We start from the raw sequence: 129282 nt of genomic DNA on the forward strand, positions 1-129282 counted from the left end.
ATATGATTTTTCCTTGAAAAGCCACTCAACCTTTTCAATAGAATGGGTTAATTGGGTAATAATGCTTATGCTGCGGACATAACTTTTTTTCTTCCAGGGTAGAACCATAGAATATTTTACATCATTTATTTAAAAATTTGGAGTGTCTTTTTCTGTTATCAAAATTTAAGGAATATTTGAGACTAAATCAATATGGTTTGATTTCAGTTATTACATGTTTTTCTTTGAAAAGAACAAAAGAAGACTCAACAATGATATTAAAACTTTCTAGTATTTCTAGTAGAAGAACGACCCTAGAGGACACAAAAAATAGAAAAAAGCAAGGAAATGCACGGTACTTACAAATGTAACTCTTTAGTATTGTCAAAGTGTTAGCATAACTGCTTAAGAGGGTTAAAAATCTGATAATACAATTTTCTACAGAATATGACTCTGTTTTGATCTATTGGAGCAATTCTAACTAGTTTGTAAGTGAATATGTAGTAGATTATGTTGTGGGAACACTACACAATGAATTTAATATGCAAATTAAAGCATAATTTATCCTTTATTCAAGCTCACAGGTTCAGAACCATCATTTTCAACGAAACAAATAGTTTATTTTTCTGTTAAAATTTTCATTTTGGACCTTAACTTGGCATCAGAGTTTGTTTTTTTGTTCATTTGTTTTCTATTTCTAATAGCCTAAGCATTACTTCCATATAATAAAACATCATGTCAGCTTGCATATACACTTTATCAGCAACAACATTTTAGACAAAATAGTTATGTCTGCAACATGAAATACATATGAAAGAGGTAAATAAACTGGAAATCTTGCCAATGGAAAATTATGAAACTTTTTTCTAGTTGTAACCAACTTAAAATGACCTTAGATGCAATAATTTGTCAAAGAAACCTAAAATTGGTGTTTGGAGGTTGAGAAAACTTCATGCTTTGTTGCTTTGGTGCGGACATAACTTTTTGTTGCGGACATAACTGATTTTTAGAGAAACTGTTTTGTTTCACCATCTCCCAACAAATAGCCTTTGAGACCCCAAATGTAACCCGTGACATAGAAAAATGATTCAGCTTAGTAAGGATAACTCCTTGAAAAATTTAAAGGATTAAATAGTGCGGACATAACTCGAAAATGTGAACGGAAACAAGACGCTTTTCACTTCAAAATAATTTTTTGCGTTGACCAAGATAACTAGCGTTTTTTTGCAACTTGCTCTAGCTTCCTAGGGAAGGATTTAAAATGTAAAAACCAGTGAGCTAAAGCTTTTCAATTTTTTTCTGTGTCAAATCTATGCGGACATAACTTTGTGAACAGAAAAAGTTATGTCCGCAACATTTTAGACTTTATATGCCAAAAAAACTTTTTTTGGCTGTACTTACTGTGTTTTTCATTTTTCATATTCTCTGGCTGTGAGAACAACAAAAACCAAGCTGGAAAAAGCATGTTGTTGATGAATTATTATACAATGATGTTGATCATTTTTTTTAAAAACCTTATTTTCCGTTCCCCTCTAGCTCTAGGAAAATTTGAGTACCTGTTATATATATCAGAAAAAATGACTGTTTAAGCTTGCCCATATCAAGATTGACCAGAAACAATAAGATTAGATATAACTATATCCCTATAGAGATTTCACCAAAGCCTCAAATTAGAAAAATTAATAAATCGAAAAGTGGGCCACACTACCAGATTCATGCTCTTATCTTCATTTTTCAAAAAAAGATTATCTTTCGTTATCTTGATAAATATACTAAATATTTTACAAATATTTTTATACATATAATTTTTACATATATTTGTATAATAATATTGTAACACTATCAAAGAATTCTCCCTCCAAATTTCAGGTCTCTAGCTACACTAGAAAAAGAGATATGCAAAATTAAAGAAGTATGACTGGAACATTTATTTATTTTTTTTTTTTTGACACATTTTTCGAATTTTTCCAAGCTATTTTCCTAACCTTTATTTTGACATTTTTAGTCAAATTTTTGACACTAAAATTTGAATATCTTTACAACCACTTATCCTCTGGAGACCTATGACCCCTCATTTTCTTTCTTTTTCAAAGCTCTACAAGATAGGATAGGTCAAATACATACATTTGGCGAGTTCCTCTATGCGGCCGAAATCAAAAAAATCATAACAACACTCATTAAAAAATGGTGTTTGTGTCTTTTCTCCCTTTTTTTCACACATAAAATATTCTTATAATTATTGAAATTCACAGAAACACAGTTCGCTGTGCGCTGCGGTGGAGTGCATGACGTAACTCGCGCGGCAACTAACTCGCCTTCTGTTGGAAGATCATATTGGGCGTTTTGGCATTACCACCCTCAAAGCAGGGGGCGCTTCTGTCTTTTCGCAACTCTTTCCACCATTTTAGATGGCCTTAACAATAGATCCAAAAAGGCGCCATAATCTTGGAAGATAATTTGTTTTGGTCTCCGGCTTTGGGAAGTACCAATGTTTTTGGTTGTTTTTGATGGGAAATGATAAGAAACTTAAGTTAACACATCAAACTAATTGAACTTTATTGGAATTTCTTTGTTTGAAGACTGTTTGGTTACTTCGGTATTCGATCAGTTCAATTGACATTGCCCGGTCTAAATAAATTTGGCCAATGACTAGAAGTTTTTATAAAATATGAGGCTTATGTGTTCATGTAATTTTTATTAGTTTTGAAAGTCTGTCACCCAGGGTTGACTCACTGTACCAGACTCAGAAATTTTCAAAACTTTGTATATCTTAGTATCAGGGGGGGGTCAACATCCAGATACCAGACCCATAGCCGGGTGGTGGTGTCTTTGGTGTATTTTCTTTAAAAGTCTGAAAAGTCAAGTTGGTATTGATGGGGGTGGTTCCCCTTTTTTTAGAAAAAGAGAGTTATCCTCAGTTGGTATTGATACCAAAATAGGGGATGGGTACCCCTTTTTTAAATAATATGATTCAGAAAGTTGGTATCCATATCAAAATGACAGCAAAACTTTCCTAATTTTTGCTCTTATAGCTAGAAAATACCCCGGGGTACACATGGTTTCAGCCCCCCCTTAAAATAAGGGGTGATTTAAAATTTAGAGAAAAACACAAAGGGCAAAACTGTTAAAAACTGAGAAATAAGGGGGGACTTATTGGTCTCAAGGGTCAAATGGAAGCCCTTGCTACTTGAGGGGGGAGTAATCTTGTTCCTTTCTGTTCCGACAGCTGATATTTCTTCGTCACTTTTTTCATTTTTACCTCATTCTAAAATAATTTTGTTCCTGCTGTGTCACGATCTTGTAAAGCATCTAAGGCTCCAATCACATTTCAGCTATGGAATTTTCTATTTCGATTCGAATTTTACATTCGAAAATATTTTTGTTTCCTTGGTGTGTCATCATCCTACACTACATCTAAGGCTCCAATCACATTTCAGTAATGGAATGTCCCGTGATTCGAATGTTTACATTTTTTAAAGCCATTCAATTTTTCTGTTCTGCTTCTATATGGAATAGTTTCCAGTTTGAGGAGAAAACGATTTTAGAAAAGTGTATTGTAGGGATTTTTATACCAGGTATATTGTTTATTGCAGTTTATCATACTCTACTAATATTTTTAATTTGCTGGTTTAGAAAAGTATATAATGATAAAAAACTTTTTCACAAAAGAAAGAAATATCAGTAGAAGAGCTTCCTCAAAAGATGGAGCTGATGCTGATGCTGATGCACCACCAACCAATAAACGAAAAAATAAAAAGCGGAACCCAGAACTAGGGTTTTGCCCGGATGGCATTCAAAAATTGTGGGAGGTTTTCAAAAACAGCAAAAAAAAAAAAGAAATTTGAATATCTCTTTTGAAAATAACTCTTTTCAAACGAAACTTCACAATATTGGTTCTAAAGTGGGTTGAAGTAGGTTGAAAAAAAGTTTTTGTAAAAAACCTGGGCCTAAATTGCGGCACAAATCAAGAAAAACACTATGTTGATAAAACAGCAGCCACAAATTTGTTCAATGAGTAAAAATCATTTTTTTCAGATGAAACTCGTAGCAAAAGGGTTTATCCACAAAATATAAAAAATGGAACCAAAATTATTGGGTCATTGGGCTAGAATTGCGACTCAAAGTTGAACATTTTTTTTCATATATGCTTTGATTGAAGCCACGTTTTAAGCCCATTGAAAACCTGCAGTCACAAATTAAACCCATAAGTATCTTAAGACCTTAATAAACTACCAATTTCAAGAAAAACGGTTAAAAAATATTGAAGTCTTAAAGCAGGACAGCACATAAGCCAACCCTAAATATGCCAACTAATACTTATATGTAACAGCTCAGAGGGTTATAGTTACAAAAAATGGTATAGTTGCAGCCACAAAATGTACACTCTTTCTTAAAATAACACTGTATTGTGTCAGATTGTGTTTGCTTTGCATTAGGCTTTGCAAATATTCATGTTTTAAAAACAAAACCCAACCTGGAATGTGTAAATTGATAAATTAGTGATTGAAGTATGATTGAAGCCACATTTTAAGCCCATTGAAAACCCTGCAGCCACAAATTAAACCCATAAGTATCTTTATCAGACCTTTAAAACTACCAATTTCAAGAAAAACGGTTAAAAAATATTGAAGTTTTAAAGCAGGACAGCACATATAAGCCAACCCGTCGAGTGAGCCACAGTGACATACAGCCACAAAACCTGCCCTCACTTTGCCATCTTATATTTCAAGACTGAATCACTCAACTTCAAAGAGGGCCACATTTTTGGAAAGCTCATCAATTTTCTTATTTTATGGAATTTTTACTACACAGCAGCCACAAGAATGGCAACGCTGTGGGCTAAAAAGTGGTTGTTATTGAAAACCTCACTTTTTGGGGTTCTATTTTTGAATGCAATCCCCGCAATGTGTTTATGGACTAATTTCTCGCTTGTCTCTACCCCAAAAATTAAGGGGATGTATACATAAGAGTCTTGCAAATTTAAGGGGGGGAGTAAAAATTAAGGGGCACCTCAAAACCATCTTTAAGCTTTAAGGGGGGATAAATTGATAAGGGGTGATTTGTGTTTTAAGGGGGGACTCAAAATCATGGATGAAACCATGGTACATATCAGTCTAAACAGGTTTCAATTGGATTTGTTTTAGCTTTTGAGTATAATGACTGTAAATGAGTAATAAGTATAAATGACTTTGAAGTTTGTTTATTTTGGACTTTTTCGATATTTTCAAGTTTTATTTTTGATCAAGCCTGAAGCAAAAACATTTTTTCTGTGATAGCATTTGGTAATGAGTGAATCTATTCTGTTCTAAAATTATGTACTAATAATAGCTTCTCCTAGTTTTTTTCACATCCAATTATATTCAGATAATATTGATTCAATTGATTTTGCTAGCTTCATTGGGTTTGTTTTTATTATATTGTCAGTTTTCAGTCATTTTCTATTTTAGCATATGACATTTTTTGTGTTGTGTTGAAGAAAGAGTATTTCAAAAATGAGTTTTTGTGAAGTTTCTCTTAGTACCCTGTTTGTGTGGGAGGGGATGGGTCCCCTTTAAACAGCTTTAAACTCAAATTTGTTAGATTGGTATTGGTACTAAATTAGGGGGTGGGTCCCATGATATTTTGTCAAATTCAAAAAGTCATGTTGGTATCGATACCAAATTAAGGGGGTGGGTCCCCCCTTTTTTCTGAAAATTATGATTTTCAAGCTGGTATCGATACCAAAATAAGGGGGTGGGTCCCCCCTTTTTCTGAAAATTATGATTTTCAAGTTGGTATCGATACCAATTTTGGGGTGGTGGTGTTAACTTAGCTCAAAAGGTCAAAAGTCAGTTTTTTGGGCTATGGGTTGGTTTTATAAATGTTGACCCCCCCCTGTTAGTATCTTAGTTTTGATAACCAGGCTTTGGACTTCCGAAGGAACCAGATGCAAAATGTCCAGTGTTCTGCGGTGTTCAATGAGATAACTTTTTATCATTGAACTGGGAGCAAATCAGTCTGGTGCACACTCGATTGCATGATAAAATGCTTAAAGAAAACAGACTGGTGTTTGTCTGGTGTCAAGAATTTAAAAAAAAGTAAATTAAACGCCAGGCATTTTTGTCCATCGTAATTCAACTTTTGGCACTGGACAAAAATATCAGAGTCTGGTGCGTTGGCAAGTTTTCTCATTTGACACCAAATATTTCCTGTCCCATTTTTCTATAAATCTTGTGTGTCACACAGGGTTGTTGGATAAGTATTCAATGACACTAACCCAATCAACATTCTTTACATCTTCATTCCTCACTATTTTTCTTCCATTCCTCATTTCCATTTGGTCGAGTTGCAGACGCTTTTAATGAGTGCCCCGTGAGCACCTTGGACTGACTACCCAATTCCCCTCACATGGCATGGGTTGACCTGGGCGAAGGTTCATTCACTTGCCAAGTGAACCGCTGCGAGTGGGAATCGAACCTCAGTCGCATATGTAGCACTATACCACGGTGCCTCAGCGTTCCTATCTATTCCTGGATCGTTCTTCAGGAAAGGTGATTTTATTTAAAGCTTCATTTTAGCATTCATGATCCTCCTAAAACGTTCCAGTGGAATTGAAATTTCAACTTTCACTTTTTCAAAATCACCTTGATCAATAGGGGTGATGCTCATACTCCTGCCTTGGCAAACAGCATTTCGTAATTGAAGTTTTTTACCCCTACCGCCTTTTTAAGAAATTTTTATCTTGAATACTTCAGTTGGTTTAATGTTGACAAGGGGCCTCTTCTAATCCTGACACTTGTTTTTAGGGATTAGAAAGATAAAAAAGGTGGACAGAATCACTGATTGAAAAAAGTTTAATGTTCTTTTACGCATCCTCCCTAATCAGATGACTTCTTTGCTCCATGTTTCTCAGCTGGAAGAATCTCTTTCTTGTCATGATAATTGTTTTTATAATGACTTTATTGTTTCAGGATTTTAAACAAAGAAAAAAACCCTCTCAGAGAAGAAAATACACTGTCTTCATTGTTGTTGGTTTTTTGGTTGGAATTTCTTATGCTTGTTGTCGAAAATGTTTTTCGATTATACTGAAGTGGATTAATTTGGACCAAAATCCAAGATAGTGGTTTCACAGAGTCCTTTGGTGAAGAGTAATACACATAATGGCGTTATCGAAACCATCATTCACCAAGTTATCATCTTGTCTACAACAATTGCGCTCCTCTAGAAGATTTTTGATCTTACTACCAAAAGAAAATTCATACACCGTGCAAAAGATTGAGTTATGTCGTAAATCAAATACCATAACAGCTAGACATTTCACATCTGAAAACCGTAAAGGACCTAAAAGCTCAATTCGTTTACCAGCCATTGTCACCAAAGACCGTTTGATACTTCTTGGCTTCGGAGGTACGTCACCCAATTATATCTATCTTGGTAACTTCTTGGGGGAGTTTGTTCATTTTTTTAGAATATAAGTTTTTGCAGGGTTTTTTGTCGAACTGGTTTGCAATAAATTTTAGTTTTACAGTACATCATAAAGTTTTGGGTTGAAAAATTGATATTTTCTTTTAAATTCTCTTTTTCTCAACCCCTCAACCGACTTAGCTTAGTTTTATTGTGTTATTGAATTATAAGATGCACATGTTTTTTAGTATTGATTGTTGGTTGCTTGATTGGTTGGGAAGGCTACAACAACCAAAACAGACAAAATACTAAACAGATGCATGAGTTGCACGCTATCGTCATTAAAGCTGAGGTATATATTTTAGTTACTTACATATTTTTAGATTAAAAATAATTATGCAATTAGAGCATTTTAAATATCAGCTCTCTCTCAAGATCATGGCCGTAATCAATCATTATAATATGGTTCTGGCTCAAAAGTAAAACACGAGAGAAAAAGGTACATAATTCAATGTTTTAAATGTGATTAATACATTATTAGTGGACGAATTGTGTCAAATACCAATCTTCAGCTTGAGCGTAGTGAGGTCTTTTTCTATCACGCTATAAAAAGCGCTTATTTATGCTTTATTTTTTATCGGTTTTTCCACGCACTTTCACGTGAACATACGCATGCTGTTTCCCAAACAATTATATACAGGACCGTGACTTGTCTTGAAAATCAGCTGATGAAATTGCTATAAAAATAGGTTACCTTATTAAAAAAACTATCAATGTTTTCGTAGTAATTGAATTGAATAAAACTCTCACTTTGGATTCGTGAGAACATTTTCAAATTTCTTCCTGTACATAATTTCCAGGATCAAACTTTAATAAACTGAATGGCTCACCACAATAAGTGCTTTGTTTAATCTTAAGGAATTGTCAACTAATTGTATTGTTTTCGGCTGGTCTTTTCTATCTTTTCCATTTTTATCTGCGCTAGGGTCGTCTGTTCTCGTAAAAGCTTTGTTAAGTCTAGATAAAATTCATATTTATGTCTGTAGTAGGTGATATAGGTCTGCAGTTCATAATTCAAATGTTGTCAATCACAATATAAATTAAAGTCAAACTTATCTCCTTCACACATTCTATAAGATCCGTGAAAGCCTTTCAATGTTTTTAATTTTTTTTGAGCTTAAAGCCTTTAAAGAATCTTTATTTTAGAATTTTTGTGAGTATGAAATTTGGTAAAATTTCCCAAAGAATTACATTTTAAAGCATTGGACGATTTATTTAAAGCCTTATTTTCCTTTTATACTCTGTTCTTATGTAAAAAACGTGCATGTAGTTTGTTCTTTGACCTTTGGATGGTTTAGTCAGTACCATAATAGTCATGACATGAATGAACCGGTTGAACGGGTTCCATGTATTTTCATTTATCAAATTAATCCAAGATTAAATACATTTTTTATAAGCATACCGGAAAATCGTGTCGAGGCTTAGTATGCTTAGCAAAATCTCATTTAATTTATGCTTATTTACATATATGATTAGACTTCGTTTTGTTGATTTTCTTTGGGTTTAAAGAAATTTCGAATTTTTAAGTCCCAACATTGATTCGGCTCAAAAAATTACAGTTTTTTTTGTAAATTGGCGCTGCAGGCGAAAGTATTTGGTCTAAGATAGCTAAAACAGCTTTAAAATAACCCTAAAGGACAGCGTTTTAGAAAAGCTGCACAAGGTTTTTTGTATTTCTGGAGGTATGCTTTATAGCATTATGCTTATTTTTTACCGAGTTTGAGCCTAAGTATGCTTATAAACGTTATAGTTATAAAAAAGAGAGTGTATCTCGATCGTTTCCAAGCTGGTTTTTGGATAAAAACATAGCTATATGCAAAGATACTAATTTGCCTTTTTAAAGTGCTTATTTATGCTTTATCATTTTCTCAATAAATCTAATAATCCTCCATTAATTAGCGCTAATGTGATTTCTTTAATATCAAAGTTAATGTCTTTCGGTTTTTCCACGCACTTTCACGTGAACATACGCATGCTCTTTCCCAAACAATTATATACAGGATCGTGACTTGTCTTGAAAATCAGCTGATGAAATTGCTATAAAAATAGGTTACATTATTAAAAAAACTATCAATGTTTTCGTAGTAATTGAATTGAATAAAACTCTCTCAAAGGCTTTACACTTTGGATTTGCTAATTGCCGATTCGTGATATCGTTTCAAATTTCTTCCTCTACATAATTTTCCAGGATCAAACTTCAATAAACTGAATAGCTCACCACAATAAGTGCTTTGTTTAATAATCTTAAGGAATTGTCAACTAATTGTATTGTTTTCGGTTGGTCTTTTCTATCTTTTCCATTTTTATCTTTATTCTATTCCTACCTTAGGGATTTGTATTATGCCCCTTTTTTTTAGTTTGATTTTGCCTACGCTAGGGTCGTCTGTTCTCGTAAAAGCTTTGTTTAGTCTAGATAAAATTTATATTTATGTCTGTAGTAGGTGATATACTGCAGTTCATGATTCAAATGTTGTCAATCACAATATAAATTAAAGTCAAACTTATTTCCTTCTTAATATCTTGTTTCTATTAGCACCTTCATATATCTGTCACACATTCTATAAGATCCGTGAAAGCCTTTGGATGTTTCGAATTTTTTTTTTGGGGGGAGGGGGGCTTAAAGCCTTTAAAAAATCTTTATCTTAAAAGTATGAAATTTGGTAAAATCTTCCAAGGAATTACATGTTTAAGTATTAGACGATTTATTTTAAAGTCTTATCTTCTTAGATACTCTGTTCTTATGTAAGAAATGTGCATGTAGTTTGTTCTTTGACCTTTGGATGGTTTAGTCAGTACCATAATAGTCATGACATGAATAAACCGGTTGAACGGGTTCCATGTATTTTCATTTATGAATTTAATCCAATTTTAAAAACACTCTTTTTTTATAAGCATACCAGAAAATTGTATCGAGGCTCAGTATGCTTATCAAAATCTTATTTTCAGACTTAATTTATGCTTATTTACATATATGATTAGACTTCGTTTTGTTGATTTTCTTTGGGTTTATAGAAATTTCGAATTTCGGAAGTCTTTGGTCTAAGAAAGCTAAAACAGCTTTAAAATAATCCCAAAAAGGTCAGCGTTTTAGAAAAGCTACACAAGTTTTTTTGCAATTCAGCTTGGAGGTATGCTTAGCATTATGCTTATTCTTTACCGAGTTTGAGCCTAAGTATGCTTACAAAGAAAGTGTGTATCTCTGTCAAGCTGCTCTTTGGATAAGAATGAGCTTTGCAAAGATACTAATTTGCTTTTTCAAAGTGCTTGTTTATGCTTTATCATTTACTTAACAAATCTGATAATCCTCCATTGACTAGCGCTAATGTGATTTCTTTAAGATCATAGTATTAATGTTTTTCCGGTTTTTCCACTCACTTTCACGTGAACATACGCATGCTCTTTCCCAAACAATTATACATAGGACGCGACTTTGACTTGTCTTGGAAACCAGCTGATGAAATTGCCAAGATAAATTACATTATTACAGTATCTATCATTGTTTTTGTAGTAATTGAATTGAATAAAAGGCTCTCTCAGTAAAGGCTTTACACTTTGGATTTTCTAATTGCCGATTCGTGATATCATTTCAAATTTCTTCCTGTACATAGTTTTCAGAATCAAACTTTAATAAACTGAACGGCCCACCATAATAATTATTTTGCTTATAGAATTCTCAACTAACTGTATTGTGGACAAATTTTTGGTTTGCTGTTTTTGGCTGGTCTTTTCCTATTTTTTTCATTTCCATTTCCATTTTTACATTTTCCAGATTTTTTGAGTTGAACGGTTCCATGTATTTTCATTTTAAAGTTGAAAGTCATCATTTCAAGAACATGGATCGTGCTTGCATAGTGTCCGCCCCCTTTTAAAAGGGGGGAGTTTTTTTCAAATAATTGGAAAAGGGGGGGGGGCAAAATCGTTTTCAAAAGTCTAGGGGAGGGCAAAATCGTTTTCAAAAGTCTAGGGGAGGGCAAACCAAAAGGGGAAGGGGCAGGAAGGGGAAGAAAGAAATAGCTCCAAAAGTCAAGAGGGGGGAGAGAAAAAATCTGAAACTTTTTTTTTCTGCTCTGTAACCTAGAAATCATCTAGAAATAATTGCTCTACATATTTGCATACTTAATGCATGTTTTGAGATAAGTTTAACACAATACCAAGCAAGGGGCATTTTTAAACCTTAGGTGGACTAAAAGGGGGGGAGAGGGACTCTTTTGAATTTTTAAGGGGGACAACCTACTACGACACTATGGCTGGGGAGACTGTTTAGAATAAACCCAAATTTGTGCATACGATTGACAGAGTATTCAAAAGGCAAATTCTTGTCCATGTAGAGTTTTCTCTAAACCTCTGAATGAGCCAAAAGTGTAAAGCTTCTACTTGGCTGTATTCATTCCCGAAACGGTTAGTGTAATAAGGGATAAGATTACGGTTTGCGAGTCCGATGGGTTGTGTGTAGCGTAAGTTTCTACCCCTCTCCTCTCAATTTTTGGAGTTTAGATTCGATGTGTCAATACGACCTAATTTGTTGAGTTGATTCCTCATTCAAGCCATCAAAATCATCCTTCCTTTGTACATAGTTATGTAACAGTATTTAGAATTACGAGTTCACAAAATATTTTGACAACTTTTGACAACCTTAAAGGTTTTTGTAAAGAGATGATGTCTGTGTTAGATTCTTTGATAAGATTCAATACCTTTCAAAACTAAATTGATCAATCTTGCACTATACAGTACTTTATGCTATGTCTTCGCTTCAAATATATTCCCTTAGCTCAGGAACTGACAGATTTATCTGAGTTTCTTCAGTTGGTCTTAGATTTGTGATATTTCTTAGGGGTATTTTACGGATCATTTGGTGACTCTTATCATTTGTACAAGATGGGCCTTGTTCTTTTTCTAATGTTCTAATAAAATAGATGAGGTCTGCAATAAATTGCGTAACCAACATACATCTTATTAAAATACTAACTTCGCCAGGTAGAGAATAGTTTAATAAAGTCTTATTGATATTATTGGCAAGGTTTGTAATTTGAGACTATTATAATCGATGTTATGAATGCTAAATTGAATTTGTTTTTTGGAAAATATTTTTGAAACTTTGTGCTAGGTCATTGATGAAATTGACTGATTGTGCCACCTAAGGTGATTTTTTATTATTATTATTACAACGAATACAAAGTTCAGGCACGCCGTGGGCCTCTAGAACTGGTCTTTGTTTATTTACAATAAATATCGTAGTTCATGGTTTGCCCATGCTTTGTTTAAATTATTCTTGAACGATTTTATCGATGATGCTTCTGCCACGTATTTTGGAAGCGCGTTCCATGTTGAGATAGTTCTATAAAAGAAGGACTTGCTTTGTGCACCACGTACTCCATCGTCCGGGAAATTCATCTGAAGCTCGTGTATATGCTTTCTACATGGTCGCGTCCTTTTGATAAACTTTTTTGGTGTTGTTTTACTATCATAGATGTGGATATGCTTATACACCTGGACCATGTCACAGAAAAGTCTTCGAAACTCAAGGGATGGTAGCGCCAAGCGTCTTAGTCTTTCTGCATATGGTAACCGTGAGATTGGTTTTACTAGTTTTGTCGCACGTCTTTGGACACTCTCGATCAGGTTGATAGATCGACGTAATCTTGGTTGCCATACTGATTGAGCATACTCTAAATGTGGTCGTACAAAGGTGGTATAAAGTGTCTGGAATACGTGAGGACTAGGGTCTTGAAATCCTCTTTTGAGCAATCCCAACATAGAATTAGCTTTGTTTACTTGCTTAGCGATATGTTCTTCAAATGAAAGATCTGAGTCTATCAAAACACCGAGATCTTTTTCTGTGAAGACATGTTCAAGTTGCTCTCCATTTAGTTGATACGGGTGTGCATGCTTTATGTTCTCGAATTTACCTATCGTTAAAACGTACGTGGCATTTGTCGGGGTGGAATTTCAACAGCCACTCATGGGACCATCTTTCAAGTGCTTCAATGTCATGTTGTACGATTAAGGAGTCAAGAATGGAATTGATTTCCTTTATAATCTTCGTGTCGTCTGCAAACAAGAAAATGCTTGATAGAACATGTTCTGGTAGGTCATTAATATAAATAACAAAAAGCAGAGGACCGAGCACGCTTCCTTGAGGAATGCCACTTATCACTGGATCTAAAGATGATTTTGCACCATTAACACTCACTAATTGCTTGCGGTTCGATAGAAAAAGATTTGATCCAGTTCAGAATTAATTCGTTTATCCCGTAGCGTTCTAGTTTCATCATAAGTCTTCGATGGGGTACCGTGTCAAATGCCTTGGCAAAGTCGAAGTATATGCAGTCGACCACTTCACTTTTTGCAGTTGATTCGCAACACATATCTATAAAGGAGATAAGCTGTGTGACTGTTGACCTTTTGTTGATGAAACCGTATTGCTTGTTCGATAGAAGCTCCGCGCTGATAAGGTGTTCCATGATATGTTTTCGTATCATTGTTTCCATCAACTTACAGACTACTGAAGTTAGACTTACGGGGCGATAGTTGATAGCAAGGTTGTGTGCTCCTTTGTTTTTATAGATTGGTGTCACATATGCTAGTTTCCAGTCACTAGGTAAGTTTCCTTCCTCGAGAGTTTTATTCATTATGATTAATAGTGGTTCTGCAATATGGTCACGAAGTTCAATAAGCATTGAGGCATGAATCTCATCTGGACCAATTGATTTATTCGCATTGAGCTTCCTGATTTGTTCTGTTATCATTTCCTTCGTAATGTTTAGTGGTTGAAGTATTTTATCTGTTCTGTTGTCAAAATCAGGTAGATCACCTTCCGGTTCTTTAGTTTGTTTCTGCAGGATGTTGGCCTTTTCTTGGTCCTCGTGCTTTAGGGATGTCTTGTCATCGGGTGTTTCAAGAAGAGGGGAAACTCCACTTTTTGATTTAAGTTTGCCTCTGACATGTGACCAGAACGCTTTTGGGTTTCTCTTTGAGTTTTCACCGATGGCTAGATCGTATTCTCTTTTTGCAAGTGCCATCTTTCGATTGACACGGTTCCTCGCGATTACATATCGGATTCTTGCTTGACGTCTGTTTGTGGGTGATGATTTTGATTTTAACCAGATCCTGTGAAGTCGCCTCTTTTCTTTGATGTCATTACGTAGTTCAGCATTAATTGGAATTTTCCCTTTCTTTTTCCAGTGAGGCGCTCCTAACTCTTTCTTGGGACAAATTGATCTCTGAGTTGAAGAAGTTTTTGTTTTGAATTTTGACCAGAGCTCCTCGATCGACCCATGTGAGGTATCTATGAATTCTCTCGTCCAGTTGATTCTTTGCAGATGACTTTTCATCGACTTAAAGTCTGCCAAGTGGTAGGTGTATCTTTCGGTTGGTGCTTTAAGTTCCATATAACATTTAAAGCTAAAAGAGAGAACGCTATGATCACTTTTTCCTAAAGGGCTTAGGAAATTTAGATCTTGAACCTGATCTCTTTCATCTGTTAAGATGAAGTCAATCAGTGAAGGCTCGTCAGTACCTCGACATCTGGTAGGTTCATTCGTATGTTGGAAAAGGAATGAATCACGTAATGCTTCCAGGAATTGCTCTTCTTTACTTTCCTCTACATGTGGGCTTGTCCAGTTCTTCCAATTTATAGTTGGAAAATTGAAGTCGCCAATGATGCAACGATGCGTGTATCTCTTATCTTCTGATATAATTCGTAAGAGCTGGTTAAGATTGGCATTATTTTCTCCAGAGTTTGATTGATTCGTTGGACTGCGGTAGACGCATGCAAAGCAAAGCATATCTTTTCCAGCCAGACGTACTTCAATGATGCACGCCTCCTCCAGTGCTACAGGACATTCAATGTCAACTGTAAGGTGGTCTACACTGGTATGTCCTAGGATGACGATACCACGTCCTGTATTGTTCTCAGTATTGGTGTGGTTTACGACTGTGTATCCATCAATTAGATATTCGTGAATTTTCCATCTTTCACCGTTCTTTGGTTTGACTTCACAGATTGCAATAAAATGTGGATATTCTTTTGTTATGAGTTCTTCTAGTTGTAGTTTTTTCATTGTTGTCAGCTGGTCGGCATTTGTATACATAATTTTTATTTCCGAAATTGTGTTTGATTGGTTCTCGTTTTTGTTTTTTGATACTTGTTTATGCGTTTCTCTTGTTTTTATTGGTGGTTTGCGACTTTGATCTTCTTCAGGTAAAAGCCGTTTTTTGAGTTGCCTCTCACACGATAGATATAGGTTTCTGATTTCTCTTGTGAGTTTCTTGTTTTGGCTTCTGTTGAGAGTACCTTGAATTGTTTTCTTTCATCAGGGGTGAGATCCTCAGTAACGCTAATACCTTTGTACGTCGCGTTATCCTTCAGTGCTGTAAGATTGCCAAGTAAATTCCATTTATCAGACTCATCGTTAAGAGAGACTAACAATGGACGTTTCTTTCCTTCTTCCTCCTTACCCAATCTTGCTACACGTTTGATAAGACTGCGTGAGTGGGTATCCTTAATCAAGTTTGAAGCCCAGGTTTTGTCATCATTAATACTTTGCTCAACAACGCCATGTACGATAACATTTGAGGCGCGTTTTTGTTTACTGTATTCTTCGGTTTCTTCTTCGCGTATTGCGTCCCTGATCACTTCTTTCAGGGCTTTTGAATCCGGGGACTCCTTTGAGCCAGTAACATTGGCATAGGTCTGTGACAGAAACTTACATTCTTTTTTAATTGTCTCCTCAAGCATTTCCTTGAGGGATTCGATTTTGCTTTCTATCTTGGTCTCCAACTTCTGTTCGACAAATTCGAAAGTGTGAAGGCCAGGATCGGTACTGATCGGTATTGATTTAAAACTATTATTATTAGATAGTTGAGAATATTGGCCTGTAGATTTTAGAGTCTTAACGGTCTTGAGCAAAACCTCGAAATTCTTTTTGCCTACTGATTTCCAAAGTTTTTTTACTTTTTGCGAAAAAACAATAGAAATTCAACATAAGAACCCATTTTTGTCATTTTTTGCCTTTGTACAATCAAGGTCATAATATTTGAAAAAAAGGAAATTTTGAAACCACAATCGATTTGTAAGTGCTCTAAAGTAGGTTCGAAGGGTAGAGTTTTAACTCTGAGTCTTAACGCTAGACTTAGGCCTTAGGACCTTAGGATCTGAGGATCCAAAAGTTCAAAAATAGTCCAATAAGGCTCAGCCTGGAAGTCTGCCAACCCATCCCAAATTGAAATATTCGATTAAATTAAAGAGATCAAACAAAATCGACTTTCTCGCCTGAACTTTAAATCTTGAAAAACGTTAAAATAACCGAATTCTCAATATATTTCGACCATGATTGTAGGTGAGGCAATAGTATTTTGGAATTTGATTCGATTCATTCTTGTTGCAGTAGTATTCATAAGGTTATTTCAATTTCATGGTTCTATGTACCAATACAAATGGATTTAGAACTGTTACTTTCCATGAGGATTTGTGGATTTGAGGATTTTTTGACAGTTAGATTACATTTCACTTATCCTTTATTATCTAAAAGGGGTTATTTCATGTATTGAATTTTTCCTGAAAACGGGTGTCTCATGAACCATTTGAGTACCTTTTAGTTGTCACAATTACTGTTACAATTGATTAATATCCTCTGAACTGTTGGAAAGTACAACGTAATGGATCAAGTTTTGGTATTGTCAATTAAAGTCGATTTCGAAATTCCTAATCCAAATGTGATTTGTTGATGGAGTTTTCTGATATACAGTAATTGAGACAAGGTGCATTCTGGTACATTGGCGTTGATATGCTAATCTCTATCGAGATAAGTCGAAACATGATTCCTATCTTGATTAAACAATGCCATTTTCCTCTTCATTATGGAGAGCACGGCATGCATAAATTTAAACTTACGTTGATAGATAATGAGCTGCTTACACACTTCTTTTTTATAAGAATACACTTTATAAGAATGTCCATGATGAAAATGGCCAAAAAATTAAGGAATATCGTAAGAATATCACTATCATGGAATTAGGCAACAAAATCTAAGAATGTCATTTACTAGAGCAGTTTTAACTGTAAATTGCCAGTTTTCCTCCAGTAAGGCTCCAAATTTTCACAAAAATGTCGTTTTTTGCTTCAGGTGTGTATTTCTTGGTGAATTTTGGTTGAATTCCGACCCTAACCTAAGAAGATACCCGAAGAATAATTTAGGATTATTTTCCCAAAAAAGCTAAGAATATCCATGATGAAATGAAAAAACACCATTCTTATAAAAAAAAGCGTGTATTACATAATCACATGTAATATTAATTGAGCAACGTATGATAGAAATAGGAAATCAAACGATTTTTCAGACATGTGCACTCTTGGGAGAAGGTAATGTGAAATGAAGTAAACAACAATATTTCAATATAACTATGATTTTGTTTCCTGTTGTTTCCAAAAAAATAATTATTCAGTTGAAGATCTCTTTTGGTTTGGCGTGGTTCTCGTATTGGTATTGGTATTGGCTGCGAGTCGCATTGTTTGTCTGTCTATCTGTCTGTCTGCTCGCTTGTTTCTTCATCTGCTTTTTGTTTAGTCTGAATCGCAGACCTCTACAAAACCTCAGGTAGTATAGGTCTGCTTAATGATCTACCAACCGCTTTCCGGTTCGCAAAGGAAATCTTTGCGAGTTAATAATTTGATTGACATTGATGTGCGCGCAAAAACGATCGTTTCGAACGTTTTCAATGGAATGTTTACATTCGAAATTTGAATCCCAGACCAGAAAAACAAAACAGAAAAAAGTTAAAAATCAATCTGATGCGCGCATTATGTACAGTCTGTAGATTTATTTTTGACTTTTGCTTTTATAAGATATCTGGTCATTAAATTTATCGAAACTCTTCCATCAGCTCTTCGGTCGAAGCTCAAAAAATACAAATATGAACACAAAAGTGAAAGAAAACAACCAGAAACACTCCAATCTCTTGTTAAGTACCTGAAAAGATACAAAGGCCACACAGAATTAAAAAGTGAAATGCCAAAGCTGAAGAAGAGTTCTTTCTTTGTTTTAACATTTAAAGGCCCTTGTTGAAGGGACAACAACACTCCCTTTTTGTAGAAATCATAAAGAAGTAATGTCAGAAATATTCAATATGACCCCCAAAATGGACTGTACATACATAACTAGAATACCTTGAAATAATCTGCAACATATCTGTAGAACTGACATAATAACAATTATCTGGAACCAAAGAGATCAACGAATCCAGTGTGGTAAAAAGTTATACACTCATACAAGTCCAAATTCAAGCATCAAAATGTAGTTTTGTGAAACAAAATTTTGTTGGTGCACACAGAAGATACATCAGGGCACTTAAATTAAATAAATCTAATTTGTCATCTTTTACAAAATCTCCACATTAAACAAGAAAGGAGGAAGAAAAACAAACAAACTTCCTTCCGCCTACTTTTTTTTCGAAATCCAAATATATTTTCCAATCTATGATTTGGTGCCTCACAGAAAATTTAAACATTACGTAATGTTATATTTGTAGACACTCGCCAGCTGAAAATGTCTTTAGCCGTATATCGGCTAAAGGCGGCAAATCTCTGGACAAAGGAAATATCGCTTATTAAGCATCCTCTATAAGGAGCACGAATCCGTTAGTGGATGCCAGCAGCCTACTTTTTGTTCTGTTATTTTTGTTAAAAATGAGGCACTGGTCAGTGTTGTGTTTCTACTGTTTTCATTAGTTTATTGATAAACAGACTGAATGGTCTTGTCATTTTCCAATGTTATTTTATTTATTCCCTTTGACCGTGAATCATGACTTTGTATTTATTATGACCACAAACAAGTAAACATCACTCTCAGACTTGTACACATTATTTAGCTTTTGTTCTATCACATTTGAACTATTCATATACATTTTGTTACGGTCAAATTCATTGTTAGTGTGATTTTAAAATCTGGAACATGTTCCGGCCTTTTACATGATATATTAGTATGTCCGTATTTCTGTCGGTGGTTCCGGTTAATTTCCAAAGATTACGTCATCGATGTAATAAGTTAATAGTCAATGAAAGGAGAGAGATGTTGTTTAACTGAGTTTAAATTATGAAATTTGTACGAGAAAACTACAACAACGGCTAATGGTGATAATGTGTTGGCAAGGAGAAACTGGGGGTGTGTAAAAGACTGCACGAAGGTGTATTTTCATTCATAACCCATCTTTCTCTCTTCGTATAATTTCTTCATAAAGAGAATTACTCTCTGTGTAAGAAATATACTCAGTTTGAGGTCTCTTTACAACAGATGTAGGGGTTTTCTTTAAAAGTTCGGCTGAACAGAAATTGGATTTCGTTGATTGACTATGGTTTTCGTTTTCTGAGACAATTTTGTCATTTCATCTTGTTTTTTTTTTAATTGTGTGGTCATATAGTTGACGCGTGTTCTAATAAAAGAAAAAGCGCTAAATTCTGTCTTTTGACTGTCTAATTTCTATATCGCTCTTTAATAACGCGTAGTAGTTGGTCGTTACTGCGCCTACTAAACTGGTCGTCCTTGAGAAAAATCTATATTCTTTAATGTCGATTTAATTAATAGAATATTTGCTGAATTCATTAGTAGAATTTTGAAATAGAATACAAATATCCGATGATCATCAACACACGACAGTCACACGCACCTGCAGTACAGCGTCAAGTACCAATTGTATATTTCCTTAGCTTTTCATAAACCAAACGCAGCTGTGGGATACAGAAGAAAGATTTTGGACAGGCAACTATGGATGTTTAAATTGGAATACCTCTCTTAAAACAAAAGAAGAGGAACTTTTTTTGTTTATTGTGTAGTTTTTAAAGCATTGTTTGTTTCGTTTTGTTGGGTTCAATACTTATGCAACTGAAGAGATCATCTTTGACCTCCATGAAAAAGAGGTCTTGTACATTGCTACAAGAGAAATGGTCAATCGATTCCATTTTGAAATTATTGAAATCTTTTGCTGATTCTTTGAAGGTAAGATAATGAGTAACCAATAAAGTCCTTGCATGCTGATGTTAGAATAGTTCCATTGATTTGAAAATTATGTGCATTAAAATATTGGTCTCTCGTGAGAACAAAATTCGAGGTCGAACTTAAATGTTTAATCTTTTTACTGGTTATGAAAGTTTCGACGAAATTTCTTAAGACACTGAAGTCCACTTTATGAGCTTGTTGTATTTGGATTAAGTGAAAACACAGGTTTGAAGAAAGAAAGACAGACACACGACACAGTTCAACAGACTGATCAAAAACAAAAAAAATCATTTTGCTAAGTTGACGAGAATTAAACTTGTTTAGCCTGCTTCATCGAATGCTTTGAAACTGTCTGTCCACGCCACTTCCTGTGTGGAAAAGCTCATTTGTGGTGAGAAATGTTCGTTAAAACCGACAGTTCATTAGAATGACGTCAGATGTCTAGTCCAGACAACAGGTTTCCATAACGAGATACTTATTGCATATATCGGCATATATTAATAACTTAATGACGAATTCAATTTCGCCTGGACTACTATGATTTAGCGAATTCGGCCTTTGAGTTTGGGTTTGAAGCTAAGAGAGGCTCTTCCGCTCAAACTGATGTCCGGATTCTAATCTTCCGGATCGTTCATCTGCTTGACAATCGCGTTTGTTTTTCTTTCAAAATACCGACCATACCAAATGCTCCTGGTCTACTTCATTGGACCCAACGAAGTTCCAACGAAGTTGTAGACTCTGGTCTCCCCTGACATTCTTGCCCTGAGGAATATTCGGTCCCGAACCCTTTTGCCAAGATGATTGTCCGAACAGAGCTTGTTTTGCTGATCAATATTATATTATTGACATTTGTTATGAACCTCCGAATGCTAAAATTTTTGTGTTAAATGATATATGCTTTTGTAGAGAATGTCAGCTGCACAAATATTCGTACTAGTAATCTCATGGTTATGAGGGAAATTCGGGATAAATTTCCCGAGGTAAATTTTGAAATTTTTTGAAATTTCCCGAGTGCAACGAGGGAAATTTAAAACATTTCGAAATTTGACCGAGGGTAATTTATCCAGAATTTCACGAAAACAAGCATGAGATTCCTGGTTAATCTCATGGTTTGGATTGAAACTCTAACAATTCTGCAAGACGTCAATTTAACACTGGAAATCAATCTGAAACTTTAAAAAGAGGTCTCAAAAAAGTCATAGAAATGCGAATCGAGTTTTAATTGGATAGTATTCCATTTACTTCAAAGTTAGTAAGAAATTCAAAAAAGGTGAAGAATTTCCAAACGATGGAAATTTCACTTTTGCGGGAAATTACAAAATCTAGGAGGGAAATTACAAAAGCTAGGAGGGAAATTACAAGTTCGCGGGAAATTGCAAATTAACGTAAGCAAAAACGTCAATCGAATTTCAATCAACCATGAGATTAATCCAGTAACATCCTTACAGTGATTTTTCCCGGGGGGCACTCAAGATAAATAACCTACCATACGTGCGGCCCTTAAGGGTATATTTTCTGAGCTTCCCAAAGTGCATGTAAGGGTCGAAATCAGAAAAAAAATGAGAAAAATGCACTCTAAGGGTGTAAAATTTGGAAATTTTGACAAAATTTTGCCTGAAAATGGTCAAAAATGTTCAAGAAAATACACCATAGGGGTCGGTTTTTCGGCAAAATTTTCTCTGCACTGTAAGGGTCCGATTTCAAAAGCCTAATTTTGGGCCGCACGTATGGTTGTTTTTGAATCGAGTGGCCCTCCCCCGGAATTTTTCTCTATGTTTCTAGGTGTTTGATTTAGTGCCAGTCGTCCTTTATTCTGCATTTGTTTTTGCGCTTGGTTTGATCAGAATTATGTTACGAACTGCCAGCTATAGATACATCCTGCATATCATTTTTAACTTTCTTCTCATCTTTTTTCACCAGAACTGCGTGAAAGATCAGAAGTATGAAGAAGCGATCGCTCACTACCAAGAAGCCAGACAACTCGTCCAACAAGTCAAAATGAGCAGCCAAACTGTCCAAAATAAAGTCGTCCTCAACATCGTTGACCAGGTCTGTGCATATATTATAGCTTCCTCTTTTAAAAGTTCTTTAGAGCATCAAGGGAAGGTATGGAAAATTGCTAACTGTGTGGCTCAATTGGGTAGCATTTCATTTCACTGCTTTTGTTTGACTTCTACGGGCTTTCAAACATCACACAATGAAAAGAGACACTCTCTGTGAAAAACAAAAATGAACCGTCCCCTGTATGACTGAGTGACTCTATAATTTCACCTCATTTTTTTTCAGCTTGGTCATCTGGCGTATGAATTAGGCAACTGGGCGGAGGTAGGAACATACGATTTTGTTTTTCTCCTTGAATGTTGAGATTTTTATACCTCTAAATCCTCTTACTTTAACACTTCCTAAAAACTACTGTATTGATAATTAGTCCTACACGTTTTTTTATAAGAACATCTAGAATTTTTAAAGCCTTCAGATGTTCTTAACTTAGTCCTAGCCTCTTCAGGTACCGAAATATAGATAGGCAGGTTGTATAAGTCAAAGAAAAAAGAAAGTAAAACTATCAATCTCTCACACCTTCATTTATCTTTATTTATTGTGTGTAGGCTGAAATCTTACTCAACCAAACATTACATATTATGAAACAATGTGGTACGACTGAGGTAAGCGAGACAAAGTTTTTTATGTTTTAAAGCAAGCGCTGTCCATTTTTTCATCTTTTAAACAGTGAAAACCAGGCATAAAACTAGCACGCCGGTTTTGTAAATCTGTTCCCACGCCCGCGTATACTTGGGTTAAACTTCAATTTCATTGAACGAATGATTTTGAATGATTTGTACATAGTAAATACTATTAGAAAGTAAACATCGCCACATTTCATAAACATTTAACGGCTTTTAATATAGCCCTAAACGATGATCGCAAATTTTCACCCGTGCCGATTCCGTATCAATCCGTAAATCACTTCCTTATCGTTTAAAGAATTAAATTAAAATGAAATGATAAGCAAATAATGAATGAAAACACACTGTCCCGAAATCTCGTCTATTAAATCTCGACTAATCTTTTCCTTCACAATCCTCAGTGCGTTTTCGTGAGCTCTCAACCCGTTTCAGGAAAAAATCATACTTTTTTGGAAAGAAAAGAAATCATAGACGTCCTAGATGTTCCATCCTTAGATAACGGTACATATGGAAAGTTAGCCTTGATACACCCATTAAAAACTTCCTGTATGGATTAACATTTTGGTATCATGAAAACCAAGCCCCTTACAAATGCTCTCTCTTTTTCATCACCTTAGGAAGAAGACGTGTACATAGAAATTGTTCTTCGACTCGCTAAAATCGATACCGTATACGAACGAAAAGACGATGCAATCGAGAAATTCGAATTCTGTATCGCAAACCTGGAATCGAAAATCTCCGTGGTCGATATTTACTCGGAAGAATGCTCGGAACGGTAAAAAACATTTTTTTTTACTCGGTATTTACAGCAGAGACGCCCTGATTCGAAAAAAGTGGATTTTCCGTTTGCGTTCGAATTAGCGAGAGACAAAATGCGCTGTCTGATGATTGAAATAAATTTATACTCATTATGTTCTTGTTAATATAACAACATATCTACGAAGGATTTTCCCAAAATAAGGATATGGGTGCAAAATTTTAAGTATTGACAAGTGAGAAAAATAATGATCTTGTTAAAGTGTTATGACGATTACTACCTTAAGTGGATAAATTTTCGCATGGATAAATTTAGTCCACGCGAAAGTTTTGAAGACCTTTGATTCGCGAAAATTAGTCCACGCGAAATTATTTGGAATTTTACAATTGCGAAAAAAAAAGTTCGCGAAATCTAGATAACATGTTACAATCAAAACATATTACGAGTTCAACTCATCATTTCAATTATAAACTCTAGTAACCTCCTAAAAATACTTTCTTTGAAGTTTTTTGAAAGCTTTTGAGTGACTTTGTCTGCCTTAGTTCGATTAAAAACACACATCTCTTTTCTAGTTACAATTATAGAGTCGCGAAATTAAGTAAAGAAGGCCATTTTCGCGAAATTTATTCCACGCGAAAATTTTGAAGACCCTTGATTCGCGAAATTTAGTCCACGTGAAATCTTTAAATTCTCGTCTCGCGATAATTAGTACACGCGAAAATTTATCCACTTAATGAAGTAGTAGTTATCAACACATTGCTTTCTTAATTAGCAATTTTTTAAACTTCTTCGTTCTTTATTTCCAGCATAACTTTATACGGTCTGGTGTTGACCGAATACGGGACATATACACGGGAAATCGGATTGCTGGACGAATCCGAGAAAGCATTTTCAAAAGCTTTAAACATTTGTCGAAACGTTCTTGGCCCTACACACGAACAGGTAGGTTAGAAAATAATTTCTCTGTCGTCTTATGTCGGGAACGACAGCGATTCATAGAATAAGAACATCTTTTGCGTAGTCTGCAGGCTTAAAAAAACGGTTCGATTTAACTGAAATGTGGCAAGCCTGATCCTCGGGCGAATTCCTCAGGTTTTTTTCCGTTTTTCGAATTTTTTTCTTCCATTTTTTGTGCTTAGGGAGTAAATTTGGATCCAAAACGAAAAGTATAATCTTAGCCTGACTGCTTAAGATATTCTCTCAATACTTTAGAATTGTGCTTGAATTAAAAGACATTTTTCGGGAATTTTTTTGCATGCTTTTGATGTTTCTGTTTCTATCTAAGTTAATTTTTGAAGTTATTCGATTGATTTCTGCTGTTCTCAACTTCAGTTCTCAACTTCAGTTGAGCTATAATCTGAGAATGTCTGTATGTATGTATGTATGTATGTATGTATGTATGTATGTATGTATGTATGTATGTCCGTCCGAAAACTTTAGGGCAGGCTGGACACTTCAAAAAAGGTCGGATTTGGCTGAAATTTGGCACACTTGTTCCTTGGGTGAATATCTGGGGTTTTTTTTTCATTTTTTGAAAATTTTGATTTTTGGGGCCTGGGGACGAGGTTTTCGCCAAAACGAGGCTAAAACTTTGGGGCAGCCTGGACACTTCAAAAAAGGTCGGATTTGGCTGAAATTTGGCACACTTGTTCCTTGGGTGAATATCTGGGGGTGTTTTTTTTTTTCATTTTTTGAAAATTTTGATTTTTGGGGCCTGGGGACGAGTTTTTCGCCAAAACGAGGCTAAAACTTTGGGGCAGCCTGGACACTTCAAAAAAGGTCGGATTTGGCTGAAATTTGGCACACTTGTTCCTTGGGTGAATATCTGGGGGTGTTTTTTTCATTTTTTGAAAATTTTGATTTTTGGGGCCTGGGGACGAGTTTTTCACCAAAACGAGGCTGGCAGCCTGGACACTTCAAAAAAGGTCGGATTTGGCTGAAATTTGGCACACTTGTTCCTTGGGTGAATATCTGGGGGTGTTTTTTTCATTTTTTGAAAATTTTGATTTTGATTTTTGAAAGGCTCTTAGGACGAGGACACTATTCTAACGGGGAGAGGATAATTACAAGGTCTCAAAGGAAGGTCGACTTTTTCTTTCTGCCTATCTTCTCTGAGGCTTCTTTCTGACCCCCTGGTGACTTTTCTAACTTATTTACTAAGTTTTCTGACTATTCTGAAGTGTTTTAGCTTACCTTGAATTATCGACCCGACCGGGGTTCGAACCCACTAAATGAAAGAGTTTCTGATCAGAAACCCAGCGCGCTATCCGTTGAGCCACACTCGCACAGCAGAACACAAAATTTGGAAATACTTATAGAATGACAAAAAAGACGGGGGTAATGTTATTATAATATGAGTAAAATTGCCCCTTTTTTAACCTGACTGAAATTCGAGCCGTTACTAGCAACCCTGCGGGGCCCAAGGCGCCGAGTATGCACCCGGCACAGTGACAAGCCGTTACTAGCAATCCTGACCTAAGCAATTCCAAACAACAAAACCCCCGGAAAATTTTTACCTTCTTTTGAGACCTTGTAATTATCCTTTCCCATTCTAACGCACATAACAAAATGAAAAAATTAAGATAAAAACACCCCCAGGTATTCACCCAAGGAACAAGTGTACCAAATTTCAGCCAAAACGGACAAAGTATATTTGCTACCTAATACTAAATATTTGAAATGTTACAATTGGGCCTTCTAATAACGGGAAAATCTGAAGTTGAGCCCAGTGCGGTGCACACGTTCGACTATTGAGCTATAATCTGAGAATGTCTGTATGTATGTATGTATGTATGTCTGTCTGTATGTCCGTCCGAAAACTTTAGGGCAGGCTGGACACTTCAAAAAAGGTCGGATTTGGCTGAAATTTGGCACACTTGCTCCTTGGGTGAATATCTGGGGGTGTTTTTTTCATTTTTTGAAAATTTTGATTTTTGGGGCCTGGGGACAAGTTTTTCGCCAAAACGAGGCTAAAACTTTGGGGCAGCCTGGACACTTCAAAAAAGGTCGGATTTGGCTGAAATTTGGCACCTTGTTCCTTGGGTGAATATCTGGGGGTGAATTTGGTGTTTTTTTTCATTTTTGAAAATTTGATTTTTTGGGGCCTGGGGACAAGTTTTTCGCCAAAACGAGGCTAAAACTTTGGGGCAGCCTGGACACTTCAAAAAAAGGTCGGATTTGGCTGAAATTTGGCACACTTGTTCCTTGGGTGAATATCTGGGGGTTGTTGTTTTTTCCATTTTTTGAAAATTTTGATTTTTGGGGCCTGGGGACGAGTTTTTCGCCAAAACGAGGCTAAAACTTTGGGGCAGCCTGGACACTTTAAAAAAGGTCGGCTTTTGACTGAAATTTTGGCCACACTTGTTCCTTGGGTGAATATCTGGGGTGGTTTTTTTTTTTTTTTTGAAAATTTTGATTTGGGGCCTGGGGACGAGTTTTTCGCCAAAACGAGGCTAAAACTTTGGGGCAGCCTGGACACTTTAAAAAAGGTCGGCTTTGACTGAAATTTGGCACACTTGTTCCTTGGGTGAATATCTGGGGGTGGTTTTTTCATTTTTTGAAAATTTTGATTTTTTTGGGGCCTGGGGACGTTTTTTTTTCACCAAAACGAGGCTGGCAGCCTGGACACTTCAAAAAAGGTCGGATTTGGCTGAAATTTGGCACACTTGTTCCTTGGGTGAATATCTGGGGGTGTTTTTTTCATTTTTTGAAAATTTTGATTTTTGGGGCCTGGGGACGAGTTTTTCACCAAAACGAGGCTGGCAGCCTGGACACTTCAAAAAAGGTCGGATTTGGCTGAAATTTGGCACACTTGTTCCTTGGGTGAATATCTGGGGGTGTTTTTTTCATTTTTTGAAAATTTTGATTTTTGGGGCCTGGGGACGAGTTTTTCACCAAAACGAGGCTGGCAGCTTGGAGACTTTAAAAACGGTCCGATTTGACTGAAATTTGGCACACTTGTTCCTTGGGTGAATATCTGGGGGTGTTTTTTTCATTTTTTGAAAATTTTGATTTTTGGGGCCTGGGGACGAGTTGAAATGTTACAATTGGGCCTTCTAATAACGGGAAAATCTGAAGTTGAGCCCAGTGCGGTGCGCACGTTCGACTATTATTGGAAGAGACTCACAATCATAAACGACAGTCCCGCTGAGGTTTCTTGGATTTAATGATACTAAACACGAGATCGGGAAGTTTCCAATTCGTGTGATTTAGCACGTAGGAATCGAAACTATTGCTTCCCATTCACAAAGTAAATTTCACAAGACACGTGTCTTTTACACCTAGATTTTACTGATGACTTGATTAGTAATTTGTCTCCTCTCACCACAATCTTGCCCATATTTTCCATCATTTGAATTATCTTCTTGAATAGCAAACGCAACAATACTCTTCAAATAATTGATTACAAATAGATTATAAGATATTTGGTCTATCAACCATCTGACCAAATATTTTAAAATTTTTTTTTGTTTCATTGTTGGATTTAGACTTCAGTTCTGGCGAACGACTTGGCCACAGTGTACGACGAAAAAGGGCGCTACAACAAAGCTATACGATTGGCCGAGAAAGCTATACGAATCGCTAGCGAAACTTCACCCGAAAATTTAGCAACTTATAAATACAACCTCGGACATATTCTGCTACACAAAGGTAATAAGTGATTTCAATATTTTCATCTCTTGTTTGGGAAATCTTTTAGATGTGATGTTCAAAGCGGCCAGCGAAGAAAAATTTGAAAAAAAATGACGAGATTCTACCTATACTTTGATGGAAAATATGAAAAAGCGTACACCAGTCGAAATTGATCATCGGTAATCATGACTGATTGCGCTCCCATAACGGCTTCCCGTTAGTCTTGAAAGTTTTTAACTAATAGGAAGAGTTATTGGGCCAGGTAACCCATCATTCATAATCGTAATCATGAAATGGCTAGCGAGTTTATGTAAGGAATGACTGAAATAGTTGGAACTAACCGCCGTTTTAAACTAAAAGATTGCGAACGGTAAAAATGCCAAACTACCGCAGTCTTCAGTCAGTCAGGATTTAGGCAAATAAAAAAACTAAATGCCATTGACTACTGTTGATGGAGTGTTACATTGTAACATAGTAACGTAGTATTTTACCTATTTGAGCACGACTGTAAATGGGGTGGGGAATTGTTCCATCGCGTGATGTACAGTTCTCGCACCCCTCTGTTCTTCATGTAATAATTTGTGTTCACTTTTTCTCTGCCTCCAGGTGACTTGAAACGTGCACGTAAAGCGTTACGCGAAGCTCTTCAAATTGCCGAAGAAAACGACGATCAAGACACTAAAGCGATAATCGAGTCCAGCATCATGAAACTCGATCTACCATCTTCCTAGCATTCGTCTCGATCATTCATCAACTTTGTTATATAATAATAATAGAGAGAGAACTTTGTCTCGCTTATTCTTTCTCCTTGTGTAAATACTGCTACTTGATACGACGAACGATGAAAGATGCTGGCTGCGTTGCTACAGATTTGAGACCGGAAATGATCCAATGCTGTGATGGAAATCTATCACGTGATCGAAATTTCTTGGTAGAACTTTTGACCTAACTGAAAGACATGACATTTCATTCTTTTTGGATATATTCAATCTTTACCAATACCTCGTACAACTACATTTCAGTGTCAATAAATGTGTATAGTTTTCTACATTGATGCATTCAATATTGTGTGGCTATCTTGATAGAAAGAATGAGTATTTTTTATCCTGAATTCAAGAAAAGATGACGAAAAAAGACACTGTGATAGAGTGCTCAAATATGTGGAGATCATCTCTGCCTTCAGCGCTCTCTTGTTTTTTTTTCAAAGTAGAATTTTCAAATTTTTATTAACACATAAATTCGTCCTTATTTTTTTGTTTATTATTAAATGACATTTTAATTAAAATGCCTTTATGAATTTCCAAAATTTTATTTTTCACCTGATTTTTAATTGGGTAGATTCATTCTAATCCAAACACTTGAAAAATAGAAAGTTCTTTTAAAAACGACGTAAATGAGATCTTGACAGTAAAACCTTTGGGAAATGCTTTATCCTTCTATCTTTATGAAAGATTTCATTAAAACTACCACAGCATTTAAAGATTAAATTTTCGCTGGTCCCATTGGAACTGTAAGTACATATAATCTCCCTGTCTCCCTTACATTATGCAAAATACAGGGTGTCCGTAAAAAAAGTATCGAGTTGAAACATAACTATTTACAAAATACACAAAGAGCTCTCCCTCTTTTTCCTTTGATTTTTTAAAGATGTATATTTGTGCAACAACGGTGTAAAAAAAGGGCTATTAGTCAGTGTGGTCGTGTTACAAAAATACAGGCTGTTTGTAGAAAAAAAATAAGATCTAGCTGAAATTTTCTCCAGACCTTCTCTATAGGATGCTTATGCCTCAGGAAAAAATCCTCTAAGATCCCACTGGTGGAACATCCCTTTTTTGGGCAATTTCTTTTTCCCCAGGCAAAACTCTACCGGCGAAAATTTCAAACTCATTTTCAGACAATATCATGTATACCATTCGAAAGCTCACAAAAAACTATATAGAAGACTTCTAAACGGTTATCGCCGATTTCCTTACCCAACTCGAGATATTTCATGCGCAAGTTCCACTTTTCGCCACTTTTTGGTCTAAAATTGACCATAAATTGCATCTTCTGTTCGAATGGTATACATGATATTGTATTGATTGGATTAAAATTCCTAAACATAAGTGGATTAAATCGACTTTAACGCATTCTTCATGTAGCAGGGGGCCAAGCCTTAGGACCCGTGACATTTTTATGCGATGACGCTACAAAACCTGATTCATTTCGAAGAATGAAGTATTTAAAGTATTTTTCTTTAATTAATATCTCAGGTACTCATCCTCACACAGCACTTCAAGATGAAGTGTGATATCAATTTCGTTCAAAGCCAATTAAACCTGTGAAAAACCAACGAAAACATGGATGGCTTCAAATCTTCAAAGGTAAGCTACTGAATCTCTTTAACTTTTGTCTAATCGCTCTAAAAAATTTGGACAAAGAGAAATTTTTCACCTCTTCTTTTTTATTGAGTCTGCTAAATTACGTGTGTTACGTGCGTGTCGTGGGTTCGTGGGTTCGTGGGTTCGTGGGTCCATGCCCTCGTGGGTATTCGTGGGTCAAAATATCTTCGTTAAAATGTCTCGTGGGTTCGTGGGTCAAAATATCTCGTGGGTTCGTGGGTTCGTGGGTCCAAAAAAAATCACGTGGGTTGAAATTGCTCGTGGGTTCGTGGGTCAAAATCGCTCGTGGGTCCAAATTTTCCCGTGGGTCCAAAATTTTCCGTTGGTCCAAAAATCCCAATACTGTAAGATCGTGTAAGATATGATATTTTAAGCAGTGAGAGCTGTAAACATTGTTTACATTTCGCTGTTTCATATCTATTCTTAAATCCATCATTTTCTAAAACCCTAAAACACTTAATAATGATTCAATTTTTTCTTTTGTAAATTTCTTTGCGATTCGCTTGTTTCGATATTTGAAACCCTTGCGCAATTTTACCGTCCGAAGGACCGTATTTAAGCTAAGTTGATAAAGAAGAATTGTTAATGTTTTTATTTTAATAATTATAAATTAAACGATTCTTTTAAAAGACCGTGACCTCTTGTATTAATTGTGTGGTAGGAGAAACATGGTAAACCGTAAAGGGAGATAAAAATAAGATTCCTCATAGTGACGTTAATTGGGCTATATATATTATAAAGCTTTCGATGGAAGTCGTTTTTTAAGGTCAGCGGTAGAAATATTAATATTAAAATCCACCCTCGCGAGCCAGGGCCGATAAACGATTCTGCGACTTAAAGAGGCCAGTACCGTATAATTGGAGGAATCGTTATATCCCCCGTCAACGTGTCCATCAGAATCATCAATAGCGTAAGGGGGTTAGATAAGCCATGGGGTCGAGGGTGATTAAAATCAGATCAGCTGGAAATGTTTTTTGACATTTTCCATTTCGCTCTTTCTTATCATAAAAACTATTGAGTTGATTATAGGGTGAGAAGAACGAAGAACAATGAGGAAGTTTTTCAATTTTAAACTTTTACAATTTTTGCTTTACTATAGGTCGTAGATAGCGTTTTCGACTACTCTAAAAAATACCCGATGACCCATATGAATTTTTATTTTTTATTTTTGGAAAATTATTGGAATTTTTTAACCCACGTGATTTTTTTGGACCCACGAACCCACGAACCCACGAGCAATTTCAACCCACGTGATTTTTTTTTGGACCCACGAACCCACGGACCCACGAGATATTTTGACCCACGAACCCACGAACCCACGAGACATTTTAACCCACGAACACCCACGAGGGCACGAACCCACGAACCCACGACACGCACGTAACCCACGTAATTTAGCAGACTCTTTTTATTAAGTTCACCATTCCTCATTGGAAAAACAATTTTGACCGGATTATTATTCGGAAGCTTTAAAAACTAATACAGAACTTCGAAAATCAAGATTAAAAAACGAAAAAGAAAAGATTTTTCTACTGGATCAAAAGTCTTATATTTACAATTCTAATCTTGATTTCAAATATATATTCGGATATTTCTTGGATCAAATGTTACAGCCCCTAATCAAATAGAGTGCATTTACAGTCTACTTTGGATTGGTAATACAAACTTTATCGGTTGAAATTGAGTAAAAAATAAGAATAATAATATAAGAACATGGTTTCTAAAATCCTCTAAATAGTAAAGTAAATAGCCCAAACTTGTTTTTTACCTTAGAAAAAATAAGAACAAAATAAGAACAATTCAAGGCTCAGCAAAAATTTACTGGTTCTTATAAAAAAATGTGTATTTGCTGAATATTTTTAGAATTTTTAGAGAAACATAATCATGGCCCCCGGCGTGTGCATCGAATTGAGGGGTCCAAAAAAATATGTCGCCCACCATGGTTGGGCGACGAAGAAAATTTTCGACTTTTTGCCCTTATTTCACCCCTCTAAACGGTATATATAAGACTTTTCAAAATAAAAAAAAAAATACTTTGCAAAATATTGGGGGGGGCCATGGCCCCCCTGGCCCCCCCGGTGACGGGGGCCATGATAATATCCAATAAAAACATCAGGTTTTCAGTCATGTTATAAAGAAACGTGCGGTACATGAAGATAATAACATTTAAGAGGGTGATCGAGCCCTCGTCTTTAATAATCGCCCTAGCAAAACTGCTTTAACACCAAAAGGGTAGTTTGTAATTGAAGATTTTAGAAGAAATTAAAGTAAAAAGTTTCAAGACAGGAGCTCCCTTTTATCGTTTTCCAAACCAACCGTTCAACCGTTATTACCACGTTTGCTTTTTTCATATTTGTTAATCTTGCCTTTGCTCTTCGACTTTTTGTTATTTTGTCTCCTGGCTTTATTTTTTCTCGCTGTTTCTCGTCTCTCAGCTTCAGCCCTTGCTCGATCCCTCTGTCCTCTCGCTTGTCCTTTTTCATGTTTGTTTCTTGATGATGGCCTTTTGTTTTTTGTGTGTTCTTTGATTGCGTGATATCCTGCCGCTGCTCCTGCTGCTATTGCAGCTTTCTTTATTGCGATTTTAGTGCCAATCCCCAAAATAATTTTTCCGATGCCAAATGCAATCGGGAGGACGACAACAGGTTTCGCATCAGCACCTGATTGAAACAAAAGATAAATGTTATAAACATGAATTCTACGATATAAATATTCGAGCTATAACTTACTTGATATGAAACGAAAACTGCGACAAATTATATTTGAATACATGCACCATTTCCGCACCATTATCAGATATTTGTCCCAAAAAGATATCAATCATGCACTTTTTCTCAGAATCTTTATCGTTCTAAAATTTTACTGTACCGGACTATATTTATCTCTCAAGTGTAACCAATAGCGTTTATCAAGTGTTTTTCTCATCGATGATAAATTTAGCTTAAGTACTTTAATAGTACTTCGTTGCTCCGCGGCAGGCTAGTGCATGTCATTTTTTAAAAATCCTGCATCTCTAAAAAGCCTAAATTAATAAGTCCAATGGTTTTCCAACTTCTTTAATACAGTATGTATGTCTCTAAAAGACGCGGTACAGGGATTAATCCGAATCGCAGACCTATACAAAACCGCAGGTAGTTCTAAAAGAAGCACGAATTCGTTAGAGGATTCAAGCAGCCTTTACGGGGATAAAGACGCTATAAATTCCTGTGAGAATGGAAAATCACCTGTTCCTTTGTATTGTGCCGGATTTGTAATTCAGAAATCAAATTAACGATTCCAGCAAAAATGCCCCAGAAATTTTTTTAATTGGCTTCAAAGTATTAAACTTTTTTGTTGTGCACCCGTTATAATTTTCCTTTTCCTGCATTTGGGCCTAAAATTCGATGAGAATTAACGAGAAAAGGGCCATATATTCCTTGGATGTGATTGTTTTAAATCAGAATCATAAATTTGAAGCTGAATTAAACCTGAACCTGAATTGAAATCCACGGTGAAAATTTCTAAAATACAGTTGAGTCCCCGGGGGTGGGGAGGTACTAAGGCAGAATGGGTTACGGGGATGCGCCGCTGGTCAGGGTACTTTTTTTTTACCTCCCATGAGTCCCAGGTAGGGCGTCTTTTTTGGAAAATTTGGATAAAAAGTAGAAAGTTTTGAGAAAATTTTGTAATTTCAATCCCATTCAGGGGAGCACCCCGTCGGTCGGCAAGGGTAGTACCCCCGGGGTTGAGTCTCTTTAACTCGAAACTCTATAATTCGAATGTCTCCTTAACTTGAACAAGCCCTGAACAAGTTTCTCGTCCGTTCAGTTAACAATGTCTTATAAACCTTATTTATAAACCTTAACTTAAAGAATTTTGTGTTCCTCGTGCGTGTTTGAGTTATGGAGACTCCACTGTATTGTAGAAATAGCTAATTTTACCTCCATAAATGCCAAAGAATTATCATCGATGGGAAAAATTTTCTGATAAATTACACCAAAATTCATAGAAATATAAAGTTTTGATTAATATTTGTTTGGATTGGTCCGAATACTAAATTGGAACATAATTCAGTGAAAAATGTTTAAATTCTTTTTTTCCATGTTATTAAAAATACGTTTTAAGAAACAAAATTATTTCATAAAAATAAGCTACCAGCGAATTTTTAACAATAATAGTACAAAAAAGTGTAATACATTAATTTTGTTTCAAATTTACATTTTACCCACAAAATAACAGACACGAGAACCCTCTAAGATGAAGTAAAAAGTAACAACATTTTTTTTAAGTGAATATTTCCATCTAACGCCTAACATACTACTCCAAAATAATTAATCGTTAATCCTTTAAGTGCCAATGTCGCATATATCAAACATGGGCTATGTAGGAGGGCGAAGCCCTCCTGTAACGCCCAGTTTGAGTTAGAAATCGTAATTTTTGGTCTAACTCGTAGGAATTGGATTGGGCTTCATGTTCAAGCAGAAAAGAAATCAAAAGTGAGTCTTTTCAGCGAGATTTTAAGCTAAAAAGATTTAAAAAATGCAAAAATTTGACAAAAATCCACTTTTTAAAAAAAGATTTTGACCGTTTTTAGATCATTTTTGGTCAACGAGTGAGCCAAGAACCTCCAAATTTGGCCCTGATTTACTTGATTCTGTCCTCCAGCGAATAAATTTGAAGTTTTACCACTTAGCACCTTTCTATCATTCAGGCAAGTGGACCTGACTGCTTTAATTTCCTTTACCAACCTCCCCTCTTAGCCGCCTAAAAGAAAGAATATACTCTAAGCTATCCAACGGACTATAAACGAGCTTCTAACTTAACTCCTTCTAGATCCGGAGATATAAGCCTTTAAAGTTTGAACTAACGATTTTCTTTAAAAAAGCTTAGAAAAAATGACTCTGGCACTTAAAGGGTTAAGTAACATAAGAAATAAAGAATTTTAAACACAAGAAAAACTTTAGATAAACGTCTCAAAAACACGTCTTAAATACACAATTAAAAAAGTTAAGGAAAGTGGCTCAAAATTTGCAACTGTTAATGAAACTGGAAACACTGACAACAAACTTTTTTCGGCAGACAGTCCCAGTATCGCGAAGCTACATAGCCCTTGCGGGTCAACAAACCCTAACAGCTATCTATTGGCTCGTGAAAACCATGTATTCATTCTCCACTCTTTTGTTTATTATTATTACTGGATAAAAGAAGTGTAATATCGCAATGCGACAATAATCAAAGCGTAATCATGTAGGCTTGTCCTCTTTTCAATCCCGTAAAGGCTTGAATTTTTTCTTCGCAAAAAAACATTTAGCGTACAAGAGGGAGGCATCGAAATTTTCGCTGAACCATTTATTACGCTTGGATTTTTTATCACACCATTACAAAAATAATCGAGGATCTTTAAAAAGCAGATTTTACAAAAAAAACAAAAAACAATTAGATAATTTCACAAAATGTGAATAAAACTAGAAATAAAGATAGCTTAATTACCGAAAAATTTTTGGGCAAATTCGGGCCAAAAAGTGCCTAAAAATGGGGGTTTTTAGACTTTGTGTGAAATTGCTTCATTAGTTTTTTCTGATTTTATGCATAAAGATGGAGGGAAAGGTTCTCTAAAAAGTGGCTGAAGCAGTTTTTTTCGGAACATTTTTTTGGCCGTAAAAATTGGATTTTCTTATTTGGGGAAATTCCCTTATGTCATTTTTAGGGAAAAAGAGCATTTCTCGCGATTGGATTGATATTTTTTTCTGATTTATTGCACTTGATGTAAAATGGTAATCTTTAAAATCTGATGAAGCCCGATTTTCAAATAATAATTTTTTGGGGCAAATTTTGGCCAAAATATGCCTAAAAATGGGGTTTTCTGGACTTTGTGTGAAATTGCTTCATTAGTTTTTTCAATTTTTTTGGACGAAGATAAAAGGCAAGGTTCTCTAAAACGTAACTCAAGCCGTTTTTTCCGGAAAATTTTTTTTGGCCTTAAAAATCGGATTTTCTTATTTGGGGAAATTCCCTTTTGTCATATTTAGGGATTTTTTGTATAATGATATAAAAAGGTAATATTTTCTTTCTTTTTGGACTAATTTGAGCTGTGATACTCACGGTAATCTATTCAAGCTGCTCATTACACTTTCTTACTTTCTTGCTATTTGTCCTATTTTTATCTGATTTTGATCACCAGGTAGGTCCGTTCAGCATGTTGCTTGTTTCTTATTTTGTTCCATAAAATGTAAGATTATAAGATTATCATAAGTAAAAGGTTTTTGCGAAAAAGATTCCTCTGTTAAAAAAATGAATCTTTAGCTATAAGAACCATTATTTTTAAGCATAGGTCAATGTTCTTATTCCAAATTACCTATTTTTTTATATTAAGACACATTGTTTTTATGCTTGTTTAAATTGCAATTTTGGGCATAAAAGATGCTACGGATCGTAAAGGTTTGCTCATTACTGTCTTTATTAGTTTTTTATAAGCATCTTTCAATAAAATATCAAGCTCGAACTTCAATGATTTTTTCTGAAGTTTATCATAAATTGAATCTTTCCCAAAGTAAAACAAAAATTTAATTAGTTAATATTATGTTTTGTGATATACCCTTGCTTTTTCATTTTGTACGTCAGTGCTTTTACTACAACTTAATGATTGTCATATCTCATTCAGATAGTCACTACTACGGGGGTGTCGGCAACCGTACGAGACCGTATGGGACCCCCTTCTCTAGCGCCGGACTAGGGAAAGGGTTTTAGGGTTTTCCGCTTCAATCATTTTCAATTTCATGTTCAATGTTCTGTAGATTAACCAGGTAGGTCCATAAAAGTCTTGTTCGATTATTCATTCAGAACCATACAGGGACTGATAACATCAACCATAGACATCATTAAATCTCCATGTGGTTCACTTTACAAGTCATTAGCTGGCAATTCCAAATCTTCATAGCTAATGGCACGGACTTCCTCAAAGTTTGGTTTGTCTACTTTCAAATATTGCCAATCATAAAGATTGTCGTCATACGTTAATAACTCGATGTAATATTTCGCTCCTTTCACCAAATAACGTGTGCATGAAAACTCACTAAATTAAAAGAAAGATTTAAAAACGAATACTTTAGAGGTTTGTCACATTTTGTTATGTTACGTAATTTCCACCATTAAAGAAGCAAACGTTCGATTGTGTAGGGAATTGTCCCTACAGATTCGAACATTTGCTTCTTTAATGGTGGAAATTACGTAACCTAACAAGACATGAAAAATCCTATTATTTGAAGGAAAAATTTGGATAAAGGGATCATTAAAAAGCACTTCATCCTGCTTCATCTTCATTGCTTTTGATAGCTCAGGCTAGAGACGTTATGTGTCTAACCAAAGCCAATTTTTAGTACTAAATCATCGAAAAATGTGTAAAGGCTAGGCTAGGCTAGGCTAGGCTCAGCCTTTATCTTACGCTAAATTATTCGTAATCATCTTAATTTCTTGAGTAATTTTCCAGGCTAGGTGCTTTTAATATGTTCTTAGTTTTGCCCGAATTTCATGCCTCTTTTATTTATTATGAAGTTTCCTTGAATTTGATCGGATGTTTTTTGTTATTTTACTGTATCTCTACGGGTATCTCGTAGTCGGAGGATTGAAATAAGTGGCGTGGCTGGAATGAGAATCCGGGTGGTGAATTCTGAAATAAATTTACTGGGTACGCTAGCTAGTTAACCGAAAATGCTTCTGTTGCAGTGATCAGAATTATACTCAAGACTAATGAGCAGACGAGAGTTAGCCTACGAGCCTACCCTAAAACACATCTTTATATTATATAAACTTGGACTATATTTTTATGGTGATCAGTTATATAAACCAAGAATTTCTGAGCTCACAAAACTTTATAACAAACTTACTCATTTAGGCCACTATTCCCAGTGGAGCCTGTACAATAATTTTTCGACGTTTCTGTCTCATCTTTGCCCATGTAAAGTTTTGCAAAATCGTTAGCCATCAAGTAGAATTTATATTCGCCTGTGCTTCTAGCTTGAAAAACGCTTTCCCACCGCATACCATGTTGATCCCATGTTTTTGTACGATGAAAGAAATTATCCATATAAGTGATCAAGGTTGGGCTATCTTGTTTGGCTCTGATAGCATTTTCAAAGTTATTGAAAGACAGTGTGCCCATCGATTGAAATATCGATACTTTGATGGGACCTTTATCTAAACGAAGATTTACAAGAAAATTTTGATGGAAAGACTTTTTTTTCAATAAGGTTGATTCTCTTTTCCAACGCAGGCTGATCAATAAATTAGGGTTAAAAATGGAATGAAACAATACCTTTCCATTAAAGTAATGTCTTAGAAAAATGGACTTATAAATTTCTTGGTTTGCCGTCACCCAACCCTAGATTTTGGAGGTGGGTTTGTCGCTCGGAAATTTTTTTTATTCTGGTCATTCATGGAATTTTTGTCTACATTTTTTAGCAATAAAAGTTTCTGGGTCGGCAAAGTTTAGAGAAGAGTCGGTCGGCTGACGGCAAACCAACATTTTTTTAAGTCCAGCCTAATTAGAGGAATTATATCTTACCAAAATCGAAGACAATTTGCGCCGCTCTTGCTGTGCACGAACTTGTGAGGACCATATACCATTCAGGAGCAATATTTCCTCCGTACGGCCCCACGCATTGGTGTACGCCCCACTCCAAGAACCCACCTAAAAAAAGGTCGGTTCTCATTAAATTAAATGTTAAATTGCATAAGAAGATATCGAAGATATTTCGTGGCTGTTCTTAGATACAATTCTTAGGTATTTAGCGTCGTATAGTAGCTTCCTAATAAAATTCGATTTTAGCAGGAGTTTGAGGCTTAGCTAGAAATAAACAAGAGCCGCCAAGTTGTGGATCGATCCGTATACTATAATTTAAGTATAACCATGAGCATTAGTAAGAAAGGGAATGAGAGAGAATAATTATGATTTCGTTACCAAGAGTAGTTAAGTTAGAGCGATGACCGAATGGGCAAGACGTCAGCGTCGCTCCTTCAAACGTTCCGTCTTGTTCATAGATAATTGAACCCGAACCGGATGGCCGTGGACCCCGTCAAAACAAACGAAAGACTATCTAAAAGCTGAAAGTGATAGATTACTAAGCTATCCACGTTAAATATTGATCCAGAAAAAGTTACGAACTAAGCTTCGCTTACGTGGATTTCTACGGAATTTCTTACGCTCGTCCAAATCCATAGCACTATAAGGACAATCCTGGATGTCGACAAGTTGGATGGGACCAGTAGTGTCAGATGAAGGGCAGAGTATCTTTCCACTGCAAACATGCGTAATGACACCTGAAAATTAACCGTGATCATAGTGAATTGTCCGACCAGTATCTTTGTGTGATAATTAACCCTTTCCGTAACGATGTCGGCTCATGTCGACAAGAGCATTTCCGATTTTTTTTGCCGGTGTCGGCATTTTCCGACATGAGCGACCACAAAGTTAAGATCACATTTAGCTTAATTTTCTGAAAAATCATTTCAATCTCATCACCCTCTGGTGACGCCACTGTACCTTCATTTTTCATGTGGCAAATATGTCGAACCTTAAAAAATATGCACGGCAGTTAAAAAATTATCAAATTATCGTGTAAATATTCAAACAAAAGCTATGAAAATGTCTTCAATGCCTCACCAACAGTCATTATTTCACATTGTTAACCGGTTACATTTTCGGGGTGGGCTACACGGCTTTTTGCGCAATGCAATTGGTTCTTTTCGCATGACGACGGGGCAAATTTTTTTTCCGTAGACGGGTGGAAATATCTTTAATGGTCGGAAATATCATAGCGTAATGGTCGGAAATATCATTTGATGGTCGGAAATATCTTTTGATGGTCGGAAATATCCAAAACTCTGAAAATTTGAAAATTTAATGGTCGGAAATATCATTTGTTGATGGTCGGAAATATCTTTTGATGGTCGGAAATATCCAAAACTGTAAAAATTTGAAAATTTAATGGTCGGAAATATCCTGCGCTTTTAAAAATGTTTCATTCAAAAAAATGTAAAAAAAGATGGTAGCAAAGGTGGTGTTGTGTGGCCAACTTGTTGTGTGTGCCAGACAAGCTTTTTAGTGAGAGAAAGTGATATTGACATTTTTATTCAAACACGACTCTTCGTTCTTTCTTGTCTTTTTTATATCCTTTCATCCCCTAGCCCCCACTGTAAGGGTCAATTTTTGGCCAAATTTTCTCTGCATGCACTGCTAGCTGAATGCACTGTAAGGGCTCGATTTTGGAAGCCAAATTTTCCGCCAAACGTATAGTCGTTTTCAGATCGAGTGCCCCCCTCCCCGGGGTAAGGTCTAGAATGGGAGGGTGCCCAGGTAGGGTTGGGATTAGCTTTAGGGTGATTTGAGAGCAGTGGGGGCTAGAGGAGGAAAGGATTTAAAAAAGACAAGAAAAATAAAGAAGAGTCGTGTTTGAATAAAAAGGTCAATACCACTTTCTCTTCCTCAAAAGCTGTCTACGTCTTGTGTAAAATACTGCATAAAGAACTAAGAAACAGAACAGTTCTCAAATAGTGTCCCAAAAACTTAAAATAAAAAACTACTCCTGTCTGGCACACACAACAAGTTGGCCACACCACACCACCTTTGCTACCATCTTTGTTTACATTTCTTTGCTGATGAAGCATTTTTAAAAGCGCGGTATATTTCCGACCATTAAATCTTCAAATTTTTAGAGTTTTGGATATTTCCGACCATCAAAAGATATTTCTGGCCATCAAATCATACTTCCGACCATTACGCTATGATATTTCCGACCATTAAAGATATTTTCGCCCGTCTACGGAAAAAAAATTTGCGACGACGGGGCTACACTGCCCTCACTAACCGGTCATTATTGTATTAATAATGATAAGCTTTTTGATGTTTTACTGCTTTAAATTTTCCCTCCTGGCGGTATGATCTGGTGGTCCTTTGGCGGGGGGGGGGGTGGTTTAGGAAGCTTTAGTGTTGTACTATTTGTTCGTAGATTAAAAAAAAAGTTCAAGCTATAAAGATTAGACTCACCTGCCCAGCTTCGATCGAAATCAAAGTAAGCTGATACACTTGTGCACTTTAAGCTTGATATTGGATGCAGTTCAATATTACTTGTAGTGAAATCACATTCGTTGGCTCCTATTGGTGCGTAACAGTACCCGTCTGGATGCTTCAGTCGAGTTATTGAACTTTTACCTAAAAATACTTATATACTTTAGGCGTACAAACTGTACAAACTTTCGCGAGCAGAAACTTTTGCGAGGTAAAAAAATCGCGAAATTTGCGACATTACTTTCGCGAATTTAAGGAAACAATGTTTTCCGTGAGCGTAAACTGTAGCGAATCGTTAGGTAAAAATGAAAATAAAGTAGTAAGACCTTCAAGGAAGATTTTGACCATATTTCAAAGAATGTGACTGTTTTGCCATTTTGTCTTTAGAAAAATGCCTATGCAGTCCTCCCATTATTATTTTGGTAATGTTTTTTACTACCTGGTATTGCGACAGTAGTAGTGTCCAACATCGGGTCCAACATACGTATCATCTTTGTTTTTATTAAGAGGAGAGAAAAGGTTTGTCGTGTTTTTCAGGGGGAAAACTAAATTGGGAAGTTTAGAAATGTTAGTAAATGTGTTCTGTGCTCTACCTGCATGCTACGGCCGTCTATTTCTGAAACCTCTTTCGAGATCAAAATACCTCCTTGAATTTGTCTCGTAAGCCAACCTACCTGTATCAAGGTGTCTCCATCCAGCTCGAGTCACATATTCATTTTGATCATCAATATCTTCATCCACAAGTTGACATTTGCTTTTCTCCAAGTCTGTTTCATCCTTATAGAAATTCACTGATTTACATTCTGTCTCTGTAACACAACGATCCACGCACGCCGCTTCTTCCTGCGTGTAGAACTCTTTATAGTGAGATGTAACATGGACTTTATCTGTATGTCTCAATATGAATTTGGCTAAACGAGTGTCTTCGAGCCTTAGAATGTTGTGAGCAGAGATTATATCGAGATAGAAAAAAAGTTGAAAGAGTAAGCCTATGTATCTCGTCATTTTTTTAACATTTTTCTCATTACCAAGATAATGTTTTCATGTATGACTTTTTTTCACCAAGAACTTGCCTAAAAGCTGTCTTACCCAAATCTTGAATAGAATGAAATGAAATTGAAAAAATGTCTGAAAAAATGTTTGTATGTATAGAGAGAAATTGCTGCCAGAACTCGTTCTTAGGGAGTCTATTCAAAAGTTGCATATGCCGGTATTTTGGCGAGAGAATTGAATACGTCCAATTTTTTGGGGCTGTCTCATTTGCTTCGCTACTATGTCGATTTAAAAGTTGATTTAAAAGGGATATGACAAAATTTCACAATATGACACCCGTTTTTTTTCCTTCATTAAATATTTGAAATATTTTCAATAGTCGCAATACCTCATCCTCTTGTTGTGAATTCAGTAGTAGAGGGATTTTCAGAAAAAACCATTCTCACAGCTGGATAGCCCTGAGTTAGTAGTATCCGAAAATGGTATGGTTTGTTAACTTTCGATGTTCCGATCTTGAGATATTTTATTTTTAAGGTGGGTAAATATTCTGACTCAGCAAAGAATATCGATAATTTTCAATATTTAAACCAAAATATCTTGAGATCATAAATTTAGTAAAACTTATTTGAAAAAATGTGATTTTAAGGTGGTAGTCTACCCAAAAATAAAAATTCATCGAAAAAATTGTCGAATTCTGGTTTTTGGGTGTTTTGAGATCCTTAGGTCTTTCTGAACATCTCCTGAAAATTTCAGAGCTATATCTTTATCATTCAGGCCGCAGTGAGCATTTTTATCCTGTTGGGTGCTTGAAAAATCGCCCTAGCAACAGAAAAAATCCCGTTGCTAAGGACTTATTTCTTCAATCTCGGCCGAAACATAGCAATGTGATACGCCAAAAGAAAGCTCTTTTTACGCCCTTTTCGAGCGTCAAAATATTATTTTCCGTGGCATTACGTAATCCTTGAAATTAAAGATGGTAGCTGCAGTAGTGTAGCACATCAAAACCAGCTGAAAAGCAAGCTGTAAGCATGATTCTGCAGATTTCTTGGCAAGTTTTAGATCAAAACTTAATCTCTTTGATTGAAATGATTTATTTAAATGAAGAATGGACTCTACAGAATCTATGAAGTTGCTCTACATTGGTTGTGTTGCTGGATTTCTGCGAAAAACATTTAAGTTGTCGGCATTTTGTTTTGAGCATAGACAGTGTGCTTTTGGTGGCTCACATATTGTTTTGTAGTGGATTTAAATGTAACTGAGATATTTCCAAGCACACCATGATGTAACAGAGATAGAAATGTGCATTATAATGAACTAGATCTAACTTCTGGAGACACACATTTCTCATCTGACACCAGCCATTGGGCAAAATTATTTTAAAGGGAACCAAAAAGTGCATCTGGGAGCTGAAAATTTTTTTTCAGTAAACATTTTCAAATTTATATGTATCATTTCTCATAGTATCTTAAACTCATTTGCAGTTGTTTTAGAGCTACAGCACTTCAGAAACTTGATTTTGCCATTTTTCAGGCTAAAAAGCCTTGAAATTAAAGCTTTTTAGCTTAAAAAACTGCCACAGCCATATCACAAAAATACAATGAATGCTGCAGTTTTAGTTATTCAAAATCCAACATAGGCCAACAATTGATCAAGAAAACTCATTTACAGCATGTTTGGCCTTCCCTGGATTGAACAGTTGAGGATTTTATTTTCCAAAAATCTTGGTTACGGAATGACGGAAAAATTAAAAATGCTGTAATATTTTAAGGAACCATTTTTAGAGTAAAATATTTGGCAAGTTTCCACCTCTTACTGAGTACTTTCAAACCAGGCATAAATTAATTGCCATTGGGGGAAGACTGGTTTTTAATTGAGAAATCATTTTTGGTTACGGAATGACAGAAAATTATCTTACTTTACTGAAATAAAAATTATGAAATTTTCACTTAACCATATCACCTCAAACGTTTTTTAAGCTGAAACAGTAACTTTGTATCAAAATCTAAGCATTTGATACATCTTGAAAACCTTTCCATTAACCCTATATAGGGTTCTGAAGTTGAACAAGATTTTTACAGCAGATTCTGTTTCATATCATGTGTACTGCATTCATGATCAATTTAAAAAATTGGTTGAGTGTTACCAAAAATCTTTTTGATTTTCTCAAAGTGTTATCATTGCTATGGCTAAAAATCATAACTTTGATAGCATAATCATCAGTCAGTGTCAATTTATTAACCACTTAAACAATGCAAATTTTTGGGTGACACTCTGTTTCATGGAAAAAATCGGCAGTTTTTAAGCTTTAAAATGCGATAACTTTAGTTTCGCTTGTGCTACAGACTTGTACGAGCTCTCATTTTTCAGCATTTTTTATTGTGCGTCCTCTGAAATCAAAATCATTCAATGACAATCTCCACTTTATGCACAATATCCTTTTGAAATCAAGGTGGTCTCTGGTTCCCTTTAAAATAATTTTTCCCCATTCATAACCGCCTAGGCGGTAACCGAAGCGAAGGCACCGCCTTCGATCAAGCCAGCTCATTGTCAATTCAAGTCTATGTGAATAAAAATATGCACTAGAAAAGTTTCCATGTCTATAGAGAGTCATGCTGGAATTTCAATGAACATTTTGTCACACTTATGTGGCTGTTTTCACCCAAATTTGATGTTATCGCAAGATTACCGCAAAGTTTGCTATATTTACGTAACTTTAGCGCAACATGTTTTTGTTGATTTTTGGATAATTTATCAATTTTTGTGAAATGTTTTACTTTAACTTATGAAACCTGACTGGTTTGATGAGTATTCAGTGAAGAAATTTTTTGAAAAGAGCTTTCCAGCTTAAAATGATAGCCATTTTTGTCTTTTTCTTTGATTTTCTCAAAAACGCGTTTCCGGGGGTTCGCAAACACCTTGTCAGAAATATCTTAGGATTGAGAGTAGCTACAGACTTGAAATTTTCAGGGAAGTTTCCTTAAATGATTGTGCATTGAATGAATGGATTAAAAAGTTTTAAAATTGGTTTCCTGATTTTTAATCTCAAAAAAGCGTTTTTTTCAGTTTCTTACCCCCTGGAAAAATATTTTAATTTTTTTTTTCACTCATTCCAGACTTTTTCTAAATATTAGTCATTTAAAAAAAAAACTAACTTCATAGGTCAAGCCGACTATTCAGAAAACCTGACACAAGCGAAATAAAGTATTTTACCCCCTGGCTGATTTTACCCCCGTCTTTGGTTATTTTTAGATTTTTTTTTTATTTTTAGAAATGTTAATAGTTGATATACATTTCCTGAAAATTTCATTACGAAATGTAAAGAAGTTCTTGAGTTATTGCAAAAAATGTGATTTTTTGACTTTTGAAATCTGGCGGTAGACTACCACCTTAACAATCTGAGCTTTATAGAACTTCTAAAACATTTTTAAGTTTTCCGGAGTTCCTAAAACTTTTTTGTTTTTTTTTACCTATAAGAATGTTCTTAAAATTTTTTATATTTTTAACATTGTGAAAATGTTTTAAATTCTACAAGGTCTTAAAATCTTTATAACATTTTTTTAAATTATTCAGCCTTGAAGCATGTTCTTTTATACTTTTTGTTGAAGGTCCGTTAAACTAACCCCTTTTCGTCCGTTCATTCGTTACCAGCTTTTATTGGGATTGGACCATAGGAATTTTCTGTATTTTGGCACAAAAAGATGTAAAATGGTAATGTCAATAATGTGACAGTTTCAATTTTTAGAAAAACTTTATGGGATAAATTTTTCTACTTTGTGAAAAAGTGCATCCCTAATTCTCAAAAACGACCATACGTGCGGCCCAAAATTAGGCTTTTGAAATCAGACCCTTACAGGGCAGAGAAAATTTAGCCAAATTTAAGTAAATTTGGAATTTGGGTGGAAAATTGACCCTTACTGTGCATTTTCTTGAAATTCTTTTACCATTTTTAGACAAAATATGATCAGATTTTCCAAATTTTACACCCTTATAGTGCACTTTTCTTGCTTATTTCGACTCTTACAGTGCAGTTTGGGAAGCTTGCAAAAGAGATCCTTAAGGACTGCATGTACGGTGTAGAGGTCGGTAGCCCCCCCTGGAATTTTCTTCCATAAAAGTAGGTTGTCATTATAGTCAAAAGATGGCTGAAGCAGATTTTTGAAAGAAAAAAAATTCTCTGCTCAAAAAATGAATCTTTATCTATAAAAGTCATTTTTTATAAGCATAGGTCAATGTTCCTAATCATTTTTATGTAAGCGAAATTGCAATTCTGAACAACTTTTTTTTAAATGGGTATGAGATTTGGGTCTATTAACATTGCTTTCAAGGTAGGAGAATGAGCTTGATCTTTATTTATAAGTACATTGCTAATTAATTATTCACAAGCTTTCTTGGTGATTGGCTCATTCTTATTTTCTAATTTTTTGCTCGATACCTAGCACTTGTCAAAACTTCAAGTCTATAGCATTTTCCAATCACTAGATACCTAGACAGGAGAACTGTCGTGTGTTTTTTTATAATTTGATGTACACAAGACGGGTTCGAGCTGTGAGTCCAATATTGGGACTCACATTTTTTACAGTAGGAAATTCGAATTTAGCGCTGTCCTCACTTACTAAAATAAAAACCAAATTTCGAAGGTTGCGCTTTCTCTAAGAAAGTGTGACCAGTAAAAGAATAACAAAATTTGATTGGCTATGTTTTCAACCGTTATTAGGATCTGAGAAATTCAAACTCTCAGCCCATACCATGCTATACATTTCGCCATCAGTTTATCAAAGAAGAAATCATAGCATGGATTCCCAGGCTACTAGATACCTGGGGCTGATATAGGCAAAAAGGGCAAATTTTGATCGGTCTGTAAAGCATACGATACCAGCAGATAGCAATAATATACATGTCACGTAGAGTTGCCTTACAAAATTTGAGCAAAAGAAATAGAAGTGAAAAAAAGTTTTAGGGGATGGTCCTACTTTGGCATTTTCAAAGAATGATGACGTATCAATAATGCCGAAATCTTCATTAAAGATGCCAATTTATATTTGGTGCACATTCATAAAATTTAAGTCAATAGGATAAATACATCAAAAGTTTTCTTTATGGGGGCCTCCTTGCACCCCACCCACCCTCCAAGATGTGTTCAATGTTCTTTAGATTGACCAGGCTGGTCCACAAAAGTAACCCTTATTAGTTTTAAGAATTCCTTGACACAATTTCAATCAGATCCCATTGCATTTTTACCATGCACCTTCTTCATTGAGAATGATGGCATCCCTGCTGCAATCTTCCCTACCATGGAAAAAGACAAATTTGTTGAGAAAACTGAAGGTATGTAGCATTTTTTGGGTATAATATAACTAGCCTTCAAAAGCTTTCATTTCAAGTTATTGGAAACTCAGAAGTGTTCCAACTGTTTCAAGTAATATTCCGCTACTCGCAGTAGCGGAGTGGGTGCTTCAGAGCTGGGGGGACAAAACTCATTTGACCTTTTTGGCGCCCCTATTTTTGTAGACGCCCGCCCCATTCGACCCTTCCCTTTAAGTACTTGATCAACGGATTTATTCATACTTTAAGGAAATTAATTTCTTACTGTCTTAAGCCTGTTCAGTTGTTGGAGTAGGAAATGCAGGTAATACAAATGAAGATTATTTTCTCAAGATCCTAAGAATAAATTTTCTTAAAAAAGGATCTACTTTTTACAAGGTAAAAACGTAACACTCTATCATAAGACATATAACATCCTCAAATAAAACCCTCCTTTATCGTTATATGTTCTAGGAAAACCTGTGATTTTTATTCGACGCTTTGTTGTTGGATATGCGTTTTAGTTTAGTTTTCCGTGAACTTAAACTTGATTAATGAATGATGATTAATTAACCTTAATGCAAAAATCTAAGAACTACGTAGAGAAAATATGCGAAGGCAGAGGACGCTTTAACTCGATTCTAAAAATGGAAAAGTGTTAACTTTATAAGCTAGGAAATGTGAATTCAGTATTGTTTTTTATAAACTCGACAGAGAAGCTGTACGTTGCCTCATAGCTATTACCCCGATTTTTTCAGAAATTTTGCTAGGTCGTTTCAGCCATTTCTAGCTATGTCTCTCGGCTTCATATTATCTCTAAATGAAAGGCGGCCAGAAATATAAGCAGTCATTGAAGGTCATTACACGTGAATTTGTAGAGAAGTTGAGCTCGGTAATAATATGATCCCGATTTGCTAGGGCGAAAGAGGTCAAAAAGGGTGTTTCTAAGTCACTCAGGCGGGGCGACATGGGTCGGGCGGTATTAGATAGGTTTTCGGATTATCAAAATAAAAGCCTCCAAATAGCCAAAGGTTCACGCGCAAAACATTAGGGAGGTAAAACTGCGGAGATAAATGTTAGTCTAAGTTTTAACTGCCGCACGCATAAAATTGATAAAGTTAATACGCAAGACATGGCATCCGAAGGAGACTATGTATCATAAAAGGAATAAGAAAGCCTGTTTCACAATTTTTCATATTTTTCAATTTCTCGGAACTATGTCCCTTGACCTACTTGACCTACCCTAAATACGCCTCTGCTAATAATCTACAAACAAAATAAGCGCCTTTGAAAGCTCTGGAAAACTTTTTCCGAGTAGGTCAATTATTTTATCAGTGCAAAGAGATTTTCTATCTCTTTGATCAGAGTGTCAATTTGTAATAAGATCTTTTTTTCTGTAGACATCAACATAAGTCCTTCTAACCTGACCTGAAGCATAATGGATCTCAATCTCGTTTTAATGCGCTTAAAGGAATGGCCTTCTGTTGTAAATGTTTCTTCAGTATACATAGCAGATGAAACATCGTCTATGTTAGCGTTAGGATTAGGAATGTCATAGTTCTCCTCAACGTCAATCATTTCGGAAGCACTTTGCTCCTCCGTCTAATGGAGAAACCGCAATTTCAGAATCCACATAAGTTGAGCACTGTGGATCTTCCAAAGGTGGTAGCAAAAAGGCGCCAAACACTCAACTGTTTGTTTTTGTGAGCATTTATTTACTTTTATTAACCCACTGTCACTGGTATTATTCAAACGACGTACTGAGAAAAGGAGTAATTGGCTCACCTGATGGATTTTACTTTCCCATTCATAATAAACTGTTTATCAATTTTCAAACTTTTAAGCGCCACTATGAGCGTACTTCCTTATACGTACGAGAGAAGAGCAAAGTATATTATTTGTAATGATTCGTTCGCGCCCCATCCTTTTTGGCGCCCCCTTAAAAAATTTCTCGCTGGGGGGGGGGGGCATTGCCCCCTTGCCCCCCCCCCCTGCCACGCCACGCCGCTACTGGCTACTCGGGTCCCCTCTAAAACCACGAGTTCCTCCTAGGGTGCCTTTTTCTGAAATGTATTGGAAAAAAGGAGAACTCAAGAAAACTTTAGAGTTTCAGTACCATTCAAAATCGAGTCCCACTCCGTACAGTATACACTTTTCAAACCTCCGTACCACATTTTTGCCAGTTGCAAGGGTAATATGAAATTGATTATATCCTCCTTTATGTTTTTTCAAGGTGGTAAGAAAATTGAAAAGTGGTGAATCCCAGAAACCAGCTTCAGAAGTACAACAGCAAGACTCACCTTCGGTAACCACAAGCAGCGATGCAGTTGGAAATGAAGTAAGTTTAGTAAGGAACTCTATAATATTAAAAGAAGCAATTGTAACCAATTAATTTTATATTTTGCACCCTTAGGCAAAATAAAGAAATGTCTTGTTTCCGGAAATCGGCCGGGTGAACTTTTTAAGAGAGTCACCCGGCCGCAAAAGAAAATATTAAGACTGTAAGAAAAATCTAAAAATCTAAAAATGATATATTTATGCGGCCGGCCGGGTGAGTTTTTTTTCGTCACCAACATTTCCGGAATAAAGTTTTATTTTGGCCTTACAACACCCCAGTAATTGGACTCTAAATTTTAAGATTCCATCAAGTAGAGTACGATTGACATCAAACTCTTTCTGAGCCGTAACGAATCTGACTGAGTTTTAAACTTCAAGTTGCTATATCTCTTCAGATCTCTTCACTGTTTTACTAAGACCATTTCTGTCCGTTCCTGCTTTGAAAAATAGTTGTTTCTAACCAATTTTTGGGGATAAGGTTTTTTGTATGTCTTTGTGCTTTCGAGCTAAATACACACGGCTGCGTCCCACGAAATATGTTGAGGATCTTGACACTTAAAAAGTATAAGATTAACTTTGCTTTTTCTTTAATATCAATTTATCACCTGATCTTTGTAGGAGCCAACAAACTCAACTTCTGCAAGCGAAGAAGAACTCACAAAGAAAGAAAAAGCAGACCTCTTGATCTTAAAAGCAAAAGCTAAAAAAGCTCAGAAAGAAAAACAAGTATATCTTATTTCTTCACTTTACAATTCTTACTTCTCTAACTCTCCACTCTAAATTTAAAGGCTATCGCACCCTTACCCCCAAAAAATTTTTATTTCAATTTCAACGAATGAGGAATCAATAAAGAAAACTTTTAACATGTTCGGAATTTAAATATAATCTCAGATTCGGCTTCATTAAGTAATCCATGCTAACTACTGTCACTGCGTAATTCATAAAATCCTCCGTTTTGCGCACACCACGCTCTGCTCTAAAAAAATTTTTTTTTGAACATATTTGCTTGATGGGTACAAAGTTTCATAATCATAAAGCAAGTATTTCGGCTGATATCAGCCCTTAAAGTGCCCTACCCCACTAGCAAATCATTTGTACAAAATTGATAGAGACCCCCCATTAAAAGCCTGGTACGAATCTTTGATCACCTATTCAGCCTTAAAACCATCAAAAATATAAACTAGAGCTATATAGAAAGCTAAAAAACCATGGTTCACTAAGTCCCGTTCACGGTGGAATTTTGGCCATTTTTTCTTGGACTAAACCGTTTGAAAATGAAAATGAAAGTGACTGGTTTTGCATTTTATCTTTTCGGTTGGTGCTTGTTTTGGTGTGATTGCTTTACTTTAGAGGAAGAACGAGCCGCGCGGGAACGAGTAAAACAACAGATCAAACAAGACCGTGAAGACAAAGTAGCGAGATTTAAAGCCGAGAAAAAAGCAAGAGAGGAGACAAAACAACAAAAAGTTGCAGAAAAAGATGCAGAGAAAGAAGCGAAAGCACAAGCTGTAAAGGCGGCAAGAGAGTAAGTCGATCACTAGGACCCTGGTGGAAACTATTTCAGTGTAATTAGACTAATCCCCTTAAAAGTGGTTTCCTCTTGGAAGCGAAAATGGTGAACACTTAAAGAAGGGGGCAACATTCTAGCTGACAAGACGGAAGTATAAAATATTTGACATAAAGTAACACCATTGATTGCTCTAATTATATTATCCTTATAAAGTTAGTTTATATGGGTTAGACACCCTGGTTGTTAGTACTTATTATTTTATTCTAGGTCAAATTTTAAAAATGACTGTTTTTCTACTTTCTAGGGTCGATTTTTACAGTCTAACATTGTCCTGAATGAAATTTTATCAGCCGAATATTCAATAATATAACAGAATACAAGAATATTCCTTAAAAATAATAATGTAGAATTAATTGGCTTAATACCCCCCCCCCACCTAGAGCTTTGAGTCTAGCTCCCAAAAAGACTTTCGCTCTAACTTTGTTGGGGCTTTGTTGATCAATTAAACAAACAGTACTTAGGTGCGGAAATGAGCTCAAATTTTTTTAGGAATGAATCGAAACATATATCGTAATAATATAAGTTATTGTTTATCTTTCATTGCATCTAATGTACTCTTGCTGAACCAGCCTCCATCTTAGTCACACAAAGTACATAACCCCCCCCCCCCCCAATAATTCAAAATGTCCTTTAAAAGGAGGTTCACTTTATCATGTGAAAAGCAGTCGCGTGTATAAGATCCGGGGGGTACTAAGGTTGGTGGATGAGGGATATATGCGGACGGGACCTCCGAAAACCGACCCTTAGAGAGACTGATTTTAGCTGAAAAGTTTACCCTTAGAGAGACGTTTTTAAAAAGTTTTCTTCCATTTTTGAAAAAAGCTAAAAATCGTGAATTTCCCGACCCTTAGCCATCCCACTAGATGGAAAGCTTGCAGAAATACTCAAGGAAAACAAAGATCTGAATAGAAAAATTTCAGAATTTGAGAAAGTACTTAGGTGCGGAAATGAGCTCAAATTTTTTTAGGAATGAATCGAAACATATATCGTAATAATATAAGTTATTGTTTATCTTTCATTGCATCTAATGTACTCTTGCTGAACCAGCCTCCATCTTAGTCACACAAAGTACATAACCCCCCCCCAATAATTCAAAATGTCCTTTAAAAGGAGGTTCACTTTATCATGTGAAAAGCAGTCGCGTGTATAAGATCCGGGGGGTACTAAGGTTGGTGGATGAGGGATATATGCGGACGGGACCTCCGAAAACCGACCCTTAGAGAGACTGATTTTAGCTGAAAAGTTTACCCTTAGAGAGACGTTTTTAAAAAGTTTTCTTCCATTTTTGAAAAAAGCTAAAAATCGTGAATTTCCCGACCCTTAGCCATCCCACTAGATGGAAAGCTTGCAGAAATACTCAAGGAAAACAAAGATCTGAATAGAAAAATTTCAGAATTTGAGAAATAATTCCTTCCAATAACAACTTAAATAACCACCTTCAATGTACCTTTGCAATACTGAGGGACATCTCTCTCGATCAGATATCTCCAGAAATGAGTTTCTGACCACAGCAATCAAGATTTTTTAGGCCATCCAACCATGATTAGAGATATTCAACTTAATAAAACAAATAAACAAATCGTTTAAGATTGATATAGACTTCAAGCAAAAGGATATTGCCATGAACCAAAACACTTAGTTCCAAGGTTTGATTGTTAGATCGTTCCGTAAGTTAAAGTCTGCATACAGATCCGCACAACATCCCAGCTCTAACTCAGCCAATCAGCACAGAGATTCAAAATATGATAACAAGAAATACAAGCAATTGGAACAATAATGATAGCTTCAACCGTACCCTTCGATATCGTTCGAATGGATTCATGCAACAGTAACATTGAACATTGCAAGTTCTAAGCTGCCACCCTATCAACATGAGTGACCGCCTACCAGTTAAATCATCATTTAGCTTCCCGACTTTTACTGTGGACCATCCATTCAAAATCCTAAGGGTTTTTCTATGGATTTATTGATGTTGATGAATATTTTCTAGTTTTCCAATAAACAAACTATTAAGACGTCGTCAGAGTTTGGGAGACTTTAACGAAGTAAATTTAATTAAAATCAAACAAGCATTTGGAACATATTTAAAAAATGCTACTCATTGGGAAATAGATTGCATTAAATATTGGACACTCCACAACTCGCCCGAGCAGGTTCGAAATAAATTTATCTTTTTATCCAAGGTAACTGCTTTTTTTACTGGGACTCAAAGCTATTTGGAGGGTTTTTCTTCACGGATTTCCACCGGGGATGCTCCGAAACAGGGATGTGGAACGGTGGTAAGAAATTATTTAAAAGAAAGGTTTTCACTTGGCTAAGCCACCGATAGAGATTGGAAGGGTAATTGTTGTCTCGATACCATATGGAAAGGAAAGAGAGAAGAAATGGGCTTAACATTTGAAATATCTTATTAGATTAAAATTTGATGTGCATTGGTGCGTTAAATCAATATTTTATTTATCATTACATTATGTACAATAGTCAACAGTGGCTTGTATTTTGTGCTTAATTGTTGGATGGCCATATCTCAGTTTATCTTCTACGATTCGCTTTCTTGCTTTTTTTACTCCCATCTTTAGCTCCCTTCTGTTTCTTTCCATTAGCTCTTCCTTGATCTTTATTCTTCCTTGCTTGACCTTTCTCGTGTTTTCCTTCGGTTGATTTTCGTTTACCTTTTGTATGCTCGGCGCCTCCATTTTTGGCTGCCATTATCATAGCTTGTTTTGCCGCTCGCTTCGCTACATGCTTGCCAATCTGTCTAGCAGCTAAGCGAGCGCCAGCTCCAACTAAGATCGGGACTGCAGGAGCAAAAGCTTGTGCACCTAAAAGAGAGGGGAAAAGGTATGATTAATTAGGTTACGTCATCATTGGTGATATCAATCTTCAGGTAGCAATTCATATTATTGTAATTAGAAAGATGTAAGATCTGTTAAGAAGGGACGTATCCAAAAGTAAGAATCATCGACAAAGTTCCATGGGCTACCATGGAACGGTTTAAAACGTTAGACTTTGAAACACAACCTCACCTGGAATTATCAAGTTTGTGGAGGATGTTTGAGAATTCAGATCATCTTGGAAAAAATAAAATCCTGCGATAACTACTAACAACGACAATATTACGTTCATGACTGCTCCTGTTTCAAATTTATTCTTCTTTAACCTTTCTACTAACTTTGTAGATGCTTTCAGCTTTAACTACCACTAGATATTTATCCTTTATATATAGGCGAGCTAAGAACATTTATTTTGGAAACTGTACTATACTTTCCATAGGGAATTTGCCAATTGACAAAACAAACAGTCTTTAGTATAGTAAGATTCTCTTCAAAACATAGAGGGTTACTATAACATCACAAAATTTAAATTATTAAAAGCTAAAGCATGATAAACATTCATTTAAATCAAAACCTATTTGTGATTTACTATATAGAATGCTAAAGCTTTTTAATAGTCAGCATAAATTTTCTTAAAGGGGGGATTCCTTAATACAGTGTTATGAGGTTACCATGGTTAAAGACTTGCATCATGTGACAATAAAATTATGTCACATCACCCCAAATGTGCTTTTCGGAATTAATATTCATTAGGGGAATTCTATTTTGAAAAGTACTTTTTTAAAGGTAAATTCTTTCTACCATCATGAGCTCAGGCGCTTTTCAAGACTTAAACATCTAAGTTAATGTTCTTTTCCAGGGTAGAGAGTACTCTCTGAGTAGATTCTGATACTTCACGCATGACACGAACTATTAGGTTCCAAATAAACGGGGGTTTCGAATAAACGAGGAGGCTGGAAAATCTTCTGGAATTTCTTCCATTGAAGGTTACAGCCTCTAAAAATAGGCTGCTCGCTGGAGTCAAAAAACACCCATTTTTTGCTGGTCTTTAACTCCAATGGAAGCCTTTCTATGACCTATAACTTCACTTTGTCCTAGAACATGTCGAATGTCGATCAAGAGAGGGGTCTCGGAGTGATCATCGAAAGTGAATTAAATCTCGAAGAGCACATCTACACCAAGATCAAGAAGGCTTAATCAATCGTTGGTTTGATTAACAGAAGCTTCGACTTCCGACTTCCTTTCTCCCGAGATACTTCGCACACTTTTCATTGTATTTGTGAGATCTCACCTTGAGTACACGCAAGCAGTTTGGTCTCCACGGCTGATAAAACACTCTAATGCAATTGAAAGTGTTCAACGCAGGGCCACAAGGCTTGTCGGTGGTTATGGAAACCATTCATACGAAGAACGTCAATAAGTCATGAACCTACTCTGTCTTAAGACCGGCGTAAAATCGGGGATATGATGGAAGTATATAAGCATCTCAGAAACTCGTTATTCGAAATCGACCTCAACGTAAGCACAATCAATCTCGAATTAAAAAAATAATTTTTCTGAAGACGGCATTAGAGGATGCCAAACGAGTTCACTTTACTGGAGAAGCATTGATACTTGGAACGGTTTGGAAACCAATGTTGTAATGCACCGTCCGTAAGGAAATTCAAACTAGAATTGACAAACGAATTGTAGTACACACAGAGTAAAGTTAACTCGAATTTGTAACGGATCGATGATATTGATATTGGTATTGTTCAAACTGAAGATGTAAAATAACTTATGTTCAAATAATTGAAAAAAAAAAAATGAAAAAATGACTAAGTCTTAATTGACAAATGAATTTAAGGCTAATTGAAATTAAAATACATGAAAGGAATTTAAGTCTGAATAAATAGAATTTGTGAAAGGAAATCTAAGTCTAAAGTAAAGTTAAGTCAAAACATGATGAGAAAAATGAGTGAGAAATTCCTAACTTTAACCTAAGACACACCTAAAAAAGCAAAACAAAATGGCTGACACACAAAAACAAACATGAACCTACCAGGTGAGCCAAAGTTGAAAGCTGTGAAAAGTGTGTGTTGATTGTTGAAGTTAATTTTGTAAAATTGTTGGTTGAAACTATTTGAAAAACTTCAAAAGTTGAAAAGTTGAAAATAGACATGTTTAGAGGGAGTGTAAGTGCCAAAATGAGACCACCATAAAGACACTATGAAATAACGAAGAAAAAACGAGCAACGAATAAAAACGACAAATTACGACAAAAAACGAAAAAACGACAATAAAGAACGACATATTTTTTGCCTAATTTCATAACTAATATTCTTATAAATTATATTTTTATGAAAAAAAAAAGCTTATATACTTAATAGAAAAAAGTTTCGCTGAATTTAATTTAGCGGTTGAGGGAATCTTTTGTTCATAATATGGTCTATTTTGCCCTAAAAATTCTAATTTGAGAGGTAATTCTTTAAATACTGAAAAAATAGTATTACTTTTACAGAAAATTGTATCTGCTAGATTATGTGAACTAAATTTTTGAATGCTCAATGAGCTTATCCGAAGAAAAACTGTACACCCCCTGTTGAGGAGGTCCAAAGTTTTGTTGCTGGAAATACTGTAACCCCATGGAATTCCAGGCAAATTTAGTTTAAAACTCTAGAATTTTAAATTTTAGTAAGATTTTTAAAAGTTACCCCCATGGAATTCCTGTTATTTTTTGACAACATTTTGTATATCCCTATGGAATTCCCCTACATATCAATCCTTATCCCCTTGGAGCGGAAATGGATCTCCTCAACAGTTATTTTCTGGAAAAGTCCAATTCAGGAGCTATCAAAATCATCCCCATTTCATACATTATAGTAATGAAAAAAACAAAAAACAATATTTTTAAAATAGTTCAGGGTGTTATCTGAATGGGTTCTGCCGAAAAAATCTTGTAAAGTCGGCTCTCCTTGAAATTCTGAACAAGTTTTTTGATTAAAATGTCAAGTTCCAGCTGAAAAGTATTATCGAATCGATAAGCAACGTCATTTAGGAAATTTCTATCAAAGCCGTGTAATAGGTTTATTTCCTTTGAGAAATAACATGGCAGATAACCAGCTCTAAAGGCTTGTGATAACCTTTCGAACATCATTGATACAAATTCTAAATAATCTCGAGATTGTTCAAGTTTCTCAAATTCTTCTGGTTGTGTTTCTTCTATTGTGAAAAGATAAACAGTTTTAAGGAGATACGAAGATAATTTCTTATCTTTTTCTCCATCAAAAAGAGCATGGGTTTCCAAAGTGAAAATTACCTTGGCCAATAAGTAGCTCATCTTTTGAAAACAAGTTTGCTTACTTGCCAAGATAATTTCAGCTTCAGAAAAAGATAATCTCCACGATCGTTCTTCACTTCCGATCGCCTTTCGAACTAAACAACATCCCACTTCACGAATTTCACATATAGTCCGTGGATCCGGCCAATATCGATCTCTTGTGAACCATTCTGCTGTTATTTCTGGCCAGAAGTTGATTTGTAAGCTCAATACCAAATCCACCATCATATGGCTCACCACTTGCACCAAGGGATGATTGATAACCGATTCGTCGATTTCTTGGTCTGGATGTAATTCACTGGCATTATCAGATAAACGCCCAGTTACTGAGGGACACCCTTTTTTAAACTCGAAAACATCTATAAATTTATTTCCACTATTACGAACATCTTTGATTGAGCATTCACCTTTGAGGAAGGAAATTGACTTTTCATCAAAATCTCTCGATGTCTGGTCATCGTCAACATTGAGGAGGTAGTAACCAGGATATTCTGTTTCCATCATCATATTACGTGACCGATCCTCGGGGAGGTTTTCAAAAACCATCATCATATCCAAATCATAATCTTTATTTTCGACTTTTATCATCAAAGGTACTAACAAAGACCCTTCTTTTAAGCTTCCAGTGATAAAAGGCGCTTCTTCGCCTGGGTATTTTCTGTTTTTTTCAGAGCATATACTTAAAAGTACTGTCCTTAATTGTTCATCGTAATTATAGAAAACGCCTAAACATGCATATGATTTCCCTTGGTCCGACATATCTCTTTATATCTCTTTCAACTGATTCGACGCTTCGATGTGCTGTATCAGTCAAAAATACTTTTACAAGTGAAGTCCAGGCGAAACCAAAAGTAGGAAATCCTCCATATTTTGTGAATTCCACTACCCTTACATTGCTCCATATGAAATCTTAAAACTCTCATTTATTATAAGTCATTATGATAATGGTTGTTTTGATTGTTATTTTGTCATGGGATATCGAAAGATTTACCTTTCAATGAGGCCTTTTTATTTAAATAGCCTCCCCCAGAGCTTTTGATTGGATTTGTTATCGGCAACGTATAGGATAAACCTCTAGTTTTTTCTGATCATTACTAACAACATTAACGCTTTTTCTTTTATATAATATAAGAATATCATATAGCTGTAAGCACAAACAGTCATTGAATAATTTCTGATACACCACGGCTATTATACCAGGGTAGATTCTTTTTACAAATTTTGCTTTCAATAACAAACTTTTATCTATTGAATATCTGCTTGATATTCATGATGAAATTAGCCAAAAAATTAACAATATGTTAAGAATATCGACATCATAGATTTTGGCAACTGAAACCAAGAACGCAAACTTTAGAGCAATTTACCAGTATTGCTAAAGTGTTTCACAAATATACCAAATCTTAGCTTGATGTATGTATTCCCTATGTATCAGATGTTAGATTGATGCTGTGTTTGGATCCTAGCCTAAGGAATACAGTAAGGATATTTCAGGATGATTTTCCCCAAAAAGTTGAGAATACGAGAATATCCAGGCATATACTAAAAGACGGATCGACGGATCGACGGATCAACGGATCGACGGATTACTAAAACACGGATCGTCGTATTTCGGATTACTAAAACACGGATCGTGGTATTTCGGATTACTAAAAGACGGATCGCCGTATTTTAAATTACTAAAACACAGATCGTCGTATCTCGGATTACTAAAGCACGGATCGTCGTATTTCGGATTAATAAAACACAGATCGTCGTATTTTTTTTTAAATAGAAAGCTATAGTCTGAAATAGTGTGCAATATCATTTGAATTAATCAGGAGGACCCACCATCGACACCATGGTTGGGTCCGACTAGAAAAATTTTATAAAATATAACTTCTTAGACTAGCTAAAACCCTTCTAACTTGACTCAAAATGACTCTCTTGATTGGCATATTAACAGAAAAATAAGCTTTTGAATTTTCCGAAAAGAAAGATTTGCGCCGCAGGCAAAAAAAAATCAAAAATTGAAATGTACTTTGAAGTAGAAACAGTAGAATTCAATCTGAACGACCATTAGAACTTGAAATTTGTACCCTTACAGTGCATTGAGAAAAAAACACACCCTTACAGTGCATTTTGGTTATTTCGAAAAACACACCCTTAGGGTCCGCAGCAAATTTTTTTTCCGTACATGGACAGGAGTATCATCGACGGTCGGGAATATCTCATTTTTGTTGTTTGGTTTTGTTGTTTGGTCAGGTCAGGGTTGCTAGTAACGGCTTGTCACTGTGCCGGGTGCATACTCGGCGCCTTGGGCCCCGCAGGGTTGCTAGTAACGGCTCGAATTTCAGTCAGGTTAAAAAAAGGGGCAATTTTACCCATATCATAATAACATTACCCCCGTCTTTTTTGTCATTCTATAAGTATTTCCAAATTTTGTATTCTGCTGTGCGAGTGTGGCTCAACGGATAGTGCGCTGGGTTTCTGATAAGAAATTCTTTCAGTTGGTGGGTTCGAACCCCGGTCGGGTCGATATTCCAAGGTTTAAGATAAGTTTAAGATACTCCCGCCCGTCGATGATACTCCTGACCGTCAAGATGTGATACTCCCGACCGTCAAGATGAGATACTCCCGTCAATGTACGGAAATAAATTTGCGGGTCCGCACATACCCGTCGGTCGTTTTGCCTGGGTGCCCCCCCCCTCCCGGATAAAACTATATGTTTTATTTTATTTCGTCCTTTATTAGATAACATTCAAAGGAAGTAACAACAAAATCGTAAAGCAAGAAATTTTATACTCTTTTGACCTTTGAGAATGTCAAATTTGTGCATTATGGATATAATTCAACTCCCAAATTATCGAATGTAATTAAAGCTGTAATTACCATGTGATTAAAAAAGTCTTCTTTTTTTATTGGACTTTATTGCATTATGTCAAAGAATAAAAAGATAACAGGAAAAGAGATGTGTGTAAACGTGCTTAAAACGTGAAAGTTATATAATCATCATCAAAGTCCAAAATCGAGAAAAACAACAGCAATGACAAGATTTCTATATATTTAACTAACATTGACCCAAGAGCCCATTCTTGCTACATTAGATTGAAAATTCAGCAAACGTAGCAAACGATGAAAATAGTCAGTGTATGCCTTACATATTTTCTTCAACAATCGACAATTTCACACTACCAGGTCACTGCAACTATTTTCAAAAATTTTAAGAAGAAGAAGGAGGAACCTAGCACACGAGGAATTTCTTCACACGAGGACGATCCGTGATTTAGTAATCCGAAATACGACGTTCCGTCTTTTAGTAATCCGAAATACGACGATCCGTCTTTTAGTAATCCGAAATACGACGATCCGTGTTTTAGTAATTTAAAGTACGACGATTCGTGTTTTAGTAATCCGTCGATCCGTTGATCCGTCGATCCGTCTTTTAGTATATGCCGAATATCCATGATGAAATGAAAATCACCATCCTTATAAAAGACGTGGAACTTTTCTAGTATAATATGTTTTTTTTATTTTTTCGTTCGAAAAAAAATGCAATTTTTCACAAAAAATACATTCTGTAGAAAATACCCCCTAAGAAATGCTTTACTACAACAAAATTTAAAAAAGCAAAATAAAATTACCGGATTGAAATTGCTAATATTTTTTTTATTATCTCTTCCGAAGGGCCAGAGATCTTTAAAGAATACGGTTAAAAACATGCCTCAAATATCTTAGTCAGCCCGAACATTGTTCACATCAAAAGCTAGTCTCTACCCTAAAAAAACAGAAGTTTATAACACAAAGTAAAAAAACTCATTTTGGGATTTTAATATTTCATCGTTTTTTAAACCAGCCTCTACCGCTTCTTCGGTTTCCACTCCGTCGGTTTTTTCGGTTTCCTCTCCCTGACAATCGGCGATTTGTTCTTCTATTTCTTCTGCCTGTTCGGCTGCGTCTCTTCCTTGTGCGTCTACTTCTACTTCGTCTGCCCTGCTTGATTCTGCTCCTCCTGCCTTTTTGACTGCGTCGGCTCCTTGCGCGTCTGCTCCTTGCGCGTCTGCTTTTCGTGCGTCTTATTTTTGTTCGTCTGATTCTGCGTCTTTTTCCAAACATTCGACGGTTTGATCTCCTACTTCCATCTTTACCACCCTTTTGTTTTTTTTCGAGCGCTCTGTTTCAATCTCTATTCTTCCTCACTTGACCTTTCTGATGTTTTCCTTTGGTTGACTTTCTTTTCCCCTTTGTATGCTCTGCTCCGCCATTCTTCGCTGCCAATATGGCACCTCGCCTTCCAGCTCGCCTTGCTATGTGTTTAGCGAAGTGTCTTATAGCGAAGCGAGCGCCAGCTCCTACGATGAATGGAATGGCCGGTGCAATGGGTTCTGCATTCGCCCCTGAAAAAATACGATTACAGTCATTGTTGACATTATATGTTTTTTTTATAAGAACATCCAAGTTTTTTTTTAAACCTTCGAATGTTCTTAACTTTTTGAGTTTAAGCTTTGTTCTAAACTTGTTCTTAATACTTTGGTCACAAAAGCCTTATGTTCTTTAGTCTAGCATGCTAGACGACTTAACTCAGTAAAAAATAGGAAGTAGAAAACTTGACAGGAGCATCAATATAGTCGTCTAGAATATTTTGTGCACAAAAAAACCTTTCATAAAAATTCTCTTTTTTCATGTTTTTGGAAAACATTTCCAGGGGGTCTTGTTGGTTTGTTTTGGTTTGTTTTTTTTTCTTTCACTTAGAAATTCTCATTGGCTGAAATTTTTAGTTGTTTATATATTTTGTTGTATATGATTGTTTTCCCACCCCGCAGAAATCTGCGGGCCCTGCTGGAACTCCCGTAAGCTACGGAAACCACCTTAGCCCAGTCGTTTATTTTAACCATATCCCGACATAAAAATTTCCCGCTTTCAACAAAAACGTTATAAACGACTGGATTCCCAGTCTATATGTTCTTGTATATTTTGTTTTTATAAAAGAACGTATGGAGGTAAAGAAAAATGAATTTATGTAATTAAGATTAAAGATTAAAAACTTATAGTAAAAGGTCTGCACCAACTTACTCTTAAATACCGAAAAAAATTGAGATCGTCGACCTTGAAAAATAACAAAAAGAAACGGACTTACCTGGAATTATCAAGCTTGTGGAGGATTTTTGAGAATTCGGATCATTTTGTAAAAAATAAAATCCTGCAATAATTACCAATGAGTGCAATACGATGTTCATGACTTTCGTCTGTTTGGAAACGATGCTTTTCAAACTCAGTCTGCGATTTATTTTGAGGAGCGCTATTTATAGTGTGCTGATTTTAAGGAAACGAAAATAGTATGATATAATAGTTATGGGTAGAAAAAGTACCCTATATTGAAACACAATGCTTGTCTTTGAAAATCCTTTCAGATGTTTTCAGATAGAAAATCACTTTTGGCCTAATTTTCTGGGAATCCATTATCTTGTTAATTTTTAGCCTTTTGACACGGAAGTGCAATAAAACTGTTACAAATAGGTCATTATCATTGTTGGTAAATTGCTAAAAAGTTTCGATGAAAGCCAAAGGGTGTGTTTACACTGGAAGGTTTCCTTAATTAAATCCATCAGAGTAATTATTGATTTTACTCAAGGCAGGCTTCTCATTGTTAGATTTTCTTTTATTGATATTTCCAAAGCCGCCTGTGATTGGTTGATATCCATACATCACTCGAAATCTGTAAACATATTTGTTGTAATGGTTGTACTCAATAATTGCATTCGTCTTACACATCAACAACGCTGCTTGCACTGTTTCAAATTTTTTTCATCCGTCATCCGTGCTTGAAATCACAAAACCTTTTGTTCATTACACGCATCCATGTTTCCTTAATAAAATCTTTCGTTTTAGAGGGTGCTCCTACCCACAGATTTGAAGGGCTAGATGGCGTGCTTTAAGCTCTTCCAAGCAAAAAAAAGTGAATATCCCAAAAAATATTACTGCTGTTGTTTTGAAAGCCCGCGAAACTTCTTATTGGTCAAGTGATGATATTCTTTGGTAATACCACGTAACCTAGGTAGGATTTCCTACCTAACATCGGCAAACTTTTCAGTAAAAGTACGACATCTAGCCCTTCGGGTTTATATATTTATGCTCCTACCCTCCCTTTAAGACAATAGAGCTTACGACTCATATCAAGGATGATCAATTCAAAGTAACAATGCAATGCGTTCGACTCTTTATCACGTGTACGCTTTGTATTGTAAAACATGAAAGATTCTATAAATTTAATTGAGGAAGCTTTCCAATGTAAACGCACCCAAAGATATCTTATTAGCCCATTTAATAGAATTCGTGCATCTGTTACATGCTATTTTCTATTCGATTTAAAGGGTAGCCCGGGGTCTATTTAAAGCTTTTCTGTAGACTGGATGGCGCGATTAAGTGGCCCGGTATGATATGGTCTTTTTTGCTTAGGCGAGATTTTAGTTGTTTTTGGAAATAGAAATAGTATGAAACAATAGTTTTGTTTCAGAAAAAGGGATTGCCAATCTGTTATTTATATTTGCTTCCCATTCTTAATTATATTTTTTAATTCCAAGTAGTGATTTAAAATTCGGAATTTTTGTATTTTTCTTTCAAAATGGCGACTTCAAATGCTTCTAGTCTACGTCACAGGACTCAGCGTCATAAAAAATATCAAAAAGCAAATTTAAGTATCGATTACCGGTTGCCGAAAGTATGTTCTTCCACTTTGGCCAAAGATGGTGCAGGGAAGTCGGTCGGTACTAAACAATAGATTCATAAAGCATGATGGGCTAGATGGAGTGCTTTAAGCTCTTCCAAGCAAAAAAAGTGAATATCGCGAAAAATATTACTGCTATGGTTTTCGAAAACCCACGAAGCTTCTGACTGGTCAAGCGCTGAAGCCATATTGTAAAGTCACGTTTAGGTAGAATTTCCTACCTAAATTAGGCACACTTTTTAGCAAAAGCACAATATCTAGCCCTTTGGGCTCTATAAATCCAGGGTTTGTTAAAATTGACACCAGTAAACAAAGGAAGACTTTGTCGTGAATCCCATTGTGATTAATAATGATTACTCATAAGTATGAAATATTTATGACAAATATATGATTGTGCAGTGCATTTTCTAAACGCCTCCTTTGTGAACATCGATGGGTATAGATTTTCCAATATTTTTTTATGTCTGGGGTTCGGGAGGAGTACTCAGGCAAAATGGGTGCTGGGTATGTGCGAGCCATAAGAGTCCCTTTTTCACACTCTCGAAAGCCCCTCAGAGTCTTTTCTCTTTGTAAGGGTTACGAAATTACGAAAATCAAAAATCAACTTTCTAAAATGGTCATTAAGTTATGAAATTTAGACTAAAATTTGAAAATTTTGGTGGGGATGTGAGAAATGGAAAAACACGATATTTCACAGTGAGTATTTATTTTACTGATTATTTTCGGTGGGGACAAATTCTAGAGTATAATTTTCCAATTGGAACGATATTTTGGCCAATTTTTCCAGTGGGAAGGGGTCCCAGTGAGAAAGGCGTGTATGAATATAATTTCACATCGCGGTAGATCTGAAAATAGTAACAAATCTGCACAAATTTATTCGTTTGTACGACTTGCCATCCCATCCCCCTTTGCATTAATTACTCTTGTATCTTAATTACTTACAATATTATAAGACAGATACAGTATATGGCCCCCAAAACGGAGACGGCCCCCAAAACGGAGGTTTTCATTAAAGTGAAGATTCTGACTTGTAGATTTATGAGAATTAAACGATTTTTGTTTATTTTGAAAGAATGATAGTTATGCTTCAAAATGAGCATGTTTTTGCTGGTTTGAGACGGATTCAAAATAACATATTCGCGTCAAAAGGAAATATTTTAACACCAAAATTAGATAAAAATTGCATATAACTCACTCTAGCTCCTTGGATATTGAAAATAAGTTATGAAAACGGGGTATAGGAAACTTTCTACACCTAATGCCGTTCAGAAAATGCAAATACATCTGTGACTTTAGAGGCTGGGTAAAAGATATAGCATCTTGAAGGTCAACCAGTATTTCGGAGCATTAGAATCAGCATTGACAAAACCGAAAATTCTAAATATGAGAAACAGCAAAAAATCTTGGAATTCTATTCCTATCACCTTGAGTTAATAGTTTATAACAAAAAATTAACATTATATATAAATTTTTTCGCTGAATCAGCAAAAACGGCAAATTCTGTCATTTTTTTGCAAAATATAGGAGAAAAATATCTTTAAAGCTTAATATTTTCAGTTTCAGTTAAGCTTTTTTTCTAAAATTTTCACAGCTTATTCCATACATGAATGGAACTATTTTCAAAAGAGATTTGTTTTCAAAAACTTGATTAAGACGTTGTTAAATCAAAATTGTCATTTTGAAAATTTCTAAATTTTCAGTTTGGACTTTGCAATATCGAAAATCTTGAAATATTTCATTAAATTCATAAATTTTACATCCATCGGGTCGTAAATTTAAGGGAAAACACAAATATATTCATAGTTCCCCCCCCCCCTATTACCACTGGGCTTAATAATTTGATTTAGCTACACTTCCGTTTTGGGGGCCCCAAACCTGCATTTTGACAACCAAGGGTATAATGTAAAAATTTTATCAAATAAATTTATGCCCAAAACCCTCTAAATCATATTTCAAAACTATGGTCAAAATTTTTTATTCATATCTTAAAGATATCTCGAGAAATCGCTAAAATTTCAAACCTCCGTTTTGGGGGCCATTAGAAAAAAGCTACCTATCTTTAAGCGATTGAAAAATATTGTTGAAATTGAAAATTTTGAAAAAAAACTTCCAGGAAATAAAGTAGAGTTGTTAAAGTTTTTTATGCAGCAAAAACTTTTGTAAAATCTCTTTTCCTCTAGATTTGAGAGAAATTTCAAATTTGATCGCCGTTTTGGGGGCCACATACTGTAACAACTTTTCCGGTTTTTCATCATTTGAAATGAATTGTGGGATTGAAACTCGTACAAATTTCTTGTTGTAATAATTATAACTATATTTGGGTGAATGCAAGAATCAGTCAATGTTCTGGTCATTCAGGTCGATTCTGATGTGTGGGTAGATTCTTCAGAGTAAAGTGTCAAGATTTGATTCTTCTTGAAACTCTCAACAAGTTTTTCAATTAAAGCATCTTCGTTTTTGAAAAGATCGTCAAACTGATCTGCCACATCATTTAGGAAGTTTTCATTAAAACCATGTAAAAGATTCATCACAGGTACAAAAAAGCAAGGCAGATAACCAGCTTTAAAGGCTTGTGATAACCTTTCGAACATCATTGATACAAATCCTAAATAATCTCGAGATTGTTCAAGTTGCTCCAATTCTTCTGGTTGTGTTTCTTCTATTGTGAAAAGATAAACAGTTTTAAGGAGATACGAAGATAATTTTCGATCTTTTTCTCCATCAAAAAGAGCATGGGTTTCCAAAGTAAAAATTACCTTGGCCAATAAGTAGCTCGTCTTTTGAAAACGAGTTTGTTTACTTGCCAAGATAACTTCAGCTTCAGAAAAAGATAATCTCCACGTTCGTTCTTCACTTCCAATCGCCTTTCGAACTAAACAACATCCTACTTCACGAATTTCACATATAGTCAGTGGATCCGGCCAATATCGGTCTCTCGTGAACCATTCTGCTGTTATTTCTGGCCAGAAGTTGATTCGTAAACTTAGCACCATGTCAACCATCATTTTTTCTAATATTTTAAACAAACAAAGCTCCTCAGTTGACATTTCCTCCGGTTCATTTACTTTATCATAGAAAATAGAGAAAAACCCAGTTATTGACGGACATCCATTCTCAAACTTCAAATCTTGCAGATCAATCTCAATGAACGGTGATGCTATATCTTTAATAAGCGAACATTCACCTTTAAAAAAGGAAAATGTTATTTCTTCACACTCTTCCGGTATTTGTTTGATGATGTAGTAGCCTGGATAGTCTGTTTCCGCTAATGAAGAAGATATCACTTCTGTAAATCCATCTACGTCTACTACGGCCATTATATCAATGTCAGGGTTTTTGTTTTCTACAGGAATCATAAAAGACACCAAAAATGACCCTTCTTTTGAGCTTCCAGTTAGAAACATATCCGGAGAATTAGGCTCTTCTTTTATCACAGCACTGATATCACTTGCAATTTTTACACGTACTTTTTCATCAACTTTGTGAAAACTTTCTAAATATGAATATAAAATCTCCTTTGTCATCTTTTCTTCTCAGTCAATTACCAAGTTGTTTTGTCCTAGAATGGAAGAAAATTCTTTTCTAAAGAAATCTAACTCAAAAAGTCCCTTAGAGTCCTTAGACACAAAATTCATATTTTTTTCAAATTCCTGTTAGAATTTGGAAAGAGATTATAACATTGGGTGCGTTCACAATGGAAGGTTTCCTTAGTAAAATCATGGAGGTAATAAGAAATAGATGGAGAATAAATGACTCGGTAATGCCTAAGTTATCGTTAAATTCTTTTATATTTTCATTCAAATCGGTTTTCTTTGATTTACTATCATTGGAAGTAAAAAAATCCGAAATGTAAATTTATAAGAACAGAAGTGAGAATGTTATCCTGATTGAAATAAACATTTTATGCAAAAAGTTCTTGTTCAAACGCGATACAAAAATAGTTTTCTCGTAGTAGGGTTACAATAGTTCTATGATTTCATATCGATGTATTTTTGGGCAAACATATTGCTAATTTTGAGAGTTTCAGCACATTTTCCTTGAAAATTTCTTCATTAGAAATCTTTACGTCTAAAAGGGAGGGGGCTTTCAAATTCTGATGGATGATTAATTTAAAGGTTACCTGATCGTAATATAGATTTTTTTTTAAATCTATCGATGATTTTATGAGAGGGGGAACTTAAAAATATAGGATTTTGTGCTTGTTCCGGCGAGCTTTTTCTCATTTTGATCAACAAAGCTATTATCTCACAATAGAGCTGTTAAAAATCCAACACCTTTTTATTCAGCTTTTTATGAACTTAAATATTCCCATGAGTGCACACAAAATTAATCACTTTTTCCCATTGCAACCAAGGAGCCGTTTGCTTCCGATGATTAGGTACAATGAAATAAAAGTCATTTATTCTCCATCTATTTCTTATTACCTCCATGGTAAAATTGTACTTATAAAAATCTTTCATGTTTTACAATAGAAGCGTGTACGCAACAAAAAGTCAGTTGCTTGTCACTTTCATTTGATTTTTCTTAAATAAAAGTCATAAACTTTATTGTCTTAAAGGTAGGGTAGGAGCAGCCTTTAACAAACGGTGTTGTTTATGTGCAAGACGAGTGCAGTTAATGAGTACAACCATTACAACAAATATGTTTACACATTTCGAGTGATGTATTTATATGTACTTTTTTCCGGACACCCTGTATATATCAATATCAACCAGTCAAAGGCAAAACTGGAACTCTCAATAAAAAATAACCAATGGGAAGCCTTAAGCAAAATCAATCAACATGTTATAATATATCTCATGAACCTACAAAGAACTGTAATAAACCAGTCATCCATCATAAATGTATTTGTTTAACTTTGATGGCTTTAATTAAGGAATTAAGAAAACCTTCCAGTGTAAACGCGCCCATTATGGTAACACACTAGAATTAGAGTCATTATCAAATCGAATCGGTTTAGAATTATTTTGTTATCAAGGATATTCAATTATTTGTTTGTACTCACATTTACTGTTGTCAGTTTAAACAGCTTTATGTTTTATGGCTATTCAAATAGTCTCCCCATCGTCTCCCTTAGAGATATCGATTGGTTTCCTAATGGCTTTCGTGTATACAGTCTTAGATCGGAATTCTCCCATTCTCGCATGAAGCATATTCGCTAGCGACTTATCGTTTTTTTTTTCATTTCGAAATATCTAATTTTCAAATTTTCAAAGCTATTCAAAGTCTTCCAAAGTCACCCTTACTACGCCCGATGGCTAGCCACGATAGCTAATGCACTTCAAGCATAAGAATAGTTTTAACGGCGCATATTTTAACAGGTGAGTTAAGGCAAGTCCCAAACATATTTCCTGATTTTTCCACCGCTTCCCATTGTTCCTTAACTTTCGCATATAGCTCAAAAGAAGCGTATTAATTAGAGGATTTCGGAAAGTGCTGGGTCAAAAATTTAAATTAAGCCAATCTCAAGATATCGACCAAAAACTTATTTTGACGTTAGGAAATACATCGAAAAAACACGTCATAAGTAAGATAAGATTAAATTGACACCATTATTGAAAACAGCGATAACTTCAAGTATATTAATGCAATCAACACCAAACTTTGACTGGAGACATAGATTAACGATTCTAAAATATTTGTTGAAAAATTTTCAAAATTTTTAGATGACGTCATTTACTGTCGGTAAAAACTAAAATACGTCAAATAATGATGACGTCATCAAAAAATTTCAAATTTTTTTCATGCATTATTTTAAAATCAACGATCAACGTCTCCAGTCAAAATTTGGTGTTATTTGTAGTAATGGAATCGAAGTTATCGCTGTTTTAAAAAACGACGTCATTTAACTTGTCTTTTTGACGTGTTTTTTCGATGTATTTTCTAACGTCAAAATCAGTTTTTGGCCGATATCTTGAGATTGGCTTAATTTAAATTTTTGCCCCAGCACTATCCGAAATCCTCTCATTATTACGCTTCTTCTTGGATTGTCGTCATGGTTACTTTTCTCTGCGTTGATTTTGCGCTGAATAGAATCTGGATTGGTCGGCACAGGTCGATATATGATTTCGGCTTGTGCTTTTCACGGTACCCCATGGTGCTAAAAGGATTTTCAGTCTGTGTTTTGTATACCACCACGTCACTAAACGATATGATATGTTTGCGATTTTAAATAGTGCGTTGTTATGTGTCAACTGCCACCGCTTGGGAAATACAGAGTAGCTATATCTAGTAGTTTATATTAGAAATCTGCGATGGAAACATTATGCTAGCTCCAAAAACACTCAGAGAAATAATGAAAGCAACAATATTATCGTTAGGTGAATGAATTTATTGGTAAAACGTATCAAATCTTTCTAACAAAAAAACTAATGAAAATTTAAGTCTGTGCTTGCTCGTTTAACGTTCAAAATACAGTTTTTCCAAGATACAACGGAATATTTGGGGAATTCCAATTTATCGCTTTCCCCACCAGCCACCACCGCCTCGCCGGCTGCCACTTCCTCCACTCTGTCGACTTCTTCTGCTTGAACGGCGATTCCCTTTCTTACTCTTCTTGCTCCCATCTTTAGCTCCTTTTTGTTTCTTTCCATCAGCTCTCCCTTGATCTTTATTCTTTCTTGCTTGACCTTTCTCGTGTTTTCCCAGGGTTGATTTTCGTTTACCTTTTGTATGTTCTGCTCCCCCGCTCTTGGCTGCCAATATGGCTCCTTGTTTTCCCGCTCGTTTGGCTAACTGCTTTGCAATGTGTTTTATAGCGATGCGAGCGCCAGCTCCTACGAGAATTGGAATGGCAGGAGCATTTGGTTCTGCACTGGCACCTGAAAGATTAAGTATCAGTCAATGCTTGTCATTGTTAAATTAATTAGCAAAAAGTGATTTACACTAGATACATTCATAAAGATACATTCAAAGATAAGGAAATTTCTTTAGGGTTTTAGGAATATAAAAACGTCGGTTAAAGCATAGTGTAAGAAAGCCGCGGCTGGAATGATAACATCTGAATTTCTGTTGTTCTATCTCTGTCGTATTTGATGAGTATTTGTTGATCAAGAAATCAGTAATGTAGCATCTTTAATGGTAAATTTTATTGGTTTGTCGTTAATACTTACTTTTCAGTGCGTTTTAGACATTAATGATATGCCCTTAATAATACACTTGCATTATAAAATCATTGTAAAGGAAAGATCAACAATAAGAAATTTAAACAAGCACAAAATGGCTTGGCTGAAAGAACTCAAAAATTAATAAAGTGCCTCGAAATGCCTTCACAATATTTCAGTGAAATCTTTTTAGAAATCAATGAAAAAGTTCATCAAGATAATGCTGTGAAAACTTCAAGCCAGCACTTTCAAAATTTATCATTCAAACTGACAGGAAAGTTGTCATCTTGAATATAGTTCTTATAATTTTAATTTTGGCGAAAAACTATTGTTTCCACAAAATACCCCTGAAAAAATGTCTAAAATTAGTTCAAGTGTTCTATTGGGTACAGATTCAAAGATATCTAGCAATAAAAAAACATTTTGTGAAGGAAAATAAGAGAAAAATTTCAAAAACTATCTACCAATAATAAACTGATAACCTTGATGTTCTTATAAAGCTTGGAGACAGAGATAGAACAGCAATTAACTGAAAAGACAATGCGGTACATATTCCAGCCGCGGCTTTCTTATACTATGGTTAAAGTGACGCAAAGATTTGTTAAAAAATATGGGGATATTGAAAATGTGATTTCTTTTATTACGGTGTACGCTATTTTTTTTTTACATTTCAATTTTAGCTAAAGATTCTTATCTTGTGACGATTTTTTTACCAAAAATAGATATTTGCCGAGCTTTGATTTAAAAAAATGTTGGGTTGCCGTCACCCGACAGAGCCTCCCTCGGCCGACCAAAGAAAATCATGGCCACATCAATGGCTTTTTATTAAAAATTTCTTTTTATTAAACTCTTCAGAAATTTTAACTCTAATTTTGTCTGGCCCGTTAAGCATAGAAGCGCGACTTTCCTTCTAGCTTTTCCACTCTCTAATCAAAATTACCTAAGTCAAAATTTCAAAATAACATTTTTTTCTGACCTAGCGTTAATCAAGTAACGGCAAACAATAATTTCCTCCAGTCCAGTTCAACATAGATGTCTTTGACCAAGTAATTTGTGATCAGTTTGAATATTTTTCGTTTGTTACAAAAAGTTTTGCCGACAGATTTTAATTAAACCGATAAGGAACCGGAAAACTATGGTTCAAAATTTCCAAAAAGATTACTTTTTCACTCACCTGGAATTATCAAGCTTGTTGAGGGTGTTTGAGAATTCGGATCATCTTGTAAAAAATAAAATCCTGCGATGATTACCAATAAGTGTAATAAGATGTTCATGACTTTCGTGACTTTCAAAACGATGGAAGTTAATTCAGCTTCTGAAGTTAATATTCAAAGAAGCGATATTTATACCAAGTCCACATAAAGAATAAGCCTTGTTGGTTAAAAATGGGATAAAGATTAAATGCTATTTGACACTTTCAGCTACTATTTAGACTCTTTCAGATCGAACCCATCATCTCAAGTTCTTTCTTGAGCTGACACGGAAGTGTAATAAAAGATTTCAAGAGACTTATTCAGTTTGAGCTGAATTATTCTTTTGGAACATTTACTCAAGTTAGTCTATCAGCACTGCTGATTCATTTAAAGGGTAACTTTCAGCTGGCAGATTCTATGACAGATTTATAAATGTTAAGAGATTTTTTATATGCGAAAACCACAAAATCATTTTTGAGGCTCGACTGTCCTGCTTTTGGAACCTGGAGATCCTAACTTTTTTCCGTTCACATCCGTCATTATTCTATCTTTAGTTTTTTCTAACGTAATAGTAAACTGCATACTGATACAGTCCGCTAGACATTAATATGGTAATGTTTGCTCTTCATCTTTGATTCTTCCTACAATGATTAGATTGACACATGCGCGATAAAATTTCTATACTTGGTCGTCAGAGGTTGATACGTTCTTTGAAAACTCAATCTCTGATACTCAGGGTACCAAGATATGTTTAGCAATTCATTTTCTGACTGGTTGTTGTCATTTGTTCTCTTGTTTTTTTTAGTCAGCCCCGGTCGCTCTTCAAATCGGTTCGACGATTTTTTTTCCATCTGCCGATTTGGATACAACGTTTAATTTCGACTTCACATTATTTTCGGGAAACAGTTTATCGGGATTACTTAGCGCGCGAAAGTAGTATTTTCTCGGTAAGATAAGTTAAAGAACATGGCTTTTCTAGGCTGCTGGCATCCACTAACGGGACGGGACTTGGTCTGAATCGACAGACCTTATCATTACATCTTTAGTTTTATTAACCCGTTAGTGGCTTCTAACCCGAGGCAGTAGCATGGTAGTGCATAGTAAGGGTAATGCCACTTCCATCAACGTCTTTTGAGCCGATAATTGCTGGAAAAACAGGAGCGTATAAATGTTTTAAGGAAAATCATACCGATGTTTTGAGCTTGATAATGCACTTCCCGCACTTGTTAAACTAACAAGTAACTTCAATAGTAAATTCAAAACATTCTTCCCAGTATTTATTGGTGAAGTATAACCAACGGTCTAACGACCGAGTTCTCTCGTAACCAAAGAACCACTTGTATCACTTTATTATACTAATTGGCGTGCAATTGTAAGTGTCAATAACAGTTATCATTTAAGGACTAGGTACAAGTTAGGCTAAAAAGAGTTATTTTTGACAATGTCAGTTAATGAAGTAATGGATAGAAAGTCCGTGGCTTAACTAAAATAAGTTTAATAGTTCTGATCTATAGTTAGATCCGGGGGGGGGGGGGTACTAGGGTTGGTGAATGAGGGGTATGTGCGGACGGGACCTCCGAAAACCGACCCTTAGAGAGACCAAATTTTAGTGAAAAAGTGACCCTTAGAGAGACTTTTTCGAAAAATTTTCTGATTTTGAAAAATTTTCTACCCTTAGTGAGACTTTTTTGTATTTTTTTTTCTCAAAATCAAAATTTTTTTCTAAAAATCGTGATTTTCCCCACCCTTAGAGAGACTACTTTGAAACTTCCTGATTTTTGTAACCCTTAGAGAGACTTTGAAAGGTGAAAAACCTGACCCTTACCGTCCGCACATACCCAGCACCTATTTTTGCCGAAGTACCCCCCCGGGAGTTAGATATACTTTTTGCTTTGTAGTCAACTTGCAATGATGCAATCAATCTGCTTAACCTTTCCGCCACGCTGTTTTTTATATTTTCACGCTGTCCAAACGCAACTTTTTTTGAGAAAACGCAGTGTTTGGGAAAAGTGCCATATCACAAGAACTAGAAATCTTTTGGTAAAAAATAAGCTATCCCTGAAAAGCTAATTAAATTCTGCAGCTTTTAGGTTCGGTGAAAGTTCAATTAAATTACTCTAACTAAAATGGTAGCTCTACATTCACCAATGCTTTTTTCCTCACTTTTCGGCAATGTCACTTTTTTGGCATTTTTCACTTCCTATGCAAAAAAAGTGGGTGGAACTTAATTATTAAATATTTCTTTAGTATATTATCAATATGTACTTATTCCTGGAGCCATATACCAAAACTAAGTATCCAAAAACAATTCTAGTGGTCACAAGGGCTTTTCAAACATTGCTCACTTTTCTCAGAAATCAGTGTTTTTCCGTCCGCCATCTTGAATCAGTGTTTTTATTTGAAAAGTGCTGACTCACACCGTGATCATAACATTACATCATTATACCTTCACGGAAAGCTTAGACTCTCTACTTTCTTTTTCTTTTTTTTTCAACGATCAGAAAGCAAGCCAATCAAAGATATTGCGCGAGAAAGACATGCCTATCAAATTGCGTATATGTACGGCATTCGGGACGCCTCAAGGACGTATATGTACGGCATTCGGGTTCAAAAGGTTAACCTGATAACTTTCCAAGTGATTGTGAGAATTAAAAAGAGTGGAATATGAGATAAGTATAACTGTTACATAGAAATTTGGTGAAGAATAATCGGTATGTTTGAATTGCGGTTGGAATTTACTTGGAATTATTAATTTAATTGTATCATATTATTTTTACAAAAATATTGAAATTCAAAACGTAACAGAAAATAAAAATAATTTAACATGATTTTCACCGATTTATGAAAAATATACAATGCAGTAGTTTCAAACCAATGAGCAATCCGTACCAGTGACGGGCGTGTTCAAATATTCAGAATCGAAATACACTTTGCAGTTTTCACCACCAACCAAAAGTGAAGTTGTACATTCTGCGAATTGTCGACCTCTGTATTTACCACCATATTGAGTTGTTTGAAGAGGGTCAATGATTTTACCATCTACTGTCAATGGAGTTCCAGGAATAGCTGGTATTTCAACCATCAAACCCAGGTTCAATAATTGAGGTTCCACTGAATGTGGTAATTCACCGAGACGCACGACCTGTATAGAGGAAAATGGAAAAACCCGGTTATTATTAGGAAAGATGACTCGTAAACAATCTTACATAAGGATTACTTAATTAAACCAATCTTCACTTGCAAGGGTTGATTTTGAACAGTTCTTGGTAACTTTCGGAAGAATAGTCAGATAAATTTTACTTAATCCCTCATGAAAGAATAAGAGGACTTCGATAACTTGATCATGTTTTGGATTTTGATCATATATCCTAATGAAGGTCACAGTAATAGGAATGTTAGTTTGACCACAGACACAACGGACAGTCTTACCTGATAAAAATCGGGTTGTTTGGTGACGACATGTGACATGAAGGCTTCTTCTTCATCTCCGTATAAGAAATATTTTTGAAGTTTGTTGTATTCTGCATATTGTGGTGATTCAAAACGTTCCATTCTCCAAACTTCGTCAATGTGAAGTCGAATGCTTGCCAGACATGTGTTCGAAGTCTTGGCTCCTGAATGAATGAATTCAGACGTCATTAAAGGAATGTTAAATCCTAACAGTAAAGGATTGAATTTGTTGGCAGATTGACAAACAACCCAACATAAGTCATAAAAAAGAAATAAAACGAGTTGTCCCAGCCTCATTATGCAGATTTACAAAGGTCCATTTTTATTTGATATTTACCTTGGTAAAGAGCCATGGTTCTTGTTGCATCCAAATTATTTTTGACGAAATGAAAAAGATTGACTTTCTCAGTTGTTCGCATGAAGAGTGGTTCGGTTGCTTTTGATTGAATCTCCCTGAAAATAAGATAAACGACAAAAATCTATTAAATTTCCTGTTTTCTAGAAGTTCAAAGCCTTCAGTGCGTAATCCCAGTAAAGGCTTGGGGACACGAGAAGTTTTTTTGCGTTGGTGCAATGCAACATACTCCATCCCATCAACACAAGAAAAAGTGTGCGTGTCACATGGTTTCTTTCTGTTTCATGGGACAAAAAGTGAGGGAAATACCCAAAAGACACGTTGGTTTCACGTATATTTCACTTTCATTGGTAGAAAAAAATAGGGTGGAGACACGAGAAAGCGTTTTAGGTTATGGTGTGATGGAGTATGTTGCATTGCACCATCGCGAAAAAACTTCCCGTGTCCCCAAGCCTTAAGAGTTAAAAGTATGAGAGCTACGAAGACGATATTATCGGGAAATTGTAATCGAAAACTAATACTACACACCTACCTGAAAGTTGATTGATCTTCTGGGAGGATTTTCACTCTGAAGACAACTTGATATTGCGATTGTTTCTTGGTGAATGTGGGAACGAAATCCAAGAAGATTTTTCCATCTTTTCGAAGGTTGTTGACAACAGTGAAGGTGTGATAATCCAAAGCATCTCCGTATTCTTCTCCATATGAAGTGTCCAGCTAGTAAAAACAATATTTTAGAATCAAATCGAAATATAAGAGGTATCAGGAAGGGTTCCATAATCTATAATTTGTCACTGTGGTATACAAGAGAGAATAAACGTATATTATATGTTACTTCAAAAAAACCATTACCCATCTCAAAAAGTGTTAAAAGTTATTTTCATTTTGAATGAAATCGAAATGTTTTAGTAATTGTTTGACCTCCGTTTGACCGAGGTCTAACCAATGGTCCGTCATGGTTTAATTTTTCATTTTGTCACTAAAAGATCGTGTAAAGTGCAAGATATTTCTAATTAAGCTTGATTACCTAGTCAAAGGAATTAACTTAATTGTTCACATAATTTAAGATTAGATATCTGACACTTACAGCACCAATACAAGCGAGGACAGTCTTTCTGAACAAATCACCGAGAACTTCCACATAAGCTTCACTTGCTTGATACGGTTCCATACAAGTGTTCCTCAAAAAGCCAAGTGCATCATGGGTATTTTCTGTCGGTAAATTCAATCTCTCCTTCAATTGTTGGACGGATTTCCCATAATTTGCGTATTCCAGTTTAGAGGTTGTCAGAAACATTTTGACCCGTTTAGTGTCTTCGCCAACACTCGCTGAAAGAAAAGCAAATACACTTTGTGTAATGTGAATTATCTTCACAGGTTTACACCCCGGCTTGGTTTAGCATATACGGTCGTGAAAAGATGACTTCAATTGACAGTGACAAAGAGTCCAAAAATTTTAGCATGCATTTGATAGATTAAACACTTACAAGTTAATTCGTTGAAGACTAGGTTTTGTAAATCGTTCACCAACTCGATATTTTGTTGACCTTTGCCAGTGCTTTGATCCTTACAGTTAACGGTGAACGAATTGATCAAAGCGTCAGGACCAACAATTCCCAAGAAATCGATTTCTTTGTGGACATTCTTAACAAGGAGTTCATTAGGTTTACCGATGATATGTTTTTTGATGTAGTCATGGACATCTTGTTGTGTTTTGAACGAGAATCCTTTTTCTTGTAATTCTTTCAAATCGAGTGGAATGAAGTTGCAACAGATGAAAGGATCGTCATCTCTGGCGACTGTTTCCCACATGCAGTAGAACAGTTTGGCACCAAGTTGACATTGACCAAGAATACGACCGTAACCGTTTTGATCCAATCCAATGACCTTAGAGAGAAGAGATTAAATCAAACCATGTCTTTATTAAAAACTATTTTTCTTGTGATCATAAATGGGCTTATGTCAAAATAATACAGCTCTTTTCATTTATTTCTCCTTCGAATATTTAGACCCCAAACTAGACTTGATTATAAGATTGGGTTTGCCATTCTATGAATGGACTATCGTACTTGCTTATAGCAATCCTAAAGTTCCCCTCAACGATAAAACGTGCTAAAATGACAAAAATTAGGATAGTGCTACTTTAGATTGAAAACCAAGCTGGTGCTCCATAGACAAAAGACATCTCGAATTGTCTTTTTGGTTGGCCAGCTTTGTTGGTCTCTCAAATGATTCAGACATTTAATTCTTAGCAGAAATGTTCTCCATTGATTACTGAGGGCACTTTTGGATTGTTATGGGTAGTAGAGTCTGTCTTGAGTAACTAGTTCACTTATAATGGTGCAATAGATTATTTATCATCATACCCGGTGAGACAACAGAACGCCACAGGCTGCAGCTCCAGGTTTCGATCCTTCCAAACCATAAATACCAACATTCAAATCATCAGGACTGTGGAAAACTTCTGGTGCAGCAAGTGTAATAAAACCTTTCATTGTTCCGTTTCGGTAGAGAAGAGCACCAGCAGGGTAAGGACAGAATCCCGACTTATGTGGATCGATGGTCACTGTAAATTAAAAACAAATAAACTAGTACAACCAAATGTCACAATATGAAGAAAGCATATTTCCAGTTTTAACCCTGTTTCAGTTCTTCTCCTGCATAAAAAATTACTTTTGAAATCTTAAATAATCCTTCTATACACGGGGCTCAATGGGGTTAACTTCTATACCATTATGATTTCAAAAGATTGACCATAGCAATATCGGACAAAATCTACCTTATTGTGGAAAAAACACTTGCAAGTCCAGTACTGGCAAATGTAAAGCATTAAATATGTTCCTTGATGGTGAATCAAAATCTGTCAAAAATCTTGAATGCTGTTGTTATTTCTAATAATACACCCCCGTGTCACAGACCCGCTGGTACCCCAGCCCCCCTGGAAAATTTGGCAAAAATTTGGTACCCGGTGGGAAAATACACTAGAATTTCATCCCCATTCAAAATTCAATGTTTTAATTTTGAACACTCCAAACCTATCCCCACTGGATTTTTTAATCTTGGAGGAATAGAATTTCTATCACCATTGGGATTTCAATAGTTTTTATCCCCACTGAGAAAAAGTTCCACCGGGGCTGTGAGACAGGGTAATAATGTTCCCATGCTAATCCTGTATCATTGATATTGTGAAGTTATTCAAAAACGTTTCTCACCTGTATCAGCGTACTGCAAACTGACATATTGTCTCTTGACGAAATCAGAAAGTGGAATAGCAGGAACGAAATCATGAGCTTTTGTTGGAAGACAATTTGAATAAACGTTGCTTTCTTTGTCACCAGTTTCGTGGGTCATACAATTCAAATATCCACCCCATGCTGCATCTGCGTGCATCGAAAAAGTCAAACCCTGGATGAAAAATTAAGTGTATAACTTATTGGTAAAGCCTTGCCAGAATAAAACAAGTGTTTAAAAATAAAAGATCGTCGAATTTCAGTCTATTTGGATTCACCATCGTTCATAGGCGGAATTATACATAAAATCTAAAAACCAAAAGATTTTCACAGCTTTCAATGATAATGAAAGGATTTCTCAGTTTGCTTTACCTTGGCTTCATATTTTGGTTTGAGAGCCAAGATCCTTGCGATATCATCCACGGCACTTTCTTCTGTTGAACCAATCACTGCCACAACCATGAATACTGCAATCTTGTGTTCCAATGCGTAATCTAACTCCTTCTCCAAAGCTGTTGGTTAGATAAAGTTACTTTTAGATGCTTTTAGGAAGATTTGTGAGATTTTGTACAGTAAATATTACCCCCGAGAAGCTACAAATTAGAGAACATCTTACAGAAATCTTACAGAATTTCTAAAGCCTGTGAAGCAGGGGCGTCACTAGAATTCTACATCGATTGGACAGTATTGCAGATATGGACTACATAAAACTATGACTTCCATGACATTCCAGTATTGCAAATGTGACACTTACTCTCGATATCTTGACGAGCTTTGCTGTCAACTTGAATGTGAATGTTATTAGAATCACCGATACCAAGAATGGTGGAAGCTTTCGGCCATGAATAATGGTTCGTTCCTGGTGAAAAAACTCGTGGATATGTTCGCACCGTTGCATCTTTTGCACTTGGTTCACCTATCTTGTGTCGTCGGTAAAATTCTGGTAAGCCAAGTTGCACTGGTGAATTTTTCTAAATGAAAAAGTTAAGGTTGGATTACCAAATTTTTCATTGGTGGTCAAGTCTGAAAATAAGATCATGGCAGTGGAAAAGACAAAGCTTTGCGAACAAACAATGAGAAAACCTGTCTCGGGACTTATTTCGAATCTACTTTTGAAATTAATGGGAATCAAATCAAGGGTTAAAATTCAAAGTACAATCTTTACCTGTAAAGCTTTATCAATGGTTGCTTTGACGTCAATTTTGAAATCCGGGTTTCTCTCTTCGATACATTTGACGACGTCATCAGTCAAAGAACAAATATCATCGATTCTCAAATTCAACAATTCCCATTCGGTGCATTCTGTCAAAGTCTTTTCTTTTTGTTGGCCAGGTACAAATACCTTGCACTCCAAACCGTCTAAAAAACAAGGTAACCTTGGTTAGGGGAACGCTTAAAATTTAGCATAATCAACTTTAGAACTGCGAACTATTTAACACAGCAATCTGAAAGGTACCGGCGATGAACTAAGACCAAATTGTAATCTACTATTCCAAAGATTCGAAATATCTTATGTAAATTATCTAGTCCCAGATTAGCTATTTTAGCCTCAATTGTTGAATTAGAAAAACGTTCGTTTCGAATTTCCATACCTATTAATTCGGGGAAATCCGTATCAGCGCAAGAATCTTTCAAAGCCAATGGATGAAGTTTGGTGTTTCTTGCAGCCCACATCGATTCAATATTAGCGACAGATCCACATCCTGTTAAATGACCCCATGGTGTGACTTTAGTGTCGTCAAATCGCATCAATTTGCAGAGTTGTTGACCAACTTCTACTTCGAACTTAGTGGTGACTGGTGAAGCAGTTGAATCAACGTTGTTTTGATTCCAAAGCAATCCGGATACGTATCCCAAGAACGATGGCATTGTCACGTCCCATGTCATGTGACCCTAAAAATATGCAATTTATTATACTATTATAATTTCGCCTCAATTGTGCTTAAATAGATTACATTACAAAATTATTGGGAAGAATTTGAAAGTATTGAAAAATCAGAGTTAAGTTGACAGGCTTTCAGTAGTACAGTAAAAAAAAACAATAATTGTTTAGATTCAGAAGGTTCGAATCTCGTAATGCCATGATTTTAAGTGAAACATATTTACCTGATATCTGGTGCTGAAGAAAGGAATGGATTTATTCAATTCTTGATGCATTTCTTTCATTTGTTTTTCCATGTCTTTATACTCATGTTGAGCAGCTTCAGAATTTTTGATCTCCTCCGTGAAATAAGAAGGATCAGCTGGAAAGAATTCCTCACGTCGATCTTCATGCCAATTTAAAGCTTTCAACATCAAATCATTGAAAATGTTTCGGTTTTCTGCACGTGGTCCGAGAAACCATCCAGCCAAAGCTTCCCATTGGTGGTCGTATTTGTCTCCAGCAGGGCTGAAAAGTTCGAAATTTACCTCTACTAAAATGTGGCTTTTTTCACAAGTAAAAAACCTGATCGAGAGAAAAGGAAAGAGACCGCAGCATCCTTTACAAAATTTGAAAATATGAGAGCCAAACAAAGTCGTGCTTTGAAAAAGTTGATCTGAAAATCAAACATTACTTACTTTGATGGAAGTGATTGTGCCATTTCTTCAAAAAAGACAGATTATGAAACAAAATATTCAAGATGTGCGAAAGCTCTCTTCTCTTGCTTACGTCAAGGAGGAGATGATTTCGAGTTGTTTGATGCCTGTTTTATACCGTTTGGTCAAGTCATTTTCAACAATTGCTCTATTCCCAAGGGATTATCAAATGTTATTGAACGCCAGCTTTTCTCAATTGATTTAAGAATTCAATGATTATTCCATTGATGATAATAAATATTCTTTTCTTAAGTGATTTAACATTCAGTTTTTTAGCATTCTCAATTCCCTTGGGAATAACAATCAGAAAAGAAACTTACGTGTGTATATAGAAAGCACTAAAGAAAGCCTGTGGACTCTAATTGGCATATACACTGTATGCTTTAGTCTTTCTGACATGTTCTCAGCAACCATTTATTAACCTGAGATCAGATCGTGGTTGTTTTCTGCCCACCACGCTGAAGCTCTAAAGGGACGGGTGAAAACATACAATCTGACGAATATGCAATCTCGAAATCGTAAGGACCGTAAGTTCGTCTAAAAGGACTGGGGATGACAACAAAGTTGCGTGATTGTGTTTATGAATAGGGCGCCGTATTAATTTTTTACTTTCTGGCGCACAACAAGATTCTTGTTGTAAAATTTTCCGCGGGAGGACTATTTTCCTCAGTTATATAATTTTCAAGTGCCTTCAGAGGTTTACCGTGCACGTAAGAAAATTATGAACAGCTGTTATCAGGTTACCATTTATGCTATGTTAGAAAGTTACACCGTTTTTGAAAATGAAAAATCGAGTTAGAGTCAAATGACGTCATAAATTGCACGTTTATGACGTCATAATTTAGCTAACTCGAAAATTCCTAACTCGAAAATTGCTAACTTTTCGAGTAATTTGATAAATTTTAGCTCGGGTTTTTTCTTGCCTCATAGTTTTCGAGTTATTTACATATTTTATAGTAGGTATTAGATTTATGGAAAATCTAAAGACCTGTTTAAATGGGTTTTGTTACCTGAAGGGGCAGATTTGTGTTAAATATACCAACAAATAACACGAAAAGTTAAAAGCACGAAAAAAAAACCGAGTTTAAAAACACCAAATAACTCGAAAAGTAAAAAACTCAAAAAAAACTAGAGTTATCATTTTTGTGGTGACGTCGTAAAAACTGGAATCATGATGTCACATGCAAAATAACTCGGGAAAATAACTCGGGAAAAAAATAATTTGGGAATTCCGGGCCGCCTTCTTCTTGACATGCTATTATTCTGTGAAGAAGTTCAATGTACTACTTGATTTTTGTTATTTTGTCGGATGAGTTTCTGAGTCTAATTCTGGTAAATTTTTCAAGGATAGCGCCTCCCCCCAGCGAACCTTCAATCCACGCAAATCACGCTTTTTGTTTCCAAATTCACGCATTTACGCTCTTTTTTCGTAATTCACCCAATTCACCCAAAGCCCATTCACGCATTCACGCGTAAATTTATTTTTCAAATTTTAAGAGTTGTCCTATATTCAAATGAAAAATTGTATTTATACAGAAAACACTATTTACAACCTGAAGAATAATCTAGCTTTCAAACACCGTTACCTTTGCCCCAAAAAACTAGGTGGAATATGTGTAAAAAGGATTTATGACGCTTTTGTTTCAAAATTGTGCATGTGTGCATTGTAGATTTTGACCTAGCCTTTTAAGGCTTTTAACCTAGTGGTTTTCAATATTTGGTCCAGCGCGCAGCAGAATGGACCTTTAAAAAGCAACTGATCGAAAAGATTTTGTGTGCGCGCAATAAATTAACAAGTCCAGGCTAAACCAACCGCCGATCTAGAATTTTTGCCCCGCCTACCCGCGCGATGTTTGACCTATGTTTTGGATTGAATTGGTAGTAGAGTCAAATTTCCCGGTTAGATTAAAGGGTTGTTTCAGGTAGGGTCAGGTAGGGTTAGGGCTAGGGTTGGGGATAGGAGTTAACCCCTGGTTAGGGTTTTAGCCCCCGGGTAGAGTTTGGAGTAAATACCATGTTTATAAGAAACTTTGAACTCCTTAATGCATTTGTGACTCGATGGCCGAGTGGTTAAGGCGCTGGCGTTCTGATAATAGGTGCTTTGTATATAGTGGGTTCGAATCCCCAAAACGGCAAAAGTTTCGATATTTCGGGAAATGCATCAAAAACTTTCAAAACTTAGCAATACAAAGAAAGTGTCAAAGAATAGTAGCTCAGAGTGGAAGATGGGAAGGAAATTTTTTTGCGTCACTTAAGGAACCCGGTACGAACGACATTCGGTTATTGCTACGTCAGCTCGACCTTCACGCCGCTCCGGCTTCTTGTTATTATTTTCAAAAGGGACCTTTTTGATTGAAGAATAGAAAAATATATAATTGTTAAAAAATACGGTGATATACTAACTCTTTGGCGGATATGGGGGTCGTTAACGACCCCCCATTAAATTATTGAGAAAAACAGAGTTTCTAGGCTATAAAAACCCGTGATTTTTATATGTACAGGTGAACTTATGTTATTAGAGACGGAAAAGTCTCAGTTGAACGATCATAGACCCGTGTGCTAATAGTAATATGTAGGCTGAGAAGCTGCAAAATCAAAACATTGAAATATTCAGTTTGAAGCAGCCACACTTGTTGATGTTAAAGAAGATTTGAGCAGATTCAACTGGTTTTTATGGTCGAAATCAATGCAGAATGAACTTTTATAGTTTGTGTAATGTTTTGGCTTCAAATTATTTGTAAAGAGTAACTCATTCTATCACAATATCCATGGGGGTTGATTTGGTATACGTCAGACGTCGCCCACATTTTTGTCAGATGAAATGACATTAGTAACATGTCTCATAATCCAGTTTTCAAGCCACAACAAGGCTAACTAAATCTTTTTTGTATAACTCTGAAAGAACACTCAATTTGCATACAAAGTGGCTCTCATTGGACTACCCAAGCTCTTGTGGTGTGGTTCAAAGTTTTCGTATATAATTCAACTTCGTGACGACAAAGACCAGGCTGCACAAGCCGTCTCCATGACCATATAAATGACTAGCACTTGGATTTATCACTGATTTACTTGCTCAAATCACATACAATGGCCTTTGTTTACAACAGAAGGGTCATTTGACCAATTTCATTTCATGGACGTTTCTGATTTTCAAGTTACCGCATGACACACTGAATGGACGTAGCATAGCTCACGTTATTGCCGTACATGGCTAAAATTTGAAAATGGACATATTAACTGGCCAATTCCTAGCAAGACATCATTAAATATACTTAGAATGTCTAGTTTCATGATTTTGAACCCTTGAAATAGACTCATAAGAAGAATTTCATGTCATGAAACTGATAGTAGATTTATTACAATTTTATACCATTTTCTGTCATTTTACGCGTTCACCGAAATATCAATATTTTCAGTTTTTGTAAAGCATTAGGTCTAAAATTTTCAGCATTTGATTATATTGTATATAAGAACATTTGTACAAAGTTTTAGAGAAAACTTACAGTTATTTTGGATTTTATGATGATTTTTGTGAAAAAAAAATATTTTTACGTAAAAATTTATTTTTTATTTTCAAACTTGAAATCCCTGCTGACGTCATCAAAATAATAATTTGGATTTTTTTTTTCTTTCATCTGAAAGGTTTTTTACCCAGCTTTCAGAAAATATATACTTTATAGGGTGTATTAGCAACCTTTCAAGAGATATCCCCCTTATACTGAAGGTGTGTAAAATATTTTTCGAATTTGGAAAATTATTAAAACCGCCAAAGAGCTAAACTGCTCCCGTTTTCATCAGGGCGCACGGTACTGTTTACAGAAAGTAAGATCTTATTCTTCGAATGATGAACTTTTTCATCAAACTATTTGACTTTTAACCATCATTTTGATCATCATCGCCCCAACGTACTGTGAAAATCTCGATTCGATAACCGTCAGGATCCAGAATATAACTCAGAGATTCGTCATCTGTGATGAAAAAAAGAGAGAAATAAATAATATCCAGGACTGCAGGGGGTACTACAGTCGCTGATAAATGGATTAACTTCCCCCAAGATTTCCTAATGTTCCTAATTTTTGCCAAAAAACAAACTCTATGGGGGACTGATTTTTAAAACGCTTGGTGAAAGTTGTAGGACCCTTTAGCAATACTCACTTTACAGCTTTAAAAAGGGGAAGTGAAGTATGGGAACAAGCGAAGAACTATTTCTTACTTTTACAAGGTATAATCGTGCATCCAAGACTTCGAAATCGCTCCATCGCCTTCTTATAGTTTGGTACTGCAACACCAAAGTGACCTTTGAAAAATACAAATCATTAGTAAATCAAACTGCAAAGTCAAAGTAATGGCAAGGAAACGCCTGTGACACGAACAAAAATTTGTATCGATGTTGAAACAATGTTGTGACGTCAGCTAAAGTTAAGTTTATTTAATTTAACCGTTTATTTTTCACGGAACGCATATTCAAAATTGCTCTTATGGGTATCGAAACGCAGTTGGTCCTATCTCTCTGTTACCATGTAAATTAAGACCTTGGATACACGGGAACAAAAATTGTGGCTTACCAAATTCGTTCGGCCTCAAGGCTCCACATTCGTATTTCGTTTTGCCTGTAATGCCATCCCATGAACTAATGAAGAAAATGAAATCAATGTAAACACATGCAAACAAAAACATTAGCTCTAAATACATGTTGACAATGTAACAGCCTTATCTCATACGACACCAACAAAGTACCAAACCAAATTTCTTGTTTCTCTTTTCTTCTTTCTTGAAATGAACGTGAGGTCCAAGGGCGTAAATAATCCGAAAAAATCACGAAAGTCACTTTTTCGAAAAAATGATTTAAAAAAACAGGAGGTCAGAGTAAAAGAGTCTGTAATACGAAATTTTATTCTTATAGAATCACAAATTCTTTGGATTTTCAAGTTTCGTCTACCTCCCATCAAATAGTTTCCCACTTACTAAGCCATTTCAATATTTCCAGCTCTAGATAATCTCCACTTATTGAAATGATTTTCGTCTCTTTCTTTTGGTGGTATGATCGCTTCATCTACAAATGTGAAAACGTAATTCGTTGTTCTCGTTTTCTGGTCATTCCACCAAGTCAACAAACTGTCGGAGTGAGAAGATAAAATGGGTTATACCCCCTATGTTTAAGAGGCCTTTTTTTTAAAGGCAGCCCCCCTGGATTCTTTTCCAATTATTTGGGACCCCCTTCGATTTTTTTCTCCCATGTTTTGAGTGCAGCAACACCCTTTGGATGGATAGTTTGATCTCCTTGACATGCGTGAGAGGAGGGGGTAAAAATTTTTCCTTGACATTTGACCATTGATCTGAGAAGGACAGATAGTCACCACATAGAGAAGTTCCAAACCAGCATGATTATAGTTAGAATCTCTTCTTAGCAATTTACTCATTATGAACTTGTTTACAAAGACCATGTTTATGTGTAATGATAAATAATGTAATCTGCAGTGCTCTGAGTTCAAATCAAACTTGAACCCAATCCCTTGGTTCGGGTTTTTGTATGATTCTGTTTGCACACCCTCTTAATTTTACTCTGTTTTTACAAATACATAAACCTACGTCATTCCAAGCACACCAGTATAAAATTTGATGGTTGCCAAGGGGTTCGAAATACGAATCGAAACTTCAGCCAATAGGAAATCTTCAGCAATCTTCGGTTTCGGTTGTATGGCATTTTTTATTTCCACTTCTGTAGGATAAAGCACACCTTCTTCCACGACTGAAGTCATCTTTTCAACAGATCGCCGAGCACACAAAATCTTTAAAGAAAACAGAGGCAAGATATTTTTTAAGGTAGGTGTTTGTTGATTTGTTTAATTGTTAGCAGAAAAATTGTCGGGAAAAACTCGTCAGCAAAGATTTCTTCACTTGCTAAAACACTGTCACTTTTTTACCGACAAATAGTTTTTTGCCAAAGAATTATTTATTTACCACAGTAACTTCGGCTATTTGGAGGAATTCGGATTGGAAAACTTAATTAAAATGACCAATTTTACAGTATTGCAGTTCCTTTAGCTGTGGTAATCCTTTGTCTTCAGTAGCGCATATAAACCCAAAATTCAGCACTAAAGTATTCACGGAAGTAAAGTAACTAAAAATTATTCGCCAGCAAAGTCGGTCAAAAAAATTGACTACCGTATGGTATCCTTACCGATTATAATGTAACTTGTTTGACTTTGCGACCAGACATCCACAATATGTAAACCACTATAGTTGATAGGATCTGACTACACTGTATGTTAGATAGACAGGTCTTCTGTGTATTATTTATCTAATAAGAGATCCATCAGGTCTATTAGACATCCGTTTTAAAACAAGTATGTTCTTGTTTAGGAAGTGCTCACGTTACAATAACAGTGTGTGAATATTACATAAGAAGTGTGACCTTGGCACGACCCCTTCTTGTTGACAAAACATCACTGACGCAGCTAAAGTTTTATTCAAGCTTGTCTATCTCTTGCAATACTGCAGTTATGATAGTTTGATATTTGCTAATTTTATGCCAAAGACTTTTCAATTATTTTTTCAATCAATTTTTTTTTGAATTTATTTGAAAGTAAAATACTAAAATAGCAATTTGATACCCTCCAAATTTAGGAACTTTCTGAAGGTTTCAAAACTTTCTATGGTCGGGAGTGTATGGAAAAGTTTAGCAGGAGCGGTATTAGCCCTTTTTTTTGTAGGTGTTTTAGTGTCTGAAGAAAAAAGTTTGACTAAAGTTTGACGGCTTGACTATTGTTTCATCGTTACGAGCGATGACTGAGAGTTACATGTCGAAGTCCACTCCACATAAATACACTTTTTGTAAGAATCCGTAATCCGTTTCTTTTTAGGCTCTGCCGTTCTTATTTGCTTGTACCTTTGAAACCTCAAATACCCTGTTTTAGATTTGGGGAAAAACTACTTTAACATTTAATTTGCTTAAAATTGAGCCATTTGTGTTCTTGAGTTGTCCATTTTTAGCAATTTTGAGGCACATGTTCTTATAAGATTGTTCTCAGAGAAAAAGAGAGTGTATGAACAACGTCAGTTTCGCCAAACAGTCCATCTAACCGCTAGACTTCTTGTAAACGCTCCATCTTAAGCAAATGTTTACCAAAGGTACATCAGCCAGAATGCTTTTTTTCAAATTATATAACACATTGTCAGATGTTCATGAGAAATATCATCCCATCTCGTCTTACCAACCTACCTATCTTCTGTTTATTTTCACAGGTCTGTCTATACCTGTACTGACAAAATAAATATCGAAGAGATGGAAATATGGAAAAGGGTCAACCAAACACAATTGTTCGATAGTTTAGGATGTACACGGTTTTTTATAAGAACATCCAAAATTTTCTAAGCTTTTGGATGTTCTTAACTTTTAAGCCTAAGAATGTTCCTAAAATGTTCTTATTTTCACCATTTTGTGAGTAATTTTGTCCAATTTCCAAAGAAATCGGATGTTTTAGAGTCCTTCTGTTTATTTTCACAGGTCTGTCTATACCTGTACTGACAAAATAAATATCGAAGAGATGGAAATATGGAAAGGGGTCAACCAAATGTATTTTACGATAGTTTAGGATGAATTTGAGTGAGTTTTCTTAGTATAGGGAACTGCCACTTTTTTTGTCCGGGTCGGGGGTAGCTAGGGTGAAATCATAATCATAAAGGAAATATTTCCAAAGACCACCCCATTTCTCTTTGACTATGTTTATTCCATCGAGATATGGGACTGAATTGTTCCATTGGCAGTATATTGTGATTGATAACTAATTAAACTGGTTGAGGTCTCTTAGTCCGGTTGCTAAGTTACAGAATGAACTTAAATTTTTCATATCATGCTTAATCTCTAGTTAGTAGTTAGGTATACGTTTCCATTATCAATAACAAAATTCTGTCCAAAATTTCAATAAGGGGAAACTTATGAATATTTAAATTATCCAGCGATTGATTCAGATTTACTTATGGAAAACTTATTCAGCAATATCAATTCTGTACCATACAAAAACAGGTGGCCTAATTCAACCGAAAAATTCAGTCCTGAAAATCATCAAATTAAAAAAAGACTTTGAAAAAATTTGACACCGTAGCTTACTTACGTAATCTGAAACAACTCTTCTTAGGCAGTGATGATGTAGGTTTTAGGAGAGTTCGAAAAAAACTGTTCGTTAATTAATACAAAATGGCGACTTTTGAAAAATCAACTTGGCAGTTTTTCATCATATTTCTTTTACTAACTGGGACGACAGCTTCAAACATATTACGTTTAAAAGAAGTCAATAATGGGAATTTCATTTTGAAAGAAGAAGACAAAAAACATGCGACAGCACCATACAAAACATTCACAGCCCAAGATACAGGTATATATACGTTAAGTTTAAATCCCGGGCTTAGAGAGGTATTTTCAACTTTTCCCTAATCCAGGTCATAAATTTTGTACCCCTCAAATCAAGCCTATTTATTTATCAAAGTTGATAAATTCAACTTGAAGATTTGAACTAATATCAAGCAAGAGACTGGATTTTCTCCATTGTTCTCGATTGCTCCCACGCGATCACAATTTTGGAAAAAGTTCTTTTTTGGTAAATATTGCTTTGTCAGCATAAGACCCTACCTTGTATAACAAAGAAACGCCATCCTTTAAGCCCTATCCACCCCAGTGTAAGAATGTTATATTACATTATCTACAAAATTGATTGCTTTTTATTCTGGACTTTCAATTTTTGAATGAAATTGTTCGGACGTTTTTTGGGGATTTCGGAAAATGAATTGGTCCGGATTTCTTTGTAATTGTTGTACGTTACTTTATAACTACAGTTCACTGTATGGACAAATGCACCGATGACACTGGTTGTAAATCAGTCAATGTGGACGAAAACCAATCACCATTAGAATGTCAATTAGTCGCTAACGATCGCAACGATGTGGACAGTTATGTTGATGCAGCAGGATTCAAACATTATGATACAGGTATTTTACATGCTTAGCAAAACTTTTCGAAAAAAGGGGCCTGGAGGAAATAACTACGAATTTCCCTTTTTCGGTGGGTAGTGTATCACAGTTTATAAAACGCATTCAGGTTCTTTTCAAAGTATTTGCACAGCTTGTATTTGAAAGATAACCCAAGATACTCATGATACAGTGCCGTAGCAACTGGGGGGGGGGGGCAAGGGGGGCTATGCCCCCCCCCCCAATAATTTTTTCAAAAATGGTTATTTTGCAAAATGCAAAGTTTTTCTTTTTTAATTTGCCATAATTATTTTTATGTGCAAGTTTTGAGTGTATTTTTAAGCAATCTAGAGCTCAAATTTTCAAAATTTCCCCCCTCGGGCCAAACCATGGTTGGCCCTCGCGGTGTCACTAAACTTCAGCCCCCCCCCCCAATATGAAAATGCTTCCTACGGCACTGTGATATAATGTTTAAGTTTAAAACAAGTGTCACATACCCAGTAACTCTTATTGCCGAAATTATTCAAGTTTCCAAGAAATTGGACCCTAGAGCCAATCAACACAACAGGTAAAGGATGAGGTTTAAGTTTGGAGATAAAACGAATTTAAAACCATGCAAAAAATCACATTTTCACATTTTTAGGTGAAACAAAACTTTCGACTTTGGTCAACCCAAATTTCCCAGGATGCATTGTCCCACGTTCCCACAATTGCTTGAAGATTGACAGTGAAGATGATCTCGTTTTCATGTCGGAAGTAGACACACACTGTAACCGCCTCTATGCTTATTTCCATTTTGATGTGGAGACAGGGCGTCTTTTTCACCATTGTACTGGCGTTCCAGTTTGTTTAGTATCATCGCGACTGGTGATTAGTTTTAATTGCCCTACCTCAAACAAAGAAAGTGGTTCCAGCTACGTGAACGCGTTTCGAAGGACTTTCCGTAAGTTTTCAATTTCTTTACCATAACTATCGTGAGAATATAATTTGGGCCGGGTAGCTCAGTCGGTAGAGCATTCGCCTTACAATCTAAGGGTTGTGGGTTCGATCCCCGGTCACCGCCAACTCAGCGGATGAGTAGCTTAGATTGGGTAATCTAGTCTAGGCGGTAAGTTATTGGGAGCTGAGAGTAGGTGTGGAGCTCCACCTCAGCATTCGATCTCCCAGGTCTAGCGCAAATAGAAAAGGGGATAGACTCCCTAACTCCCGGCTCCGCCGACAGCTACCAGATAAATATACTTACTTACTTTATCGTGAGAATCACATGTCTGCCTTTCTCCAAGTGGAATTCTTTCGTGCATCCTTTCTCCCGCTGGTATTATAGTCACAGTTCGTATTTTGGGTTGTAAACCTTACGGTTAGCCGGTACGAAATGACAAAATAATGTCTATAATATCGGACGAATTAATTTATTTTAAGAGCCTATGTGCCGGTTGGAAATTTACTTAAAATATCGCCAAAAACACATAGGTAAAAAGCGCAACTGGTATATGACCTTCTTTTAGGCCCCAAAACTGTTTACTTTTCGTCTTTAACGGTAGAAATACGAATTTTGGCTGAGACGCAACCGTTACCCTGAGTATCTCTAAACCTTGGTCTTCTTTTTTCTCAATTCACTAAAGGCTGGTCTCCAATTCGCACAAAAGGAGCAAAAACTTTTTAACGTTTTTGTAAGGTCATTGGTCGGTTGAAAAATGAAGCAATTCCATTGGACAAATCTGACGTAACGGTTTTTTTTTTTTTTTTTTTTTTTTTTTTTTTTTTTCTTTATTGAAACAAAAACACGTGTACACTACGAACATATTACAAAACATTACTTAAACATAAAATATAGTCCCTCCCCCCGCTAGGAACTAACGTTATATCGCCATAGGTACTAGACTATGTAAAAATAAATAAATAAGTAAATAAAGAAAAAAATCTTGGAGAAGGAAGCTACAATTGTTAGGTAAAAGCCTAAAATAAAGCAACGCTAAACCTTCCAGTTTCGTTAAGAAATTCAACAACAGAACAAAGAATAGATTTATTTAGATTTGAAGTCAAACTTTCATCCCCATATAATAAAAGCCGACAGAAAAAAGGAGGGTTAAGCGGCGGATGAAAAATAATGCCTAGGGTCTGAAGTTTGTCGAACAAAGATTGTCTTGCATGGGAATATATAGAGCAGTGCAGAAGAAAGTGCTGAGTGTTTTCAACAGAGTTAGTTCGGCAACCACAGAAAGGGTCTAAAGTGTCGCGGAAGCCATGTCTAAATTTATGCTCGTTGAGATGGCTGAAACCGACCCGAAGTCGATTTAGAAAGATCACTCCTTGAATGTCAGGAACATCAAAAACATGAGATTGCTTTGGGTCTCAAAAATTCATAGATTGCTTTTTTGAAAGTTTTAATTGAAGGTAGATCTCGTATATTACCTCCCAGAACATTCCACTGAGATATGCAGTACGGAAAAAAAGTGTTACGGAAACGCTCAGTTCGTATATTAAGAGGATAAATAGGATTTCTTGTTCTAAGGCCACCTGGTGCTGTAAGTCTTACTGGCAGGTAGTTACGTAAATACGAAGGGGCTAAATTGTTAATAATTCCATAGAAGAATGTCATTCTTCTAGCAAAGCGCCTGTCAGCAAGACTTTCAAGACCAAGTTCTGAATATAGTTTTTCTTGAGACGTTCCACGTAACGGTTTAAAAAAGTTTATTTTTTCGCTCATTTTCACGAGAAAGTGGAGACCGGCCTTAAAGCTGACAAAAAAATGAGATGATAAACGGTAACCTGATCACAGCTGTTCATAATTTTCTTACGCTCACGGTAAATATCTAAAGGCGCTTGAAAGTTAACCATTACGATAGTAGTACTCCCGCGGAAAATTCTACAACAAGAATGTTGTTACGTGTCGCGATGTCAAAAATTGATTTTTTTCTTATAGGGCGCCACTATTTTTAACGCACTACCCAGTCTTTTTTAGTGATGTGCATCCCTTGCAAAATCGAGATAGCTTATTCGTCAGATCATTTAGAGCTTTAGCGTGATGTGCAGAAAACAATCACGATCTGATCTCAGGTTACTAAATGAGGAAGGAAATAAAAAATCGGCAAATGTTGTTGGCAATCTATTTTTTTAGAGGGTTACCTGAGTCTTGGTGGATACAGCTTTTACTTGGAAAGCTCTGATGGTTCATCTGGCCAACTGATCAAGTCTACTACAACATCCGCGGGTGGCACTCAAAATCATAGAGTCTTCAATTTCCCTACACTCGTGAATGGTAAGTACTCTACAAGTATGAAAAATGTACTTTCAACAGGGTCGACTATTCGTATTTTGCATAAAACCTTTTTAACAAAACAATACCCCCAAGAGACAAAATTCCCACAAGAGTTGAAATCGATAGTGAATACAAAAACGCTTCGCAGCTCCTTTCCATCACGCTGTGTTTTATTGCGATAAGATGGTCAGTTTCTAACACATCTTTTTCACTAATGAGCTTATTCCTAAAATCGTACAAAGTTTACTTAAGCCGTGACCATGGAGTTTTGTAGAAAAAATATAGCGAAATCGAAATCTTCATAACATAGTTATACTCACTAAGTAGAAATTCCACCAATTCAAAAAAATTGCATATTCTCCTTGCGTATTGTTTTCCACAGTCTAGTTTATTCTAGGCTTTGATTATGTATATGACGTAATCTTTCGCATTCAAAAACCAGAATATTAGCTGGCGCTTTAAGTTAGTTAAGACTACACTGTCTTGTTTTCAACCATAGCTTCCCCCAAGAAAGTTCGTGTTCGTGTTTACGCGTCATCAACATCCAGTTTGAACAATATGCTTTCAACCATCGCTTCATCACCAACGAACTACATTTACACTGGATACTCTGATGATTTTGCTCACACAGCAAATTCTTGGAACAATGTAGCTTATGTTCATGCAGCTCATTTCATTGCTCCAATCACTGGGTATGAAAAGGACTCTTACCCAGCTGGCACATAACGTTGTTTCAACGTTCATTTTACGTTATATGGACGTTGTGAACGTTAGATAAACGTTAAAAAAACGTTGTTTGCCAGCTGGGTAATCTCATGTCGAGATTTTAGACCTCTTGCACATTAGTCTACTGTATCAGACCGCTCCGAGCTTTAGAAAGTTTAACGCACGGAGCGAGGGAGATATGACGTAGCCTACTTGCACATCTCATGTTCTATACTTGAATTGATATCAAAAAGGCGTTTTTACTAGTTATTTCTTACTTTGAGCTCGGGGAGAAGCACAAAATGTAAATTGTTTAAAAAGGACCTCTACAGGTGCTTTTGATCGACAACTTTCATCAACTAGCACAAGGCAGGAATGTTTAATTACTGAAGAAGTCAAGCAATTTATAATTAGCCAAAGCAGTCACAAAATGCTCAAAAAATATTAGAGGTTTTGTTTTTAAATAAGAGTGATATCGTTTGCTTACTCATCAATTTTAATTTACAATTTTTTTGATATTGAATTGACACAGATATGGAGCAAGATTGGTCAGAAAGAGGAAGAGAAAAACATTTTTTTTGCTTAAAACAGCACAATGTAACAATAGGTAGACACTGTCCCGATATGAAACATGTGTCTCATATGAAACGGGAACACTTAACAAAAATAAAATCTTTAATGAAAAGAACACAGTAAGAAGGTATCTAAATATTTGGCGTCCCGCCTCCACCGTCTCATTACAATGTGATTTTCTAATCATTTTTACGTTTCTTTAGATATTATCATTTTGCACTCACATGTACGCCATATTGCGCTCTCTTTCACGGAAACACTGAAGCAACCAAAGTTGATATCTTTCACAACATTGATGCTGCCGGAACTTTCATGAGTCCTTCGTAAGTTTTGTGTTTTTTGTATAGAAACAATTTTCAGAAAATCAAAATATGATTTGCTAAAATCTTAAGAACCCAATCTTAGTTCATCACAGCCTAATTGATTGTAAGAATTCTTAGCATAATCTTCAGTCTTTGTTTGAGTTTCCATAACTACAGTACACCCCCGTCTCACAGACCCGGTGGAATTTTTCAACCATTAGGGAGTTAATATAGCGGACTGAAACTCGACTGGAATTGATATTCCAATGTATTTTAAACATTGCCAGACATTTGAATTCCATTGTTTTCAAGTTAGAAAATCCAGTGGGGATGGAATAAGGTACTATTTGTTTATTTCATTATTTTCAGCGATATTTTTCCAGTGAAAGAGAGAGCACCTAGTCTTAAAAAGGGGCTGTATAATTGGTTGAGTTAATGTAAGTATGATAAAACCTTTATTAATTTTGATTGTCATTCATTTCTTTTCGTCAGGCGTGCTTCTGAATACGGTCCTGGTTTGTATATGGAAAAAGACAAGACGTATTTCTTGGAAACAGTTCTTCTTGATGTCACCACAGTTGAATTCATTGGTCTAATGATGCTGTTGCCCGGAATCGATGATGAATGGAAACCAGTCAGTGACAAATATTTACAAAAGATTTAAAAAGAACATTAACTATTTCTTCTTGTGATTTCGTAAATAAATCATACAGTGTGTCCTGAAAAAATCAGGACAGATCTTTATAAAGTCCCAGCTGGCACACAACGTTGTGTCAACGTTTATCTAACATTCACAACGTCCATATAACGTTAGATGAACGGTGAAACAACGTTGTGTGCCAGCTGAGATAGAATGCTTAAGACTGATTATCTTACCGGAGTTTGAAACGATTGAAATTTCGCTTCGTTTTGTCGAACATCTACAAGCTCGACTAAATATGTATCAATATCCGATTTTCCTCACGTCAAATATCGGCTTATTAATGTAACTTAACTTACATGGTAAATTGAGCCAAATTTAATGATTTTTGTTTTGAACACCCCTATTAACTATGGTGGGTCCTCTGTGTCGTGGTATTTTTGTACCCTGAAACATCTCTTGAGCGCAATCAGAGTCATTAAAAAGAAGCGAACCAAAGAGACTGAAATAATTTTAGCTTCATCGAACATCTACAAGCTCGACTAAATATTTCTCGATATCTGATTTCAAATAGTCAAATATCAGCTCATTGCATCGTACATTTAGCCCTTGAGCTGATGCTGAGAAAGCCCTGAGAAAGCTGCCAAAGTCATTAAAAAGCGAACTAAGAGACTGAGCTGGAGTTTCGCTTTTTAGACAACTTAGTTAATCCAAAAATAATGTTTCAAAACTATGCAGAAAAGGAATCGATGATTAACACCAACAGTTATACTTCCTACATTCTCCTAAAGCCTGGAGCTGTCTAGTCAATAGTTTATTCGAAGAACTTTGAAATTTGAGTTATTTTACCATTAATGGCAGCTTCTCTCAAGCGAAACTGATTTTAGGACCTATATCAAAGGTATTCGCTCCTGATAGCCTTCTTTTAACGGTATTTCACTAGAAATTAATACACATATTTATCCTTGTATTTAAGTTTTATTTGTTATTGTTTCATTTATCACTTGTAAAGTATTAACCTGTAAATAATGATATAAAAATATAACATTGCACTGACTGAAATTTAATTTGATCTGTTTCGTTTTTTTTTCAAGGTCTCTAAGAGTACTCAAAATAAAACTGTGGCTGGGAAGCAAGTTGACTTATTTGAGTTATCTTTGCGCCTTTGATTGAGATTTGAGTCTCTCCACTCCAGTGAGTTAAGGCAAATCTCAAGCATATTTTGCGTGACGCGTATTGCTTCCCATTGCTCCTCAACTTTCGTATTTAGCTTGAAAGGAAGTAAAAATAAAACCACGAAGTACGTCGAAAAAACGGCCAGATGGAGCCTGAAAGCGATTGATGTAGTAATCAAAAACTGCTTGGAGATTGACCCTAACCTAACCTGGGATCAGATTGTGGTTGGTTTTTGCCCACCACGGAAAGGGATGGGTGAAAACATACAATCTGACGAATATGCAATCTCGAAATCGTAAGGACCGTGTTCGTCTAAAAGAACTTGGGATGACAACAAAGTTGCGTGATTGTGTTTATGAATAGGGCGCCATATTAGTTTTTGACCTTCCGGCGCACAACAAGATTCTTGCTGTAAAATTTTCCGTGGAAGTACTATTTTAAGGCCGGTCTCCACTTGCGCGCGCTGCGATCGCAACTTTGGCTTCAATCATTTTTGCTTGGAGAAAAGATTACGTCATAAAAACGCAGCGCGCGCTTGGAAAAAAAGTTGAATGTATTTCAACTTTTTTTTCAAGCGCGCGATCGTTACGTCATATCGCACCAATGGAGTTGCTTCATTTTTCTTTTGACCAATAGCGTGGAAGCTTTGCTCGAAGAAGAGCGATCGCAGCGCGCGCAAGTGGAGACCGGCCTTAACTCAGATGGTTAATTATCAAAGGCCTTCAGAGGTTTACCTAGACGATGCTATCGTCCGCTTAAAGTAAATGCGAGAAAGAGTTAGGGCGTCAGAGCGGTTTACGGGAAAAAAGTGGCGGTAGAGTTTTGGAACACTGTAAACATCTTACACTGTAAACATCTCCGCCACTGCTTACTCCTCCCGAATTTATCACGCCCCTCCTAAAGTATTCCCTTTTTAGTGATTTTGTGTAGACGATAGGATCGTCTAATGTTTACCGTGCCCGTAAGAAAATTATGACCAGCTGTTATCAGATTACCCTAACCTTGTCAGGTCAATTTGTTTGATAGCAAACGTTGAATGTACTAAAATGTTCTTAATATGCTTAGTAATACATTCACTTATTGACTTATAGTTTAGGCCATTTATGAAAGCTTAGTTTAAATTGAAATTTCAAATTGAAAAGATGGCAAGATGTCATTAGGGAAGACACGGGTCTTCCCATTGCAACGGCAGAAAGTTACACACGTGATAGAGTCAGATGGTGCGAGAAAGTCAACAAGTGGGCGAAACCTCAACCAGAGGTGTGCAGATAAGTCAAGTAGGTCAAGTTTAAATTGTTCTTAATTTGTTCTTTGGTTTTTGATAAAATTAAGCCTGTGTTCTTATAAAAATTTTCCTTATAAAAAGAAAATGCTTGTAATCTTCTTATCCTTTTATTTTGAACTTTTAAACTACTCATTCTTGGTAAGGGAATTAATGTTTTCAATATCCCTATCTAACTAAGTATCAAAAGTAGAGATATAAGACGTTATACTTGGTTAATCATGCTCTATTGGGAATATATTATGAACTCTGTATTTGAATGAAATTTAAAAGAGCGTTTAGATTAAGAGAGAGAGATTGGTTTTATTGCATTTAAATAGTTAAATATACAACGTGACAGAATAAAAAACCTTTGAGAGAAGGCGTAAAATTAAGTAAGATTGAGAGTTTAAAAATATTGAATAAAATATTTTCGTTTTTAGTTTGTTGTCATTATTTTGATCGGCTGTTGAGATCTTCATGCCATTTGAATCGATTACAATTAAAACACCGTTTAGTGTTTTGGTGGGGATTCTGGTTCGGTCTTGTATTTTCCTTGGTACAAACAGGCGTTCCATTTTTCGTTGAACAAAAGTCCTGATGGGCAAGCGATACATCCAACAGTTTGTCCGTGGAAGCAAGCGACGTATTGTCGTGGTTCATGGTCGTCTTTGATGTTTCCACTGAAGTGTGGTCCACGGGCTGGGCATTTGTCTGGGCAAGCGAAGGTGGTTGCTGGTTCCCATGGCTGTGTGGTGACGCATTCGTCTTTTCGGTTGTACAAACATTGGTTGCATCCTTCGCTGAATTCCAAAGACAATGGGAAGCATGGTTGGCATGAAGCTAATCCGTTGGAGCATTGGAGGAAGTAGTTGGCTCTGTATCGTCCATAGTAGATGTATTCAAAGTTTCCATCAGATTTTCCTTTGCAGAGGGAGTCTGGGCATGGGACAGCAGGTGGTGTTGTACCAGTTTGGGTTCCAACTTCGAGGGAGTAGGCAGCTGAAAAATAAGAATGATTCCGTTAGAATATTTATTTTCGCCCCTCTTAGCTACTCGACTGCCAAGGTAAAACTCAATATTCCCAACTAATCTCTTTTCATATAAAATTTCGATAGAATTCAATCATAGAATTTAGATAAAATGCAAATCGAAAATAGTCACCAAATATATAGAATCCAAAAATAAAATGCTTACCAGCCACAAGAGTGATGAAAATAAAAGTCTTCATTTTTGTTGTTGTCTTTTTCTTGAAGTTGTTGTCTTCAGATGCAAGATGGTTTTGAAATGCAAAACTCCACGTTTTTATACTACAAACCCACCCACCCTAATTAAACAGAGTTTGATTTAGTATTACATAAGTTTCCGGTGATAATGTTATTTTGAAAATTGTCAAGCAAAACTTGATTTTGATGTTTACATTTTAAAACTTCCTTCGATTAGCTAAACAAAAGATACTTAATATCTGCAAGGAAATTGTTATGCCATGGCAGTGAGAAGAAAAAATTCTCAGGTAGCTTATAGCTTTAGCAAACCTGTCCCCTTCTATCCAGGAATTACCAATGCCAGTTCGTCTTTGTGCATAAATAACATAAAGATTGACAGTGTGGAGGTTGTTAAACTACTGGGTGTTCAGGTAGATATCAACCTTTCCTTCATGCCATACGTCACTGAACTTTGTAAACTATCTAATCAAAAACTTAGAGCACTGAGACGACTGAGAAAATTCCTGACTGATGAACAAACAAAATTTCTCGTCAATGCTTATATTCTATCACCTTTTAATTACTGCCCACTTATTTGGATGTTCTGTGGAAAAGGGGCTAGCAACATGATTGAGAAATGCCACCATAGGGCACTTCGAGTTATGACCAATAGTGGGTTGGATTACGAAGCTCTCTTGACTGATTGTAATACTCAAACCATACATTCTCGTAATTTAAAACTCCTTCTTTGTGAAGTCTTCAAATCTATCCATAATCTTGGTCCAAAGATTATGCATGAAATTTTCACAATTAGACAATCAGTCTATCAGCTCCGTAACGGTCAATCCCTAGCTTTGCCATTATACAAACGATACAACACAGCTTTTGGTGTAAACACATTCGATTTTAGAGCTGTATCCACTTGGAATAAATTACCCTCATCAATTAAAAATGAGAACTTTTAGGTCTCTTTTAAAAACGCTCTAACATCTATTACACCAATCTGCACATGTAAGGCTTGTACATAAATTATCTTAATTTTGTTTTTAAATTGTTTTTTATTTTTTGAAATTATAATAGTTGGACTTTATTAGAGTTACTTTATGTAAATCTATTTTTATTACCCAACTTTAAATAAAGAATAAATAAAAAAAAATAAAAATAGGGTATTCTTCCCACCGGAGACGAAATTATAACCAAATTTTCCAGTGGGGGAGTCCCACCGGGAACGTGACACAGGGGTGTAATTAGCTACTAGCTAACTTAGTTACTAGCCTAGAAAGTGGTTTACTTGCGTCAAGTACAAATAAAAGTACCAGGGGTTTTGTAGAGGTGTGCAAGTCAGACTATTGAAAGATCATTCTAGAATCTTGTCGCCGTTGTTAACCTTTTTAAAAACCCTGCGTATTAACAGTAGAACTTTAACTTTAGTCTCTTTATAACTTTCTCTTCTTCCGTCCCGTTACCGCTAATCGAGTTTTCCGAAATATCCTGTATACCAGTGGCTTATATCTTTTAAACCTATCCACTGGGTCGGAAACGGTTTACAGACACAGGGTTGATGGGAATCTATTATTTAGCCCTCTATTATTAAACTAGCCATAACTTTCATTAAGGTGCCACCGCAGTAAAACGAACACATAGAGTTGAATTTGCGTTCAAAAGGAATAATCTTAGCCCTACAGTAATTTTTGTTAAGAGTGACCTCTCATCTGAGACAAAATTCTTTCAAATGCTAACAAATGTGTCATAGGAGTGATTTACAGTCTACTTAGAGTGACATCCGTGCCTTGTCTTACACGTTTTTTTATAAGAACAATTTCATAAGAATACGAGGCTGAAATTTGGCCAAAACCTAAGAACAAATTAAGAAGAATCTGAACCTCAGATTTCAGAAATTACTGGGTAGTACATGTTTCCACTTTAATTAATATTGACATTTAAGGCTGAAAAACTCATATAAATTTAAGAGCACCCCAGCCAGAATCATATGACTGCTCTTCATATGTTATTTTACTAATGTACACATTTAGCAACATAACTGTTCGAATACTTTGGGTAGAGTAATATTTTTAACCTATGAAGAGCGCTTAATAACTACTTGTGGTATAAAAAAGGAATTTCCCAGAAAAGGGAATTTCCTTAGATTCGTTTAACTCTCCAGGGATAAGAAAAAGAAAAACTGACATTTCAAAATGAGTAATCAGATCAAAATAACTCCAGAAAAGTTTTTTTGGTGATGATAAAACAATAGAGAGACCGTAAGATAAGAATGATACCGTTAAGCGGAACCAAAATACTGAAAAACGCGCGCAAAATTATGAGATGTTTGCCCAACTTCCTTATGCGTGAAGCATAAGAAGCTGTATACAGGCTTCCTCCGGTGGCAAAAATATCTGAATCTTAGTTGTGATGATCATAGTATTGGCAAGGCTTAACAGAAATTTCCAGATAAAACGCCATGTAAAGGTGGGAAAAAAGTTTCTCTAATCATTATTGTCACAAGATAATTTAGCTTAAAATGAAGCTAATTAGGTAAATACAGATGGACTTTTAATTAAGATGTGATAAAAGTATTTTTAATTTGTAATTAGCTTTTTAAACTTGTTTTAACACACCATTATGTAATAGAACCATCTCTCATTGTTTTGTGATTTAATGAGAAAGTCAGAATATCAGCTTTTTCTCCCTTTAGAAATGAACTGATTGGTATTGTATCAAAAAACTAACTATATAAAAGCAAGTTGTTCTTTTTGAGCTTAACTATCAATTAAAATTGCTAAAAATCAGCGAAAAGACATTCTCCATTTTCCCAGCCTCTCTTACTTACTTGTATTTGATACATCTTTTGGGTGAAACATACCTAGTCGTTTCTCCATTTTTCATGATCAGACATGGCCGTTGTGAAATCTTTAACACTGAGTCCAGTGTCATCTTCAATGATTTTGCACAGGGTGATGTTAGGTCTTCCAACTCGTCTATCTTCTTCAAATCAGTTGTTTCTTCGTGTCTTGAAACATGACCGGCTAAAACTAAGCGTTGACGACGGACAAGATTTGAGCAATTCACCATTGATTTGAGAACAATAGTTTGATGATTTTCCATAAAATGGGTATCTAAACTCTCCATCTCTCAATTCTTTGAACATGAATGTGATTGAGACCAGAACCTGAGATCAGACGGGGGTATAATTCTTTCTATCCGTCTCCACAGGTTAGATTTTAGAGAAGGCCAAATTTTGTTGTATACGGTACTATAACGTGTCGTTAAAATACAGCTTTTGAATAGGCCATTTCACAGTTGTAAAAAGTAATGGGTAGTGCAGACCACTGCGTGCTAATGACAACTTACTATATAGGTCAAAAGTTTTGAAAAACTTTGAAGATTTTTGAGTCTAACCAAAGGGAAGCCGTTATCGGAGCGCAATCAGTCCTGATTACCCATGATCCATTTCGACTGTGAAATGGCCTATAGTATCAGAAACACTAATTTCCAAACAACCCACTAATCTCACTTTAATCACCTGGAAATCATAATTACCGGGCTCTCATAACATCATAATTTAGCTTATTATAATTCTTCGTTACATCACATTGATAACATCCTGTATTGTAGTAACAAAGTCTGATGAGATGAAACTCTGTAACTTCCGAGACTATCAATAACAGTATGGGACGAGGAATGGTTAGCAGAGCTATCTCTTATCACGTGGTCATTTGCGTGATTTTAAGGAATTTTATTGCATGGGATGGGAAATAGATTGTTTGACATAATGACAATACAGGACTTCCTCAAAGCGCATCGACATTATTTTTAGTTTACCCGGAAACTTATATAATCAAATCAATTAGAAAAAGATTTTCCATCATGATGTGCCTCCAGTATAAAAACCTGAAGTTTTGCATTTCAAAATCATCTTGCATCTGAAGACAACAACTTCAAGAAAAAAAAGACAACAAAAATGAAGACTTTTATTTTCATCACTCTTGTGGCTGGTAAGCATTTTATTTTGTTAACAAATACATATTTCTTTGTCCTTTCTGAGGTTAAAGTTGAAGGAGAATTCAAGGAGTACTATTTTATCTATTTTCGTAAATGTCTAAAAAATGAAGCAATCTCGACTTCAACTTGGTTGAATACGATTAGAATGATGTTCAAACATTTTTACTGGTCAGGATCACCGATGTATACTAACAAAGCATTTCTTATTTTTCAGCTGCCTACTCCCTCGAAGTTGGAACCCAAACTGGTACCACACCACCTGCTGTCCCATGCCCAGACTCCCTCTGCAAAGGAAAATCTGACGGAAACTTCGAATATCACTACTATGGCCGATACAGAGCCAACTACTTCCTCCAATGCTCCAACGGATTAGCTTCTTGCCAACCATGCTTCCCATTGTCCTTGGAATTCAGCGAAGGGTGCAACCAATGTTTGTACAACCGAAAAGACGAATGCGTCACCACACAACCATGGGAACCAGCAACCACTTTCGCTTGTCCAGACAAATGCCCAGCCCGTGGACCACACTTCAGTGGAAACATCAAAGACGACCATGAACCACGACAATACGTCGCTTGCTTCCACGGACAAACTGTCGGATGTATCGCTTGCCCATCAGGACTTTTGTTCAACGAGAAATGGAACGCCTGTTTGTACCAAGGAAAATACAAGACCGAACCAGAATCCCCACCAAAACACTAAACGGTGTTTTAATTGTAATCGATTCAAATGGCATGAAGATCTCAACAGCCGATCAAAATAATGACAACAAACTAAAAACGAAAACATTTTATTCAGCATTTTTTAAAGTTCTCATTCTCCTCCTCTTGACTGAAACTTTTTTATTCTGTCACATTGTATATTAAAGTATTTAAATGCAATAAAACCAATCTCTCTCTACTAAAATCATGTCTTTTTAATATATGGAATACAAATCAACTGACATCTCTTTTCAAAACATCAAAAAATTTCATCAAATCGTTCACTAGTTTCACTACTAGTATCACTGCACTCTTCCAAATAATCTCCTGAGAAGATGATTTAATTGTTTTCTTGTTTTTCTTTTTATAAGGTTCCTCCCTCCTGGTGGTATAATCTAGCGGTTTGTTGCGGAAGGGCTGGAACCTTTTAGTGCTGTATTCCATGCTCGTGCCATTAATTTTGTATACAAAAAAATGATTCAATAGATAAAATTGATAGTACTTCAACCTAGTCAACATTCTTATTCATATTTTCAATAATTGGGAATCAGAAATCTATTTTGTTGAGCTTTCAGACATAGGGAAAATAAAATTTGACGGTACACTTTTGTAACAGTGAAGCGGTCAGATCGACCCCAGTGAGTAAATTGTTGAAAATAATTGCCAAAAAAACGGTCTAATTTTAAGCACAATGGAATAATGAGTGGACCCGGTCAGAATTAATCTCATTTTTCCACCCGGGCAGAATTTGGAAATTTGTATTTAATTTTGGTATTGTAGCAAATAACAACCCGACATATTGAAACGCTGTTTTATTTGACACCCCTGTGTCACAAACTCGGTGGGACCCCAGTTATACTGGAAAATTTGGCTAAAATGGCTTCCCCTGTGGGAAAATACCCAACAATTTCAGTACATTGTTTTGGTTTTCATCCCATTTGAAATTGAATGGAAAAGAATGCACTCTAAAACCATCCCACTGAATTTTTTTACCTTAGAGCAATAGAATCTTTACTCCCATTGGGATTTCAATAAGAATTTTCATCCCCACTGATAAAAAAGTTCCAGCGGGGCTGTGAAACAGGGGTGTTAGTTGGGCCCAAATATTGATTAAAATTGCTAAAAATTAGCGAAAAGGTGAAATATCTTCATCGTAAAAAACATTTAAAAAGACATTACTTAAATATCATGTTTACATAATCGTCAGATATACTGAATGATTCCAAAAGTCATTTTCCATTTTCCGGTCCTCTCTCACTTATTTTTACTTGATGCATTTGTTTAAGTCAATACATAGCTGTTTCTCCTTTTCTCATGGCTGTTGTGAGATCTATGCAACTGATTCCAGTGTTATCTTCAATGATTTTGCACAGGGTGATGCTAGGTCATCTTCTCCGGGGATCCAGCTCAGTAGTTTTCCAGCAGGTTTATTGTGTCTTAAAACATGATGGCTAAAGCTAAGCGTTGGCGACGGACAACTTTTGAAATGCGGGGTAATTTACCATAGATTGAACAATAGATTGATGATTCTTCCAAGAGATATCAAAGGCTACCCATAGTATTCTTGTATATGTACCGTCGGGGCGTTTTGCTCTTGAGGTGTTTAAGGTCCAAGATTCAGAGCCATATAACAGTATAGATTCAACATAGGTTTTGAACACTTTAAGGTCGCTACCCACTCAGCATTTTATGGTCGTCGAACAAGGCGCACGGCTCGGGCGCTTTGGTCGCTGAACGCTTTTCTCATTCCACTGATCCAAAATAAAGGGGAGATATTCTGCACATTTTTTCTTTTTCCTATTGTTGACTTTTTTTGCACACGGTACAAGAAAGTTAAATGTCTCATCTGATTGGCTGATTAAAAAAGAACAATAGGGAAGCTGCACAACTCAGCGAAAAAACTCTTGTTGCGCTCAAAGCGACAGCCTTTGAAGGCTTGATTTATGTAATTTATGCAATAATTGAGCCGTGCGCCTTGTTCGACGACCATAAAATGCTGAGTGGGTAGCGACCTTTAGTTTTGGTAGGTTTTCAAAATGTTTGCTTTCCATGCTTTGCGAAGGGAATGAAGAGTATTCCACGCTTAGGCTATTCTGACGTTCATATATCGTGATCCGTTTCAGTGTAACTTCCAAGAAAGAAAATCGTCAACTCTTTCGATCTTTGAACCATCCGAGGAAAACAGTTTGTCGTCATTAGTGCGGTTGATGTGGATTGATTATTTTTTTTTGGCATTTAAGAATAGACCTAGATTCGGACATGCCAGTTCTACAGAACGAAGAAGAGTCTAAGCAGCATCAATATGGTTTTCCAGTAGAACAATATCGCCTTATCGTCTTGATCAGCTCGTCGCTCAGGAGGGTGTCTCCTATGCGACGACGTTTTAAAGTAAGACCATGGTCAATAGCAATAGTAGTAGTCCAGCACAATTATAAAGAAAAAAGGTGCTTAAGGATTGCCTTGAAGAACCCCGATTCCGATTTAGAAAATATCAGCTTGTCCTTTGCGGGATGTAACCATCACAGGAGTATCTCGATACATTAATTTAATGGCATTGACTAAAGTTTAAGGAATACCATACTTGAAGAGAATTAGGAACGTACGGTCACGATTAAAAAATTCAAAAACTTTGTGGAAACGGGGTGATCGCCCCTTTTTTGTGATTATAAAGTCTTCCAAGATCCTACGTAAAGCAAGGACACGGTCTGAGTTAGACGGTCCTTCACGGAATTCAACATGATAGGATTATATACTTTAAAAGCAATTTGCCCTCTCTAGTTATCTAGAACTATCATTTTACTTACTGTTTTATGATACTCAAACATAGCGAGATGTACCTTGAAGCGTTCTGCATAAGTTATTAGTCTCGTAGAGTCCACTTTTTATCCTGTTAAAACAGTATGCGTGACTGAAATTTAGCATATAGGCTTCATATGGTCTCATAACTATATAATACTACCCGTATTTGATTGGAAATCTTTTGGAGTCTTTGTTCAATTTTCAAACTTTACATAAAATTCATCATAAAAAAATTTATCTAATTGCGTGCTTCGTCCTTCTTAGGACTCGTAAGTGCGGTTAGGGTAAGCGAGCATAGAATGTTGTTATCTCATTAGTTTTATTCAGAACTGCTTTATTTGTATCATGAATCATGAAAAGAAGTCAACAAAACGTTTGTAAAATTTCGTGTATTGGGTCCCCTTGTATATTCTCTTGGTTTCACCAATAAGCTGAGCAATTGTAAGGTTAAAGCTGAATTCTGATTTACCCAAAGGAAAAGTGCCAAATTATTGATATTGATAATATGCTTAAACTTAATATCTTCGGTTCTTTGGACAGTAATATGATTGAGACCAGGCAGGATAAAATTCTTATTGTCCGTCTCCACAGGTTGGATTTCAGAAAGTACTAAACTGTGGTACGCGCGGTACTATAACGTATCATCATTACAATACAGATTTTAAGTAGTATCAAAACCCGGGGGGTACTTAGGCAATAAAGAGTACGGTATGTGCCACCCTTAAGGGTACCTTTTTTGGACTTCCAAAGTCCCGCTAAGGGTCGGAAAAATCAGAAAATCTAATTTCAGTCCCACTAAGGGTCGGAAAAATAGGAAATTTTCAACTTTTTACCCCCTGAAAGATCAAAATTTGGTCAAAATTGGTCGAATTTGTCCCGCTAAGGGTCGTAAAATTCCCAAAATTTTCCTTTGTTTTCTCCTTTTTAGTCCCGGTAAGGGTCAAAAGTTCGAAAGTCGGGCGGCCACCCCCCCCGTCAGCTCGCAACCCACCCTAACGTACCCCCCCCCCCGGGTATCAGAAACACCGATTTCCAAACAAACCACTAATCTCACTTTAATTACCTGGAAATCATAATTACCGAGCGCGCATAACATCATAATTTAGCTTATTATAATTCTTCGTTACATCACATTTATATTATCATGTATTGTAGTAACAAAGTCTGATGAGATGAAACTCTGTAACTTCCGAGACTATCAATAACAGTATGGGACGAGGCATGGTTAGAAGAGATATCTCTTATCACGTGGTCATTAGCGTGATTTTAAGGAATTTTATTGCATGAGATGGGAAACAGATTGTTTGACAAAATGATAATACAGCACTTCCTCAAAGCGCATCGACATTATTTTTACTTTACCCGGAAACTTATATAATCAAACCAATTAGAAAATGATTTTCCATGATAGGCCTCCAGTATAAAAACGTGGAGTTTTGTATTTCAAAATCATCTTGCATCTGAAGACAACAACTTCAAGAAAAAAAAGACAACAAAAATGAAGACTTTTATTTTCATCACTCTTGTGGCTGGTAAGCATTTTATTATATTTTTTTGTCCGTCCTGAGGTTATAGTGGAAGGACAATTCAAGGAATACTATTTTATTGAATCGTAGCTATGTGCAAATTAGGGTATTTAGCCTATTAGAAGCAAAGCTCAATATTTATAATTTGTAATCTTTCTTTTTCAAGAATGTCTAGAATATGAAGTAATCTTGACTTCAACCCAACTTATACCATTGAAATAATTTAATACAATTGAAATGATGTTCAAATATCTTTCCACATGCATTGTAAACTAACAAAGCAATTCTTAATTCTTAGCTGCCTACTCCCTCGAAGTCGGAACCCAAACTGGTACCACACCACCAGCTGTCCCATGCCCAGACTCCCTCTGCAAAGGAAAATCTGACGGAAACTTCGAATACATCTACTATGGCCGATACAGAGCCAACTACTTCCTCCAATGCTCCAACGGATTAGCTTCCTGCCAACCATGCTTCCCATTGTCCTTGGAATTCAGCGAAGGATGCAACCAATGTTTGTACAACCGAAAAGATGAATGTGTCACCACACAACCATGGGAACCAGCAACCACCTTCGCTTGCCCAGACAAATGCCCAGCCCGTGGACCACACTTCAGTGGAAACATCAAAGACGACCATGAACCACGACAATACGTCGCTTGCTTCCACGGACAAACTGTCGGATGTATCGCTTGCCCATCAGGACTTTTGTTCAACGAGAAATGGAACGCCTGTTTGTACCAAGGAAAATACAAGACCGAACCAGAATCCCCACCAAAACACTAAGAATCGAAATCGATTTAAACTGCAAGAAGATCTCAGAGGCAGTCAAAATTGACAACAAACTAAAAACGAAAACATTTTCTTCAATATCTTTTTAAACTCTCAAATTTTCTTGATTTTACGCATATCTTTCTCTCAACTTAGATTTTTTTTATTCTGTCACATTGTATATTTCACTATTTAAATGCAATAAAGCCAATCTCTCTCTACTCAAAATCGTGTCCAAATATATTTACAAGCTGTCTAGAAAATTCAATTCTGAAAGAATTTAGTCTTTAGTAAATAATATGTACCACTATAAAAGCCTGTCAAACCATTTTTACCCATTGGACAAACTAATTCTTTGGATGGATAACCTGCCTCTTAAGTCGTATCAAGGCTGAGAATTTTCATAAGATTTAGTATCGGAGATTCATGTATCAAAGAACAGAAAATCATTCCAAATGATAGAAATACCATGAAATCTCTGGAAAGCCAATAAAATCTTAAGAACTGAATTTAGTCAAGATGTAAACAATACTACTCTTAAACTTAGCCATAAAAACAGGGGGTTCACATCCCCATTGTATTCAACTCCTTCATTTTATTACCTATAAAACAATTAGCACCTTCTTAGTAGGGTGTATTTTGTGGGAGATTTTTTATTGTGTAAGTGTTTCTTTTCAGGGATTTGTCATTCAGCAAGTGAAGGTTATGAAGTTTAACCGATGCAACTAACCCAGCTAAGACTGTAAACAAGCGAATTTAGAATTGCTAGGAAGGTTTAAATAGTTGGAAGGGTTCAGAGCCGAAGACAACAATATTCTACTCCCATTTTGATAATTCATTACGAGCAACAGTGTTTCTAGACGATATTTCGAGCTAGTAGAAACTTTGCCGTTGTTTTTGGCAAAAGTCTTAAAGATCAAATCAGGGGATTATCATATTAGTAAAAGAAAAACAGCAGCTTGAAAATCAATACACGTTTTTTTTTTATAAGAACAAACTATATAAGAACATAAGGCTTCGAGGCCCAAAAATTTAAGAACATTCTAAGAACATACTAAGGCTTTGGAGACTTAAAAACATGCAATTTCTTAAGAAATTACATCAAAATGCTCAAAAAATGCTGAAAATAAGAACATTTTAAGAACATTTTTAGGCTTCAAATCCAAAAAACTAAGAACATCCGAAGGCTTCGAAAATTTTTGACGTTCTTATAAAAAAAAAACGTGTAAAGCCATCTGGTCCAAGTAATCATATAGGTGTAACATGATTCTAAATTGCCCTACTAATTTGAAATATGCTAAGATTTTTAAGGAGATTAATAATTTTTCATTAAATCAAAAAGAGTTAAACCAAAAAGGCATTCATGGTAATGTTCCACTTGTTGATACCTAGGTAAAAAGAAAGGGAAGTTTAATAAGAGTACGCACTTTTTATAAGAACATCCGAAATTTCTGAAGCCTTTAGATGTTATAAACTTTTTGATTTTTAAGCTTAAAAAAATGTCTTTAACTCTTTGAATTAATTTTTGTACTTAATTGTTCTTATTTTCACAATTTGAGTATTTTTGTGCCATTTCCTTAGTCTAGCAAGCTAGACGACTAATTTATACATAGTAGAAATAAAGCAAAAAGTAATGAATGGAACAATTTTAGTCGTCTAGAAACCTTTGTGCACTAACTCCAAACAAAAGAAAAGTGTCAATATTGCAATTTTAATTTTTTCCTGCTCAAAATAATTCTGGAGAAAAAAAATATGTGTGGATTTGTGTATTGAAAGTTTTTCATTTGAGTTGATTTCGTTTTGAGAGTTTGTTGTTGCTTGATAAATTGTTTTCTCGCTACGCAAGTTTCTGCGTAGCTAGCCCCTGTATCTATAAGGCTGGAACACCGGATTCTTCCAGTCGTTTATATAAACTAAATCCCGTATTATTATTATTAGTATTGATATTATTAGTATTACACGCATTATAAACGACTCCAGTCTACCATTTCCTTAGAAATCCGAATGTTTTGCAGTTCACAAAGACGCTCTTAAACTTGTTCTTTAGCATTTAGCCATCAAATTTAGCCATATGTTCTTATATAGTTTGTTCTTATAAAAACGTGTATGAAACCAGTAAAATCATATCCTCTTCTTCCCTTGTTTTGGTTAGGAAATCAGTTATTTCTCATTCTAAGAGATTTGCCCATCCGTATGCAGGTGGTTAAGCTCTCTTAACATCCTATTTCGAAAGAAGGTCGTACATATAACGTACATATAACGTCTTTTAAACATTCTCATTTCCTTATTTTCAAAAAAATCAAGGCGTAAATTAATGGATTATTTTCAAATTAATTTTTAATATCTCAATGCAAAATTAGTTACTTGTTTTTTAATTCAAATTCCCAAAATTTGTTTTTCACCATCACTTAAGAGGCTAATACAAAAACCTTTCTCAAAGAGACAAGCGACTATTATTGTTCGATTTTCGAAATGAATTAACCCTCAAACCATATTGGTGCTAAAATCAAAGTGATGCAAATTTCTTTTCTCTCACTTTTTAATCGTATTTTCGAAGAAAAAGACAATAAAAGAGCCGAAAAGATATAAAGTGGAAAAAATATCCCTAAAATAATGAAAATTTCAAAAAAGAATTATCTGGGCTGGGTCTTGTTGATAACTGGATGTGTTTTCTATGTTGCAGCTACCAGGCAATAATCAGGATAATTTCCGAAAGATTTCTTTCAAATGACGTCGAAGAATAAATTTCCCACGATGAGCCCACAAATTGGCTGACGTGAGAATTTAAGCCAAAACTCTTATATTTCAACATCAAATTATTATATCGAATTTAGACTTAAAATATTTATAATATCTTTTCATCTAATTTTCTTGTGTTTCTATTTTTATAATTTGATTTGTGGATTTGCAATAGAAAACCTTCGCTGTTACCCTCGAAACCTGTGGAGAAATAAGAGTATACGGAAATCCTACCATTATTGAATTTTTGATACAAATTTTTTGTCTTTACGTAGGGATGTGGGACCTAATGTTTTCTTTATAAGCCCATGCCACGTCTGAATGAAAGAGCTTTTTCTCTGTGGAAAGTTTTAAACATCGTATTTGAAAGAGAGTTCTCACAAGAGATGATTCATTTGTTGGCGTTATCTTTAAGAATTATATACGACAGAAACATTGTCTCGTTTTGAGGTACTGAGCGTAATGTAATGAGTCAGGTCCGGCGTCAGGCCCGGCGGAAGTTGGGAGACTGGGAAGACTTCACTTTTGAAGAAATGAGAATTTTTTCTCAAATTCCTAAAATTCCAAATTCTATCTCATTTTGAGCCTTCTGTCTCCCTACTTTAACTGTTGTACCACCGGGCCTGTTGTTTATTTCATGCAGCAACAAAGGCTATTAAAGTATTTAACGCGCTACTTTTTATTTGAAAAATAAGCTCCAGTTTTTTGGCAACTCATCATCGCTGCTATTTAAGCTAGATATTAACAGGTTTTATTGACAAAGTTTTTGGTTGATTTTATCATGCGAAGTTTCTTGGTTCTGAGACCTCCTTACCTACATGTTTATTTTTATTTAACTGACAGGTGGCTTTCTTACCTTATTTCAAATAAGCAAACCAAAAACTCAACTATAATACTTCTTTTCGCGCAATGAAGGATCAGGGTAAAGCCAAAAATGCAGTTGTAGAACGATAAACTCGGTATACAATATTCAACCTAACATTCTACCGACTGGTAGTATGACAATCTCAATCATAAACTTGCACCGCAATGGACTGTCTTCCAATTCCAATCATTTGCAGGCAGGGTGTTAGGGAAGCATGTTGATAGACTCTCTTCTTTAACTGAAGGTTAAGGGTGTTTACCAAACGGCAAACCTTGGGAGTGGGATCGATCAATCATTCATGAAAAAAGAAAAGTTCGCATGGTTGTATTAGCCCGTATTAACCGAACGCCCACGGGCGATTTGTGTGTCTTGCTGTGTTCTTTTCCGCGAAGAAGTCTGTACTTATGTTATTTAACGAGATTATATTTTCAATTTTTATAAATAGAAAAACAAGGAAAAATAAACATAATGAAAATTACTGCAATTCTCTTGGTGTTGATGGTGGCAGTGATTTGTTTGGTGGAATCACGCCCTGCATCTGACGAATATTCGTGCACTACAGGCGCTTATTTCTCAATTTTTGGATGTAAAAGAGAAGTTCTTCAAAAAGGAGTTGTAAGTTTCTCCTTTTGTTGATTTGCTATTTAAACTTTCACCCAATGTATCGGAAATCCAGTAAAAAAAATCACCTACTGGTGGAAACTAAAGGATTTGAATGTCGACCCTGCCGGAAGACCTTTCTTTGAATATTCTTTAGATGAGGTCACGAGGCTTCTGATCTCCGAAATACTAAAGAATTTCGCATCTTTGCTTGTGAAATTCCGTAAGTCATTCTGATAACAATTTCGTAATTCCATTGGTCTCTAGCTTTGAAATTTTGTTACAATTCCCCCCTACATGTCACAGGGGTCTAACAGGAAATAATTTCATAATTTCATTAATTTCAGCCCCTCGGGGAAAATTGACATTCATGAAAAAAGTAATTCTGTGACGAAGGGAAGTTAGGCGATTGGGGTCACCCTTTAGTTATTGAGGGGACCTCTCAGATCACTTATCTGTTCCTTCGATCAGGGTATCCCTTATTGGGGATAAGTCTATGGACACGTAGTAAAGGTACGCTAATAAATTTCAATCAACATCAATTCTGTTTCTTCAATTAAGCAATAAATATCAAATAAGCGTAACATAAATAACGTCAAATAACTTAGTAACTCTGGCGTGTAATTAACGATAGTCTCTGTTCAAGTCCTTCTCCTTCAAGTTCTCCTTTTCAAGTCCCTGAAGTCCTTCTCCTTTAAGTTCTCCTTTTCAAGTCCCTGAAGTCCTTCTCCTTTAAGTTCTCCTTTTCAAGTCTCTTCCCATCCGAGCTCTCCTTTCCAGGTCTTCTTCCTTCGAGCTCTTTCTTCCCAGTCCCTGATTTCTTTCCTTTTCTCACTCATAATCTCTCGCCCTATTCAGAGGTCTGAGCTCGAGGGCCTGAGCCCCACTCTATTGATGTCTATTCATTTTTCAGTTCATTAACATCGTGTTGGCTCAGTCCCAATCTCTGCTTGCATTATTCATCAATGATTAGTTTACTAGCTTCACATCTCCGACGTTCGACAAGTGACGTCCTCGTCACTTCAAAAAAAATTTGGGACCGTGGTTTCGCTTACTTCTTTCTTTCAGGAATCATTAACTTTTTAATGCTTTTGCTTTCGTGCTGATGTTTTGGTGCAATTAAGTGCTCAATTGTGCGGTTGTTTACTTATCGAGTTTTCATAACCGTTTTAATGGTTTATTCTTCTCTGGATTTTAGTTAGTACACTGATATGACTTCACTTCCTCATTGTTTGACAAGTGACGTTTTCGTCACTAAATTAAAACATTACATGATCGGTGTATTTTGGACTGCATGTCAAGTTTTCATCTTCGCAGGCCTTCAAGTTGTTTTCATCTTTGATGTCGGTCCTTTATATATCAAATTTTACGTATAATTAACAATTTCTAATGCTGAAATATTTTATTTGAAAATAACTAAATTACAAATTATCGTCTGATTCATAAATATTACATAAACTCAATTTATTCTCTTAAAAATTTCATAAAACCAATAAACTATTTGTCCAATTTCAGTTTCTCTTTTAACATTTCAGTCTTTAGGTAATTGTTAGTTTCATTCGGTAAACAAATCTGCATTCTATTCGACATCTCTAAATTTATTCAACAATTTCTCTGCGCTAAATTTTGTCTTGATTGTAGTGGGTTAACTGTCCTTCTCAATGTACGCAATTTTGACTCGATATAACACTTCTTTTTTTTTTGGTTTGGTGCTCTGTGCAGTTCTTTAAATATTCGTGTTTCATTAAATATCAACTTTATCAAGCATGGTTAAGTATTGAGTACTTAACACAATGAACGAAGTTTATTTTTGTTTCTTGGATAAATTTGTTGTTTTTCAGAAATTCTTTTCTTGTACTCGTAGATCTTTCGGTTGTGCCATTGGTTTTTCTGGTCGTATATTTTATCATCGTTGAGAATTATTTCACTGATTTCTGGTTGCTGCTCGCTTTCCTCTTGGTATTGTATTGTAAGATTTATCAACGATATGATATTCATAATCAGGATGTACAACGTTGGTAAGATTATTTTCAGTAGCAGACTCAGTTGTATCTTGTTTCTGCTTCGATTTATCTGGTATTTTCGGCATTTCAGTTGAAACCTCATACATTCTGTCGACTGTTTTGTGGATATTTGAACACTCTCGTATGATTTCGGAATATTCTTCGGGTGTTCAATATTCTTGGACGGCTCTTGAACACTACAACATGGATTTTTAATACTCTCGGTTGGCTTCTTCATAATATCGGACGGTTTTTCAACAACTTCGGACGGCTCTTTGACAATTTCGAACGGCTTTTTGACAATTTCGGCTGAATTTTTAACAATCTCGGACGGCTTTTTGACAATTTCGGATGAATTTTTAACAATCTCGGACGGCTTTTTGACAATGTCGGATGACTTTTTAACAATTATAGACGGCTTTTTGACAATCTCGGACGGCTTTTTAACAATCTTGGACGGCTTTACAATATTCTCGGACTGGTTTATTCTGGAAGACTTTTCAACATTCTTGGACAGTGTTTTCTTAATTTCTGACAAATGCTGTGAATTATTTGGTGGCTGATGGATAACCTTGGAGGGGGTTTGAATAATTTTAGATGAATGTTGAATCATTTCTTGCGACTTCTTTAGCGGAAGATGGCATGTCTTTGGAGACAGGTTTGTAATCTTTGACAACGGGTGAAGTTTCGACGGTTCATAAACAATTTCGCTTGGTGAATGAAACTTCGGTGGTTGTTGATATGTTATACGTGGTCGTCGAATAATTTTTGGTGGTCGGTAATGAACTCTCGGTGGTGAGTGAACTTCGATAATGATAGGTGGCGGTTGAAGCTTTGGTGGTTGTATAAATGTCTTGCGTGGTTGGCGAATAATTGTCGGTGATCGGTAGATAATATTCGGTTGTGGGTAAATTTTTGAGGATTCTCGAGGTTTCTGATCTCTTACCAGCGTTCGCGTTGAAGTGTCGCGACGTCCATCTAAGGAGATTCTTCTATTTTGTTGAGGAGGTCTGTTCCGTTGTCGCTTGAGATTCTTGATTTTGGCTTGCATTCTTTCGATCGCTCTCATTCCGTCTGTTGTTGATGCAATCTTTGGTTGGTCAAGCGTATTGATTGTTTGAGGCATTATCATTCGTAACTTTTGTTCGATCACCTCGGATACTTGTTCATCGAGATCTCTTTCACCGGCGTACTCATTTAATGACAGTCGTCTTGGTGTTGCACCGGAAGATTGGACAGTACACGCGCCAGCTGCTAATTTGTCAATCTTTTCGTTCAGCTCTTTGAACAGTTTGGCGGAGTTCACATTGTAATTCGGCTTGATCGCGTTTTCTAATCTGATGTAAGCCACTGCTTCATTGAAGGTTTTGAATCTCTTTAAAATGATTGATATTCGTAAATCCTCATTCAGTCCGGCGATGAGTGAGTCCAATTTCTGCTCATTGCTGTAATTTAATTGATACACTAGCTCTTCGAGTTTTTCAAGGTAGACATCTAGTGATGAACATTCCTCTTGTTTGAGGTTGACTAGTTCAGCTTTCTTTAACATTCTGATATCGGACGACCAGAAGTAGTTCAGCAACATCTCTTTTATCAGTTTGTATGAAGGCTTCACGTCTGCTGGTAGCGCTCTGTAATAGTGCATCGCGTGACCTTGTAAGCCATATGCTGTTAGCACGTTCAAACGTTCTTTGGAGCTCCACTTGCCAATGGTTGCTATGCTCTCGAAACGTTCGAAATAGCTTTTGATATTTTCATTACTGGTTCCATTGAATTGTGGTATATCGTCCAAAGTCATTTGGATTACGTTCATCTTGAAGATGCTCGTCATTGCTTGCTTGTTTTCGCTTTCATCGACACTGTCGTTTTAGCGAGTTGCATGTTGAATGATTTATAAGTAGTCGAAATGTGTTACCTCTAGATGCTGTATTCCTCTTGCCTAGTTTCCTTTACTTATTTATCTTTCGATTCAAAACACAAAATTGAAATCAAAATTTACTGCACAATGTTAGGTATTATTTTACTTGAATCAATTGTAACCAATGCTTGGATCAATTGTAACCAATGCTTGGTTACGGCAAAGGTTCACTGCGTTCAAGTTTGTTGAATAATTGATACCGAGAGTTTGACGTTAAACTTCTCTTCTCGTTGAACTTTAAATAATTGATTTTGTGTAAAACTCTCGTTTTGATAGTTTTTAATACTTTCTGATGTAAAATTACTTTTGTCCTTTTCAAAATAACGTGTCCTTAATCGCGAAATCAACCAAACTACCAATCAACAATAGTTCAGTTTCTATGTAATTAAGTAGTATTCTACTACAATCTCTTACTGTTCTCGTTCTTTGGTGTAATGTAGCTTCCTCCTTTTGGATCTTTGATTCTTGCGAAGCGAGTTCTTCTGGTTCACCTTCAGTGTGACGAAGGGAAGTTAGATCTTTCTTCAATTAAGCAATAAATATCAAATAAGCGTAACATAAATAACGTCAAATAACTTAGTAACTCTGGCGTGTAATTAACGATAGTCTCTGTTCAAGTCCTTCTCCTTCAAGTTCTCCTTTTCAAGTCCCTGAAGTCCTTCTCCTTTAAGTTCTCCTTTTCAAGTCCCTGAAGTCCTTCTCCTTTAAGTTCTCCTTTTCAAGTCTCTTCCCATCCGAGCTCTCCTTTCCAGGTCTTCTTCCTTCGAGCTCTTTCTTCCCAGTCCCTGATTTCTTTCCTTTTCTCACTCATAATCTCTCGCCCTATTCAGAGGTCTGAGCTCGAGGGCCTGAGCCCCACTCTATTGATGTCTATTCATTTTTCAGTTCATTAACATCGTGTTGGCTCAGTCCCAATCTCTGCTTGCATTATTCATCAATGATTAGTTTACTAGCTTCACAATTCCATTATTTTATTTTTCCAGGTTGATGGCTATGACACGCTGGTCAAACAGTTGAGTGAAGCTGTCAAAAGAAATTACAACAAACTTTTTCAATCGAAATCTTCCAACGATGTATACCAACCAAGCGATATGGAAATACTGCTAGAGGATCGAAAATAACCTTTCAACAAACTTAATTAACAAAAATTTCGTAGAAATCATTGTTTGATTATGTTATTTTTTACATTTTTGAAATTACAATTTCCATCAGTACTGAAAAGTTTCAGGGCTTTTTGACAACTAACTTCGAATGTGACTTTAGGTTAGATTCGGCCAAATTTTTGGGTTTGTTAGAAAGTTTTTCAGCATGTAAATTTTCTAATTGGGTCTTAATAATACCTATCGCTAGAAGAATCTTCCGAAAATTCCGGACAAAAATGAAAGAGTTACTTCAGAAGTTACGTCAGTTTTACGTTAATACCTCAAAGTTGTACTCCGATGCCCTAAGTTGGCCTTTGAAGTTAAATCTATATTAATGACACGATTATTGAAATATTATCCTACAAAATGACACAAAAAGATACACTGGGTCACAAATACATAAAGATATTTCTATTTAATTTTCAAACTGTACAGGTTTCTTTAAGCTAATAAAAAGTTTAAATTTCAACACTTGTCAGCCATTTCTTAGATCCGTTGATACCACTAATATATCGTGTACCTTACTTCAACGATGTCTTGTAAATGTGATGATATTTCCAATCTACGATAGGAATAGTGAGCCATCCCAGGATAAAATTCCCGTCATACTATTTCTTCTCTTCGTATTACCATATGGTATTGCTTTTTATAAAACTTATGTTCAGTTTGTTAGTTTGTTTTTCATAATCCTGTTAGCATTCAACAAAGGTTTCAACACGTGAATCAGTTAACTCAAAACGTGGTGCAAGTGGCTCTGGATACGAGATTGACTTTCCATATGTAGAAATTTACAGCCCTTTTAATTTGCGGTATTGTGTTTTATTCACAAAATTAAAAAGTTTAGATCGGATACTCGGGTGAGTTAAGGCATGTCCCAAATATATTTTGCGTGACGCGCATCACGGTTTTTCAAGAATGACGTCATTTAAATTGTCTTTTTGACGTGTTTTTTCGATGTATTTTATAACGTCAAAATCAGTTTTTGATCGATATCTTCAGATTGACTTAATGTAAATTTTTAACCCAGCTCTTTTCGAAATCTTCTCGTTGATACGATTGTTTTGAGCTATATATGAGAGTTAAAGAATAATGGGAAGTGGTGCGCGTCACGCAAAATATATTTGGGACATGCCTTAACTCACCCGAGTAAAACTAGCCCCTAAAACAGATACAGTTTTCATCAAAGAGGACATATGTTTTTATATTCTCTTTGCTCTCGTCGATTCTTTGACCCACTACACTGAATGAATTTGGACTTTAAGTCATCACCGTGAGATGGTGGTATGAGATTTATGCAACTCGTCGGCTTGAGTGATTGAATGACCGCACGTTGACGTCATCAGTCTGAAAGTTCACGTGAGGTCTACACAGACACTCTTATATACATCGAGAGGTTTACTTTTGAAGGGATTAATTCTTACGTCTTTATAACATCTTTTGAATGTTCAATACAGTCTCTCAAGAGATGAGACAAAAATAAAATAGAAAACCCTACACTTGTCTGTGGCCTGAGTACCGTCTTATTTACACCTGAGCCTTTTTTCTCTGAGAATTTTTACTTTCCCGTGTTTTTGTTGTCTTGTTACCTCAGTGATGCGCTGAACACAAAAAGATTCTTCTTTGTGTCGTCTGATTTTAAATGCGTTGCATTCATCGATAACATGGTGGAACAGAACAATCGACCCTCCAAAAGTGAATACTTCGTCGCACCGACCAGTGACTTCAAAAGAATGCCTTAGTCATTTGTTTTCACTATTTTTAAAAACAATTTCATCTTCTGGTTGTTTCACATAAGCACGATATTGATGTTAAGCAGACTATTAAAAAGCAGATACTGTAGCATGTTATATTTTGAATTAGACTCCTCTGTGTCACAGACCCGTCGGGACCCCACTGGAAAATTCGGAAAACATTTCGTCCACCCTGGAATTTCAGCCCCACTGGGCATTTGACTTTGATTTCATCCCCATTCGAGATCCAATGTTGAAAAATTGCACTCCAGCACCATCCCCACTGGATTTTTTAACCTTGGAACAATAAAATTTCTATCCCCATTGAGATTTCAATAGGAATTTTTATCCTCACTGAGGAAAAAGTTCCACCGGGGCTATGAGACAGGGGTGTAATTAGAGTGGTTCTCGAAGTCCACAGCCAATTATCGCACCGTAGACAGTATAGTAAATGTGGAGTATTTGGGTTACAGTACACAAGGTAGTGGGTTCAATTTCTGGCTGAGTCATACTCAGACTTGATGAAAAGGTATTGATGCCTCTCTGCTGTATGCTAAGTGATTAAGAATAAGGCTCAAGAGGGTAAGTGGAGTCTGAATCGCAGACCTCTACAAAACCACAGTAGGTAGAAAAGGAGAGTTTAAACACAATGGGTATTGTTTAACATGAATAGAAACACAATGGGTATTGTTAACATGAATAGAAATGAATGGGTATTATTAACATGAATAGGAGAGTTTGAACACAATGGGTATTGTTAACATGAGCAGAAATGAATAGGCATTGTGTTAGAGCAGAAATGAATAGGCATTGTGTTAGAGCAGAAATGAATAGGCATTGTGTTAGAGCAGAAATGAATAGGTATTGTGTTAGAGCAGAAATGAATAGGCATTGTGTTAGAGCAGAAATGAATAGGCATTGTGTTAGAGAAGAAATGAATAAGCATTGTGTTAGAGATGAAATGAATAGGCATTGTGTTTACTTTCAATCATTAAATTTTAAAACGACAAGGCATGAGAAGAGCTGAAAATGAATAAGCATTGTTTTCCACTTTTTAAAGTAAATCAAGATATAATTTTTGTGCTTCGATTAAAACACAACCTATAAAAGGAGGTTTGTAGGGGTTCGAAATACCGTTTTCCCGTCAAAATTTTTGCTAAATCCTGGAATCTCGAAAATTGAAAAAAATAATAACACCGTCACACCGGTTTGTACAGGTTCAAATACCGGCATAGTGACAAAAAATAAGGCCAAATACCGTCACCGTCTGATTTTAAAATACCGCTTTCCCGTCTTTTTTTCGTCAAATCCCGTAATACCGTACTAAAAAAGAGCCAATCCCGTCACACCGTAAAAGTACAAACCCTGCAGATAAAAGGATGAACATTGCTCATGTTTTTTTCTCAGTTTTTACCTTTTCAAAGTTGGAGAGCTGTTAAAGGAATAAACAAAATGGCGACTTTTAAAGAAGATACTTCAAGCACCAATGCTATGAACAACATTGGCGATATAAGGCATCGTCGCCCAGCGATTTCAGTTAATGATGTGAATTGGAAGAAAAAATCCAAGGGATTATATAATCTCAAATGAGGATTAGTTGATCCCAAAGAGGGATTAGGTAATCTAATAATAGGATTCAGTAATCTCTAAAAGATTTACTTGAATCAGAGGTAATTACAAAGATGGATTAGGAAATCTTATAATAGGGGTTATGTGATCTAAGATAAGGATTAGCTTGAATTAGGTAAACCCAAACAGAGATTAGGTAATCCCACAGAGATTAAGTGAAGGATTAGGTAATCTTAAACAGGGATTAGGTGATCTCCAAAACATATTAACACGGATTCAGTATAATCCCAATTAAAGATTAGGTAATCTTAAACATGGATTAGGTGATCTCAAAAAGGATTGCCTTAGATTATTAGATGATCCCAAAAGGGATTAGGGTAATCTTTAATAGGGATTAATCTTTAATAGGGATTAGGTAATCCCAAACAAAATTAGGTGATAGTCCCAAAATGATTAATAAAACAGACTAGGAATGTAGAATAAGAAACAAGCTAGCTTAGTCCCCACAATCAATTGTAAAGAAAAGAAAAAAAAAGACATGTGCGTACTCAATTAAAGAAGAAGAATCCAAGATCCTATAGAGAAACCCGATATCGGATTCCTCTTGCATTGGTCTATAAATTGGCAAGAAAAGATTCCATTTCTTCATAATGTTTAAAACCAATGGCGACGATGTATGAATGTGACGATTGCGAAAAGACCTTTTCCACAAAAAGCAATTACAATCGCCATGCTGCAAAAGCCCACCCTGAAGAATCTGAAGAGGAAGAAAATGAGGATTATTCAGACAGCGAGTCAATGTCCGATGATGAAGATTCTGATGACAGTGAACAATCTCAAGGTGATGAAGAAACGATAAATATCTGGGAGATCATGTTCAACGAATGCGAAGAGACTGGTTATCAATTATGAAATTTTATAAATACAAGGTCCTTTTTTCCGGGCAATGAAAAAGAATATAGCTCATAAAGCCATCATGCAAACTTTGCAAAGAGTTAGAGACGAAGAAGATATGGACTTTGAGGAAGCATTGGATTTTGCCATTGAAAAACGTCGGTCTTTGATTCAACGACAGATAATTCAATTTTCAAATGATGAAATGGAAGAATGAAACGAATTGATCTCTATAATGGACACTTGTATTTTCATTAAAGCTCTGAATATATTGCTCTCTGATTAGATTACTTGTATATATTTCTTTTTATTCTTTGGGTCAATCATTTTCACCGAGGTCAAGCATTTAGCGTAAGGTCGGGTATGAAAATCATGATAATATATAGATGCTTTAAGTTTCAGCTACGTTGTTTAAGAATAAAAATAACAGGGCAAGGATGTTAGCACGAACAAAAAGCTAGAAGAAATGTATAAATATAAATAAAATGGAGTATTGTAATAACAAAATGACCAAGGCATCAGTAAGTGTGATTAAAGAAAACAATGATGTCTTATTTTTAACTATAAAGAATGGATTTGGTAGCGGTCGCTTTTTGAAAGTCTTTAATGTATTTTTTGAAATTATTTGAGGCTCATTCAAGTGTTGCGTCACTTTATTTTACTCATCATTTTGGTGGGACTATCACCTAATTTTTGTTTGGGATTATCTAATACTGAATCCGTGTTAATATGTTTTGGAGATCACCTAATCCCTGTTTAAGACTACCTAATCCTTCACTTAATCTCTCTTTGGGGTTACCTAATCTCTGTTTGGGTTTACCTGATTCAAGTAAATCTTTTAGAGATTACCGAATCCCTCTTTGAGACCAACTAATACTCATTTTTTCTTCCAATTCACATCATTAACTGAAATCGCTGGACGAGGAACGCCTCCGGCGTTTCCACATTTGATAAACCGCAGACTGAAATCGAAAGAAATCCTGTTCAACTACATTCATTATTCTCGAAAGTTTGCGGTGGATATGTCATTTATTTTGCTACTCAATTGTGTCGTGGTAAAAGATTGTCTGACATTGTAAAAAAATTTGATAGAACCGACTTTTTCGCAAATGATCAAAAGATAGGACACTTTTTGTTAAAATATTTCCCAGGACATGGTAGTTTTTAGCAGTAAATGTTCAATTTATTGTATACGCTCATTTATTAATTTCGCTTAGCGAAAGTATTACGATAGCCTTTCGCGGTGGCGGCGGCGGCGGTGTCCTCGGAAAAAAAATTAGAAAACGAAAGTACTCGATACTGTGGATGAACTCACTAAATTTAATTTGTTTTTCTACCTTTCCTCGGTCACACTCACCAAGTATAAATATTGTGGTCGTTTTTTTTTCAAAAAGAAAAATAATAAATACAAAACGTACAATTTTGAAACAATTCAAATATCATTAATATTATTTGCTCATCTTCATTGTACTTTAAACAAATACTTTATTCTTTTATTATTTTTCTTATGAATGTTCTACTTGACATGCGTAAATGAAAAACAGAGAGTGGTTATTATGCGTTTAAAATAAAGAGGATTTGGTTGAGAAGCGTAGTCTAATAAATGATTGAGACAATATACCTTTCGGATATTAGTTCATACAGAGTAAACAAAGGATGGTATAAAATGCGGGAACAGTTTATTTTATAATATAGGCCTTATAAGACCTTATAAGAATCTAATCAATAACTCTTGAAACACGGTGATATACCTTTCGGTAATTAGTTCTTACAAAGTAAACAAGGGACAGTGCACAATATGAGAATGTTTATTTTTCTTATAAGCATTTACTTTATAAGAATCTAATAAATAACTCTTGATAGACAGCCATATATCTTTCGGTAACTAGTTTTTACAAAGTAAACAAGGGATGACGCACAATTTGAGAATATTTATTTTTCTTATAAGCATATACTTTATAAGAATCAAGTCAATAACTCTTGATAGACAGCCATATACCCTTCGGTAATTAGTTCTTACAAAGTAAACAAGGGAATGGCACAATATGTGCATATTTATTTTTCTTATAAGCATATACTTTATAAAAATCAAATCAATAACTTTTGATAGCTGGGGATATACTTTTAGGTAATTAGTTCTAACAAGGTAGACAGGGGACTACTGGTTGCAGCAGTTTTAATATAGCTAAGCCTGGCTTATTCATCATAAAAAATGACCGTGTCCGAATCATTTCTCATGACTCGACCTAAATCTTTTTTTCTAATCCACCTCGTAATTTTCTTAACAGCTTTTTCAGAGCCAGCATTTTAGCATACTTTTTGCAAATATTTGGCGAAATTTTCGACTTTAAGTCGTCTTGTTTGTATTTATTCTGTTATTCTAAAATAATGTATAAAAAAATTTTCTTTCAAATATTCAAACCAATTTTTATCTCTTGAAAATTGTTCCTTGTTTTGAAGATGTCTCTTAAACTTTGTCGTTGATTGCTTGTTGAATTCCTCGATATCCATTTCATTCCACATGTGTTCAAACAGTTTCATCGTCGTATTGATAATGTTTTCTTTACATAAGACATGATGTTTTGTGCTCCACCTTCTTCTTGGCATCCTTTGCACATTTCTTGACTGCTGTTAAAGCATTGATCATCCTTTCGTGGTTTATTGACAATTCCCATGAGATATTCTTCTCTTTCAATGAAGAACTTTGTTGCTTCTTTTTCCTCATCTACTTTCAAATTTTGATCAATCTCCGATTGTGAGAGTGGTTGTGATCCAGAAGAAAAATCCATAATTTGCAATATTATTTGATTGCGGGTAGTAGTTGTTTTGCGAAGAGTCTTAATACAAAAAGTAGTTTTCAATGAGTTCTATAATATATGCTACTTTTCTTGCGCTACATTATTCATCAGCTTTTATGAAAAAGACCCATACATATTTTAGATTGCGATAGATGTAGTATCAAGAAATAAGTGTGAAAACATACCTATTAACCTTGATAATTTCGAATCCAGTCTGCTAACACTGATCGTCAGGCATTTCAATTATGTCTCATGCTTTACTTTCTTTGGTTCGATGATCGATTCTTCTTCTTCTTCACCACTTGAAAGAACGATCAAATCAAAAATTCTTGAAGAGTTTTCCATTTTAATTTTAGCTTGCCTTAATAAAACTTCAAAACGTATTTAAAAAATTCTTTGAATGTTATCCTTTTTGTTTTGATTTTGATTTCAAAACTATCGCTGCAATTTTTCTTTTTCAGCTTATTCACTCATGCGTAAATATACAACCGAACAAAAAATATAACAACAATCATTACGCTTTCAAATGAATAATTTTTCTTTCTTAATACAAAGAGCTACATCGTGATAAATTCTTTAAAATTTTTGATTGTAAAATCTTCTTTTTCAGTTCATTTACCCAGTGTTTCATCATTTAAAGTTCTTTTTGCTGTTTTATTAATCATCTTGGGACTATCACCTAATTTTGTTTGGGATTACCTAATCCATATTAAGATTACCTAATCCCTCTTTGGGATTATCTAATCTAAGGCAATCCTTTTTGAGATCACCTAAATCCATGTTTAAGATTACCTATCTTTAATTGGGATTATACTGAATCCGTGTTAATATGTTTTGGAGATCACCTAATCCCTGTTTAAGATTACCTAATCCTTCACTTAATCTCTGTTTGGGATTACCTAATCTCTGTTTGGGTTTACCTAATTCAAGCTAATCCTTATCTTAGATCACATAACCCCTATTATAAGATTTCCTAATCCATCTTTGTAATTACCTCTGATTCAAGTAATCTTTTAGAGATTATCTTCCTATTATTTAGATACTCTCCCCCCCCCCCCTTAATTTTTCGAAAATTTTCCACCCAGGACATTCTTATTCCAACCCCCCCCGCTTATTAATTTTTGGGAAAATTTTTGAAAGCCCCCTTTTTTGTCCTAATTCAGCTGTATTAGCCTCCTTTCAAAATTTTCCACCAGACATTTTATTCCAACCCCCCCGCTTATAATTTTGAGATTTTTTCCAACCCCCCCGCTTATTCCAACCCCCCCGGCTATAGGTACCCGAGAGAACCTATCCCTCTTGGGATCAACTAGGGAGCGTCATAAAGTATCTACTAGAGGGGGTGGGGAGGATATTTGAAAATCCAAAAAAAATTTCGCACCCCCCCCCTAAACCCTCGAAAAAAATTTCGAACCCCCCCTCATAAGGCCAATATTTTTCGCACCCCCCCCCCCCATACTAAAAATTTACGCGAAAAAGAATCATCCAGATGCGGTACAAAGAGTATATTTGTTTGTATGACGTTTTTTATGTCAAAATAAGGTAAGGGAGAGAGTTTAGCCCTGTTAAGTTAAAGTAGACAGGGTTAAGACCGAATATCAAGTGGTTTCTCTGAGCTTCTGTAAATGTGGAAAAAAAATACGGCTTATTTCCCAGTAGTGACCTGGCTTATTTCTGGGGTGAAAATATGAAATTGCGCCCCTGGATTTTTTGTCCTTACTTGCGCCCTCCATTATCAAGTGAAAATATTAACTGTAAGAGCAGTATGTTGAAAGTAACGCCCGGAATCTTTGAGTCAAGAAACTTGGAATTTGCTTTTGTAATTTGAAATGTTAAGGTGTTTTGACATTAGCAGAAGATGCTAAGGAGGCGCAACCATGGTTTGCGCGACGGGCGAAAATTCAATTTTTTCACCACCTTTTTAGCTAAAAGACACTTGTTTTGACAAATTTTTTAAGAAGTACTTTTCAAACCACTGATGAGCTGCGAGAGCCACTATCTACTTCCCTCACCTAGCTCAATGTTACAAACCAAAAGGGGAAGGCGATGATGCCCAAATAATGGGAATATGAAATGTACATATATCCAGATAAATTGTTGTTGGCCGCAAGGCCGAAAAATTTTTGAAATCTTCAAACGTAAAACTATGAAATTAGACTTCCTACATTTTCTCTTGAGTTTCCCAAAAAAAATTGGCACCCCCCCTAAACCCTCAAAAAAAATTTGGAACCCTCCCCTAGACCCTCGAAAAAAAATTCGAACCCCCCCC

At 35.7% G+C, this 129282-nt stretch overlaps 10 protein-coding genes and 1 long non-coding RNA gene across 13 annotated transcripts; 5 read left to right on the top strand and 6 right to left on the bottom strand.

Annotated features, from left to right (window-relative positions):
- The first annotated feature begins 6922 nt into the window (after nucleotides 1–6922).
- Nucleotides 6923–29807, top strand: LOC136808610 (tetratricopeptide repeat protein 19, mitochondrial-like). Of its 2 annotated transcripts, XM_067065148.1 has the most exons (9): nucleotides 6923–7365; nucleotides 7611–7714; nucleotides 22332–22460; nucleotides 22698–22736; nucleotides 23018–23074; nucleotides 23713–23870; nucleotides 24659–24794; nucleotides 28340–28502; nucleotides 29091–29807. In XM_067065148.1, the coding sequence occupies exons 1-9, from the start codon at nucleotides 7119–7121 to the stop codon at nucleotides 29213–29215; spliced, it is 1158 nt and encodes a 385-aa protein (XP_066921249.1). In that variant the 5' UTR covers nucleotides 6923–7118; the 3' UTR covers nucleotides 29216–29807. The 2 variants fall into 2 exon arrangements, with proteins under 2 accessions (XP_066921249.1, XP_066921250.1); XM_067065149.1 differs by lacking the exons at nucleotides 6923–7365; nucleotides 7611–7714 and adding an exon at nucleotides 19999–20411.
- A 7937-nt stretch (nucleotides 29808–37744) lies between these two features.
- Nucleotides 37745–42980, bottom strand: LOC136808648 (uncharacterized). Its single transcript, XM_067065197.1, has 6 exons — nucleotides 42581–42980; nucleotides 41886–42050; nucleotides 40019–40159; nucleotides 39405–39530; nucleotides 38728–39037; nucleotides 37745–37916 (listed from the first exon to the last, which is right to left on the bottom strand). Exons 1-6 carry the CDS (start codon nucleotides 42909–42911, stop codon nucleotides 37745–37747), a joined length of 1245 nt encoding a protein of 414 aa, XP_066921298.1. The 5' UTR covers nucleotides 42912–42980.
- An 11517-nt stretch (nucleotides 42981–54497) lies between these two features.
- LOC136808667 (uncharacterized) lies at nucleotides 54498–63490 on the bottom strand. Its single transcript, XM_067065215.1, has 2 exons — nucleotides 63377–63490; nucleotides 54498–54929 (listed from the first exon to the last, which is right to left on the bottom strand). Exons 1-2 carry the CDS (start codon nucleotides 63474–63476, stop codon nucleotides 54640–54642), a joined length of 390 nt encoding a protein of 129 aa, XP_066921316.1. The 5' UTR covers nucleotides 63477–63490; the 3' UTR covers nucleotides 54498–54639.
- A 7789-nt stretch (nucleotides 63491–71279) lies between these two features.
- LOC136808668 (uncharacterized) lies at nucleotides 71280–73481 on the bottom strand. The gene is made up of 2 exons (XM_067065216.1): nucleotides 73241–73481; nucleotides 71280–71784 (listed from the first exon to the last, which is right to left on the bottom strand). The coding sequence occupies exons 1-2, from the start codon at nucleotides 73338–73340 to the stop codon at nucleotides 71420–71422; spliced, it is 465 nt and encodes a 154-aa protein (XP_066921317.1). The 5' UTR covers nucleotides 73341–73481; the 3' UTR covers nucleotides 71280–71419.
- A 2497-nt stretch (nucleotides 73482–75978) lies between these two features.
- On the bottom strand, nucleotides 75979–82958 carry LOC136808612 (L-tyrosine decarboxylase-like). 2 transcript variants are annotated; one of them, XM_067065150.1, is made up of 14 exons: nucleotides 82854–82958; nucleotides 82401–82683; nucleotides 81887–82187; nucleotides 81460–81653; nucleotides 81049–81265; nucleotides 80667–80806; nucleotides 80277–80469; nucleotides 79431–79630; nucleotides 78552–78951; nucleotides 78152–78393; nucleotides 77597–77781; nucleotides 77047–77162; nucleotides 76689–76873; nucleotides 75979–76401 (listed from the first exon to the last, which is right to left on the bottom strand). In XM_067065150.1, exons 1-14 carry the CDS (start codon nucleotides 82874–82876, stop codon nucleotides 76126–76128), a joined length of 2955 nt encoding a protein of 984 aa, XP_066921251.1. In that variant the 5' UTR covers nucleotides 82877–82958; the 3' UTR covers nucleotides 75979–76125. The 2 variants fall into 2 exon arrangements, with proteins under 2 accessions (XP_066921251.1, XP_066921252.1); XM_067065151.1 differs by lacking the exons at nucleotides 75979–76401; nucleotides 76689–76873 and having other exon boundaries at nucleotides 77074–77162; nucleotides 77593–77781; nucleotides 82854–82952.
- A 3439-nt stretch (nucleotides 82959–86397) lies between these two features.
- On the bottom strand, nucleotides 86398–89181 carry LOC136808613 (lactoylglutathione lyase-like). Its single transcript, XM_067065152.1, has 6 exons — nucleotides 89053–89181; nucleotides 88461–88660; nucleotides 87837–87986; nucleotides 87437–87501; nucleotides 87085–87168; nucleotides 86398–86839 (listed from the first exon to the last, which is right to left on the bottom strand). The coding sequence occupies exons 2-6, from the start codon at nucleotides 88628–88630 to the stop codon at nucleotides 86745–86747; spliced, it is 564 nt and encodes a 187-aa protein (XP_066921253.1). The 5' UTR covers nucleotides 88631–88660; nucleotides 89053–89181; the 3' UTR covers nucleotides 86398–86744.
- A 1865-nt stretch (nucleotides 89182–91046) lies between these two features.
- On the top strand, nucleotides 91047–97338 carry LOC136808649 (uncharacterized). The gene is made up of 7 exons (XM_067065198.1): nucleotides 91047–91246; nucleotides 91704–91856; nucleotides 92479–92778; nucleotides 94954–95094; nucleotides 95594–95786; nucleotides 96576–96695; nucleotides 97167–97338. Exons 1-7 carry the CDS (start codon nucleotides 91069–91071, stop codon nucleotides 97336–97338), a joined length of 1257 nt encoding a protein of 418 aa, XP_066921299.1. The 5' UTR covers nucleotides 91047–91068.
- Nucleotides 97339–100055: 2717 nt separating this feature from the next.
- LOC136808669 (uncharacterized) lies at nucleotides 100056–101055 on the bottom strand. The gene is made up of 2 exons (XM_067065217.1): nucleotides 100949–101055; nucleotides 100056–100753 (listed from the first exon to the last, which is right to left on the bottom strand). Exons 1-2 carry the CDS (start codon nucleotides 100980–100982, stop codon nucleotides 100266–100268), a joined length of 522 nt encoding a protein of 173 aa, XP_066921318.1. The 5' UTR covers nucleotides 100983–101055; the 3' UTR covers nucleotides 100056–100265.
- A 3804-nt stretch (nucleotides 101056–104859) lies between these two features.
- LOC136808670 (uncharacterized) lies at nucleotides 104860–105864 on the top strand. The gene is made up of 2 exons (XM_067065218.1): nucleotides 104860–104951; nucleotides 105173–105864. The coding sequence occupies exons 1-2, from the start codon at nucleotides 104918–104920 to the stop codon at nucleotides 105658–105660; spliced, it is 522 nt and encodes a 173-aa protein (XP_066921319.1). The 5' UTR covers nucleotides 104860–104917; the 3' UTR covers nucleotides 105661–105864.
- Nucleotides 105865–109908: 4044 nt separating this feature from the next.
- Nucleotides 109909–110976, top strand: LOC136808671 (uncharacterized). The gene is made up of 2 exons (XM_067065219.1): nucleotides 109909–109990; nucleotides 110283–110976. Exons 1-2 carry the CDS (start codon nucleotides 109957–109959, stop codon nucleotides 110768–110770), a joined length of 522 nt encoding a protein of 173 aa, XP_066921320.1. The 5' UTR covers nucleotides 109909–109956; the 3' UTR covers nucleotides 110771–110976.
- A 3829-nt stretch (nucleotides 110977–114805) lies between these two features.
- Nucleotides 114806–120491, top strand: LOC136808614 (uncharacterized). Its single transcript, XR_010846906.1, has 2 exons — nucleotides 114806–114974; nucleotides 119864–120491. It is a non-coding gene; the product is annotated as an uncharacterized lncRNA (long non-coding RNA).
- Nucleotides 120492–129282: the final 8791 nt, after the last annotated feature.

This window comes from Clytia hemisphaerica, unplaced genomic scaffold, assembly GCF_902728285.1.
Source record: "Clytia hemisphaerica strain Z4C2 unplaced genomic scaffold, Clytia hemisphaerica genome assembly, whole genome shotgun sequence".
In the NCBI taxonomy this organism is placed as follows: domain Eukaryota; kingdom Metazoa; phylum Cnidaria; class Hydrozoa; order Leptothecata; family Clytiidae; genus Clytia; species Clytia hemisphaerica.

Excerpts from the sequence above, each read along its gene's own strand:
- LOC136808610 (XM_067065148.1), top strand. The coding sequence starts at position 7,119 with ATGGCGTTATCGAAACCATCATTCACCAAGTTATCATCTTGTCTACAA. Across the intron at positions 7,366-7,610 it reads GATACTTCTTGGCTTCGGAG|TATTGATTGTTGGTTGCTTG; the intron begins GTACGTCACCCA and ends CATGTTTTTTAG. Across the intron at positions 23,075-23,712 it reads AACAATGTGGTACGACTGAG|GAAGAAGACGTGTACATAGA; the intron begins GTAAGCGAGACA and ends TCATCACCTTAG.
- LOC136808648 (XM_067065197.1), bottom strand. The coding sequence starts at position 42,911 with ATGACGAGATACATAGGCTTACTCTTTCAACTTTTTTTCTATCTCGAT. Across the intron at positions 42,051-42,580 it reads ATGGAGACACCTTGATACAG|GTAAAAGTTCAATAACTCGA; the intron begins GTAGGTTGGCTT and ends AAGTATTTTTAG. Across the intron at positions 39,038-39,404 it reads GCAAATTGTCTTCGATTTTG|ATAAAGGTCCCATCAAAGTA; the intron begins GTAAGATATAAT and ends ATCTTCGTTTAG.
- LOC136808667 (XM_067065215.1), bottom strand. The coding sequence starts at position 63,476 with ATGAACATCGTATTGCACTCATTGGTAATTATTGCAGGATTTTATTTT. Across the intron at positions 54,930-63,376 it reads CACAAGCTTGATAATTCCAG|GTGCACAAGCTTTTGCTCCT; the intron begins GTAAGTCCGTTT and ends CCTCTCTTTTAG.
- LOC136808668 (XM_067065216.1), bottom strand. The coding sequence starts at position 73,340 with ATGAACATCTTATTACACTTATTGGTAATCATCGCAGGATTTTATTTT. Across the intron at positions 71,785-73,240 it reads AACAAGCTTGATAATTCCAG|GTGCCAGTGCAGAACCAAAT; the intron begins GTGAGTGAAAAA and ends TTAATCTTTCAG.
- LOC136808612 (XM_067065150.1), bottom strand. The coding sequence starts at position 82,876 with ATGGCACAATCACTTCCATCAAA. Across the intron at positions 81,654-81,886 it reads GGATTTCCCCGAATTAATAG|ACGGTTTGGAGTGCAAGGTA; the intron begins GTATGGAAATTC and ends CTTGTTTTTTAG. Across the intron at positions 79,631-80,276 it reads TTTGCAGTACGCTGATACAG|TGACCATCGATCCACATAAG; the intron begins GTGAGAAACGTT and ends TTTAATTTACAG.
- LOC136808613 (XM_067065152.1), bottom strand. The coding sequence starts at position 88,630 with ATGACTTCAGTCGTGGAAGAAGGTGTGCTTTATCCTACAGAAGTGGAA. Across the intron at positions 87,502-87,836 it reads GGAAATATTGAAATGGCTTA|TTCATGGGATGGCATTACAG; the intron begins GTAAGTGGGAAA and ends TTTCTTCATTAG. Across the intron at positions 86,840-87,084 it reads CACGATTATACCTTGTAAAA|ATGACGAATCTCTGAGTTAT; the intron begins GTAAGAAATAGT and ends TTTTCATCACAG.
- LOC136808649 (XM_067065198.1), top strand. The coding sequence starts at position 91,069 with ATGGCGACTTTTGAAAAATCAACTTGGCAGTTTTTCATCATATTTCTT. Across the intron at positions 91,857-92,478 it reads ATTCAAACATTATGATACAG|GTGAAACAAAACTTTCGACT; the intron begins GTATTTTACATG and ends TCACATTTTTAG. Across the intron at positions 95,095-95,593 it reads TTTCCCTACACTCGTGAATG|CTTCCCCCAAGAAAGTTCGT; the intron begins GTAAGTACTCTA and ends TTTCAACCATAG.
- LOC136808669 (XM_067065217.1), bottom strand. The coding sequence starts at position 100,982 with ATGAAGACTTTTATTTTCATCACTCTTGTGGCTG. Across the intron at positions 100,754-100,948 it reads TTTCATCACTCTTGTGGCTG|CTGCCTACTCCCTCGAAGTT; the intron begins GTAAGCATTTTA and ends CTTATTTTTCAG.
- LOC136808670 (XM_067065218.1), top strand. The coding sequence starts at position 104,918 with ATGAAGACTTTTATTTTCATCACTCTTGTGGCTG. Across the intron at positions 104,952-105,172 it reads TTTCATCACTCTTGTGGCTG|CTGCCTACTCCCTCGAAGTT; the intron begins GTAAGCATTTTA and ends CTTATTTTTCAG.
- LOC136808671 (XM_067065219.1), top strand. The coding sequence starts at position 109,957 with ATGAAGACTTTTATTTTCATCACTCTTGTGGCTG. Across the intron at positions 109,991-110,282 it reads TTTCATCACTCTTGTGGCTG|CTGCCTACTCCCTCGAAGTC; the intron begins GTAAGCATTTTA and ends CTTAATTCTTAG.